At 45.7% G+C, this 141,269-nt stretch overlaps 5 protein-coding genes across 6 annotated transcripts; 3 read left to right on the plus strand and 2 right to left on the minus strand.

The window, feature by feature from the left end:
* Positions 1–23,168: 23,168 nt before the first annotated feature.
* UPB1 (beta-ureidopropionase 1) lies at positions 23,169–40,851 on the plus strand. Its single transcript, XM_009492855.2, has 10 exons — positions 23,169–23,269; positions 24,006–24,177; positions 25,717–25,804; positions 26,514–26,608; positions 27,849–28,010; positions 32,026–32,195; positions 35,631–35,712; positions 36,566–36,608; positions 37,759–37,913; positions 40,768–40,851. Exons 1-10 carry the CDS (start codon positions 23,169–23,171, stop codon positions 40,849–40,851), a joined length of 1,152 nt encoding a protein of 383 aa, XP_009491130.1.
* A 1,120-nt stretch (positions 40,852–41,971) lies between these two features.
* GUCD1 (guanylyl cyclase domain containing 1) lies at positions 41,972–51,598 on the minus strand. Its single transcript, XM_075718427.1, has 6 exons — positions 51,562–51,598; positions 49,580–49,664; positions 47,929–48,094; positions 47,100–47,191; positions 45,214–45,455; positions 41,972–44,730 (listed from the first exon to the last, which is right to left on the minus strand). Exons 1-6 carry the CDS (start codon positions 51,596–51,598, stop codon positions 44,639–44,641), a joined length of 714 nt encoding a protein of 237 aa, XP_075574542.1. The 3' UTR covers positions 41,972–44,638.
* A 521-nt stretch (positions 51,599–52,119) lies between these two features.
* On the plus strand, positions 52,120–56,244 carry SNRPD3 (small nuclear ribonucleoprotein D3 polypeptide). Of its 2 annotated transcripts, none has more exons than XM_075718810.1 (4): positions 52,120–52,147; positions 52,833–52,982; positions 53,731–53,923; positions 54,832–56,244. In XM_075718810.1, the coding sequence occupies exons 2-4, from the start codon at positions 52,857–52,859 to the stop codon at positions 54,891–54,893; spliced, it is 381 nt and encodes a 126-aa protein (XP_075574925.1). In that variant the 5' UTR covers positions 52,120–52,147; positions 52,833–52,856; the 3' UTR covers positions 54,894–56,244. The 2 variants fall into 2 exon arrangements, with proteins under 2 accessions (XP_075574925.1, XP_075574924.1); XM_075718809.1 differs by having other exon boundaries at positions 52,129–52,176.
* An 18,484-nt stretch (positions 56,245–74,728) lies between these two features.
* Positions 74,729–95,474, minus strand: LOC104034663 (leucine-rich repeat-containing protein 75B). The gene is made up of 4 exons (XM_075719162.1): positions 95,217–95,474; positions 90,154–90,282; positions 86,823–86,935; positions 74,729–75,251 (listed from the first exon to the last, which is right to left on the minus strand). Exons 1-4 carry the CDS (start codon positions 95,472–95,474, stop codon positions 74,729–74,731), a joined length of 1,023 nt encoding a protein of 340 aa, XP_075575277.1.
* A 20,707-nt stretch (positions 95,475–116,181) lies between these two features.
* Positions 116,182–138,266, plus strand: GGT1 (gamma-glutamyltransferase 1). Its single transcript, XM_075718634.1, has 13 exons — positions 116,182–116,209; positions 126,737–126,904; positions 127,559–127,686; positions 127,923–128,012; positions 129,057–129,249; positions 131,015–131,172; positions 132,057–132,206; positions 132,715–132,851; positions 133,719–133,906; positions 134,715–134,842; positions 135,717–135,829; positions 136,924–137,061; positions 138,129–138,266. Exons 2-13 carry the CDS (start codon positions 126,741–126,743, stop codon positions 138,249–138,251), a joined length of 1,710 nt encoding a protein of 569 aa, XP_075574749.1. The 5' UTR covers positions 116,182–116,209; positions 126,737–126,740; the 3' UTR covers positions 138,252–138,266.
* The last annotated feature ends 3,003 nt before the right edge of the window (positions 138,267–141,269 follow it).

A 141,269-nucleotide genomic window follows, 5' to 3' on the forward strand; every position in this document is an offset into this window, starting at 1 on the left:
GTGTACGGAGGGTTGACTTCATATGATCTATATGTGACTGAGGTAGAGATGGTTCTTATGGATTATCTCCTTTTCAGATGCATTGTCTCATTTCATGAGCGTGTCCAGGTGTAACAAAAGCCCTTCTGCTTCGTGAATATGAGCCCTACCTAAAACCAGATCAATCCAGCTATGTTCTGAGGGAAGGACGAGCATGCTGTAATAGTGCTGCAATGCATTTAAACTGTAGAATACTCTCTAGTGGTGTTTGCTAAGTTTAGCTGCCTAATAGTCAGTTCTCTCCCAATTTGTTTTGGGCGTCAAACTGCACTGAGTCATACCAAAGAGTTTTTTCTTTCCAGCCCCGAGCTTTTGGCCTCCTTTACAGTAAAACACATCAAGAGTAACTAAAATCACACCAGTTCCTCATTTGCATGAGAGGTGACTAACCCTGACAGACTGAGAATCCCCAAACTGGGGCAGTGTTGTGTGTAACTCCCTGTCTTATTTCTCTGCTGGGACTGTTCACACAAGGATGTGTTGAAATCAAGACTGGAACCTGTTGATCTGAGAACATCCTTTGCTTCCCCCACTCTGTCTCAGAAGCTGGTGTTCCTGCCCCCTGTCCTGTGGAGCGGTTGTCTCTGTGGTCTGCAAGCCAAGACACTATGAACACCCTGCTGCACATGCTGTCACAATAAAACAATTACTCTTTTAATTTAAATGTTTTATGAATATAGTTGTTGTTTTCCCTCTGTTTGTCAGTTACCAGTGGGAGGGGGGGGAAGGGGGTGGGAGAATCTGTGCATGCAAATGTATTTAAAGTGCATTGACCAAAGTTTGGTGTTTGTTTTTTTTTTTTTGAATCTGTGAAGTTTTCATATCTGTGAAGTCATCAGACTGCTGGGCAGTGAGGAGCCGCTGGTGCTGCTGAGTCTGTCTTGGTTACATTTCTTAATAAGCATTAAAATAATAAAATATATTTGTAAAAGAGAGTGTGAGTGCCTTTGTCCCAGGAAGATCCGGCTGGCTGGTCCTTCTTTGTGCAAGTGTTTCCTTATTATTTTATTAGCTTTTTCCATAGACTGATCCTTCTGGATAACTCTCTTCCTGGCGCTGCCTATTCTTTTGCAGAAGATATTAGCATGGACTAAGGTAACAGACCCAGATGGTCTAGAAGACCCCTCACATCTCTGACATCCTGGGATCTGTCATCTTGGCAATAAGAGAAAATGTTTACATTTTCTGCATACTGAACACAAGGTAGGGCACTGTATTTGCCCAAACCACTGCAGTGTCAGGAATAGTGTGTTACATAGCAAGACCCGAAGGGTCTATAACTGGACGGTGAAACAACTTTGTCAACTGTGACTGGAGCACCCCAGCCTGCTGGCCCTCCTTCCACGTGGCCGTGCTGGTGCACCTCAGACCTCTTTGTAAGACCATCACAATTTCAGACCTCTGGCCTGTTCTGACAGTGCCACTCAGCCTGAGTTAGCCCCGGACTCGTGTCAGACAAATTAGTCTGGAAATAGAGGCAGTGAATCTAGATGCTGCTGTGGTGTCTCTCAAGCCAACTCTGAGCAATGCTGACAGGATGAAGCAGGAATAATTTCCAGCTTTTTCCAGCTGGCAGCTACTAAATGTGTGTGTGAGAAGGTTAGTGAAAGTCTGTACAATCCAGGAGCATTTGGAATTGGGAAGCGATGAAATGAAAGTTCACCAGATAACCATCAACTAACTACTGGTCATTCCGTCTTTTGGTTCACTTTGCAGCTGGGCAGGAGGCCTCGCTGGAGGACCCAGTTTGTGGAGAGGTGCTGGCACCCTGGTGCTCTGTGGCCAGCTGTGCCCGAGCTGTTCAACCAACTGTGTAATTGAAAAGCTTTTTGATTTTTCCCTCCTTTCACAAACACTGTGCATTTTGTTCTGCAGCATCAAAGGCCAGGAGCTCGGAGGAACAATGGGCATCTGCAGGAGCCCAGAGGAACAATGGCCATACCTGGCCCGGGGAAGAAAGCGAGTACTTGAAAGAACAGAGAGAGCTCCCAGTTTAACAACACAATTGGCCTGATCTGGAAATCTCTGCTCAGAGATAAGCACCGTGGCTTAGTCACTCAGAGAAACTAGATTTTGCAGGGCTTTTGCTGTAGACTAAGAGCTGTCCGAGGATAATATAGCTCACTAGTGTAATATTTACTGCAGTAGTAGGGAACTGATGACATTTCTGAATGGTGAAGTAGGATGGGGCAGTGAAGGATGGTGTTTTCCCTACTAATGGGTGGATAATGTTTTTTGCTAAAAAGGTTTTCACACTATTTAAAGCGGCAGGATCTTCCTTGTCACTTCTGCCCCCAAACAGGAAGCCTTTGCTGCTAAGAATAGTGCATACAAGTGCCTGCTGTGCTCTTGGCCGTCATGTGTTTCAAGGAGAAGTTTGGGGGAGTTAAAAGCTCTGAGCACCTTTTCTGAGGCCCTGTGGACCTCACATTTACTTTCACAGGAAAGATTCCCACTGTCCTGCATTTGACTGAAGTGACCAAGTGAGCAGTGAGATTCCCTGTGTGTTCATTTAAGGAAGGGAGAGAGACTTCTGCCAGCTCGGAGTGATCCTGGGAGGAATCTTACTTTCTGATCTCGCAAGTAAGCGCCTCAAGTTAGATGATGCGACCCACTGCAGGTTGGAGTCTTGCTGAATAGTAAGTGGAGCTGTATTTCTCCCTGACTTCCCAATCTTCTCTTCAGTGCTGTTCTGAGAAGAAAGGGGGGCACTTCTGAATATTGGAGATACTTCCTTAGAAATGATCCAGAGGATGGGACTGTTGGAGGTTTTTTTGGCTGTAAGATGTGCCACTCTTACAAGCAGTATCATTTCTCTGCTGTGTGACTGCAGTAGTCACTGCTGAGATCCTGCAGTATGATAGGAAAGTACTACCCAGATCTCAGAAAATCAGAAATTAATTTTGAGAACTGGAGTTCTTGCAACTCATCAAAGAAAATGATCTAAGCCAAGTTTAGGTCTGAGAGTAGCATGGTGATTTTTCAGCAAGTGAAAGGCGAAGACTGGGAAAAGAGCTTTAAATCTGCAGGTTCAAAATAAACTGTGGGAAGATGAGGTTATTTGGAGTGCAGATCCATACTGTGTGGTCTGAGCCTGTTGCACTGAACTCCAAACCTGGGACTGTGGTTTTTGGGAGTGTCCAGCTGCAATCCAGAGAGGTGACTGCAACTTCTTACAGAGCCCAGGGCAGTCTTTAAACCTGCTAGCTTGGACACTGACAGCACTGGAGCTGCAATTGCTCAGGCTTTGTTTGCCAAGGATTTACCCAGAGCCCTAGGCAGCTCTGACTTTTTGCCTTACCTAAGGCAAAGAGATAACAGCTCATAATGACAGTGAAGAAAATCCATGTGCGAGGGGTATCTTGCTGCCTCAGCTGTTGATGAGGTCATGGGGATGTCTTTTTGGCTGGTATTAGTCCAGGATATTGCTTCTAAATGGGAGTTAAGCATATCTCAGTTGGATACTTCATGTTTCTGGAGAACTTGCAGCTGCATCATTTGGGCATTTGGCATCATCTGGGCTGTGAAAGCTTGTGCCTGTGCTTTGGGGTTCCCAGGGGTGTAAGGCTCTTGTGCGGTGTTGGTGATTGCATCCAGGAAAAAAAAGAAAAAGTCCAAATAAAGAGAGAATTGAGCAGCCTGGATCAGTTCTATGAAGAATGCAAAACAAGCCTGGGCCATCTCAGGGTAAGCTGCACTCATGGTACCTCTTGAACCCATGTCCTGTTATTGTTGGTGTGGAACGTGAGGGTCTGGGCCAATGAAAATAAGGAAGGCGGCTTGACAGACACAGATTTTATCTTTTGAGATTCGTCATGACCTTTCTAGTGTATAATAAATAAAGTTGACTCAGGAATTGGCAAGTGCCCTATAACATGCAGTCCTGGTGTTGGGACTCGGCAGAATGTTCTGCTTAGCAATGCACTCTGTTAGCTTTGTTTGCCAAGTTCCTATTTTGGAGGTGTGCTGAAGGGCTGAACAGTGGCAGATGCTGAAGCCTTCTGCAGGGCAGGTGCACTGGACCTGGCATCTCTGACCATGCTGATCCAGGCTGGATGAAGGTCATTTTGAATCCATGCTGATACAACCTTTTACCACTGGGCCATAAAAAGAAAAGAAATGTCTAACCAAGTAAGAATGCAGCTTGCAGTGGTGTGAATCCTGGGGCAAGGAGGACTCCCATCCTTTCACATTACTGTATAACCTGTCAACATTTAAGTTGGCATTGAACAGTATTATTTCCTGTATTAATGTCTTTTGAGCAGCCCTGCCATGCACGCTAGATCCTGTGATATTAAACAGTTCCATCATCCAGAGGATGTGGCCAATTTTGCAGGTGACAGGAATGGTAGCTCTGAGACTTGCCTGCTGCCGGCTGAATCCCTGCCATACCATCTCCTCTGTTAACTGTGATTGTGAGCAACCACAGTCAGGTTTTCTGAGCTAGCCCTGGTGGCAGGGGCTGTGATATATAGGGCCCCTTTGCAGACAACTGGGAATTATGTGCTGCTAAATTGAAGCTGTTCTGTGATGGTAACACATCGGATTGTGAAGTTACTCTGCAGAGCCAAAAGACACTGGGGAGAAGAGGGCTAATGTTTGAATTTCCAGTCCCAGAGAGGCTACAAGGGGAGAGCTGCAGTTAATTCACAAAGATTATGGCTGATTCAAAGGCAAAGCCTGAAGAGGAGACACCCAGCGCTAGCACCGGGGTGCTGGGCTACATGAGCACTCAGCACCTTAAAGGACAACTGGTTCCTTCGTTTCTGAGGTGCCTGCCATTTGGGAGCAGTCCAGTATTCCAAGTGTTTCCTGCCTTTCTTTATATTCATGCCAAAAGCACTAACAGAATAGGGTGGAGACAAAAAATCTCAGACCCTCCTCATGATCATCTTCTAATTCCAGAAGGATCAAAATGCTAAAGGTTGCATTAGGAAAACAGAAATTGTCTTTTCTCCCACCATTGGTAACTCAATGCCACAACTAAAGCTGAGAGTCAGCTGCTTGTTCTACAGCTGCGTCCTTTCTGAATTCATGAGAAACAGCATTTTGATTTCCTTCCAGAGGAAATATACAGTAATATCCCTAACTTGCACGGAGGCCTTCCAGTCTGCAGAACTAACCCATGTAATATTCATATGCAAGTAAATTAAATCCAAGATCCCCTATTCCTTATGGACTGAGCCAACACTTGGGAATCCAGGCTTTTAATCAGAAATCTTTACAGCTTGCTTTCTCTGAACACTTGCTTCCCATGCAAGTTCCCTCCCATCTGAAGTTCTACATTTGCAGATGATCCCTCCTTTCCTGCCCTATGACAGACCTGGGAAGCACAAGAAGTTTATCGGAGACTCAGGGGCTGTCTGTCCCTTCCCATGGTTCAGCACTACATGGACTTTCAAAAGAACTGTAGCAACTATGTTCCTGCAGATTTTTGCTGTGTGGCTGGAGGGAGGGATGTGCTCTCTGCATGCTAACAGCAGTCTCTGATTCCCTTGCAGCAGGATCTTTAGATCAGCATGTGATCTGGAAGCACTGTGTGGGACATACGATCCTCCCAGGAAGAGTTTAATGCTTTCTGTCCATCAAAAGCATGAAGCTGCATCCTGGGGTCAGGATGTCAATGACATGTGGATGACACCAAACGCTGAAGCCTGCATGTCAGTCAGGTCTTGGAAGAGGCCGCATTCTGTCTGCTGCACAGACACATTTGCTCTCTCTGAAGGGAGGTCCTTGTGCATGTAGCCATGAATTTGGTGTTTTCCAGGTGGCTGTGTTCTCTCTACGCTGGATGAATCCAGTGCTGTAAAACACGTGTCCCTGTTCTGCTTCCTAAAGAGATGCATCTGGTGATGTCAGCTTCCAGGTAAGACACACAGGAACCTGCCCTCTCTTAGCATCTGTGGCCTTTGGCCTCTGCTGGTAATCAGGCATCCTAAGGAAACCAGAAGTGACCTAAGGCTATTTTTTTGCTAATTCTTGGTCAGTGTTGCAGATGGAGAAGTAATGGCAATTTTCCAGCAGGTGAGACCCTCCAGGCCAGCTAGCCAGACAAGGAAAATAAACACAGGAAATAGCATCCCTGCAATAAGATAACAGAGAAAGGAGAGGCTGGGAGAGCTTTCTGCTGCGTGTGTCAGGGGGGAAGCACGGAGCTTGGAGCTCTCTCTAACTGGAGCAAGCAGATGTCAAGCCTTAACATGAAGGTTACTGCCTGGACAGAGAGGAAAGGAGAAAAAAGGAGGTTTCTGCTTTGGCCAGAGTAGCAGTTGCTCTCCAGGGTACAGGGTCTGTGGAATGAAGATCTCTGGTCTAGATGCAAGGTCAGATAATGCTTTGCTCAGGGAAGAGACTCTCATGGTCTCTGCTCCACCTGGATGTTACTTTTGTCTTTCTGTCCCAAAAGCAGTTCTCTGTGGTGGTGGAAACTCTGTTCTGTCTCTCCTGTGAAACCCATTCCCTGGACAACTCCTCTTGGTTTCTGCTTTGTGTCCCATCCCCCCAGATCCTGTGGGCTTATCAGAACCTCCACATTGCTCAGTTTATTCCTGATGGTATGGCTGGGTAGTACTGTGGCGGGGCATCTGCTAGCTCCATCCCTGTGCTTAGCAAGATGGAGAAGCCACCTGTGGTGCCCAAAATAGCCTCTGCTGGGCAATCCAATCCAAATGGTGTTGATAGTGATGGGGGATTCCCATGCCTCATAAAGAGGCTTTTGTTGGGAGGATCTAAGCTGAGCTCCAGGCCTTGCCAGCTGTGGAGAGGAGCAGATGGATCTGCAGTATAAAAATAGACTGAAGCAGACTTGTTCTGCCTCTTTTCTTCACCAGCTCAAAGTACAGTCCCAGAGGTGCCTGGTCAGCTGAACCAGAGCAGAGAACTGGGTGCTTTGCAGCTGCCAGTCTGCCTGGAGCCCATTAGCTATTGTCAGAGACAGGAATTTCTCTCTCTTCAGTCCCATTCGCCTTACAGCTGCCGTGTGAATCTTGTTTGCTCACAGCTGTTGGCAGCATGTTACATCCCATTTCCCTGGGGCAACACAAGCAGGAGAATGGGGCTTTTCTGTGAGACACCATGTTCCTAAACTCTGCTATACCTTGCCTCAAGAAGCAGAGGTATTAGTCTGTGGCTGTGTCCTCTGGATCAGACCTCTGTACAGCACCTAAGGAAATGTGCTGAAGATATGCACCAGTGTGTCATGGGCACAGTTTCAACTAGTTGATTGGTAGATTTTACGGCATTCAAGACCTCTGTGCATTGCAGATGGAAATCTCACCTTTTCCCAATCCCAGCTACAGGGGGAACATTTTGGAGTGCTGTGATCTTTGTTGTTGCTTCAAGTGACTCGGCTGCTTGTTCCAATGCCGTAAGTTCATACCAAAGCTCTGAGGTTAAAACACCCTCCAAAGGCATCTGAGGCTCATTGTCCTTGGTCTGTCATGTGCATGAAAATGGGATATCTCCTGTGGATACCTCCTGGCCCAGTTGTTCATCCTAGCACTTTCCATCTAGGCCTAGAAATTTTTCAACTCTAAAATACGATGGTTTTGGTGCACAAAACCAATTGCGAGGCTGCATCAGTACTCTGAACAGAGCAGGCAGGATATGGTCCCTCTGCATTGTGCCTGCAAAGCACTGCCAGCCCATCAGTCCTGAGACATATGTTTGCATAAAACCCCCTTCTCCGTTGGCATCCCCACTCCATCCCCTCCTGCTAACTGAATAAGGATCACGTAGATGTTTCCTGAATGAGCTTTCATAAAGCGCTAATTTGATACACTCAGGGCATCTTCCTGTAATGAATGTTCCTGAGGTAACTGAAGGTGAATTTGCATGGGTGGGTAGGGGGAACAGGGCAGGACTGCTGGCAGAGATAATGGAAGGAATAGGAGATCACCCTTTTGTTCCCATAAATCCTCAGCTGCTTGTTTCTGCTACACTCTCTGGCTTTTTGACTCAGACACTGCCTTTTTCTTTGTACCTGAGGAGTCTTTGACACAGAAAGCCTTTACAGTTTCTAGACGCTTGTGCCATGAACCTGAGATATTGCTGTTATTGCACAGATACGGTAGAGGGGCCCAGGGCCAGAGGTGGGGGAAGAGCCTGGGCTTCTTGCTCCTGAGGCTCATGCTGGAATCACAGCAGTGGTACCCACAGTGCTGGGCCTGGACTCTCCCAGCACTCCACCTACATCTGCTGCCTTGGCAGATCTGCTTTCCAGTCCATGCCTACTCTTTCTGCATTTTTATATTCGTCCTTGGGGGAGTAAAATCTTTGTAACCTTTGCCTTCCTGCCCTCTTCTTTTCTTACCTTTCACCTAAGAATCACATCCTAAAAGATCTGCTCAGCCACCAGCTTTTAAGCACTTATTGGCCTCCCTGCTGCAGCAGCCCCAGCACCCACATGGTGCCATTTTCCTGTGTGTCCCAGGACTCCCACCAGCTGCCCTCTCCGTGCTCCCTTCCAGCTGCTCACTGGTGCAGCTGTGTCCATCCTATCGGGACATGCCAGTCTCAGCAGATCCTTGTTCCCAAAAGTCACCCTGACTGTCTGAGTGCTCAGAAGATGGTTTCATCCTAGATTTCCAGGTGCTATCACAACTTAAATCTTCAGTACATGCACTTTTCCTTTACATATGCAGTTTGTTTTAGCCAAGGGAGGAGACAGCACTGCTGTTCAAGTGGAGGGAAGGCCTCCAGCCTGGCTCCTTCTATGATAGTTTCTCTCTGGGAATATTCTCCTTGATCATAGACCCCTGTGCCCTCATTTGGTGCGGGGAGTCAGGAAACAGCGGCAGTACCGAGCCTTTCCACTTATTTACAGCATTTCCTTCTGCTTGCCGGGGAAGCAGAAAAGGGCTGTCTAAAGGGCTTGGGTTTTTTCTGAGCAAGCTGGATTTGCAGAGTAGAGGCAACTGCTGTTCCTCTAACTTGGGAAGCACATGGTGGGGAAAAGGTAACTTCTGGAGCCTGGGGACTTGGGTTTTTCCTCACAGATCAAGAAACCCTAGGTTGTCAGAACCGCAGGCAACAAACCACCAGTGATTTGCCAGTAAACAGACTAGGAAGCATCTGCCTTGCATTTCAATAGCGCAAACTTGACATTTCACCCTTGTCTGTTTCTTTCTTTAGTTTCTTGACATTTGGTATTTACAGAAATGTTTCAGCCACTAACTTGATGGGATTCAGCTCACAAAATGGCCATCTTGTCTCTGGTGACTGTCACGAGAGGTCTCCGTGCTTCACGGGGGAGCTCCATGTCGCACCCACATTCAAGAGTTGGAGGCTGTCACGGTGCAGAGGCGGGCAGGGGCCTTCATGGGCATTTCCAGCAGCACAGCAGGAAAGATGGGACCAAAACTGGTGGCTCCAGCAGTCCAGTCCAGACCTTGCTTTCATCTCCACATCCCCAGTGAAACTCTAGATACAAACCAGAATCTGGACTAAATGTGTGTTTTGATCGCTGTGTTTTGTGCCTGTTGCGCTTGGTGTGGGCTGTTAAAGGCCAAGCTGTACAGCCGGGGAAAAAACCTCCAAAACACAGCCCTTCTTAAGCCTAAGATTTGGGCATCTAACTTGGTGTAATAACTCAGCAGCACCTGTACTGCAAGTGCAGTATGTGTATAGTTGCACCTCTCTTTTCTCTGATGACCACTGAGGGTCATTTTTACTTTTATTTTCGGTTCTTGAAGTCTGACATGATGCTTGAGCTGGAGGACAGGGAGCAGGGAGAGCTCCCTCTGCTGTCTGTGGGCCTTCAGGTTCCCAACTAATTCACTCCCCACTCAAGATTGTTTTGCCAGGGTGGAGATGACAGTGGAAGCTGTTCAGCCTATAGATGACTCTGTGAAGAACCCACATAAAATGCAATTATTACTGTTAATATGCAAGGTGTAGTGCATCTCACAGCACCCTGTGAGTAGCTCTGCTGGCTTCTGTGGCACTGTGGTCACAGCCTGTGTGTGAACGTGAATTCAGGTTTGGACCCAGTGTAATGCACCATTGAGAAGGGATGGACATTGCAGCTTTGGTATTCAGCAGAGGATGGACTAGACTGGGGGACACTCATGCAAGAGGTCTACTCTGATTAGGTAACACCTGTGCTGTGTCATCCTGTGGGAGGCCAGAGGAAATAAAATCCTGCTCAATTTTGCGTAGAAAGCTCAGGTCTGTAAAGCAGCTTGTTTTCTTGACTTCTCCAGTCATTTACTGCAGGCAGGTTTCCCCACTCTTAAACGAGACAATGATAGAGACTCAGTTGTCTTCACCAGGACACTCCTCCCCAAGGTGACACTACTTGACTCAGCATCAAGACTAGGGTCTTAGGGAGGTGCTAAGAAGTCAGGTGGGGATGGGGCAACCACAAAGGATTTTTAAAAGCAATTAAGCAACTTCAAGAGCAAAGTGCCTCTAAATTACTCTGAATGTTGGGCTTATTAAGGTTATTAGCCCAGGTCCTTATTTGTTCTGGTGTAGCCTGAAAATGTTCTGACTAGTTGAACTGGACAGTGCCTTGTCAGAGTGCTTGCAGCAAGCTGGGTGGCAACAGTTTGCCTTGGACAGCTCAGTATAGCCTCTCACCTCATCTTTATGAGCCCTCCTTTTTCTTTTGGAGGGTCTTTCCCTTTGCTTGCTTGCTTTCTGTTGTCGTCCTGTCCCTCCCTCCCCCCAGCTCTCTCTCTATGCAGACCACATTTTTGGAATTGTGCTCAGGAAGACATTCCTGTGTTTCTCAGCTGTAACATAATCAATCCTTTGTTATGGTATTTCAGTTAGGTGCCCCCAAAGGGTGAGCAGTTCTGGTCAGGAGCAACAAGACTTTCTTGCTCTGACTGCTCACTGGCCTGGCAATTCATAGAAGTGCTATTTTTCTTCACCTCAGTTAAACTGCTAACACGTCCCAGCATGCACAAGACGCGGAGGCTCAATAAACGCAAAGGGCTCATTGTTAAACAAGGTAAGTCATCCTAAGAGGCCGGGCATTAGACGGTTTTCAATGCTTCCCTCTGTTGTTTGTCAAGGATCAGACAGTGAGGTGATGTGGCAGAACAGTCCATAGCATGAATGGAAAACACTGTGTTCCAGTTCTCTGTAAAGGCCCAAGAATAGCCACCTCAGTGCTTCCTGTGTCTGGCTGATGCTGAACCATCAAAGAGACATTTTCTGTGGGTTAAACTGAGCTCTCTGCTTCTTAAATATTTCTTTTGCTGTTAAGTTTGGCCCTTGCTTTGCTAGCAGCTGTACAAATTGAACTAGCTGAAAAAGAATAGTGTAGAAAAAATTAGACATAGAAATAAGACAAAGGAGTAACAGAAACAACAAGCACCAATTTGATTGTGTGTCTGAGTTCATCCAGACCATATGGAAGCTGTGAATTTTAAGCAGGCAGCCGAGAGACAAAATGGTAGTCATTTTAGAAGTTTTGTTTGAGTGTATGAAAGTAAGTGAGAACATACTTATAGGTCAAGCATACAGGGGTGAGGGAAGCTGAATCACTGGCAAATCAGAGGCAGGAGGAAAGAATGAGATGCGGAGGTCTAAACTGGGAAGGGTTATTGCCTGGGACATGAATATTTTGTCTAATGCATAAGGAGGTGGAAAGGTGAAGAAAGGCCACGGACATACTAATTGTTTGCAAATTGCACTATGTCATCTTTCCCTCTGCCCAATTTTAGCCATTGTTTGGTGCAGGCAGCAATACATGTGCATGCTACATCCATTCATCTTCATGATAGCTGGGTTAAATTGCACAATCATTATGAATACCATTTGCAGGCAACTCTTATTGCTGCTCCCAGCTTCTATCCAGTAATCTGCGGCTCCAGGGTCTGGGTGCTAACATTTTGAAACTGTGGTCGATCGGAAAGTATTTCTATGCTGCTGCTTCTCTCACCTTTTTATTCCATTGTTCTGCTAAATCACTGTGGTGTAAGTAAGCATTCTTCTAGGACTGGTAATTCAAGATCTTGTGATTGAACATGACTAGAGAATGGTTCTTTGTACCTGCAAGAAGTGAAGAATCCTTCCACTGGGATTTTGCTTCTAGCCTTGGGGAGAACTTCCACACCAAAAACTACAGCTTTGTGTACACAAAACTTCCCACGTAGTTTGGTAGTGGTTTCTAAAGAGGACTTGCTTATGGTGGAAAATTACACTATGTTAGAAGGAAGCTTTGAAGACCTGTAGTAGTTAACGTGAAATTAGGCACACAATGTGAACAGAGAAGCATGGACCAGCAGATGTGATAGTGTATCGTATTTTCGTACACTGAATGCAAGATCCAAGTGAATCTCGTAAGTGTTGCAATTCCTTAGGACCACAGCCTAACTTGATGTTGTTTTGCAGTGCTGAGCAGCCCTTTGGTATAACTGCTTCTTCACTCCCAAAGCCTGAACATCTGGATTTACGGTCACAAAAGCAATCCAACAAGGAAGGAAATGAAAAATGGTACCCCTGTGTATTAGAAAAGAGGCTGGGTACGGTCTGAGTCACAGCACATGTAAGAGACACTCTGGCATCCCCCAACTGTCCCATCCCACAATAACAGTACCGCTGCTGCTCTCCTCTGTTGGGAACCACTGCTCACAGTGACTGCTTCTCAGCATAAACATCCTTGAAAGCCCCTCTGCTATCATCTGTAAATGGTGATCCACCAGCCACTCTCAATGTGAACTACTGATAGTAACCCCTACCATTGTGCCCTAATATCAGTTTATTCATTAACTTTCTATGTTTGAGGTGCATGTCTGTTAATTTAAACTGCCCACCTCTCTGGGGAGAACATACAACCTTTGTGTTACAGGATCATAAAAAAAACTATAGCTGGAGGGGATGCAGCAGTAATAGAGATGAACGCTGTCTTCCTGGGACAATTATAAATTTTGGTGCCTCCTGAAGGAGCCATATGGACCCTCCTTGCATATCTTCACCTCTGCTTGAAGTGCCTGATAATGCTCTGCTGAATCAGGGTGAGGAGGGGAAGATGGATAGGTAGGTATGTGCTCTTCACTGATTTTTCTGATTAACACAGGAGAAGGCTGTGCTAGAGGGACTTCCCAGGGCAGAGCTTGGCTTGATGGAGGCTTTTTTAAATTATTTAATTTTATTCAGTTCCTGGAACTGAGCTGATGCTGGTGGTTGTCATTATGCTGGACCAGGAGGAACTGAACTGAGCGTCAATATGTTTGAGAGTGACATGCTTGTGACTGCTTTCCACTGTGGAACAAAAGATGTAAAAGGTGAGTAAGCAGGTAATAAAACATGGATGTGAAGCCTTTGCAGGCTCCCTTTTGCTCTGAAGACCGAATCAAGTAGATTGCATTTTGGGGGAAGATGTGCTGTAGCATTGCCTTTTGCCAAGTAGTGCCTTTTTTTCTGCTACCACTGATAAAGGAGAAAAAAAAAGCTCCTTTATTGTCACCAAGTGCCATGAATAGCCTATCTGATCAGTAAGAGATCTGATTTGGTAAGGAGGATCTGGGCTAGTGCCTTATGGGACAATGTGTTATCCCAGCTCTTTATCCCTGCATGCCCTAGTTATCTATCACACAACCCTGCCACACTCACTCATTTCCTGCTCTCCTCTTTCTTACCTCTGTGGGTGGACCATGTCTTGCAGACGACCTGTCCAGGGAGTATGTGTTACATTTCCCGCCAGTTCACGTGACGCTGGGGATGTCTGTTCCTTCACCAGTTATTTATGAGATCCTGTGAAAATGTAGGGCGTGAGGAAAGTGGAGGTTTCCAGGCGTGCAAATGAAGGGGGCTATGTATTGTTTCAAAAAAAATTTCTTTCTGGTGTGTGAAAAGGAGAAGGGTCCTTTGCTCAGGGTCTTTCTCACCCAAAGTTGCTTCTTGGAGAGAAGCAAGAGCTAGTGCTCATATTGTTGCCAGTGATTTTGTTAAGTATTCCCCCAGGAGATCCTACATATCTTTGATGCAGGCTCATTTGTGTGTGTGTTGGTTGCCTCCATCCCCATCAGTGGTGCTTTCTCCCTCTCCCTCTCCCCTCTCTCCTGTCCTCTCGCCTTCTACCCCAACCAACTTTAAATGGCATCTTTTGAATAATCTTTGCTGACACAAGCTGCCTTAGTTGTAGTTGCTGCAGGGGTTGGGAAGGCTACTCAAGCAAGGAATGTTCAGTCCTTGGGGTCATGGAAACCAGCCAGGAATTTCTGGTCTCCCATTCCCAGGGGCATGAGGAGCCTGCAGAGGAAAACCAAAGGTGACCATTTCCTCAGTTTAAATGTCATTGACCTGAATTGGAGATGTTTTCCAAGACTTTTTAAGATCAAGAGAGCAGTTTTGGAAATATGACTGATATCTTGATGGAGGAGGAGAGTGATCATTTCAAATTATATAGTCTTATAATACAATACAGGAAATTGTCATTTCAAAAAAGAAAGCATCAGGCACTGTCTCTTTCAAGCCTTCAGAGCTTTTCTTCCAGCCACTTGATACATGTGTGCGCGTTGTTCAGTGAGAGCGCTAAATGGCCAGGTATCAGTTCTTGCATGTATGAACACAAAATATCAAGATAGGCTAAAAAGTTAGCTATGTGCCATGTGATCACTGAGGATAGTGTGTTACTCGGAAGGAGAAAGGAGGTGACAGTGGGACTAAAGCTGTCTCTTTTCTGTAAGACTGATATTTTAACAGCTCTCAGGGGAGGAAGGACATGTTCAACCTAATAGCATAATGGAATAATATGTTGAACATATCAGCTTTGACACAGACCAGCTGGTGGCTGTAGACACAAATAACCTAAGGAAAACAAATTTGAAATGTTTCAGGAAATGGCTATATGCATGCAGTGCAGGGCGGGGGGCAGGAGGGTGCCTTGTGTGTAAAAGAAAAAAGATAAAAGCCCCTCTCTAGCTGTGGGAGGAGTGTCTCACTTATTCCTGGAAAGGACTACATTCCATCCTTAATGATAGTTAGGGCTATAAATTTAGTACTGTCTTCTCCTCTGGACCCACAGAACTCTGCACTGTGAGGTTGGACTAAAGGTCCAGTATGGAATACAGTTGGTAAACAGAAAAATCCCCAAAACCAAATAAAAACCCCTCCTACAGTTACTGTTAGAAATTTCCTCAGAAATTATTGGTACAGTAACTATTGCCTAGCAGGAAAATTATCTCCACCAGTAGGCCCTCCACAATCTCTTCCTTCCCTTCTTTCTGCTGCCTTTGTGTTTCTAATTCACCTTGTCTTTTAATCTCTGTCCAACTGGTTTAAATTCCAGTCTTTGTAGACTGCTGTCCAGCAATGAAATGGTCAATAGAGACTTTTTATTTCTGTCTTTTTTTCCTTCATGAAGCCAGTCTTTGAGTTTTGGAGCCCAGTGAGATACCTAGGCGGAAGGTAATTACTCTTCTCAGAGCTTTGATTTCAGGCTCTCTGCAGACTTCGGCAGACGCTATTTCAGCTGCTCCATTCTATTCACATGTGAGTTATTTTCTTTGAAACTGTGAAAGATAGAAATGTACTTTTCTTTCTAAATTAAAGCTCATATCCTGAACTGGAGCATGTCAGGCAAACCACAGCCAGTTGGTGGATGAATGCATAACCATATAGGTAATATGAATCCTTCAATGCCTCCCTCAGGTCAGGAGTTATGTATTGTGTCGTCAGGCAACTTGCAAGTCTGTTCTGCGCTTACAACCCAACTGGCCAGATTTCAGTACGTTGTGTGACAACCGTAATAGATGACTACAGGTTCACTCCGCTGTGGCTACGAACAAGAAGACATGAAAGACAGTGTCAGTGATGTAAACTGCTAACTAGCCTTTGAAAGATGCTGAAGATACCCAAGATCTTGAAGAGGCCAATCAGTGCTCCCCTTCTGCTCTTGGTGGCTGCAGATCTGCTCTTGCCCTGCCGTGCATCTGTGCTCTCTCACTCTTTTTTAAAAGTCTTTATCTCATGCCATTACAAGTCAGCAAGCATTCATATGTGCTCAAGCAGGAGGATAGTGGAATGTGTTACACTCTTCACAAAAGCAGCTTCCTTCTTTCTCGTTTGCCAGCAGCATGTCAGCAGCAAGTATCACTTTCTTTCACAAGAATGGCTTTGGTAAAAGGTACACTAATGAGATACACTCCATTGACGAGTTATTTCTGGCACAGACAGAGCTGGAAGGAAGTCAGCATTACACACACTCTTTGGCCTGGGAAGGTCTGAGAACCCTTTAAATACTTGGCTCAGAAATGGCTCTTTTCCTTTTATCTAGGAGATTTTTGCTTTCCTGTTAAGTTAATTAAACTTCTGTTTTGTCTTCCTCATGCCCTTTTGCCAGCATCTAGCCTTTTTATGAAGACACTAGTTCAATAACCATCATTTATAGTGTCAAGCTTAGGTTACTACTGTTTGTTTGCCAAGTGCAGCTGCAACTGTCTGCCCAATTTCACATGTTGCTGTGATCCAGAGATATTGGCTTTCACTACACAAATGTGCCGTTGAGGCACACACAGTGTCCCTTCCATGAGCTGTCCTTAAAAGATGTCATGCTTTGTCGTATTCCCACTTCTCGGAAAAAAGGGCTTGTTTACAGTGGAAAACTGATTTGGATTGCAGTGGAGTCTGCAGTTCAAGTGAAATATTACTTCTGGTTAGCACCTTGTATGGATATTCTCACTATGGAATGAGATTATGTTACTCAGAAATAAATTCTAAAGCAGATCAAATTATTTTGAAGCAGAAGTTTCCAGGCGGGGTGTCGGTGTAAATCCCTGTATATAAAGCCCCTGAATGCCTGAAATCTTGAAAGACTGGGTTCCTGAGTGTCTGGGGGTATGCATCAACTCCTTGGACAAATTCATCTGAAGGGCTGAAGTCCCCTTTCCCACTTCTTTAGCACAAAACTGTGCTCCCATATCATATTGCAGCAGAGTGATGCCACAGATGCTTCCGTTTTTCTTCCTTCCCTGCCACCCAAATCACACTGCAGCCCTAGTTACTTCTCTCTGTGGGAGCCGTGAGTTGAATAGCTATGGTGAGAGACCAACAGGGAAGCATTTTAGTATGTTCTGTCTTTGGGCCAGTCCATGCAATCTGCACTGGAGGTCCTTTTTTGACAGTGCCTGTATGTAGAGATCTAAAAGGTTTTCCTTAATAATCCTAGCAGTAGGAAGGGTCTCATCCTTTGTGAGGGACAGACATTATTATAATTTCTTGGTTCACAGCTTGAATGCCTTCCCAGAAATGCAAGATGTTGACTGTTAGTGGATGTTGTTATTCCTTTAGTGCTGCCAAGTGTGAAACTGAAGATTAATGTAGCCCTTTATTGACTGCTGTGTGCAGGCTTTGACCTGCCTGAAGAATATTCAGTGCCTATCCTAAAATTTACCCATTAGGCTTTCAGTTCAGTGGGCAGGCTGAATAAACAAACCTCTTCAACCTCCTTGTTGAGTTGCTTTGAATAACATCAAACCTAAACCCAAACCCATACAGCTGAGAGCCAGTGGTGTATTGAATCATTTAATACTACTTTGTTACTGGCCAAGCTGTTAGCCAAAGTTGTCTCACCTATAAAATAATGGGGGTTGGGCCATCTAATAAGCTTGCCTGAAACAACTTAAAGTTTTTTACATGAAACAATTTTTCAGGTTTTTGTTTGTTTGTTTGTTTGTTTTTCTTTAGGGCAATGTAAGGCTCCCAGATTCTGCATTTGTTTTTAACTTGGATAGCTCTGAGGTAGCTTTTTGGGATTCCTTTACACTCCAATCCTTTACAGAGGGCTAAACAACTGAAAATTGCCCTTTTCAGAAATTCACATAGATTTCCATTACTTTCTGTGTGATATCCCTATCAACCCTATCAAATGCTTTTTCAAAGTTTATTCACATAGAGCCTCCACTCAGAGGGGAACTCCTTGAGGATTTTCAAGTTAGCCATGCGATAAATTCAAGACCATCTTTCTCAAAACCAGATTATTCAATCCTAAATTAGATGTCTGCTAATTCCATTCTCTAACAATATTCTTGCCAGGAATCTGGCAGTATGGAAACATCATGTTCCAGACTCTGCCTCATCTCTCCAGATCTTACACTTCGAAATCCTGCGTTTCTACAAGGATTGAAACAAAAGATCTTTCTTCTACTAACGGGGAGGGACATCTTCTTCTTCCCAGATTATACCTAAAATTCATTCATTTTGGTATAGACTACTACCTGCTTTGATGAAGGATTAGAACACTCTATTTATAGTAGGTGCTTAAAGACCAGGCTTCCTGAACCCGTGGAAAACAAATGCGCCAGATTTTATTCTTTTGTTCTTTTAATAAACTGTCCGTGAGATTCTTCCCCTCCCCTCCTTTCCTGCTGGTTTACTTGCATTCTTATATGTTCAGTGTTTTTCTCTTCTGTCTTTGTTCCAGTTTATCAGCAATTTACACACAGTTGTTTCCCAGACTCCATGATTTCAACAGCAAAAATAACACTGACCTCTTGAGCCCATGAGCAATCTTGTTGGTGGTAATTTAGCAGAAAGTTACAGTAATGAAGAAGAATGCTGCTTTTAAATGTTACATCATTAAATGTGTTTTATGAGTGTTTATTACTTCTTTAATGCACTTCCTGTGCACCAGGGAGATAGCCATATTCCAGGGAAGAATGAAGTTTTTAATTGACAAAAGTGGTCAATTTGTGAATCTCTTCTGGTTTCAAGAAATGTTTTCAGGGGTGATTTAGTCAAAGCAAGCAAGGAGGTTGTTTCTAGCTAGAAAGACAAAAGTGCTAACAACAGAAGGACTCTTCCAAAGATATGTTAAAACTTTGAAAACTGTGAGCTGGGCTTTTCCTGTGGGAGGGAGGGAGGCGAGTAGGGAGGAGAAGGTGACTGAAAACTTAGATTTCACTCCCCAGACCTGGGGCTGGTTAGGGACTGCTTTGGTCCCAGGCATGCCTGAGAGCAGACAAAATGTATTGTCAACAATAAACTTCCTCAGTTTTCAGCCACTTCCCCTCACCCAGCCTTCAGAACGGCAGGAAGCCAAGAGCAGATGACACAAAGCCAACTATATGAGGTTTATAATTTGGCTCTCCTACTCTATAGGTGTATTGTACCTGTGGCTTTTGCAGTGTGCATGGGAAAGGCAGGGAATCTAAACGCAGACCAGAATTTTCCATCTGTATCACAATCCTCGACTTCATTTTGGCTTAAGTTTATGTACAGACCCATTTCTAAAACGGATAAGAATACTTGTAAAGATTTAAGTAGAATTAGGAAAAGAGTTCTTTGTCTGTAACCAGTGTAAAGGCAAAAAAACCCAGCAAAAACCCAAACCCCCAAAATTCCACTGAAGTTGTGTTATTAGCAAGAGGTCATGGTACAAAGAGTGAGTTTAAACCAGAGAATGTTCGTTTTCCTTCATCGCAGCACTCTTAAAGCTCATTTGTTTCAATGCATAAACCAAAACAGGACAGAAAGGAAGTTTACGATCTTCCTTCCTTTATTCTTGTGTATTCCTTCCTTCCTGTGTATTAAGTAGCATTAAGCTAGTGTTTTATCTTCCCCCTATATTTTAGACCTGTCTCCTCTCTTACAAGTTTTATTATGCTAATTACCCTTCACCGCTTGTCTTGTACACTTGAAACGTTTTGAATGGGGTATGTTCCAAGATAATTGTTTTATATGTCCGTAAGAAGCAAGGGAATCTGTATTCAAGGTGAAACAATGTAAAGATCTATTTCAGTGATCTATTTTGCCGTACAATTCAGTACTTTATTTTGTGGCCACTGGAAAAGTACAGTGTAGAAGGTCATTTTAAAGGGTGTTGCAGCATCTAGAAAGCAAGCTTAGTCAGAACATCAATATCATGTGGCCTTGCAGGACATGTCTGGGTCCATGTCCACCTAAATCCCTTGATAGGTGTTAATAACAGGCAGCATGACCCTGTGGGTGATCTGAGGCACTTACTGCATTAGGGACACGAGTTACTCATTTATTTAGCTGCTCTGGAGAACTTGTGTGATCAATTTTAAGGAATGACAGCAGAGGAAAGTGTCTGGAAACGATCTGCGTGGCAGTAGCAGGGTTTGTAAGAAGCTGGATGTTTCAGAGGGAGTATATGTACATAGTACTAACTTAGGAAAGGCGGAAATGCTGCCTACAATCCTGCCTACTAGCTCTGATATGTGATGCTGTTCAGCCTTTGCTCCTATCCTGGGTTACAGCGGAAAGATTTTGTTTGTTTGTTTAAATCTTTTCTTGGGTCTTTCCCAATTTTAGCCTGAACTCTAGATATTTGGCTCTTAAATTCCATTTCCCGGGCGCTTCTGACTAATGCCAGGGTGCAATTGTGGGGTTTTACAGGAACTCTTGGGAACAGTCTTGCAGCACAGAGTGTGTGGACCGGTATTATCAAAACCCAGTTTTAGCTCTGAGATGGTATCCGTGCAACACAGGGTTTCAACACAGACGCACACAAGAACTGCTTTCTGCACAGATTACACTGTGTGGTCCTGACTTCTATATCCGACTTTCTGGACCACCCTGACTGCAGGCAACAGAGATGAAAAGAGTGCACACTTCAGAACTGTTTTGTAGGAATTTTCCCTCATTTTAAAGAACTTTTGTTCAATAAAATACTTATTTTCCTCTAAACCAGTTATTACAGCCTGGGTTCATAGCAAAAGGTTCAGCTATTTCACAAAATAATTACTTGGTCCGGGTAATGCAGAACTGGGAAGAAGTTTGAATACAGAGGTTTGAAGAAGTCAAAACCAGAGCTAGGATCTGGATTCAAGCATCACACTTAACAGATAACTGCAATGACTGCGGTGGAACATTCAGACTTAAATCCAAGCTCTCTAATATGCTTTGTCTGGGATATGGAAGGCATCTTTATTAGGTTATTTTCCTGCTCAACATTAACATTAGGTGCTTTGAAGGTTTATTGTGTTGGCTAGAGTTATACCTTTATATAGGCATAGTCCCTATGGAGTAGCCTGATCTCCTTTCATCGTTATTAGTAATTCTAGGCTTGTCATTTCCTATTCACGCAGTCTGGACCTCACTGTGTTGTTGCAGGATGGTTGATACGGTGCACAGGAAATGTACTGTTTTTTCAGGTCTCGACTGTTCGTGAGTATTCTTTTCAGGGGCTTCAGTTTTATTGCCATGAAGTCCATTTCCTACATGTAGTACAATTTACTAAATTACAAACAAACAAAGCACCAATAGAGAAGTCAGTGAAAGTTCACACTAAGAATAGAAGCTTGAAGAGTACAGTTCAGTTATGTGACCTTCTTCAGGAGCTGGATACAAAATTGACCTGCTGTTTTTCCCTTTAATGTGCAGTCCGCAGAAAAGAGTGGTTCCCACAGAAAGCCAGGCCCCTCTGTTTGTTTCTATGGATCCTCCAGAAATGCTTTATCTGTTAGTTGACATCCTGAGTATGCTGATATGGAAATGAACTTACTTGGTCTCCTGATTTCCCTCCTGTACTGTCAGCTGATTTTTGCACTGATCTCCCATTCTGAAGTGTTTAAAAATCTGCCAGCCATGAACGGAACAAAATGTTACTGATACGTACCTTTAAAATTGGCCATTAAAGCAAATTGGGATCATCAGATGAAAAATACCATGTAAGTATGAGTCACTGCTTATTATTGCCCTTTAGAAATATGTTTGCAGAAGAAAAATAATTCCTAAGAACAGGTTTTTAGGCCGTTGCTCATGAACAGGGAGATGCTACCCTGATGAGTACAGGGCAAATACTTACACAATGTACTAGCTATCCAGACTTTTAAAAAGTTCCTTCCTTTCAAATGATGGCTTTTTTCTTCTTCGTATTCACCCTTTTTGTTTTATAGCATATTATCATCCCTACTTTTAGCTTATCTTGAAAATTCCCCCAAAGATTAAAGGATTTTCCCAACTGCTGTCTAAAGGAGTTAGTCTGCTCTTTAGGAGTTACTCCGAAGAGTTCCTGCTCCTAACAAAGCAGCAGAGTGGCGCATCTGCCCTGGTGCACTTGGCATGCAGAGCATCGCTGCAGCTTCTTGGGTTACAAAGGGTGAATCAGAGTAAAAGAATCACGTATCTCCAAATGCCTTGATGATATTAGACTAACCCTGGACACTTTCTGTTTAAAGTTAAATATTAGACACTCTCTCCCTGACATTCTTTTTTTATTTAGCCTAAAAGGCTTAATATTTAACTCAAAATACCTAACAACTGCAGATGGTAAGTGCTGAATGTTGTTACATCCTACAGAATATACATAAAGCAGTGCTTAAACTCGGTGTGATTGATATGTTTAGACATGCGTAGCCATCCCTGGACTTGGTATCTGGTTTTCTCATTCAAATGAAGCGCTTACATTGTGAATTTCAGTTGCATTTTGAAGCAAACGGCACAGCCAATAGTTCAGTGGGAATAACTGGTTTAAACAGGGTGTCCACTTGGTACCTGCAGAAAGCAATAGCCTTTATTGAGATGCACTTTTCTTTGTCCCCTATCAAGGTCTTAATTTGTTTGATCCTGACTGACATTAACTCTGGTTTTGGGATGAATTCCCAATTACACTGGGCCTCAAAGCCATGTTGAAGACAAAATTATTTTTTATTACTGGCTCCTGTTCAAAGTCTTATTGCAACTAAAACGCTATCTGTGAAAACCATTGCAATTTTATCACTTCTTTCCTATTTCTAAGCATTTTTGTTGAATGGTATCATTAGAAAAAGCTCCTAAAGGTGTTCTGCTTTTAGATGAGTTATTTCTAAGGCTGAGGAGTTGGTCCAGAAGTGGGAAGTGGCCAGGAACGGCCACATCCAGGCCTCTTTAACCTTTTGGGCTATCTCAGGGTTAGCCACCAAAGCACCGGGCGCGCATCCCAACCCGCCCTGACACAACTAAAGGGGACCGGCCCTACTGCTGCCACCTGCGCCATCCTCTCCGCGCCCCGGCCGCCATGACGGAGAGCCTTCGCGACTCCGGGGTTGAGCCGCGCCCGCCAAAACCCCTCTGAGGCGAAAGGGGCGTGGCCCGGCGGGCGCCGCCCGGGGGAGAAGTTCGCGGAGGCGCGCGCGTGCTCAACGGTCAGCGCGCGCCTAACGGTCTGGCGCGCCTCGTCCCGTCCCGTCCCGTCCCGTCCCGTCCCGTCCCGTCCCGTCCCGCGCCGCGCCATGGCGGAAGGCCTGGAGTCGCTGGAGTCATGCTTGGAGCAGTACATCCCGCCCGAGGACCTCGCCGAGGTGAAGCGGATCCTCTACGGGGGCGAGGCAAGGTGCGCTGCTCGGACGGGCTCGCCGCCTTCTCCCCCCGCGGGGGAGGTCGTGTCCCGCCCCGACTCCCTCCTCCCCCTCGGTCTCCGGAATGGACGCCCAGCCTGGGAGTGAGGGGGAAGGAGCCAGTTTGAGGACGGGTGCGCAGGACACAGGGCTGGGCTGAAAGGAAAAAGAAGGGTAGGTCCTGCGGTGCCTGTGGTACTGCGGTGAGGTTAGGCTGTGGTGAGGTAACCGGGGGAGTTTGGAGGTAATCCAAGTTTTGAAGCAGGGCGGTAGAGAGGTTCTATGAGAAGGTAGCTGGAATGAAAGACCTGAGGGCGATAGCTTTGAGGGGGATCTGGGGAGGTCGTATCTTCAGGGTGAGGGAGCTGGAAAAGTGGGGATCTAACACGAGGACAGATATGTTGGAAAGAAAATGTTTATAATCTGAGGGTGGCAGGTCAGAGTTTGTACGTATGCGCTGCTTGATTTCTGTAGCAAGGTAGTAGTGTTTGGAAATCACAACTGTAGAGGAGGACACTGGGAGTTTGCTGCCACAGAGGAGAGCAGTGAGATTTGCATGTGACCTGGCTAGTGCCTGACCGTTCCCTTGTCTGATAGTTGCGTATAGGGCCATGGGAGCTTGGGTGGCTCTGTAGGAGTAGACAGCATTTGTGAACCTTTTGATCAGTTGCGTTCAGAGCAGAAAAGGAGAACATCTCATCTTGAAATGTCTTTGTTTCTTGTTCAATCCAGAAAACTTGATTTGCCAGCTGCTGCTCTATCAGCAGCTCAGGAAAGAGATTTTGAACTACAGGGCTATGGATTTGAAGCTGCTCCAGAGCAATTGAGACGGCCACGTATTGTTCGAGTAGGACTGGTACAAAATAAAATTCCACTTCCCACAGAAACAGCTGTGGCAGTCCAGGTACACAAACTGGGATCTGGGCCATTTCTGTGTAACTCCTCTTCTACCAGGTTGAGAAATAACATGCTTCGGTTGTTGATGTTAGAAACTCCATCATGAAATGTCTGCTGATTGTCCCGCAATATAGGACCCATCACTATCCTAATAGAGCTAACTGTAAGAAATTTGAATGACACGTTCAGTTCTATTGTTTCTCAGAAATATCTCGTGTTGTGTTTACCTAGTGAATTGCCCAACCTGTTTGCAGTTTTTCTAAAGCTAAATATTTAGTCACTGATTTTGTACATGAAAATCCTTTGCCTCTAAAATGAAGCAGAAAATCATTTACCCGAAATCAAAAGAGATAGCAACCCATGGAAACCACAGGTGCAATTCTTGTTTTAATTGAGAAATGTTCCATTATAGGAAAATCCATTAGAGTAAACATAGATTAATAAAGCTGTGTTCATTATTCTTTATACAGCAGTAAACCAAATCTTATTACAAGGTGACCATCATCTCCTAACATCTTGGACACAAAAGCACTGAGGTGATGTATCTAGAAACAGCCTCCTAAAAGTGGCTTTAAAAAAGTGAAAGGAAATGCCACATTTATAAAATCTCCTGAAGTAGTAGTTTTGTACAGTGACAGGACAGAACATTTCTGAGGTAATTTCTTTTGGAAAGATTACCTGTCACAGATGCAAGTAATTAATTCAGTATATGGATCAAGTTTGTGGATTCTTTGTAGCATCTGTTAAAAAGACTAACAGTTATATTAATGCTTTTACCTTATAAATAACTAGTTAACTATTTCTGTAAATCAGTGTACAGTTGTTGAGTTCGTAGGTCACTGCTGACTTGTCTTGCGTCTTTTTTTTTTATTGACACCTGAAAGTATCAATGCGAAGTGCTACACCTATGCTTTAAGTAGAATACTCAAGAAAAAAGTCGTTTGAAACAATGCTTTTTGACTAATTAATAAATGCTTTGGTGTTTTTTTTCTTGGTAATAACCTACTTAGGTCTTTGGACAGAGGGATTTAGAACATGGTTTGGAGTTAATAACTTCTAGAGAGTGTCCAAGATCTACATGTGTGAGCAGGATTTGGAGATAACCAAGGAAATGGACTGTCCTTACCTCATATTTTAAGATTCTGAGTACTTGACTTTGAATTCACATTTACTTAACATAGTTCTGTAGATTGTTTATGAGGAGCAGCAAAATTGTAATTTCTGCTGATTCTGTTAAGATTTTTTAGCTGTTTGCAAGTCAGTCAGCAATGAGTTGCCATATATTTAAATGTTGTAACCATGGAATTAGAATACCAGTGGATTGCTTTCTCTATTTTCAGCATCTAAATGCTTTTAAAAATCTGTATCTAACTCTTTCTATTATCAGTGCTCAGGAATGATAACTTCTTGAGTTATTCCCCCTGAAAGCAATGGGACTAAGTATAGAACAAAATAATATGAACAAAGCTTGTAAAACCAGGCTGTTAATATATAAGGGAGTTAGAACATACAGCTCTTTTCATAGCATGACACTTCTTGCAATCAGGTGGCTGCACTGCACAGACGAATTGAGGAGATTGTGGAAGTAGCTGCAGTATGTGGCGTCAACATAGTTTGTTTCCAGGAGGCTTGGAGTGAGTATTTTCTGTGATTCCTTCTGGGTTGTCAGAGGTCGAGTTCCTTCTATTTTAACAGGTGTCCTGTACTAGAAGTATGTCTTGTAAGTAGACAGCAGAGATCTTCCAAGATACAGCAGTTGACTTCACTGATTTGTTTTCTAAAGGAGAAAACAAAGAGTCTTAGTTTAGCAGAACTGTATGGAAGATGTATATGAAGTCTGTTATATTGAAGACTGGTGTATGCTGCAACAGTGGTATTTGTAGGTGTGCTCCTTCTTCATGTCATGCTTTGTGATCCTTTCCTCATTTTTTTCTTCTAAAGCTTTGGATTTTTTATAGACAGATACTAAAATTTTAAAAATCTGATTTTAATTAAAATGGAGTCTTTGAGGCTTAATAGAGGCAAAAACCAAAATGAAGGCCCAAGTTGTAAAAGCAAGTTATTCACAGAAAGTGTACACTAGTGACTGGGGTGTATTTTGTAGTTTTACCTCTGGTAAGACTTCCCTAAGTATATTCTTTCTCTTCTGCTTTGCTCTGTGTGGGCCCAAAACTCCTTGCTCTTGCTAAAAATATTTTTAAATAGCTTTTGCCTTTAAACAAGGAAAACAGTTGAATCATTCTTAAGTTGTTTAATTTGTTATCTGTATTCATGCAAATGGTGTGTATTTCTTGAGTGACATGAATATTCTTGTAAATTTTGTCTTGCATTGGTGTTTTCCAGCCATGCCCTTTGCTTTTTGTACAAGAGAGAAGCTTCCTTGGACTGAATTTGCTGAGTCAGCAGAGGATGGGCCAACAACAAAATTCTGTCAAGAGGTAAAAAAACAACCAAACAAAAAAACCCCCACATCCAGCCTCCAGCCCCAACCCATAATTATAACTGATTAGCATTGAATTCTTCTTTATGTACTGGTCTTGTACCACTGAGAAAACTGAAATAATCAAAAATAAATTTTCACCTTGCTTGACAAATATTACGTTAGTGAGTGAAGTAGCAATGGACAACAACAACAACTATGCTCAATATTTTTTAAACTACTTTGCATATCTTTTAAATTTCCATTTAAAAGGTGTTTCTTGCATAGAACAGTTGAGCATTAAACAATGCTTGTAGGAATGTGTGAGGAGAAGAATAGCTAGCCTTTTCTGAGCAGGGAACACTTTCACGCACATCTTTTGCATCTCCCTGTGAAATGACACAAATGTAGGGGTCTTTTTATCGACCCAAGGAGATTTGTTACTGTCTGGCTCTTATTTTTCCAGAGGCTGTTGATTGCAAGGGTTGCAGAGTTTATTTTTGTTCTCTGACTTTTTTTTTTAATAAGAAATTTAAATTATTTTCTTTTATAGGTGATTGAAACAACAAAAGACTGTTTCGATGTCAAATTTGTACAGATATGCACTGACCTATTAAGCTTTTGTAGACATCATAATATCTTTAGTCTGATACAGGGCAAGTGTATGTTGCTTCTCACTATGGAAGTTTAGAGAAATAAGAGAAAGAGAAGTGATTTGAAGGAAAAGACAATGTGCTAGTAAACTGACAGTCAGAAGCTGCTATATTTCTCACCTACACCTATGTTATTTAACACTGATAGTTAACATGGTTAATGCTATTTTACATTTCCTTTTTTTTCCCATCCTTTTTATTTATTTTTTTTTTTTTAATAACTGTTTTCAGCTAGCCATGGTGTCTTTCATTCCGGTATATCACTCGTGGTATACCGGAATGAAAGAATGGGATGGGATCAATCTCCTCTTATACCTGTGAATAGATAGAGGTCAGCTTTGTAGTTTGACAATTGCTGTTAGGATGCTTTTTTTCCTGTTGCATTTCTAGTTGAGGGATTCAGGTGGAAAGCTCCGTGATGTATCCCTCTTTGATGAAGAAACTGTGGCGATGTGGACGTGCCAATGTGGGTTAAGCATTAGCCCTTGGTAACAGTCAGAGTCATGTACCAGATGGAAACTTTTTTTAATCCTTCTTTATGAACAAAAAATGAAAATAATTACTGCAGGCTTGTGTGTAATAGAAGAATTGTGTTCATTTGTTTAGCTGGCAAAGAAATACAATATGGTTGTGGTATCTCCAATCCTGGAGCGAGATGAAATACATGGGGGAACTCTGTGGAATGCTGCAGTGGTCATTTCTAATTCTGGAGCTGTCCTTGGCAAAAGTAGGAAAAATCACATTCCGAGGGTTGGAGATTTCAATGAGGTGAGGTGCATTATTGTGATTATCAAGCTAATCTTACTTTGCAGCTCTTGTTCATGTCAGCATGTGTTGTATCAGAGTCACATTGGCAGGAAATGTAATGTATTTCTAGCAAATGTGGTTCGTTAAGTGTCAAATCAGTTTTTCTCAGGTGAAATTATAGTAAGTTAATTTACCAAGAATAGAGAGTGATGACTTTAAAGGACAAATAACACTGAGTCTTTGTCATGTTCTCTTCCTTGGCCTGATGGAAACTACAAAAGTATTGGGGATCTTTAAAACAAAATTTGGTAACTCACAGCTTTGTTACATTAGTTGTGCGTGATTGGCTCAGAAAGTTTTTGCATGTGTGCATGTTGAACTTATTTTAATTTGGAAGGCAATTGTTTCATGGTTCAGGTGTGAGCATTATTTATGGTCTTGATCTCTGTTTCTCTGTGAAGTTGTCTTGGAAATGACAGTTCTTTTGGTTATGTTTCTTTGAGCACAATCCCTTAATTCATTATGCTTCTGACTGAATAGCTGAAGGCATCTTCTGTTTACTAATCATGCTACTTCCACTGAAGCCCCCAGCAGTTTTTAGGCCATCCTCCAGGATCAGCTTCAGAAGCTGAACTGGTAGTAAAGGCAATGTCAGAACAAAACTGGTAGATCTGAAATGTGTTTACCCATCCATAGAATTATCACAAGCAGAAAGATCAGGATTAAAAATTAACCAAAGTCTAAAAATACATTGTTTTACCTAACTAAATCTCTCCTTGACAGCTAAAGTGAGTAATTAACAGAGGCTTTTCTTCTGAACACTGGGGCTAAATACCTTCTGTTGCTTTTGTTCCCTGTCTGAATGTTCCAGTCACTAAACTGTGGCTTCAGAATCCAAACTGCTTTTTTATTAATTTTAAAAGTTTTTTTGTGTCTTGAAACTTTGTTCAAAGACCTCAGGAAGTTTTGACCTGGGCTCCCAGACCTGATCAGACTGGTTTGTGTTTCTTCAGAGGAGGGTGTTAATAGGTTTCTACACAATGGATTTCTGGCACAGGCCTGTCACCAGTGTTGACTTCTATCTTTAACAATTATTTTCATATTTAATATTATTTTATCTGATCTGTCTTTTAGCTAGCAAAACAGTAACTAACAAACCCATATAAAATGCAAGCACTAATAAAATGAATTTTGGTTACTTTCCACATTCTTGATTTGTTCCTTGTGTCATCAAACAAAAAGTAAATTCCTGTTGCTTGTACTAAAATATGATGTCTTGCAATTTTCCAGATACTGTTTTGTGGACCATCAACAGATTCCAAGAATCTTCTTGTTTCCAGCTGTGAAACTGTAATGAAAGGCATCTAAAAAAGGAAAATATTTTTATTTTTCCATGTGAAGTATAAATAGAGCTTCAGTAAGAGTTTTGCATAATTCCTAAAAGGACTTAGTTCTTACAATCCTAAATGCCAGAATTCCCACAAAACTATCCATTTATATCTTGCAGGTATACTGTAATGATTTGACATCTCTTGTTGTATCTACCTCATTATAGAAGCAGGTAGTGTTTACCCAAAACAGTGCTGTCTTTTTAGCTAGTTTTCTTAGCAAAGTGTTAAGTCCATTCTTCTGAGCTGAGTGATTCTGATAGAGGAACTTCAGAAACCATCAAGACTACAGGGAAGGATTATTCTCATCTCTGTTATTTCAATGTTGTTTTCTTTATTAACAAAGTAAACCCCCAAGGAAGGGTTGAATTTGAAATTATTTTTTGTGGATTGTTTCTGTAGAGCAGATAGGAAAAGGAGCCTTGTTAAAATCATCCTTGTTGAATTGGTGAGAACTAAATGGAAAAGGGAAAGAGATTGGTCTGTAACCTATTCAGCCATGTGTGGGAGGGCATATAAATAAACAAAAATCAATCCTTGAGACATCACAGTTTGTTGCTGTGGAGATGATTGTGACCTCTGGTTAGGAATAAAGAAATAAGAACTGATGAATCCCCTGAAGCAACAGCATTTTTGTTTTTCTTTTCCTCTTGTAATAAAAGAAAACTGAGAATAGAAGAAAAAATGGAAATATATTCAATCAGCAGAATTGTTTTGAAAAAGGATTGTGTGAGTGCCCACCACGTGGTGTGGTCTCTACAGACATGAAAGGAGATAAAATCAGTGCCCAAGAGACTGTGTAAATTCATGAGACCTGATAATAAATAAGAAAAATGAGATGTCACACTTATTGGGCATAGTGAACCTTTAGTCCTTCTTTGTTTCAGAAGATGATTCCCCTGTATTTATCATGCCATTCTCCTACACTTAAATGAGGCCCTAGTTTGCTCCCCAGCTGTAACTGTGCTTGCTTTAGGTCTGATGTGGTTCTGCTTCCTTCAAGACCAATGGCAGTGGTTGTTACAATGGACAGATAGTTTCAATAAAAAGAGAATTGTTTTACAACACACCTTTCTTATGTGATAAGAGGCACACCCCATTGGGTCAGACTGGTGGATTATGTATCTTGCTTTTCTGTGTCTGAGATCATCACAGAAAGGTACTATTGGTAATAAGTCTGGCTGCTCTGCAACTTTTGTACTCCCTTGGGATCCATGGTCATTGTATTAGGGATGTTGGGTGGCATGTTCTTGTCTGTTTCATTTCTTATCTGTGGTTCTTTTATCAATGACTTTGTCTAATCCCTTCTGAACTTGGTGATAATACCTGCGTCCACAAAGAAGGAAATTTCAGAAGTGCACTGCCTGCTGCATGAAAAATGTTACTTCGGTTGAAAACAGGCACCAGAGTGTCATTTCAGTCAATACCCACTACTGCTGTTGCTTTGGGATTTCTGTATTCATCTTATCCACTGCCTTTGTGATTTTGTAAATCTCATTCATAATATTGCCCTCAGCCTTCTGTCTGCAGATTGAAGAGCCTTTTTAGTTGCTCCTTACAAGGGAGCTACCCCATCTCCTTCATTATTTCAGTTGCCTTTGCTTATTCCATCTCTAGCATATCCTTATTGAGATGCAGACACTGGAATTGCCCAGAGTACTCAAGCTATGGGCACACAGAATTCTTACAAACCGATGTTTTTTGTTACGTTTCAATACCCTTCCTGTTGATGTCTGAGATTTTCTTGGGTTTTTGACTACTGCTGAGCACTAAGCAGGCAACTGTCAGTGACCCCACACGTACCCTTTTCTTGTATCTGGGAAGAACCATTTCTGTATATTTCATTTAGAATATCTCTGTTAATGTTTGTCTCTCTTGATAGCTGTTAACAATGCCCTGTCCTTCACTTGTGCCTTTTACAGGAACCAGTGCATTTCTAATTGTTTAGAAATGTTTGATATGGTAGGATGAAAGTTCGCAGCATATGGTAAATGGTATCTTTTAAGCCAACAGTTGGCTCCAGTTTCTTTAAGGAGTGTTCTCTAGATTTATCCTGTGATTTTCCTGGTGGTAGTTCCAAGCCTTCTGTTTGTTTAGAGCAATAGGCATATAGGAAACTTAAATTACCAATCTTAGCTATACACTGACATTGCCTTATAGCATTCATAAAATTACTGTGTGTCATTACGTAACAGGTGAAGGTAAAGGAATTCTATGTTCTTTGAATAGTATTCATCATCTCTCTCTTTCATCAGAATCAAAGGATCATGATGACTTATGAAAATTTTCTTATGTGGTAAAAGTACTAAGAGGGCTAAAGTTTGGCAATTTGTGGATCTCTCTTAAGCTTCTGTAGCAGTTTCTAGCTTTAATAGAAGTGTTTCATGTCAAAGTCAGACAGTGCTTAGGTGTAGTATGAGTGAAGGAAACAGAAAGGGGCTTGAATTTGATCTCAGCAGCCTAAGAGAGCCACTTTTTGCTATATACCCATTACAGTGCAGCTATCTAAATGAAAGGTGGTGTCCTCGCTCATGGTCTAATGACTTGAAGCTGGTAATAAGAAATTGGGAAGTGTCAAAGCAATGTTGAAGGTGTTTCTTTTCGCTTTTTCAAGAAGTCTGCATTTGTTGTTTTTTGTTTGTTTGTAGTCTACTTACTATATGGAAGGAAATACAGGACACCCAGTGTTTCAGACACAGTTTGGAACAATTGCTGTGAATATCTGCTATGGGCGCCATCACCCTCTGAACTGGCTCATGTTTAGTATGAATGGAGCAGAGATCATCTTTAACCCTTCAGCCACTATTGGATCGCTCAGGTAAAATATAAACTGATTTAGGCCATTGCACGCTGGGTTAACTGAACCTCCGAGCCCCTCACTGGGGCCTCAGGGACAGCTTGCTGAGGTCTTGGACCCTGAGGTATCACCTCCTTGTCTTGCCTTCACAAAGGAATCTGCATTCTTCTCCGTCTGGAGTTTTGGGCTACAAGTCTGCTCATAGTCACTAATTCTGTTCCAGAACTTCAGTGGTACATTTGCAGGTATTTTGTCTCTGAGACAGAGTTAACCAGCATCCAGCTGGTGTTCTGAAAACTAATGAGAGTTTATTTAGATTATCTATGTAATATTTTTGCTTTATGATAGGCAGTAGTAATTTATATTCAGGCTTAGCTTGCCAGCTTGCATTGTCCACCTAGGAGCCAGTAAGTATGGTATCAAATTGCAGTTTTCAAACCCTTTTCTCAGAAACTTTTTTTTTTCTTTAACTGTTGGCAATTTTGTGATTATCAGGCCTCTTGAACCAGACTGAACCAGTGTAAATTGTTTCCCTTGAGATTAATCTTCTGCAGATTGACAGTAATTGCACCCTACTGACTTGACTTCCTAAAAGAAAAAAGAAAACCAGCTCAGTGAGCTAAGAAAATACACTTCTTAGCTAGCCCATAATGATTAATTTGTGGATTAGATCTTGAATATTCTTTGCCTTTACATTATCAACATCAGTCACATTTCAATGTAATAACCTTTGAATGTGCTGTGCTTCCAAAGCAGTGTCTGACACAGGCTGTGTATTGCTTTGGATACTATAATGTCATGCAAAATAACAGCATTTCTTTGGGGCTGGTGGGGAGCCTTGGTTTTGGTAGAAACCTGGTAGAAATGGTTTTGGGGTTCTTTGTACCACTTGTCTTAACAAAATCACCATGCCTTCCTTTCATTGTCATTGTATTCTGTTCTTTGCCATACTGCTCAATACTTTCAAATTCCAAATTAGACTATTTGTAAATTGAGGTGTGGGATTCCAGAATGTGTCTACACATCAGCTTAACACATAATAGAACTACTGTGCTTTTTCTATTTTTTTTTTTTTTTTTCCTGATAACTAGGCTCTGGAAAGTAATTTAGTATTGTATAATGTTTACATACATATGACTGAGGAAGTGATGGTAGTTTATGCTTAATTATAAATATTAATATTTTTAATCCTTTTCAGCATAAGTGGTTAGCTTTGTATGGGGAGCTGGGGGGAGTGTGGCTTTGCAGAGTTGTTTGGAACAAAAACATTTCCTTTGTGAGTTAAAAAAACATATTTTGGGCTAGCTGAACTGTCTTTGAGTTTCCAGCTCCAAAGATAAGTTTTAGGAAGCTAAGAGGAGCATATTTCATTGTTACTGATAATATTGTAATAAAAGTATAATTTCCAGTAGCAAACAAAAAAAGGAAGACATACTGATCTCTTATAATACTAAAAGTTCTGTCTCATTTCTCTTCTCTCTCCCTTCAGCTGGGCTTGTATGCGTGCACTAATTGCAGAATACTTTCATTTTTATTTCTTTAAACCTAGAGGAAGAGATTTTTCCAGTGTTAGTTTTGTAAACATTAATGTATGACATGTTCAGGCAATATAGACTTGCTAACTGGGTATACAAGCTGATAGAAGTGTTACAAATATAAGAGGAATATCTTTTTTAGCATTTTTCATTTCTTCAGGATTCACCCAATCCCCTCTCTTTACCTGTTTAATATAAAGTTGGAGCTTTTCTGTCTCTGTAACAAGGTCCAAGAATATGAATCCAATTTTTGTTGCTGACAAGCTAGAAAATTCTGAGGACATTGAGTGTTCATAATAGGGTAGAAATGGTGAAAAACACATTAGGCATAAAATTTTCATACCCACAGCCAGTTCAGATGCAGAGAACCATGTATTTACAAACCTGGAGAGTTGAATGGTAGGTTAGATGCAGTATTCTGTCATTCAAACTGCCTTTAATAGTTTTTGGTATAAAAGGTAATTTAGGTTGAGTAATGTTGGAAGATGTCCTTTGAAAAGAGTTGAATGAATACACAATGCTTTTGGGGCATTTATGTCACTAGTAGAATAATATTTGTGATGTTTGTCCACTTACAGCCCATTAACAGGAGAGCAAACAGAAATTACCCTGTTGTCATACAGCATTTCATTGGTACTCTGGGTGCTTCAGGCTCTCCTAATTATGGGCTTTCACTTGATTGGTTTTAAGCATATAATTTTTATTGCAGGAAGAGGACTCTTGAGGCCCATGTAAAAACTGTCTCTGAGGTTGCTTCTTGGCTATAGCCTTTTTTCTCTGTGTCTCTTCTTCTGTGAAATTGTAATTTGCTGGAGCTTTTCAATAAAATCCCTTTTTCTTAGAAGAGCTGGCTGCCAGACTCAAAGCAATTGAGAAAAAAGGCAATAAACCAAGTCCTTTCAATCAGTCCAATGTCCATCTCTTAAGATTCTCAAGTCTGACTGGGAGATTAATGAGTCAGATGCTTGCAACCTTGTCTTGATACTCAGAAGCTGGCAGGTACGTGCTGTCACAGGAGTGTACAAATTACATCACCTTTGTTTTGGAGCTCTGAGTACTTCCAGACCTCCTATTAACTATTATGTATTATAACTATATGTATCAAACTATTTAATAAAAAGAAGACTATTCCAATTTTAAACATCAGTCGGAATTGAAATCTCCTTTGGAAAAGAGGTAGAGGCTTATAAAAGAGAAGGAATTTTTTATTTCTCCTTTCTCAGTTCTTGGTTTTATGTAAATTTGGTGGCTGGTTTAATACATAATTACTGGGAAGTTATCAGGATGCTTTTGTTAAACATGCTTTCTTTTTCATCACCCCACCATGGGAAAATGACTTACTGGAAAGTGCTATGAAAACTGTGGTTGAAATAACAGAAGTAGGAAATTTTGGTGGAAATGGATTTTTCTTTTCCTTTCTTTTTTTCACTATTCCCATAATTAATGGCTTTTTTTCATTCACTGCTGCAAAAGCCTCTCCTGGACCATTTTGGGGAAAAAGGAGGCAACTTGTATGAATCTCTTACAGCTTTGCTGCAGAATGATGCTTTGTATAGTGAAAGTTAATGGAATGTGAAAGCACATGTGTAAATCCTTTGCATAACTTGGGGAGTAAAACATTATACACTTTAATTGCTTTGAAAATCTTGAGATGTGTTAATTTTTTTTCTTTTTTTTGCCATGACAAAGCTGTATTTATGAGGTTATCAGATAGAATTGTTTATACCTATATTTGAGCAGAAAATAATCATAGTGCTTGGCTGTATCTGTGGGGAGATTTTGATTGTAAGAGCAAGATCAGTCTTAGCAGCTAACTTTGGCTTCTTTGACAGAAAATGTACAGTGCGAGACAGTTACAATCTAAATTTAGCTCTGAAGTAGATAAGTAGTGAATACCTGCCTCCTCTTTTGTGTATTGCAGCGAGTCACTGTGGCCAATTGAAGCAAGAAATGCTGCCATCGCGAATCACTGCTTTACATGTCCCATCAACAGGGTAGGAACGGTATGTATCTTCACTTTGTTATTTCATTTCATAATTTAGGTATTGCAGCATGAGTTAATTCAAGATAATGAACTGACTAGCACTAGAATGCATCGATTCCTCTACTGTATAACTACTGTATTAGTGTTTATAATAATGATTTGAAGATGGACAGTGATAAAGAGATTGAGAGCTGCCTTGTTGCTGGCAGCCTACTTCTTGTTGCAGCTGCTTCCTGTTCTTGAATTGCTCTCTTTGTAATAGGCACCCACCCTTTTGCTAATTCTCCTATTTGCTATGGTGAAATCAGTATTCTTTTAGCCAAAATGACTGAAAACGAAATATATCCTCAAGTCAGTGGTACGCAACTGGTTGCTGTTGTACAGATTTGTACAGATACCTCTTTCTGGACACTGAAATTCTATAATGAAAATTAATATTGCACACAATAGGTCATTCTTACTTTCAGATTAGTCCAAATACCCTACATGTGTTCTTTTATAAGGTTCCCTGCAAAAATCCAGACTTGTTCTTGTCATTATGTGAATACATTTGCTTTCTTTTGTGATCCGCAAAGATGCTTTTGGTTAAATGTCTCCTCTTTGCCGCCTCTTTAGGCTTGCGAAACTGGTACAAGACATGTTCCCCAAAGTATATGAACAGCAGGCAGTGATACAAAATGATCTTGTTTTCTAGCCTATCCATCATAGAAACCAGGCCCTTCTGATGACTCCCTTTAGACAGTGCTGATAGCATGCCAGAAAAAATCTTAATAGATTTATATAAACTTCCATACTAAATATGGTAGACTAGCAAGGATTTCTTGAATTAAATGGAATTATACTGCCACCTACAGATTCCTCTTATTTCACAGGAATACTACAAAAATGCCTTTACTTCTGGAGATGGTGGAAAAGGTATGTTCAGAAATCACATTCAGTGGTTGCTAATAATTGTTAACCAGAAAGTCTGAAGAAATGATAGCTCTCCTGCAAGTGTCTATCCCATGACAGCTATGGTAGCTAGTGACTGCCTTACTTACGACTGCTGTTTTGTAAGCTGGAGAAGAGCAGCACTTCCTATTAAAGGTTGTGGTACCACAATATGTGGTCACCAGAAGTTCATACCTAAAGTTTCTGTATACTTTCAGAGGACTAAGAGCTTTGGAGTCAATGCAGTATTATAGGACTGGAAGACAGAAATCCCACAAGTTAGCCTGTGTTGTCAGTGCATGCATGACATTGTAGTTTTAAGACTATTAACAGTAATAGCCCAGCCTGAATCTCTGGCCAAGCCATTTTGCCCTGTTTCACAGATTTGCTGGAAGTTAAAGAAGAGAATGCTCAAAGAAGAGCATTCTCAAAGAAGAGCATGACATTTGCTTGTATGTACTTCACTTGTATGTTGAAACACTATAATTTGTCCTGTGACAACCATGACAGCTTCTGGCTTAATCTGGAGTAGGCCTGAGCCTTTTTTTTAGCTAGTTCTGGAGCTAAGTGTTTGTAGCAGCTGCATCAAAAAGGTCAGTGGTATCCATTGGTTAGTAGTACAACAGATGTGGCTGATTTTTGGCACAAGTCAGAGTTCTGCAATATGAAGTAAGATTTTTTTTTTTTTTTCTTTTTCCCCCCATGCATCAAATCCCAGTGTTTTCCCTTCTGACTTTGTATTGAAAATTGAATGGGTGCATCTCTGTCAGCTGTTTTGGAAATGTATGATTTGACAATTAGAATTCATTTAAATTCTAAATAATGATGAAAGCAAAGTCTTTAGTTCAGGGACTTAATAATGGGAAAGCGTAATAATGCATTATTTAAAAGGCAATGCAGTGAGTTTTTTCCTGTTAATTCGATATATGTGAGAGCTGTACCATGCATGAAAGTAACTACTGGTCAAAACTACAGTTACCTTAAGATCGTGCTGTGACTCTTCAGGATTATCTTGCTTAAAGCACAGTGAGCGAGCAACCCACAAGAAATTGAGCCAGGTTTTATGGGACACTGCATGTTAAGTTGTATGCTGATTTGCCGATGGTGTTACATGCTTTTTAAAAATTTATTTAAGCACACCATGACTTGGGCCATTTTTATGGCTCAAGTTATGTAGCTGCACCAGATGGCAGTCGGACCCCAGGACTCTCTCGCACTCAGGATGGACTTCTGGTGGTAGAGATGGATCTAAATCTTTGCAGGCAAGTCAGTGACAAATGGAATTTTAAGGTAAGCCTGCTTATAAAGAACCAAACTTAGATAGGATATTAGAACAAACAAGCTTTGATAATGATCATACAATTTTACAATAGTTAAAAGGCAGGCTTTTTTTTTTTTTTCCTAATAGTCCAAAGCTTAAACTGTTGGACTAATTTAACAGGATGTTCTGGAGGCCAAAAGCATAAATGGATTCAGAAAAGGAATAGCCAAATTCAGGGAAAGTAGGCCAATAGCTTTTAAATGAAAACCTTAGCCTTTGGTCTGTAAATGTGGCTTGCCAGGAGCTCAGAGGACCGCTAGGGGAAATGTGTGCGGTTTCCTTATGCAAGGTACATAGACACGTGCCACTGAGCTGAGATGGGCCTTTGATCTGACTTAATATGGTAGCTCTTTATATTCTTATAAGCCTTACTTGTCAGTTTTGGTGAAATTTAGTGAAAACCCAAAAACACAAGAATCTTTAAGCTTCTGAGAACTTCCTGTGTGAAAACCTCTTGCAGTGTTAACTCCCTGAATTTGTGGACATGTTGAAGCCACAGAGAAAGAACTGTGTACATTCACCTCTGAAGCATCCTAACACACTTTTGAATTAATATAAACCAGATTAAGATGACTGCAAGCCTCTCCACATGGCTTTAGCAAACTTATTTATTACTTTTTTTTTTTTTTTTTTTTCATTCTGAGATAAAGCTAACTTGGATCATCTGTCCTGAGGGTGTAGTTTGATTTAATTTGTCCAGCAGCAGTGCTGGTTTAAGAAATTGCCACCTCAGCGCTGCAGTTTGCCAACTCTTCAGTTGCGCCAGTACAAGCTATGTGGGGTGCTATATCGTGTACTGGTTTAGTGGAGTGACCAGATATTTTTTTTTTTTTAAACAAATAAACCAACCATGGTCTAGTTTCTTCTTTTAATTGGATCAAGTTTACGGCAGGCCCCACAAATACTCTGTTGGAACACAAAGAAGGCAAGCAAAAGCAGAAGAGAGATGATAACTTCTTAAATAGGCTTTGTTGATGAACAAAGCATTTTGCGTCTGTGGAGACAGGTTCTCATCCTCAGTACTGCTAGAGACTAGAATTTTTTGTATCCACTCTTAAGATCAGCATGATTTGAATCCTAACAAAGACCAGAACTCCTGCCTAGCAACTATCACAATATATGTAGGTTCTTCAGTGATAGTCTAGTATTTAAAATCAGTAATCATTTGCAAGGAATGTCGATTTTTGCACATAATGTTACTGCACGCAGACATTTATTTTATAGAGCTGGTTTATTTGGAACCACCTTGTGCATTGCAGTATATAATGTGTTTTGATTTCAATTTGATGTAAAAATACAAATTTTCTGTGGATTTGAAATGCTGAATAAACTTTTTAATAAAACATTGTCACTTCTTAGCAAGAGCTGAACTTCTTTGGTGATGCTGCCAATCCATATATAGGGACTAAAGACAAAAAGTAATTTCAGGTCATCTTCTGGACAGAATTGCATTTGTTATTTTACAGATCTGTGTGGTAGGTATACAGTTGTTGACATAGTGGAATTAAATTGTGCTGAGAGATTCACAGGTTTTTTAAGTCAGGCAGGCATTTAGTTTTGCTTTGCCACCAAAATCTGAGGCCCTTATTGCAGAGTAGAGATTTAGTGTGTCAGTAAGCACACAGAGCATTGCTTGTAACAGCTCAGTAGGGGTATCTGAACAAAAGCAATTGTATTGATTAGGAAAAACAAACAGTAAAAGCAAAACACTAACCTTTAGCTGTTTTGTATACAATTGCTTATTTTTTGTTGTCTCCAAGTCTTGTGCTTTCAGCACCTTAGTTTAATGTTGATGGTGTGGATTGCTATTGTTGGTCTTTGGGCACATAAGGCACAGCTGTGGCTTTTGTTTATATGATGGGGATCTGTTCCCTTTTCCTCTTATTTGTGGCCAAGACAGAGGTAGTTCTTGATACGAGAGGAATGAGGAAGTTTGAAGTCATCGTTTGTCCACTGCAGAAAACCCTTGATAGCAAGTACGAAACTATTTAACCTCCTCTGGTATCTGAAATTTGCATTCAATGATGCCTGAAAGGGACATTAAGTAGAATGTCTTTGCTAAACTTACAGCACCAGAATAGTTAAACAAATTGTCCTCATTACACTCTGGCAAGAAGGAAGTAGTTCGCCCCTCTCAGAGCCAATGTTGTAGACTCTGCACTTCAGAAGAGGATAGTGCACTACATAAAGTGCTATAGTTCAGGCTCCTAGCTTACTGTATCACCCAAAGCAATGATAATATTTTGTATTAATGGATAAAGTAAGAGCAACCCAAATACTGCCAGTGGCACATACACAAACTGAATGTGTTTCATTCAGGCAGCAGGGTTCATCAGTTGTCAAGGTCATAATATGAAGACATAATTACAGAGACACTCCTTTGACTTTGTTGACATAACTTAAAAGAGAATATTGCTGATGCATAAGAAAGAAAGTCCACCTTTCTGATTCAACTTTCAGCTATCCAGGATAACCAAAATAGCCTTAAGTAATTAGTCAGCAAACATGGCTGCCAATGAAGGAGAGCTGCAAAGCAGGAAGGTGTTCGTTTTAAAGTTTTACTTTTTAGAGTGGAAATGCACTTCTGCACTTTTTTGTGTAGAAGTATAGTTTTAGGCAACACAATGTGAGTTCTTTTATAGAAGTATATTTAGTTTGTGCTAAGGCACTGGAGGTCTTTCATTTTGAGTGAAGTATAATTTTATTGTTTGGGGCAAGTAAATAATATGTCTTTAAAAAAAAAAATGGTGGATAAAAGTATCTTCTTCTGAAGGACTATCTTAGCTCACTAAAAGAAATGAAGCTTTGATTTTTCTTTTCCAGATGACTGGTAGATATGAAATGTATGCAGACAAGCTCACCGAAGCAGTCCAGCCTTATTTTATACCCAATATAATCAAAGAGTAAGAGAGACCATCTCATTAAAATTAAATGTTACATAACAAATTAAAAGGTACTGTTGGATGACAGCTTTACTGTGGATTGCAAGTTGTTATTTTAATGTTGTCATTTTAATTTCCTGTAACCAACTTTTAAATAATAGGATTCAAAACTGTGTGAAGTAAAATAATTGAAAAATGGCTTCTTGGGTTGGTTTTTTTTGTCATTTACACAAATTTGTTCCTTACTAGAAATATATCCAGTAGGAATACAGTGATATGAAATGATTAAATTTATTCAGTACTGTGCTATAGTTTGATGGAGATGATGAGTCCAGAGGACATAAAAATTTTTACATAAGCTTTGCATTATGTGTCTATTTACCCAAATGCAAAATTTAGGGAGAAAGGAGGCATAAATTGTTTTCATCTGTCTTTTTCTAAATTGCAAACTATTTGATGCTGTTCTGTTAGAGCTAAGTAATGTCCCAGACATGTCCTAGTTGTTTGAAGATCTGTGGGTACTGTAAAACAAGACCACTTTGGTTCTTTCTATTTCCCTTTACGTATTACAACCACAGTTGGACCAATGTCTTTTATGGGCTCCTTCAAGGTGCAAAAGTAGTGCTGCAGATAGATGCTTTGAATATCTTCAGAAGCTCAGTGCCGGTGTTGTGAGGCAAAAATAGAAATGCTAGCTAAAGCATAGGCAAGGCTGGTGTAGTTGCATACTTTTCGTTGTGAACAGAAAGCCGCAGAGATGCTATTACAGATCAGGATGGATAATGAAAACTACTCCCCTGGAGCTGCACTCCAGTAGAATACTTAGTGGTTGTGGAGTACACAAAGCAGCTGTTGCCTGTTCTCGGCTACTAGTGTATATTGGAATTTTGTTTTGTATGATTCAGGTGATGCAGTAGGTGTTCAGGAAGTGCAGAATGAATACAATTTACAGCCTAGCAATATGAATTTGTAGCTGAAATAAACATTTGCACTCTTAATTTTTTTTTCCAAATGATAGTTTCAGCTGTGCCATTTCCAGTTAAGTATATAACACGTCCTCTGAAGATTTTTCCAATAGTTTTTGTCATAAGCTAGCTAATAAATGCACTTGCTACATTATGTTACAGGGTTATCTGTGACTTTAAACCTTTATTGAGAATGGCTTAATTACAAATAAAAATATATTTATGTATAAAATCCCTGCATGTAAAATACCCCTTCCTTTGCTATTGACATGAAAGAAACAAAGTGACAAAACATTTTCAGAATGAGTATTTTGATAGAAAATCTTGTAATGGGAAACAGAGTTTCAGAAAATGCAGATGTTCTGAATGCTTGCGCAGTGAGCTGCTTTTTAATCTGAATTTGTGTCATATAAATACGTCTTTTCACTTGGCTTTTGCGTCTTCCTTGTGTTTTCATCTCTCATAGCTATCTTCCATTCGACGGCTATAAGAGATCCTGTTGCAATGGTGGAGCCCTCCTTTTGCCTGTATTAGCTTTAACAGCTTTGTTCCTTTATCTTTCAGTTTCCTGAAGTATTTAAACCCTGGGCACCAAACATTTAACAGTCAATATTGTTACATCTATCTCTGCACTTCAGAACACTTAGCATGCCCTTAAGTTCATGTTTTATGTAAAAGCTCAAGATTCATATTTGGATAACTGAACCAGTAAGAGGCTAAACGTCAATTATAAGCCTTTTGTAAGAATCGTTTTTATTTAGCTAACCAAGCCTGTTCTAAAATAAATCCTGTAGCAGTTTAATGGTATTGAATGAACTACCTACCTGGAAATGCATGGGTTAAGGAAGTACTCTATCAACCTGTAGTTTACATACCTGTTAATTAGTAACATAGCTAATACAATGTAAATCAAACATTATGAATTTGGGCTTGGACATAAAAATCCACAGATCAGCCTTCTGGTGACTTAATTTGGAGGAGTCAGAAGGCATTATCTGTAACAGGTTTTGTACCTTTTTTCTGGGATTCTGCTGGTGGCACTAAAGTACTAGTTCTGCTCACAAATCACATCCTAATTTTTACTCATTTTGCAAGTATAAGTGCCAAAATGCATTCCAGCTTCACCAATGATAAGCAAAATTTGATACACTGAAAATTTCTTGTCACATACTTTTTGTTCGGAACTTTTTAAAGGCTACTGCATTTTAAATGTCTGTTACTATTTCTAGCCTCTCTACAAAGGAGCACTCTTGATTCTACTAAGCATACTTATTGAACACTTTCCAGACATTTTTCAGCAAGTCAACAACTGATAAAATGTTTTCTATTAGAAAAATGTTTTTACCATGCTGAAAGTAGATTCCTATTTATTATTTCCACCACTAAATAACAATGTCCTTTTACTATTACTCCACGCAGTTCCAGAATTTGAACAGCTCTTTTCCTAAAACGATGCCAAAGGTGTGGGATCTCTGTCTTAAGTGCAAAATAAAATTTTGCCAGCTTTACATCAGTATTAACATTGATTCTTCTACCCACTTCAATGTAGGCAAGACTGGAGATCAAGACTTGTAGGAAATTGTGATGGATGAATCTGAAATAAGTGGCTACTTCTTATACTTTACAGTGCTCCTCAGCGAAGTAATTAAACGCAGGTAATACATGAAAGGATTATCAATGGGCTGCTAACAATTTCACTTGATAATGTCTGAATACAGGAACTCCAACTTAATGCAAATACAGCTGTAAGTATAAGAGCTAGAAAATCTGAGTTTCTGCCTTTTAACTTGTAGCAAGGAGACTATTTGTATTCCCTCTTTTCCTAATTGATTTCAGCTCTTCTTAGAAGGACACTGAACTAATACCAATAGCAAAATTTGGCTCAAATTACAATTCAGCATTTTAGTTACAATCCAGTATATGCTGTCAGATATTTACAATTTACACACAGAATGTATACCATTAGTGTGGATGATAATTTTCTGTGTTTGCTTAGTAAGTTTCAAGTTTGTATTTAGAATGGATTCCACAGAAACTGGCACATGTGGGTGGCATAATGTTCAGAGGTTTGTGCAAAGAGCAATAAAGACTTTTAGGTACAAATAAAATATCTTCACTTAAACTTTTGGGGCAATACAGAGCTCTGAGCAGTCATCCTAGAGGATTTAGCCAAAAGAGATTGAGTTTGTAGTACAAGGGCACAACACCAATAACTACAATTCAAAATTTAATGCAGTGGCGTAAATGCTAAATCTGTGTGAGGTGAATTTGGTACACAGAAGTTTCCTTGAGCCAGCAAGGCATTTTTTTGTTATTTAAAAGTGGTTTAACTTAGTATTTTTTCCTTCCATAATACCCTGCTGAACCTCAAATCCCTAGATTTAGGACGAAGATCAGCCCTTGATGCTTTGACAGAGAGAGAAACATGTATTTTCTATTTATTTTTTTCCTGGTTTTGTTTACCTAAACCTATGCATATATTACCAAGTGTTAAAGTTCATTAATTTGGTGCTTTTTTCTCATGTGTTTAATTTGAAAATAAGCTCAAAGTGAACAGGCTCTGGGCCTGTATTTTATAACTGCTGTCAAATGCGCAATGTTGAAAATGAGGAGGGGAAAAAAAAAAACCCCAAAACTGAGACATACATTGCAAAATCAGATGCATCATTGGGAAAAAAAAGGTAAAAGACAGCATTGCAATATAGTCCTATCAATGTCTATAAAGCCTCCCTTGTTTAAGATCCCACTGCAATTCAGGAGCAAGGTCTCTGCAGGGGAGTCCTGAGACAAGCAGCCAGCTGCCATGCAGGCTGCACAGGAAAGGACCAGAAGTATCAGGTGTGGATGTCAGCTGTCTGTGTAGATGAACAGAATATCTTCATCAGTGCCGTAGCTTGTCCTGGCTTCCTCAAAGTTACTGATGCTGGTGCAGCATGTTCCTGTTAAGGAGGAACAACACGTTACTAAAAATTCAGAAGAATTTTCCTGTGAAAGGCTCTTACACTGGGTCTAGCAGCCTCTACAAAAAAAGTAACTAATACACAGACTAGTCCTATCAGCTTAGGTTACAGCTTTACTCGGGTAGATCTTTTCACCTCAAAGGCAGTGCTCACTGAAGTAATGCTGTAAATACGTAATAAATTGGCCATCCTGTTACATTCTGAACAACAGTTCAGCATCTCTCACTAACCCATCTGAAAGCAAACAAGTTTGCTAGAATGCGTATCTCAATGCCTCAGGTAAATCACAGCACAAAATACAGCACTGATTTAATTAATGTGGCAAAACCCCTTCTGACAAATTGGCTAGTGATGCTTGAAATATATGTACACTATTGGGGGAAGACCAGCTGTGGCTCTGTATTACAGACATGTTAGTAATGCACTGGCTGAGAATCCACCCAAAAGGAACAGGCTACTCACGGTCAGCATAGGCAGGGTTGTTGTAGTAAATACTCCCTGAGGCTTTGTTGTAGCCACACAACACAATGAAATGGCCCTGGTAGTCAGGATTCCTGCAGAAGCACTTCTGTCCAATGGGGAGGAAGCAGCAGTATTTGACAGGACTTGAGCAAAGATCACACAATAGCAGGACTGCATTCACTAGGACAATGGCTACATGACCTTGGGACAGGTGGTTTTGGATGTCTTGAATAGTTACTGTGCTGCAGAAAAAAATCAGACATGCTTATTAACAAGTTCAGGACAGAGACTGGTATACAATGAAGTGTGTGATGATGGACAGTACTTATGACATACAGCTGGCATTTTTATCTCACAGGTACAGCTTTTTGCTGTTAAAACCTGCAAGCTTTGCAACAGGCAAAGCCTGACAAAACCTGTGTCATTCAAGGTCTTTTGATCTCATTGCTGCTACTGAAGTGCCGAGCAACAGCTCTGGATTCTGCAGTAATATAAATGTATTCTCAGAATGTATCAGATGCCGCAGAGAAGAGTATTAAAGGACTTGGCAACTCATTCAGTAACTTGAGAGACTTCTGATGTGGGAAAATCCTAAGTGTTCTCCCCTGCTCTTAGAAAAGCTTATCTCTGAAGCACCAAATCTTTATTGACTGAGTGGTTAAATATTGTATAATCACTAACAAAATTAAGACGTGCCCAAATTTGGCTCTGTCACACAGGAATATGCTTCTCCCAGTTGCAATGTTGGACTACCTGATGCTCTTGAGGCTTTATTTCTATAGTACCTCCTACAGAGAATGGGTATTAACCAAACATAACCTATAATCTCATCTGTTAAAAGCTGCCCTTCACTGACACAGCTGGTGTATTCCATACGCATTAGAAACTCATTCCATGGCTACATTCCAGATGTCAGGACTGGGTGCACTACCTAACTGAACTCATGTGCTTTTTAATCTTTTCCAGTGTTGCTTCTCTTCTTTGATGCCCCAGCCTCAGTACTGCACAGGTAGATAGGCCCTCTGTCCCCACCTTGATCAAGGCCACAATCTTAAGATTGCTAAAGCAAGATGGATTGACTGTCCCTTCTGTCCTGTCACAACTCTAGTTAAACCGATGGTGCCATACAGACTGCATGTATGTTAAAAAGGACACTTAACAATTCTGCTAAATGAAAGTTGCATTGCAGCGTTCAAATGCTGCTGTGGCTGCCCTGTACCCTCTCTTCTTACTCTTACTTAATCATTTACCCCACTTCAACAACAGAGATCCAAATCCAGTTTCACTATAAAAAGGGCTGCAACTCAAGTTGAACATGGACGCTTAAGTTATTTCCCATGTAGAATATCACTGATGGTTGCGATACATTTCTGCAGGTTTTCCCCTTCTCCTGGGTTTGCAGTTCTTTCATAGAGGCTCTTTATTTCATCCTCCCCTTGGCAAAAGCTCATATGCTAGCTTTTTCTTTGTGTGTCTGTCTAGGAACAGAGCTATAATGTTTGCATAGCTCTGGGAACAATGGCTTGTGTGCCTGCATAGCACTCTCCTTAATTCCAACAATGGCAAATTAGAGTGCCGTAGGCACTCCCTACTGGGTAATTTTAATGGATAATCAAATTCAAAACATAAACAATAATCAATTCCTGTCAGCATTTTCAAATCACTTATTCAGTGTCTTGACTGTTTTTCCTCAAACTTTGTTATTAACTCTTGATGTCCACTTTTTTTTTTTTTGAGACAGATACAATAGAAAGACTCTGTGTGTTCACAAAAAAAGGCTCAGGGCTTGATTTCAGTCTTTTTCACCAGTTTAGCTTGGTGACTCCAAGAAAAGCATGGGGCCCACAGAATCTCCAAGGAGAAAGGAAAGAAAACAATAAGCTTACCACTTCTCCACCAGCACCTTGCAGGCTTTGGCTTGTGCAAAGAGCTGATTCACTCGATTCTCCTCTGTGTCAAAGTGCTTCCTGTAAAATGACTGTGGAGATAACAGAAGTTATGAAGTGGAATGATGTTTACCTTAGGTAATCCACCACTTAACAACCCCTGCTAGCAAGGGCCTGCATAAGTTGAAGATCTGGCTATGGGATAAGAGATCTCTCCCTTAGTTCACCAGTAACAGGTTAAGGATTCCCGCTCTAAACTGTAAGTTTAAATTCACTCCTTGTCAGTTACTGTCGTAATTTCCATCCAGTGGCTATTCAGCTGCCTACATGAAAGAAGCCTGTCTGGTTCATATTGGGCAGGAGCTTGCATTAGAAAAGCCATTGCCACTATAGGCCCTCATTGGCCCCCTTGCTGGCAATCTTGAAGAGGCCAAGCTCCCCTCTTGCCTCTAGAGGTGGTTCTTCCAGGTCAGGGCTGATGCCTGGCGGTGGGAAAGGTGTGGAAGCTAGCACTGCTGCTGCCCAGACCGTACCTGTTCTGTAGATAAATAGAGGGCTTCAGTCTCCAAGGCTGTCAAATAGGCTGGAAACTTTCATGAGTGCTACATAAAAACTTTTTAAAAAATTCGTATTATGGAATCAAAGATGTAAAATATGTGGAATTGTATCTAGCCTTGCCTTCAGAACCGATTTGTGCCAGTTTTGGCAATTGGTAAACCTCGTTTACAGGAACTGTGGTTAGTTGTCAGTAACACAACAGAGCTTTCACAGCATGACACACAGGGCTTTTAAAACTGTCTGCTGTCTCCCAGTAGATAAGAATACTAACCTGATTTTTGTAGCCCTTGTCCACTCCAAGTGTCTGGGTGCAAAATTTATGCTTAACACCAAAGTGCCGCATTAGGTAGGCCAGGTCGATAGTCCAGATACTCTTCGTTAAGTGGAGTTCCTGGATGGCTTTCTGAAATTCATCATTGTCCAAATGATTCAGGTACCTATGGTATTAGGAAAGGCAGGGGAAGGGAAGCACAGATCTTAGGAGAAGCAAAATGTGTGCTGTAGCCCAAGCCTCCACATCACAGGACGTAAAAACTGAAACAATGGGCTTAGCTAAGAAATAACAAAAAAAACCAAACCAACCCACAAAGGAGCCACAAATTTAAGGGAAGGGAAAGGAGTAGGGAATATTTAACTGGATTTATTGCTGACTTTTTTAATTGGAAATGTACGGGTATCTTGACTGTTTTATAGTGCTAGAAGTGTACAGGTGTTGTACGATAGGCAAGCTATACTGAGCAAGTACAGAACTCTGTCCTGAAGGGCTTACAGTCTAAATGTACAAGCATATTAGAGCAAACACAGAAAGAAGTGTTAAAGACTAAAACTTGCTTCACGCAATAGATGGATTTCAAAAGGAGGAACTGTAAAGGAAGTTGGCAAATACTCAAAGGAAGCTTGTCTTAGGCACTGATGGCACAAAAGGCAATAAAAGGGAGATGAAGTCAGGAGGAAGCTCGGGACAGGTTGCAAAGGGGTGGGGAGAGGCAGTTACAGAGAGTTCTGGAAGTCAGAAAACAAATGGAAGTAAATGGAAGAAAAAAAAAAGACTGGAATTGAGGATGCAGGGCAAACAAGGTCAGATCAGCAGGGTGAGAAGATTAATCTTGGAAGCTGAGTTTTGGGCAGACTGGAGTGGCAGAAAGGTAAAGGGAATAAAGAGGCAGAGGTTACAGTAGTCAAGATGGGAAATTACCAGCACACGGACTAACGTCTTGGCAGAAGGGATGGAGAGAAATGAAAATCTTCTGCTTCATATCTACTAAGTGGACATCTAAATAGGTATTTCTCCTGCACCTAAGCTCATGTTCCTCTGTGGAAGGAAAGAGGAGTTCAGCAGGACAGCTACTAGTTCAAAAAAAGAAAAACCGAAACAAAACCCAAAAAAAAAAAAAACCAAAGGGCAATACAATGCATTGTTTTGAAGTTGAAACTACTCCTGGAACAAAACCACTCATCCCACAGACTGGGGACTCAGCAGGACAGAGGTAGTATATACTCATAATCTGGGATACACCTACCCATCACTTGAAAACACAAAAAGGAATTGGGTGAATTTGTGTGCTAAGTACCAGTTCTGAATTATAACAACAGGAAAGAGGGATAACTTTTTATTAGCTTATGCATGCCAACTGGCAAAGTTCATAGAGCTGATCAGATATTTTGCATCTGTCAAAACAGTCAATTATTCAAACGGGTCTTAAGTTCATCTTAGTTTATATTTTCCCTTGCTCCTGCTGGGGAGCTGTGCCAGGCCCAAGCAGCGGTAACTCTCCAAGGGTACCTGAGAATATGTGATCTCGTAAAACTAAGTTAAACTCGCAGCTGCTTCAGCACACCTCTTCTCCCTGGATGTTGCTTCCCGCTACCCCTCTCCCATGGGATGGGATTTCCCACCCATTCAAAGCAAAGCAGTCACTTACTGAAGCACCATCCTGGAGCAGGCTAGCCCGCAGTCCCAGTGGTACAACTGCTGAATGACTGGCACTTTCAGCTGGATGCAGTCAACTGTAGTGAAAACACCCCATTGTGAGTAAAACATGAAAGATGTCAATCCATACAGGAATGCTTTTTCCATACCTCGGCATTAAAGTCAGCTTGTCCTCAGCACTATAGTGGCAGAGACTTAGAAATGTTTTTTTACTTTATCTGATTGGCAGGTATTTTTTCTTTCTTAGGGGAATGTAGGTTTGGTATTTCCATACAGTTAAGCATTTGTTTTAATCTTGTACTGCTTTATTGTTCCATACCTGGATCACTCTGCCATACAGTCCACCCCCTTTTCCTTGGAAGTTTCATTTTATTCTTTTTGGTGGGGGGACGTACCTGCCACCCCCTAACTATAAAGCTGTATCCCCTCCTAAATAACAGTAGATAAGGCACAAGTATTCCTCCTTCCTCTTGTGTCTGAATGTCTTTCTGTGCCACAAAAGGAGTTAAACCAAACTGTGAGAAAACAGACTCAACTACGATCTCTAGGCGTTGATCTCTTAGAAGCCCCATAGATTTGAGCCGTTTCTACAGCTGTCTTTTTCCTCAGGGACTGCAATTATGTGAGTAATTTTAGGTTAACAAAGCTCACAAATGGCACCAGTTGGCCTTTTGTATCGACTCCTTCAATAACTCAACATAAGGAAGAGGGAAAAAGAACAATCTCTACCAAGAAGTCCCAGAATACAAGTAACTCCATCCCTCTGCCTCGGTTTTTATTTTTATAGGGTTGGCAACATGGTGGTTTCAGGTTCAGAAACGCCTTTACCACTCGAAGGACTTGAAGAGTTGTGCCTGTTATTGCTACTTCAGTCTCGATCAAAGTGAGTTAATCATAAAGGGCTTTTCTCAATAACCTTAACTTTGACCTAGAAAAGACCTGTGAAAAGTTTTGTTAACACAAGGTCAACTACATTTTAAGATGGGAATAAAAATGCATTTGACATCATGTGGAGTGGTCTCATTTTGATGTACTTTTATTTATAAAACTTTTTAGATAGTTGGGTTTAATCTTCTATTATTTTAACAAGGGACAAGCCAATACAGATATTCTGGACTCTTTCCAAATATCTTTTCATAGTTGTGCCACTGTTTAATCATGACTTTGAAGACTAGCATACCGATTGGTATAGTCAGTCTTTTTAATTAATCTAGATTAAGATGCTCTTAAGTATCCTAAAGAAAAAATGAAAACCCAGTTGCCAGATTCTCCTCAAACCAGGATCTGTAAGTATGTGGTCGTCATTTTTTCTTGGCATGCTACGGTTCTGTCCCCTTTTTCTTAATATCCAGGGCCTCTGTCAAGTCCCAAGATTAACTGAAGAGGTACATCTTTCCTACGTGAAGACTTCAAAGGGTAATAACTTTAGTTTTCTTGGATGTTCAGCTTCCAGTCACCCTGCTTCCCAGCACACCCAGACTTCTTCAGTGATGACTGTCAGCCGTCCTGAGATAAGATACAACCCAGTACGTGCTGCGGCTGTAAATAACACCGAAAACACCCCTCCGGTTTGCCCGCTCCTCGGCGCAACGAACTTACAGACGGAGCCAGTAATTCCACATCGCTGCTGCTGCTGGGGAAACCTGCAGCTTCGCGCCTCGGGGAGGGCGGAGGCGGCGGCCGCGGCCTCCGCAGGGGCTGGCAAGCGCCGCCCGCTCCCCGCCGCGGGCAGGGCCGTGCCCCGGGCTCCCTCCCCCGGCCCGAGTCGGCGCCCAGCCCGCTCCGCCGGGGCCGACCCCGCCGCGGAGACCCCGCAGCCCGGCCCCCCCCCCCGCCGTCGGGGCGCCCCGAGGAGGGCTCCGGCCGGCGCCCGGGCGCCCCGCGCTGCCCGGCGGCGAGCGGCGGCCGCCCGCAGAAGGAGGGCTGCGGGAGGCGGCCGGGGCCGGCCCCGCTGCCGCGGCGGGGCGCACTGACCTGGCGGCGGCTCCCCAGCCTCCCGCGGGCTCTTCATGGCGGCGGCGGGGCCTGCCGCCCGCTCACTGCCGGCCCCGCCGAGCCGGCCCGCGCGGCGCCGCGGCCCAGGGGCCCGGCATGCCTCGCCGCGGCGCTGGCCCCTCCCGGCCCCGGGGGCGGGGGCGGAGGCGGGGGCTGCGGGGGGCCGGGCCCCGAGGCGTCTGCCCCGCGCCGTCTCCGCGGCGTGGGCGGCGGCGGTCGGGTGTGTCGGTGGGCAGGGGCATGACCCGGCGGGCGGGGGGCGCGGGACGGAGAGCCGGGGCGCGACCTGAGGCGGGCGGGGAAGCGCGGGGCGCGCCGGTAGCCAGCCCTGCCCCGGGGGCGCGGCACCGCCGGCGGGACGGGGCTGCCCCCGGCCGGCGGGACAAGACTGCGGCGGAACCGTGGCGCCGAGGGGAGGCGGCCCGGCGGCCCCGGGCACGCCGGCGGTGGCGGGAAGGGAAGGGACGGGGAGGGAAAGGAAGGGGCGGGGCCGAGCCGCTCCCGCCGCCGCCTTCCGCTTCCGGCGCGCGGTGCACGGCGGGAAGCTGGAGGAGGCCATTAGGGGGTGAGCGCGGGCGCGGGCTGAGGCGGTCGGTGAGTGGCGGTGGAGCCGGCCCCGAGCGGGGTTCCTGGGGGTCCCCAGGAGCGGCATGGCGGCCCTCGCTCTCCGGGTGCTGTGGGGGAGTAGCCGAGCCGTGCTGCATCCCCCGGGGCCTGTGGGCTCGTTCGGGCGCCCGGGCCTGAGGGGGCGAAGCCGCGGTGGGGCGGCCGCCGGCCTGCGCAGGCCTCGGGCGCTCTGCTCGGCCTCTCGGGGGTGGGTCTTCCCGCCGGGCTCGGGCCCTCCTCTGCCCCTGGGCAGGGGCGTTCGCCAGGGCTGCGGGGTGGTCTGGGCTCCCTCGTGGGGAGCCTGTTGCTTGGGTGATGTGGTCTGTGAGCGTGGCCGTGCCAGCCTTAGCTCCTCGGCGGTCAGGCTGGCTGTACCGCTATGGGATGCACTTGGGGTTATTTCTGCTTGAGGTGCACCTGGCTGTGCAAGCGGTCCATTATCTGGTAAAAGACTTACTTTCTTTTAAGTCTTTCCTTCCCATGGGCATCTCTAGAGAAGTTTTATTAATGTGTCGTCAAAGCATATGGTGTGTTTGGGTAAGAGAGAAAATCAGCACTTTACACTGGGAAAGCTCACAGATTGTGTAGGTAAAACCTAGTCTATAACTTTCTTTGTAACTATGTCCTTTGTTTTCTTGTCTTAGGTGTAGAGCCACAGCACTGCAAACATGTCGATTGGAGTGCCAATTAAAGTCCTGCACGAGGCTGAAGGCCATATTGTGACATGTGAGACCAATACAGGAGAAGTTTACCGAGGCAAACTTATTGAAGCTGAAGACAACATGAATTGTCAGGTATACCTGCTTCAGAAAAATGGAGGGAAGGCAATCTGACCTGTGCCTGGAAAAGCTGATAGCTAGTTTATTGGCAGCTTGATTAAAAGGCCATTGCTTTTAGTCTTATGATAAAGAAAACTGTACTGCTGGATGTACAGTGTCTTACCATAGTGAAATGTATTTGGGATTACTGAGCGCTCCAAAGAGGCTCAGGGCTTATTCTTTCCACTTTTAGAGTCAGATTGGACATTCCTGTCAATAATATCAGGGTTCTTAAGATTCTGTTCTGTGAAGATGTTTCTGCCAGACTTCTTTATTTAAAGTCACTGAATGTAAGAATAAACAAACCTTGATTTAAGAAATTGAAGCATTTTTTAATGCACATTACTTTAGTTATCCCAAGAGGGCTTAATTTTTATTGACTTTAGGCAAGTCACTGTTGAAATCAAAATGCTTCCTTAACAGTTAGGACTAGAACAGCTTTATTAAAAGTGATTCAATATGAGAAAACAAAACTAACAAATCTGATAAAACTAACTTGCAAATTGGGGAGAAAACAAAAGTCTTGAATAGTAGCAGGCTTAGGAGTATGTTTAACTGGTCCTGGATGCCTTGTGTCACAACTCCAGTTGTTTCCAAGCAGTATGCTTGGAAAGTCTTCGGCTTTGATACTTGAATCTGGCTATATATTCTGCAGGCAAGAAAAATAGGAATACAGAACTGTGTTAGAGGCCTCTGTGAGCACTCACTGGTCTTTACTTTCCAGATGTCCAATATAACGGTGACATACAGAGATGGACGAGTGGCACAGCTTGAACAGGTGTACATCAGAGGTAGCAAGATACGGTTTCTCATTTTGCCAGATATGTTGAAGAACGCTCCTATGCTAAAAAGCATGAAGAATAAAAACCAGGGTTCTGGAGCTGGGCGAGGAAAAGCAGCTATTCTCAAAGCTCAAGGTGTGTACATTTTGTTTATGGTCACCATTGTCCCATCCCGTCCCGTGTTTTCCCCCCCAGTTTTGCCATAGAAGAACTGGAAAACTGTCATCTCTATCACTGAGGAAACATAAGCCGTAAGAAATGGAAAGATTACTGGTTCATACATTGTTTTTCTGCATATTTCATTTTATGGTGGGAATCAAGACTCAAACTGCTCAATTACCCGAATGCGTAATATTGATGCTACAATAATTTAGATATAGTGAGTAGTCTTGTTAAATGGAGGCTTTATATAAACTTCATCTTCTGTTTTCCAATGATTGTGGCCACTAGCTGTTTGGAATTCTTAGGGAAGGATTCAGGTGTTCTTGTTAAGCTTTTGTAGAAAAACAAATTCAGATATTAAGATGGTACTTAAACTACTGGGAAGCTGTAATTATTAGGTATTCTGTAGTTCACTGTCATTTGTACCTTTCTCAGGGGTACAATCTAGTTATAACAAGATTGAGTAATAATCATGGGCTGCAAAGTCCTCGGATAACTTTCTCAAATGCAGTAAGTCTACGTGGGGGAGTAACGTCTGCTGAAATGTACTGTACTGAGGTCTGTTGCAAAACCTTGGAAAAGTGTGGAGTTCTAAATCTCTTGGGCTATACAAATCTGTGTCTCAGCTTAGAAGGAACACAAAGTGTGTGAATGTTCACCACATCTGTTCTAAGTAGCAAGCCTGTGTAACCATTAGTTCTGATTCTTCTCACAGAAAACTTCTTATTGTCCTATCACTTTCTGAACTTCATAGGATAGCCTTGTTTCCTTGCTTCTAAGCAAGAGACTTTGAGTGTTTTTTGTTTTGCTTCTCAGTTGTTGAGATAAATACGCTATTATGTCAAATTCATGTCATCCCTGATGTTTTCTTTCTTCTTCAGTGGCTGCAAGAGGAAGAGGCCGTGGTATGGGCCGTGGCAACATCTTCCAGAAGCGAAGATAATTTTGGTCTTGACTGATGTGCTTTTTTTTTTTATTAAGGGGTATTAACTTGACTACATGTGTATTAGTATAAGTCTTGTTTAATAAATGTTTCTGACAAAAACTTGTCTGCTCTTAGGTGACAGGACTCCTCTTGGGCAAATACATTGTAGGTTGATTTCAAACTTAAAATAGCTTTGTCTGGAAAATGGACTTCATATCTAGATTTGACTACTTTGTATTTGTGTGATGCGTTGACTTTTAAAGATCATCATGTTTCCTTTTTCTTGTTTAGCCCTGTTGTCATTCATTCTCTAAAGAATTAGTAGGCATTCTTGATGAAAAATTTTTATACATTTTAAAGTCATATTAGCAGCTGCATTTGTGGAAAATACAGCGAAACAGAGGCAGCTTCCTGAGAAGTGAAGCACTATGTTAATTTGCTTTATATGGACCTACAATAGATAGAGGTCCATCTTCAGATCTGTACGTGGAGCTTGTATTCTTGCATTTCTTTTTTTTTCCTCTTTGGATACAGGGAGAATATTTCATTAGGAACACACAACTTTGGTAGCCTGAGTCTATATTTGCAGTGAAAAATTCTTTTCTGACTCTCTTCTTTTCCCAGGCAGAAGGAAAGACTACCAAGACAGAATATAAAATAGAATTTTCAAGGGTAAATTTGAAAGGTAGTGCAGGTATGTGGGGAAAGTCTTATAAATGGTTATCCATTAAATACAACTCAATACAAATGTTCATCTTTTGAACAAAACTTAGGTGACTAGCTTTTGGTCTTAACATCTGCTCACAGTCATATAGATCATCAGCTAATCTGCAGGAAGCCAAATGTAGTTGTAACTTTATTTTGCTAAAAGTACAGTGTGGTTGTTTTTACTGATTGAAATGGTTGAAATGTTTAAATGTAACACTTCTGTACCTAATCATATACTTGCATACAATCAATTATCAGTCTGTACATGTACAAAATAGGTAGTTGTGCTCTTCTGCTCTGATGCTGTGAAGACTCTCCCTTGTGTGCAGACATGAAAGTTGAACTAATGTATTAATTTGTTGAATTGTATGTAAATAAAGCTGTATTTGGTCTCACATCTCTAGAAAAACCCTGCTACATGTTCTTCTGAGTAGTAATGATTCTAAATATTTGCATTAGAAACCTCCTTAAAGTGTGTTTTACGATATGCTTGAGCATATAAAACATTAAAAACATTGTAGTGTTGTCTTATGCCTAGACTGGGGAACTTGTCCAAAAGACAAGACAGTTTTAAGAAAGCCATGCTTCAAAACATTGCGTGTGAGTCATGTTCATGTAGCAGTAATGCTTTCCTGAAGACAGTATTTCCAAATTAAAATGAGCTAACTGGGGCTTTAGTAATTATATTAAACACTTCCTTGTGGAAATGTGTCATTCTTCAAATTGACTGTCGTTCAAGAGAATTGTGACTGATACCAGTTGATCAGGTCATTTCTCTCAGAGTGTATCTGCGTAAGATACAGGCAAGTAAAACTGCACTGGTCTATATGCAAACTACAACCTTTCTAATCACTGTTACAGTCATTTGTACTGTTTGGAATTCTTTAATAATCAGTTTGGTTCTAGCTCTTACTGTGGGAGAGAAGACATTTTCACAGAATTTTCTCCCCATGCTTAAGTAAAGGCATCTGAATTTCACAAGACTGCTGAGAAAGACCATCTTAAAATCAACATGAAGCTGAAGTCCATTTTGAGTCTTTATACTAGATGTACACCGCGACTGACATTTTTTAACAAAGGAGAAAAGAATTCCATCCTGTTGCTGTGCCACGAGCTTCATGGTAAGAATCGGACTGTCTGCTTGTAGTATCCCATGCTAATGCCTGGGATCTCTGGAAATGGGTTGGTAGATAAGAACAGGTATTTCTGTTGAAATCCACTGGCTTTGCTTGTTGCTATATGGTGGTATACAAGATGTCCAGTGGGTAGTATTATGGCTATTTGAAATAGATGTCTTTTACTTGTATATATATTTGCATTATATCTGTTAACTGGGTTTTATTGCTTTTAATACATCAGGCTTGTGATTGTGTTGCTAATCAAGTTGGAATTTTTGTACAATGGAGTTATACTACCATCAACAGGGAGAACAGGAATGGCATAATACATGATTACTTTCTGTATAACTTCAGCCAAGTATCTGCTGCAAGATTTTGTAGCATCTAGAACTGCCTTCCCTTCAAAAGCAAACACCTAACAGAAACCTGAGATTAATTACTGCAACAATGAATTGCCATAAATATAAACTAGTGTAGGATGGAGTGTGTGTGTGTTGAAGGATGGCAAGCTGTTCTGCTTAAAGGGTATCATCCTGGCCGTGGCTCAGGTACAGTGAGTAAGAAAGGAAGTTACTGTTACCTTGTTTAGTAACTGGAGAGACAAGAGGCATACTCACAGTTTAAGCAAAGAGAAATCACTTTGCCAGAACTCCTTTGGGTCTGACTTCTACTGGGTCTCCCTGTAACCTCTCGAGGAAACTAACGGTGAGGATTGCCACATCTTTTTGTGGTGGGACTATCTGGTACTTCTCCAGCCCTCAAAGCTCTGCTTCCTTTTTCTCTAAAGCCTTCAAAAATAACACTCAACATGTGGAAAAGGAAGTAAGCCACAGATGGGGGACTTGACTAAGGAAGAGAGTCAACATTTTGGCAAGGCTGCAAATCTGGCCCATTGGCTTTGCATCTCACTGTTTCCTTCTGACTGTTAAATAGCATGTGGCCCTTCCTGACGGTTAGATGCTAGCTTCTTTTGCAGCGGGCAGAGAGAAATGGCACCACATTTTGACCACAGATAGCTACTGGAATGGCAAAGGCTTTGAAACACCAAGGGGAACTCTAAAGAGTATAATGGTTAAATGTTATTTAAGAAAATTAAAGCTGCCTGGCAGTAGCAGGTTTGTTGGGCATTGTTTCCACTAATGATGATTGGCTTACCTTTTCTATTGTTTCTAAAGTCCCTGTTCTTCCTTGTGCAATGCCAAACTTCTGTTCTCTCCACTGAGATCTCCTCTCTTCTGTGGAACAGTTGATGTTGCATTCAGCAGCACTGAGGGCAAGGGGACAAATGTGAATTTCAGAAAGAAACAATAACCCTCCCCAGTAGGTTTGACTGCTAGAACAAACTCTGCAATGTGTCTGCTTTGAGACTTTTCTACCCCTTCTGATGTTTCTCACCCTCTGTGACTGTCCACTGAGCACACAGCAATGAAACTTCTTTAAAACTTTTTTTTCCAGCCAGTGTTGCCTTAGCTTTTAAGCTTTATTTAAAACATGTAGCATCTCTAATCCACATCAGCTTTGAAGAAGATACTGGGTTTTGCATAAACAGAAAGCTTTGCACTATGAATTCAGGTTGAGGCTGAGTCTAGGATGAACTGTTTACCCTCTTCAGAAAGATACTGTGAATTACTGTTGGAAAGTTTGAAGCTTTGCATTGCTAGGAATTTAAGCCCCAGCCAAGACAAACATATTATTTAGCAATTTCTGACTAGGCTAACTTATATGTTAGTTTGTTACAGGCTGCTTTGAAGATTCTACATGCAATGTGTGTATTATCCTTACAGTGTGATACATCAAAGTTTCCTTCTAACAAATGATGTCTCATCCACTAGATGGCTCTGCCGGGAAGAGAATGAAATACAAGAAACCAGAACCAGAAGGAAAAAATGCAAGAAATGTGACTTAGAATCATAGAATAGAATCATAGAATCATCTAGGTTGGAAAAGACCTTTAAGATCATCCAGTCCAACCATTAACCTACACTACCAAGCCCACTCTAGACTAATCAAGGGTAGACCAGACTAAACCATATCCCGAAGTGCCACATCTACCCGTTTTTTAAACGCCTCCAGGGATGGTGACTCCACCACCTCTCTGGGCAGCCTGTTCCAATGCCTGACCACCCTTTCCGTAAAGAAATTTTTCCTAATTTCCAGTCTAAACCTCCCCTGGTGGCGCAGCTTAAGCCCATTTCCTCTTGTCCTATCGCTAGCTACTTGGGAGAAGAGACCAACACCCACCTCACTACAACCTCCTTTCAGGTAGTTGTAGAGAGCGATAAGGTCTCCCCTCAGCCTCCTCTTTTCCAGGCTAAACAACCCCAGTTCCCTCAGCCGCTCCTCATAACACTTGTTCTCCAGACCCTTCACCAGCTTCGTTGCCCGCCTCTGAACACGCTCCAGCACCTCAATGTCTTTCTTGTAGTGAGGGGCCCAAAACTGGACACAGTATTCCAGGTGCGGCCTCACCAGCGCCGAGTACAGGGGGACAATCACCTCCCTGCTCCTGCTGGCCACAGCATTCCTGATACAAGCCAGGATGCTGTTGGCCTTCTTGGCCACCTGGGCACACTGCTGGCTCATGTTCAGCCGGCTATCTACTAACACCCCCAGGTCCTTTTCGGCCAGGCAGCTTTCCAGCCACTCCTCCCCAAGCCTGTAGCGTTGCATGGGGTTGTTGTGACCAAAGTGCAGGACCCGGCACTTGGCCTTGTTGAACCTCATACAGTTGGCCACGGCCCATCGATCCAGTCTGTCCAGGTCCCTCTGCAGGGCCATCCTACCCTCGAGCAGATCGACACTCCCACCCAGTTTGGTGTCGTCTGCAAACTTACTGAGGGTGCACTCGATCCCCTCATCCAGATCATTGATAAAGATATTGAACAAGACTGGCCCTAAAACAGAGCCCTGGGGAACACCGCTCGTGACCGGCCGCCAACTGGACTTAACACCATTTATCACTACTCTCTGGGCTCGGCCACCCAACCAGTTCTTTACCCAGCGAAGAGTATGCCTGTCTAAGCCGTGAGCTGCCAGCTTCCCGAGGAGGATATTATGCGAGACGGTGTCAAAAGCTTTGCTAAAGTCGAGGTAGATGACATCCACAGTCTTTCCATCATCTACCAGGCGGGTCACCAGGTCATAGAAGGAGATCAGGTTGGTCAAGCAGGACCTGCCTTTTGTGAACCCATGCTGGCTGGGCCTGATCCCCTGGTTGACCTGTACTTGCCTGTGGAGTTCGCTCAAGATGAACCTCTCCATAATCTTCCCCGGCACCGAGGTCAGGCTGACAGGCCTGTAGTTCCCCGGGTCCACCTTCCGGCCCTTCTTGTAGATGGGCGTCACATTGGCAAGCCTCCAGTCATCAGGGACCTCCCCTGTTAACCAGGACTGTTGATAGATGATGGAAAGTGGCTTGGCAAGCTCCTCTGCCAGCTCCCTCAGTACTCTCGGGTGGATCCCATCCGGCCCCATAGACTTGTGAGCGTCCAGGTGGCATAGCAGGTCATTAACTGCTTCCTCCTGGACTATGAGGGCTCCATTCTGGTCCCTATCCCTATCCTCTTGCTCAAGGGCCTGAGTACCCTGGGGATGACCGGTCTGGCTGTTGAACACAGAGGCAAAGAAGGCGTTAAGTACTTCAGCCTTTTCCTTGTCCTCGGTGACAATGTTCCCCCCCACATCCAGCAAAGAATGGAGATCCTCCTTGGCTCTCCTTTTATTGCTGATGTACTTATAAAAGCATTTTTTATTGTCTTTTACAGCACTGGCCAGATTGAGTTCTAGCTGGGCTTTTGCCTTTCTAATTTCCTCCCTGCAGAACCTAACAAGATCCCTGTACTCCTCCTGAGCTGCCCGCCCCTTCTGCCAAAGGCGGTAGACTCTCCTTTTTTCCCTGAGTCCCCGCAAAAGCTCCCTATTCAGCCAGGCCGGTCGATTTCCCCTCCGGTTGGTCTTACGACACACGGGGACAGCCCGCTCCTGTGCCCTTAAGACTTCCTTCTTGAAGAGGGCCCAGCCTTCCTGGACCCCTTTGCCCTTCAGGACCGCCTCCCAAGGGACTTTCCCAACCAGGGTCCTGAAGAGGGCAAAGTCTGCCCTCTGGAAGTCCATGGTAATAGTTTTGGTGCCCCTCCGCTTAGCATCACCCAAAATTGAGAACTTTATCATGTCGTGGTCGCTAAGCCCGAGACGGCCTCCGACCTCGACATTTCCCACAAGCCCTTCTCTGTTGGTAAACAGCAGGTCAAGCGGGGCACCTCCCCTGGTAGGCTCGCTTACCAGCTGCATTAGAAAGTTATCCCCCACATGCTCTAGGAACTTCCAAGACTGCTGCCTCTCTGCTGTGTGGTATTTCCAGCAGATGTCTGGCAAGTTGAAGTCCCCCATGAGAACAAGGGCTAGCGATTGCGACACTTCTGCCAGCCGCTTATAGAATGCCTCATCTACCTCTACCTCCTGGTTGGGTGGTCTATAGCAGACTCCCAACAGGACATCCGCCTTTCCAGCCTTCCCCCTCATCCTTACCCATAAGCATTCCACCTTGTCATCACCACTGTCAAGCTCTATGCAGTCGAAACACTCCCTAACATACAGAGCCACCCCACCGCCTTTCCTACCCTGCCTATCCCTTCTGAAGAGCTTATAGCCCTCCAGTGCAGCACTCCAGTCATGAGAGTCGTCCCACCACGTTTCCGTGATGGCGACTATGTCATAGCCATCCTGCTGCACAAGGGCCTCCAGCTCCTCCTGTTTGTTGCCCATGCTACGTGCATTGCTGTACATGCACTTAAGCTGGGCTGTCGATTTTGCCCCCAATGTTGCCATGCCGCCCCTGGGCTCCTTACTAGCGGGCCTGTTTATATCCCCTTCCCCCTTCAAACCTAGTTTAAAGCCCTCTCAATGAGTCCCGCCAACTCTTGGGCGAGAATCCTTTTCCCCCTTGGAGACAGCCGATCTCCATCAGCCGCCAGCAGGCCCGGTGCCGTGTAGACCTCCCTGCGATCGAAGAACCCAAAATTCCAGCGATGGCACCAGCCTCTGAGCCACCTGTTAATCAGGTGAGTTTTCCCATTCCTTTCAGTGTTCCTTGCTGCCACTGACGGGATAGAGGAAAACACAACCTGTGCTCCCGATCCTGCGAGCAATCGCCCCAGTGCCCTGAAGTCCCTCTTCATTGGCCTAGGACTTCTCTCTGCAATCTCGTCACTGCCCACCTGTATAACCAGCAGTGGGTAATAATCGGAGGGCCTCATGAGGTCAGGCAGTTTCCTCGTAATGTCCCTAACCCGGGCCCCAGGGAGGCAGCAGACTTCCCTGTGGGATGGGTCCGGGTGGCAGATCGGGCCCTCAGTTCCCCGCAGGAGGGAATCCCCCACCACAACCACCCTCCTTTTTTTCTTAACAGGGGCAGTCGTAATCCGTGGGGGTGACTGACTGACCCTCGGCAACCCCCTGGCTGGACCTTCCCCTTCACCTCCCTCCCCGCTTGCCTGGCCCTCAACCTCCAGAGCCCCGTATCTGTTGTGTAGGGGCAGCTGGGGAGGTGAGGGAGGCCGGGAGGGGATTCGCCTGCCTCCCCGGGCAGGGACCTGTTTCCATTCCCCCCCGTCTCCTGGATCCCCTCCTTCTGCTTGCCGGCAAGAGGGCAGGGGATCCTCCGCTCCTTGTGGGGCCTCCGCCTGCTGCCCTGGCCCCAGGGACGGCAGGGTGCGGCTCCACCAGTCTATCTCCTGCTCGCACTCCCTGATGCTCCTCAGCCTTTCCACCTCCTCCTTCAGCTCTGCCACCAGGCTGAGCAGATCATCCACCTGCTCACACCGAAGACATTTGCCGTCCCCGCTGCCGTCTGGCACAAGCGACAGGCCCAGGCACTCCCTGCAGCCAGTGACCTGGACGGCCGCGTGTCTGTGCTTCTGCTATATAATCCATAAACTCTGCTGTTACAAACTCTAGCATGAAAACACACAGCTTATTTTCTTTCCTCTTCAGTGTTCCCAGATCACAGCATTTCTTTTTATTCTTTGCCATTGCTTTGTGTGGGCTTGTAAACCTCTCCCTGTTCATTGGGTTCAGGGCTCACCATAGCTTCCTGCTTTTGACAGACAGAGACAAGCTACTGGCCTGAAGCTTTGACATAAACTTGCCCTTTTGATATTATAAGTGTAGATGCCTTTGAAGTACTCATGTGGGACAGAGAATCTACACTGCAGCCATGCAAAATGATGTGTGGAGAAGTGCAGGTAAAAATTCACCCAGTCTTCCTAAGTCAAAACCAAGGTTGTGCTCTGGCACAAAAACAGAGGGGAGACCCTGTTAACAGCAGAGAAGAGTTAAATGGTTGGAGAAGGTATCACTTGAAAAAAATTGCCTTGCACACAACTGTGGGAGTTTTGCTGACTGACCAAGTGCTTTCATCCCATACACATGCATTTCTGCTCTCCAGGTGTGTCTAACTTATATTTGATCCTAAAGCTGTACTTTAGTTCATTTTCCAAGGATATTCTGCAAAATATCAGTCTGCAAGGTATTGTGTTATGACTGAGAGAGGCTAGGGAGGGATGCTGTGTAGATGACCTAAGTAGCAAGCTATGGCGTCCCTTCTCTGAGTGTAATTACATGCCACATTGTAAAAGCCCTGTTCTCCAGGGTAACAGAACTTGGTTTATACCAACTTTTAAAATTGTAGGAGAGGCAGCAGCATCTTAATCTTTGCCAGTGAAAGGCAGAAGTAAAGGGATGTAGCCCCTAAATCTCCCATGCTCTCCAGAAAACCTCTTCTAGAAGGGCAGAATGGAGTGGAAAATGTGAATTTCTGGTGCTGGTGGTCAGGGTAACTGTCCAGTCTATCTCTTTGCTCATTAAGCTTTGCAGTGAGCTATCATTTAAGGCAGTGATGTCCTATTTCCTCTTGCCAGTAAAATGTGAGCAAGGATGGAAGGCTGATATCCCAGTGGAGTAATGATTTGGTAAGGTAGCAAAGGGTGGAATTCTGAGGTCTACAAGAAAATGTCAATGATTTGGTTGCTTATTTCTTAGTCATGGGTCAAAATGGAGGAAGGGTTCTCACAGGGTTCTTTTGATGTTTCCATCCTGACAGAGGCAAAAATTAGATCTGGACTTGCACCTTATTGCAGCTAAGCTGATTTCAGACAATAAGACCTGGTCTTCCTCCTCCCACATTAGATAAAGCTAACTTTATGGGACCCTCCTGCCTTCAGTGTTTCTTTGGGAGGAAATATGGATATACCACATTTAAAGCATGGTCCAGAATAGCCTTGAAACAAATGCTGAGATGGCAGTGTGCTGCAGATTACTTTGCAAGTAAGATGATACTGTTCTCCACCTCCTCATCCACTCAGGGACAGATCATGCCTGTGGACAGAAGAGCTACCGTATGATTACAGCATGCTGGTGCCTGAAGTAGCCAAAAGTGCTTGTCTGCAAGTACTTTCCTACATCAAGTTGCATTTTAACTGCTTCAGGTGTCCTGTTGTAATAATAGTTCTTGATAGTGTCAAGAGTACTTTGGAGGTAATGAATAAGGAAGTGTCACCCTCTCCACTCACACTAACTATTCCTCAAAGACTAGGGCATGGGATTATTTAACTTGGTGTGGAGGCTGACATTAGTGTGCAGTATGACCAGTAGGTTTGGGGTGGTTTTACTCCACCTAATTCAGACATTTAATGAGAAAAGTATTTTGGTTTTGTGTGTGAATTGGTTGTTCCTAGTAGGCAGGCTATTATTCCTGGCACGGGACCAGTCATTGCATAAGCAAGTATTGTGCAGCCCTCTGGTGCTCAGCAGAGACTATCGGAGTCTATGAAAAGTGGAGATTTTCCAGTATCATTAATTCAGGGGAGAATGTTGAAGCCCTGGCAAATAAACAGATTGTATCCAGATGATGTGTAGTTATGCTGGGAGAAATGAAAAGAATGGCAGAAAAGCACTATTATTGTTCTTTTGTTTAGTGAACTGCTTGCAGTGAACATTTAATTTGTTCTTCACTTTTCCCTGCCTGGGGACTTAAAATCTGTTGTCTGGTTGGGGGTTTGCCCTATTTCCAGCTCAGTGGGGAGATGCTAGTACATCTACTCCAGAGCAAACCACTGCTTGTTGCGAGGAAAACCTCCTCACATTTTGTCCTGCAGTGCCTAAAATGTTAACAGGGAGTGGGACAGAGCACTCGGTGGGAGTATCAGCAGCACTGGGCTGGGGATGCAAAGGGAAGGCAATGGGAATGCCTGGATTTGCAGGGAGATGGTGTGTTATATGGAACTGTCCCTTTAGCTTGTTCCTGGCTCCATGCTGTAAAGTGCCTGGCTGCTGCTTTCATGTGCTTTTTGTAACAAAACTGTTACAGGGTGTAAAGACATTTTCACCTTGCATTTCACAAAGGGAGATGGAGACCAAGCCACAAAGTGGTTCAGACCAGGATCTGAAGACAGATTTGGGCCCACAACTCCTGCTGAAATCAATGAGCTAGGCACCTAAGTACTTTTCAACCCTTATCCTTAAGTGACCGGTGTAATAGTGTCCCTGGAGCTCAGGGACAAAGTCTCTGAAGTCCCAGTGAGTGCTCTCACTGCTGGATCATCCCGGAACTGATGGTCTCTGAGCATTACCTCCTGCACCAGTCTCCTGTTGAACAGTAAGCCACTTCATGGTGGCTTACTGGAGTGGATGCTTCTAAGGATATTCAGGCCGCTTTGCTGGAAGTCCCTCAGTGGCACCTAGAAAAGTGCAGTTTTGGTGTTTCTGTTGCAGCTGGTTTGTACCATCTTTTCTGATTTCTCTGCTCTCCTGCAACAAACATCCATCCTCCTTGTTAGGCAATTCCAGTAAGGCCTGCCGAATCTGTGCTACCTTGATTTATTTTCATCCTCCTTCCTTAATTCCTCCCTTAATTTCGTCCTTAAAGGACATGGGCTGATGTCCCCTTCTGAAGAATAAGAGAACTTACCTGTAAGTTTATAACAGCTGCAGGTGTGATCCTGCTGTGGATTTCAGTGCTTCTGACAAACATGTTTACTCACTATAGGTAAAAGTGCAAAATGTCTTTATGGAGAAGTGCTTTCAGGGAAAGACGTGAGACTGTGAATCTGGAGAAGAGGTTACAGTCTCTGCCTCTGTTCTGGAAGTTTATAGGTAAGTTGCTTGACAAGATAGTCATGCTACTTTCCTTGCAAGGATATGGGGAAGACAAATCACTGATCAAATGGTCTTGGTTACTGTGGTAAGGACACCTTGCAAATTACTCTGGTCAGGTGCAACCAAAGATGATGATTAGAGGATTAAATTTATTTATAATCCTCCTTTCAGGAGGCTTTGTTCTGTTTTCAGGGTAGAAGCCTCTCCACCCCACTTGGCAGAAGAGAACAGACCTCCGCAACGTAAATGTGCGTTGGCTTTGTATTCCAATTTTGAATGCGTGGAGTACAACTTATGTCTATAAATAACAAAGAAGATATTTGTCGTCTAAAAGTAGGAACTGTCAAGGTTGTTGCATTTGGGCTTTTTGGGGAGAGGGGATGAGTTTTTTGGGAGGTTGACAGCATTTAGCCCGCATTAGATACACAAGTCAGGCCACAACTGTTATGAGTCCACAGCCCCAAAGAGGTTTTGGAGTACTGCAGCTGACGACCCTCAGCAGATGTGTTGAGAATGTGGTAATGTATAGGCCCATGTGGTGGCATTTTAGGTTGCTTATTGATATCTTTACAGCATTCTAAAATCTCAAGTAAACTGCAAGGTGAATAGGGTGGTTTTTCCCCTGACACAATATCCAGCTAAAAAACAGAACTGAAGTGTGGAGATTTTCACTCTTCTGTAACAAGAAAGCTGTTGCTGTATGTTGCTTCACAATTGAATGAGCTTTCTGCATAAGTCTCATGTCCCTGGAACAGCTCCACAGCAAGCGTTTCTTTGCAAAGCTCAGTCATTAGCCAATATTGTTCCTCTTTGAAGAACACTATATAAAAGTGCACATCAAAGACATCTTCAGAACTAGACAGGAGTGCGTCATTTTGCCTGCAGTCTTATTTACCTCTCACTTTTGAGGGCAGTTTGGTTACAGCAGTAGGGAGTGCTGTAGTTTGGGGAAAAGGAGGAGTTAATGCACATAAAGGAAATGTTGCTTCTTCCTTTTCTGGAAGCTTATAGGTAAGCTTTTTTTTTTTTTTTTTTTTTACTATTTGTTAGGATGTGCTTTTTGTCTTTTCACTACAGCTTTTTTTTTTTTCCAGTTAATGAGCCAAATTTGACATGGAGAAAATGGATGAAGCTCTAGGGAGCTCATTACAGGTTTTTCATGTCAGAATTTGACTCCAAATACATGAAGTCTAATCCTAAACCTTGGCGGAGATTTATACCATGGGGCATGCTGAAGCTCCTGGCTAGAGACTGTTGGGAGGGTCCAAGTAGCAGCTCTCACTTTAACTCTCCAGCCCTGTTTGAGCCCTGCTTTTAGCGTGTGTTTCAACTTTTTCTTTTTGGAACATGATCCTATCCTTAAGCTGAAATTAATGCTATGGGACACACCAATCCCCCTGTCTAAGGGTTACACTGGGGATAATTCTAGCAGCAGCCCTAGCTTTATTTTGACGCTCTGATCCCCAATCCTACCTTAAATCTTGGCTGTCTCTGAACCCCAACCCCAGTGATGGCTCCAGTTGTTTTACCTAGCGGGGGTCTCCCCAGACAGGCATGGGGCACCCACCCAGCCACTCTCTCGCTCCCCCCTCCTCAACAGGACAAGGAGAGAAAATAAGATGGAAATTCTTGTGCAAGATAAAGACAGGGCCATAACTTACCAGTTACCGTCATGGACAAAACAGACTTGATTTGGGGAGAATTAATTTCTTGACAGTTAAAATAGGTTGGGATAGTGAGAAACAAAGACAAAACACCTTCCCACCCCCACCCTCTTCCCAGGCTCAGTTTCAGTCCTTCATCCCCAACTCCTCTACCTCCCCTCCCAGCGGTTCAGGGGGATGGGGAATGGGGCGGGGGGTTGTGGTCAGTCCGTAACAGGTTGCCTCTGCCGCTCCTTCCTCCTCACACTGGAGCTCCCTGCTCCACCATGGTCACCCCACAGGCTGCAGGGGACTCTGCTCTGGTGCCTGGAGCACCTGCACCTCTTCCTCTGGCCTTCATGTTGCAGGGCTGTTTCTCACACTTTTTTCCTCACCCTTCACTGCCGTGTGGCATTTTGCCCTTTCTTAAATATGCTTTCCCAGAGGTACCACCAGCTTTGGAGCTGGGCTCAGCTGTGCCCGGCAGTGGGGCCATTGCGGAACCAGCTGTGCCCAGCACGGGCAGCCTCGACACCTCCTCACAGAAGCCCCTGCAGCCCCACTGCCAGCCCCTGGGCACGGGCTCCCAGTGCAGTGCAAGCTGGACATACCTCAAAAAGATGTTCTGGTGGATGCATCCTGCTGTCCCTGCTTGTAGGAGGTGAGCGATGGCCTAGCTCCAGAGCACTGTCACAGCATGGCAAAATGTCTTCTCTCCTGTGCGACAGCTGAGGTTAGTGGTTAGGGATTGCATTTTTCTGGCTTGGCTTAATTTCTGCTTAGTGAGGGACAGCAGGAATGGCAGGTAGGAGCCAGGCATTGCCTGCCTTCCTCCAGCTTTAAAGAGAGTCCTTCTGCACGTTACCACACGGGAGTCTCTATTACAGTCTTCTGAAAACAGCCAAAGTCTGGAAGGTCAGTGAGCGCCGGCAATTTAGAGGCAACTCAGCTAATAGTATCGCTAAGGGGCAGAAACAGCACAGGCATTAGCAATGCAAAAACTGAGGCGATGCTGCTGCCTTTTCTGCTCCTGACCTTTCAGTTCAGAAGGTGACAAAACAGCCAATTGCTCCTGTTGTCCTCATGCTGTTAGCAGTGGGGAGGCAGGAGGTTTGGGGGCTGCCAGTGGCAGGCTTGCACAGGGCAGTCCTCTCTAAAATGCTCATATTCATACTGGAGCTGAGGGATGGGCCAGTCCAGGGCTGAGACTTAGGCGAGGGGACCTTACAGCTGGAGACTGTTGCCTCTGAGTATCTGGTTGCATGTCAAAGCCATTCCTTTGGTGTCCTCCATTTCACTGTCTTTCAGTTGCAGTTTCTGAAAAACTAAAACCCAGAAAAACCTGTTGGTAAAATGATCAGTTTGGTTCTGACTTACTCAGTTATTCAGTTGCAGCTGAGTTTAGACAACGGTGCACACGTCAAACTGTTGGCTCTGCAAACCTAAAGATTTCAGGGGATCAAGAACAAAGCTTCGCTCAGAAGTCTGACGTGGAGACCCAAAGGCAGCTGCTGCTGCTAGTCTGGGAAAGTGCCTTTTTCCAGTTTTCTGTGCCATGTTTGTGCTTGATGAGACCCCATGTGTTTCAGGGGAGTTACACAGGTTCAGTAAGGCCCATGTAGTTGTTCGATAGCTTTCCAAATGCTTCCCATCATTGTATCCAACCAGGGGCAGATTGCCTCAAAAACGGACTGGGAGGAATAATCCTCCCAGAAGTGGAGGAACTGGCTGGTCAGTAAGCAGCAAAGTATCTATCCTCCACCCTTGTGTCACACCCTGCATGCAAGCTGAATAAACCTGACGCTGTACAAAGAAATGCCAGTGTTTTTGTGGTTCACTTGCTTTTGAGGCCAGTTTGGATGCAGCAGGGGGAGTGCCAGGCTTTGGGAAAAGGAGTAAATGCACATGGAAGAGAAGCCGACTTTCCTCTTCACTCTCCTGGGGAAGTTACTGTGCGGTTATTGTGTTTTGTGGCTATTCTGGTTTTGAATCAGCATTGCTGAACTGGAATACTACTAAGTTGGAGAGGACCAGAAGAGGTTCATAATCGAGTACTTAGTGTCTCAAAGTAGATCAAGATGCGGTCATGGCTTCCTGGAGCGCTGGCCTCAGCTAAGAGTGTTCCGGTCTATTTTGTTTTGTGAACTACCTCTTGGCAGCCTTAAACTAGCTATTGCATCTATTTCAAGAGCACTTGTTTAATGCCAGTAAACCGCAAAATGGATTCTCTTGTCCATTGATAATCGTCCCCAACTGCTCGGAGCTGGGGTGGCAGGGCTTTCTGCCAGCTGCCCCTGAAGGCTGTTACACCCGCTGCTCTGTCGAGATAGTGTCGTGATAAGAGTTCATACTGAGACACACCATTGCCTCTTCTGAGCTGGGAAACAAATGTGATCTGGTGGTGGACAGAGTGATCTCTAAAGGCAAATGTTTAATCCTCTCTTGTTTGCTGTCTTAAGATGAAACAATTTTTATTTTGGCATCTTTGTCAGCAGCTGTCCACGAAGGAGCCTGTCAGCCTGCCCCAAACAGTACAAACTCCTTTCTCTTCCAAGTGCTTGTGATGAGGAATGAGTTACAAGTTGAAAAAAGAGCCTTGGGTGTGCAGAAGAGAAGGGCCTTGACAGGTTTTGAAGTGTGTGAAATAAAAATAGATCAGACGAGCCTGTGCTCCCAGCTGCTTTTTGCATCCTTACCTCAACAAAATGATTACCAGTTATTTAGACAGAGTCATAGGAAGGAGGGAGGCTTGTGGTGGCCTCTCTGCTAAGCATATTGCTACCTGGAGCATGCTAAGGTGGTTACCCTGGGTTTTGTGGTCAGAGGCTGAGGTAAAATAAAGGATGGAGGAGTGAGGAGGGTGTTGTTCAGTTAGGCAGGGAGGGAGCAAGCGCATTTCTGTTCGAGTAACTGAAAAGGTCTGGCCTGTTCCTTCTTCCCTCTGCTCTCTGGCACCAAAGGTTTCATTACCTGCGGTGCTGCTCAGCATGTGTGCACTTCCCTGTGGCTGGGCTTTGCGGGCTGGCTCTGCTAGAGCTCTCTGCTGCCTGCCTGACCCCATGCAGAGCCCCTGCTGCCAGTGCTCACCAGCATTTTCAAGGGAGATGCTGCAGGCGGCCCTGGGAGCATGGAAGAGGGCGCGTTGTGCCAGGCAGGAAACCGCCTGCTCTGAGGGGTGCTGGGTAGGAAGCTGCTGTCGGCACAGGATGGTGGAGACGGGAGTTCACTGCCTCATGCCTTGCCACCATGTGATTGTAGATCTGAAAAGAGACCAAGCAACCCGAGGAGGGGGAGGGTTTTCTGGGGGCTATTTTATAAAGCCTGGGAAGAATCAGATGGTGGGGAGGTGTGGCATGGCTTTGCACTCCATGACCTCTCCTTCCAGAAGACTACTTTTGAAAGGTGTGCTTAAATGTCTCACTTTGAGATCTACTGTGAGACTGATCACCTGGTGGGAGGTCAGGGGTGGGGAAGGGGCTGCGATACTACCCTGTGCAGCCGCAGCTTTCCCTCTGCTTCATGACATAGGTCCTGTCACAGGCTGACCGTCTGCATCCTGCACAGAGAGGGAGGGAGGGAGGCTGGGAAACTGCAAATGGTAGAGGTAGTCTGGTGTATGAGTCTTGATACTGAGTCATGTGTGCTGCTTTAAGTAGCTGAGGTTACAGCCCTGCACCAGCAAGTATGGTATTGAGGACAGCATTCAGTATGACAGGGATCCATCTCTCCTGCTGTGTTATTTAGCAGGAGACAGAGGCTCACTGCAGGGCAGGCAGCCCCTGATTTAGGAGCATAACAAAACTGGTCCTTCTGGGTGTCAGTGAGGAGACCTGAATTAGCAGCTCATTCCTTTAATCGCCTTTGAGAGCGCTGAGCTTTCTCATTCAGCGCAAGGAAAGGCTCATTTGGGTAGTGTCATCCTGTCTGGTTTGTGAACTTGGCTTTTACGAAAATAGCTTCCTGTAGGGCTGTAGGGGAGCACTGTGGCACTTCACAGCTCTGGAGCTGGAGGCACACCACTGTGCTCCCGCAGAGCCCTTCACCTGTCAGCGCAGTCAGGAGCTGGCAGGGAACAGCTGGGTGTGCTGTGATAGTTTCTCCACAGCTAAATTGCAGCTCATCGGAGTTCATCCAAGAAGCAGTGGCAGTTTCCTAGGCCAGGACCTCATAATTTGCATTTGCATGAATTTATTCACAGCCAGTTCTCCTTGGGGAGGTTTCTATGGCAAAGCAACCAAGTGCGTATAGAGGAATAAACACGGATCCCACAGCTGCTCAGCTGAACCAGTCTGTTTCAAGCCATGCTTTATCTCCAGCTCCTGGAGCTGCCAACTGGCAGCCAGGCATCGCCAGCGATTAACACAGAATTCCCTTGCAAGGGGCTGAATGTCTCATCTCCATCCTCCTGATTAGCACAGCTCAGACCAAACCCACAACTTTCAGCAGGGCTGGAAACAGGCTGCACAGATCCTCCCTGGGACTGGGCCAGGGACTCTGCAGGGAAGAGCTGTACTAGTGGTGGGCTGCATGCTGGGGGTCTTGCCTCATTTTGGGGGGTGCCACTGTTATGGAAAAGCTGTGAAGATGCCTTGATGCAGAGCCTTACAGGGACAGTGCTCAGAGCCAACAACCGAATGCACAGCACCCCTGCTCCCTCTTTCTAGATATGCCACTGACTCACCAGCCAGCTCCAAGCCTTCATTTAAATGCTTCGTGCCCAAGTTTTCTTTTTGGCACAGAGTGCTGCTCTGCTTAGACTGTTAAGAGTTTAAGCAGATCTTGCTGACATTTGAAATGCTTTTCAGTTTTGCTGAAAGGTATTTTGGAAGGAAAAGAAGAAAAAGAGAAAATTAATACCATCTCTTTCACATCAGGGGAGGAAACAGATACCACACTGAGAAGGGAAAAATGAGTTGTGAGAAGAGGCAGGCAGTGACCTCTGGAAGCAGCCTGGCCCTTCCCCCCAGGAACAGGAATGGCCACTTGAGCAGCTCTGTTTTGCCTTTTGCAAAACAATCTCATGCTCCCCAAATACAGTTTTTGCCATGGAAATAACTCTGCTTCTCCAGATTCACTAGAAGGGCTAAAAAGTGGGTTTGGGTGACAACTGTGCAGGGGACCGTATGCTCCCTTCCCACCTTGGGTTGTGCTGGGACCTGGCTACATTTGCACTCCCTGTTCCCCAGCTTCCTGGTCAAATATCATATTCCGGCTATCTCGGGGCCTTTTCTTTTCCACCTCCACTGGGATGGGGCAGCCAGCATCTGGCCCTAGCTATATTTGCTTTACCTTGTTGCATCTTCTGCTCTTTTTGGTCAGCAGGACAGAGGCTTTACAACACTTCTGTTTGCAAGTTAACAACATGAAGGTTTCAAGATCCAGCTCCAGTGACCAGAGTGCCAACAGAACTGGGTCCAGCATTTGCGGTATCAGGTTGTCATACTCAGCAGTGTCTCTAAACCCAGCTTTCTTCCTCAGGGGACTGGATTTATTTGGCGCTTTTGGCAGTCGATCAGAGACAACAATATCTTCCAGTGCCCTCACACTCTTGGCACAAAGGGGATAAATCACTTAAATAAATATCACCCATTTGCTTCTTGCAATGTCTTGTAAAATCAGCAAGGAGCATGAAAGGTGTATCTACTTCATGTGCGCTTGTGTGGCTTAGTATATGAGAGTTGCTTATGTATGTTGAGACTCCCAGAAAGAATCAGCACCGGAAGGCAAAGTTACCATTGTTAATTTAGGAGGACCAGGATTTATATGGGTTTTTTACTATGTCCAATTTCTTTAACTTCTAATTCTTTCAAAAAACATATGTGCTCTCTGAATTCCTGTGGGAACAGATAATGGAGAGGACTTAACTTACCAGCTAAAGTCTGATCAGTTTATTTGTATCAGCACCTTGCCACAGGAAGGGCAGCAGCCTACCACAAATGAATATCCATGTTTCACTTTCCTTAGAGGAATGAACAACTCTCACCAATGTGAATGGTACCTGCTGATCCTCTCCCACACTGCTCAGGCACTGCATGAGGGCTCCTGGTCCGTATTCTTGCAGTGTCTAGGCTGCTGGCTCGATTTGTGAACAACCCAGATACTCAGACTCCGTAGTGCTTCACGCTCATGTCCAAGAGAACTGTTTATTATGTTTACATAGAGCATGAGCAATGTGGAAAACAATAGAAATATTGCATCAGTGGTTTGGTTTTTGGACAGCATTGGAGATGGTGATGCAGCTGCTCACATCATGTCTGTATTACGAGGTATGCAATATGCCATGAGGAGCCAAAGCTTTGCGCTTTAGTTTGGGAAGTGCCCACCTCTGGCATGTTCACTGCTTGCTCCTCTAGTGCCACAGTTACATGCTTAGCTGTCTGCTTTTCCTCAATTTCACTTGGAACTTGTAATTTTAGTACAAAAGCACAGTTTTTGAAACCAATCCTGCTAATCCACAAGACTGTTCCCCCTCCCTCTCCTCCGCCCATCCCATCCCAACTCATCCCATCCCCCATGCTCCCACCAACACATACCTCCTTCCCCTCCCTCTCACCCCGGTCACACAGCAAATATCCTGATGCTGCAGTTCCAAGCCATGTGTCCGCCCCAGCCTATGCAATCCAATGGTCTCTGACCAAGTCCCTTTGTTCAGACGTTAATACAAAACACACAATAGGAAAAAAACAAAACAAAAGGAGCCAGACACAAGAGGGAGACACACTGCCGGGCTCCAGCTCTGGTCTCTGAGCCCTTCAACTAAGCTCCACAACAGCTAGGCTCTTGGGGTACCTCCTTTCACACTCAAGGCTGCAGGTCCCAAGGTTTCCAAGGTGCATAGGAAAAGGAAGAAAGGAAGTAAACTACAAGCCTGTTTCTGTTTTAGCTTCCCCCCCATCCCTTTCCCTCAACCCAATGGCTGCTGGAGGATATTCTTGACTCCGACAGGTCTTTTCCCGTCTTCCAGTGAGACCCTGCCTGGGGACCAGGTTCACTGTAAGTCACCGGTTCCTCTCTGGAACATGGGCGATGGGTTTGGCAGTGAGGGGAGGGAGCGGAGCATGTTGTGTGGGGACGACAGGCTTTTGTCTCACAGCAAGTGGGGGGGAGATGTCAGGGAAGGCGAGAGGAAAGAGCCAAAGGAAGCCGGTAAAGCTGGCCCTCTGCTTGATGTTTGTACTCAAGACTTATCCTTGGGGCGGCTTCAGTGTGCCAGTGCTGGCCTGTTGTCCAGTCACCTCTCGCAGCCCTGCTGAGAGAAAGCACGTGGCGGGGTGCTTCCTGCTGCTTCGTCCTCTGGCTGGCTGCCCTCGTGCCCGCTGGAGATCTCCGAGTCGCAGTCGAGTGCCTCATAGATGGTAGGCAGCGTGGTCTGCTGGCTGAGGCGCTTGCGCAGGCCCACGAGCAATGGCTGTGGCATGGAGGAGACGTCCACATTGTTGCCGAGGTCAACCCAGGCCAGGCAAGGGAACTTGTTCATGTCCTTCATGGCGTCAGTCAGCTCCTTCATGGTCGCCCGCGTCAGTCGGTTGCCATTGAGGGAAAGATGAGTGAGCTTGGGTAGGGCCCAGAGGAAGGGCAGCAGCAGGCGCACCATGTCATCATTCAGCTCGGTGAAGCTCAGGTCCACAGAGGTGAGGTGGTCCCCATTGTTCTGCAGGTAGTAGGCCATGCGGTGGACATCCCGCATGGTCAGGGGGATCCCTGACAAATCCATGGAGTCCTGGCTCACCTTCTTCTGCAGGCTGGTCTTCAGGCTATTGATGGAAAGGGGTAGAGAGAGAGATCATTAAGGGGACCGCATTCATCCATCTCTCACCCAAGTGACTTGTCACTTGGGACAGGGGAGAAGTCATTAAGAACATGGGCTAGAATGTTAAGCAAAGGGTTAATGGAGCTCATTTTTGGAAACAAGCACAAGTTTTGCACCATGCCTCTGGGCAGACTGTGTCCTGGGGCTTTCCCATATATTCTCAGCACTTACACATAAACTTTGCCAGAACTGGCTAAACATAGGGTGCTAAAGTGTCTTCCACTAGCACATTTCAAAGGGTTTGTCTGTATGTGCATGTACAGACGCTCATGCATGGAAAGCAAAAATAACCAAGGCAAGCAAACTTTCTGAGTGCACTGGTTTGCACTGTGTGGGGGCTGTTTGTGTGCCACCTCTCCAGGTGAATGCCAAGGTCTGTTGCAAACAGACTGTGCTGCAGGGCTACTGCAGAGGACAGCAAGGTCAAAAGGCTGAAAAATGGGTATTTTATCAGGAAAACAGTCTATAGGCAAACTGCACTCCAGGAGTGGATTTACTGCATGTCCCTTTAAAAGCCTTCCCAAGCAGCACTTAGTCAGTAAGCAGCACCAGTGGCTGCCTATTTGGGTCTCTGTGGTCAGCAGATCATCTGGGATCTGCTGCAGCTGTGAGGAGGCGGGGAGGGCATAAGGGTGCTAAAAGAAATCTAGAGAGATAGCTTCAGAGATTTCTTTTGGTGTCTGCCTGGCAAGTGGAGTGAGGAGGAGGTAGGCAAGCTGTACAGCAGGCAAAGCTGTGCTATGGGGCTGTTGGGTATGCAAAGGGAGTGGGATGTGGAGTTTTGTGATGGACTGTGGGTTTGTGAGAGTGCTGTGAGGAGTGGGATCTGTGGGGCTATAGGAGCTGGTGGGGACTGAGTGGAAATGTGTGTTGGTGTAACATATGAAAACCTAATCCCTTAGTGTAAATGATATTAATCTTGCTGTCCTTTCAGACACATCTAGCTTTAAGGATATGGGAGCCCTAGTAGGACCCCTACTAGTGTCACTAATCATGTGCTCAGTGGGTCTGTAAGTGCCTTGTTGAGCTTGGGAGGAGCAGGGTGGGTTAAAAATTAACCACCAATTTGAAGGTCCCCACTCTTCCTATCTGGCTCTCTGTAGCGTCCTGCATACCTGTGGCACAGCCAGTCCCTGAGAGCAATGGGTACATGGGGACATGCAATTTCCTTGGAGGAGGCTGCAGCACCGCAGGAGCTCCCATGGCAGGTGAGAATGTCCCTATGACCCTTAGTGTTGCCAGGCCCTTCTGCAGTTGTGGAGAGGATGTGATGCTGCCTCTATAGCTTTGCTTTACATATGCAGTTCATGGCATCCTGGAAATCTCAGTCCTTAATAATCCCCTATGAGCATGTGATAATACAAGTGAATAAATGTGCATCAGTGCAGGCAACAGCCCTTCATGGACATGTTCGAATCTGGCAAACCTGTAGCTGTGCTTCCTTGTAGGAGCATGATGTGGAAAGACCTCATGGCCTGCCCTGTCAATTCTGAAGCCCACAAATTCCTGCTCTGGGTTTAGCAGGACTATCGTTCAGGCTGCTTCTACGTGTCCTTGTGCTTCCTGTGGGAATTCACTGTGCACAGCTGAGGTGGTTATCTGCAAGCGTGCATTTGAACTAATGAGCTCTCATGGTAGAGAGGTATTAACAGCATGGAATAACTTATATTCAGACCTAAAGGTTTAAAAGAGCCTTATGTATTACTTACTAAACGTTTACACTTTACATGACCCAAACTACTCCTCAGTGGATCACAGGAAGGGCAAGGGGAGTAGTGCCTGTCTGTACTGTCAAACAGCAGAGACTGATGTACTGGTGAATTCTAATTGGTCTTAAAGCACACAAGTGAGTTCTCCAAAGGGCCTTCACTTAAGATTCTCTCCAATATCGGGGCCCCAGAGACAGGATTGTGAAGAATTAATCAACCGCATTGCTTGTAGCAGCGGTGCAGTTCTCTTAGCTGCTGCAATAGCAGTTCAGAGTTGTGAACTGTGCTTGCTGCAGTCTAGATGGCACTGGGCTAGCCTTCCGTTTTCCTGGTAATCCAAGGGATGCTTGCTATCAGCCCCGGCTGCCTAGGAGCTGCATTTCTTCAACTCTCCTGGAAAAACAACATCTGGGGTTTTTTTGGTTTTGTATAGTTTGTCACCAGCCACTGGCAGTGGTGTAGCACAATCTACCACGAAAGAGGGTTCAACTTGTATAAAATCTTTCAGGGACTGGCCTCAGAGGTGAAAGAGTCTCAGGTCTCCCCTGGCACAACGTTGTCCCTTTAGCTGTGCTAGATGTTTTATCTAAGTGTTTGATATGGGGTACTTGTTCTAGCAAAACCCAAGCATCAAATGCATAGTGGAGGTGTATATTCATATTGGTCAGATTAAGCAGGGAGAAATGAATCTTGAATGTAAACCTGGCTGATTAGGGGCAATAGTCCCCTGCATCCAGTAGAGGCTGGTACAGGAGATGAGCCAGAAGCCTTCTCTGGCCTGTACTGTTTTAGAGTAAGACTTTGTGGGGAAATACAGGATGAACAAGTGTAGAAGCAAGCCTGTAATTACTTCAGTGCCTGTTTTGTGCAAACGCAGCCTGTGGCTCCTGGAAATTCTCTTCCCCAGTGCTGTCAACCCATGGCAGATTGGGGGGCGGGGGGAGGCAGAAAGGAGACATAAACTTAGGGACATCCCCCCCCATCCCCAGACCTTATCTGAGTCTGTGCAAAGCCTCCTCTGACCTTCCTATTGTAGAGTTACAAGGAACAAGCCTTAGAGCTCCCAGTTTGGGATGGGAACCAGGCTGGTGTGGGGACCACTGGAGGGCACGTCTGAGCCAGCACCGCTCCCTCTGCGGGGCCTCAGCATTCAGGTGCCGTTTTTCCTGCTGTCTCTGCAACAGCAGCTTTCTTAACAGGGGGCAAGTTTGACTGGTGCTTGGGGTCCCCTTTTGAGCGGCTTGGCTCCGACTGTAGACAGTGATAAGGGAGGGGAAATGTCAGAAGGACAAAAGCGATGTGCTTGCCTGTCCCTGCCCGCTAAGCCTCCTCTCCTGTTGACTGCTGTGCAGGGACTGCAGTAATAAGTCATGGATCATGCTCTGACCAGAGCAGGTACCTTCTGCTGCTCTCCCTAGCAACAAGCCAATACCCCAAGGAGGCCTTAATCAAGCAGACAAATTATCTTCCCGTAATTGATTCTCCAGACTGGACTGTTCCTGGCTGAGCGTGCTTAAAGCCTTCTGCCTCTTGTACTGTGCCAGGGCCCTCCCTCCCTCCTTTGCCGGCTTGTTTTTCTTTCCTTTCCTGTGTTTTTTGCTGCTTCCTTTTGCCCTCATTGCTGTACCTGCCAGGGTGACTCTGGGCCTCCTGTCTCAGCACTGCGGGCTCCTCCTATGTTTAAGTTGTTCCCTTGCCTGTAAAAATGCCTCTTGTAGGGATGTGTCTGTAGAAGCCTTGCCCTGGTGGACATAGCCCCTAATGCTGCAGCCAGGCCATCAGCTCTCTGGTAAGTGCTGAAGCATGAGACCCGATGCCCCACGCACGCTTTGAACCCTGGCAGCTCTGCTCCTCGCCTCCTTGGTGTTCCTGTGCAGCTCCAGAAGTGCAGCTAAATGCCATCTCTGGGGCAGGGCACCGAGTAGCTGACCGCTCCTCCTCCGCTGTTGCTTTAGAGGTAAATATATCTGCTGTCAGAAAAGGGACAGGGAGACGTGGGTAGATGCTTTAGTCTGAATTATCTGACAGTTGGTATTTTATTTGAGCTCTGCTAAGCTCTATTTCTCTTGGCGGGGACGTGGGGGGGGGTGGGGCATGATACACAGGACCCCAAGCTCTCAGACACTTGTGCAGCAGCTGAGAAAATGCCAGGTTTATTTCCAGGGAAATGGGTTGTCTATTATCCCCTAATTTCTGCAAGTAAAATAGGCTTAAAGATTGCTTCAGCTGCAGAAGCTTTTTTTTCTTTGCATGAGACAAATCAGCTACTTAGCGACACGGCTGTTGATGCCCATGGGACTTGTAGGCAGAGGACTGCAAAGCACTGGAGGCTGGATTAACCCAATGCTACTGCAACTGGTGCTGTGTGGGGGTTTGTAATTGTGGGGATTTGCATCTAACAGGGATCTGGACCCTGGATGCAGGGAAGCAGACTGTTTGTATTATCTGCAGCAAGCTTAGAGAGGAAACAAAACCCCACTCCCTCAGATGCTGGAGAAATGGCTGCAAGTGAGAAATCCTGTGAACCATTGAGCAAGAAGCAAGGGCAGCCAGCAGCCTGTCCCCTACTGCCTGCCTAGATGCAGCATTCAGTGAGGAACGGTGCCTGCCCTGTGTATGAGGGATCAGTGCCCTGCTTCCAACCCTAGTCCAGTCCTCCCGAGGGAATGAGAGCTCTTCTAGGTACATCTCCTTGTTTCTCATGTGAAACAAGTTGTTCCTTGCATCGTTCCCAACCCCCTCCTTGGGGTCTGGCCTTTCTCCCACTTACCCCTTCCCTAGGTGCCAACTCTACTCTTCAGCAGGCATTAGCCAGCAGTCCCCAGGCTGCACCATAAGCCTGGTCATGTGAGATCCGCCCAGGATCAGTCCAGGCAGCATTAGGGAGGGACTGCAGCAACCAGAGGGGCCTGCAGGTGTTGGAAGAAGGATCTCTAGCTCTCAATCAGAAATATGGGGTGGGAAAAGGATGAAACCATCTCGTGCTTCCCTTGGCTTTTTTCTGGGATAAAAATCTTCCTCTCTCCACATAAGGCTCAGTCAGTGTTCCTGCCTCCTGGGAACTCAGCTAATGTAAGCAAATTCAGAGCTGTCCTGAGATGAAACGATTATGAGATCTGAAATTAATTGCTAGTTGTTTGTCTCCAGGACCTGTCCCAGGGGACCTAATCCTTAGGCCCTCCCTTCTTTGAGTCCATGAAGCTGAGGGCTCAGCACATTTTTTTATTAGCACTGAATCCCTTCAACTTCTTGCTCATCAGCTAAATTCTTTGGTGGCTGCAGGGAAGGGGTGTAATGGCTCCTGATGTTGCTCTGGTGGGACTTGCAGCAGCCACAGTGGTGCTTGACCCTCTTCTTAGCTTTGTGGGGTTTGGAGGAGCTTGTTCAGCCCAAGAATGTTGAGGTTCCTGGAGTCCCAGCCTCATTTCCTTGTCTCTGTGCTATGGAGAGAGGCTGGGAGGAGATGATAACAGTCAGAAAGGATTTCAGTGATGAAGGATGCCTGCTAGTTCCTGCCTGTCTCTCTGGGGAATTACAGCTTTCTCCCCCTACCCCCTCTTATTTTTACATTTACTTTGCCTCCAAATGTAAAATTTTCCTGATGCCAGAGACTCCCATTGTTGTGCATCCCCTCATTCATTAACAGGCACTGCCAGTAGTGGCTAATTAGCCAGGAGTCAGGTATCTCTTGGCTGCTCTTCCTTGCATAGAACCTAGTGACAGGCATGTCTGGATGGCTTCTGTTCTTTAAGCAGTGATTTAGGGGATGGACTCTGGGCTTTTTAATCATCTACTTAGCATAATCTGCTTGCTTTGCTTCCCTGTGGCACAGGGTGCTGCTGTGCGGGGCTGGCTTTAGCTGCCTCTAGTGAGACATGAAAAAGGAAAGAGAAGCCTCAAAAGCACTGACCTAGACTAACCCAGTCCGAGCTGTTCTGAGGATGGGCCCGGCGCCTCTGCGAAGATGGAGGCAGCGCACAAACAGGCCACTCCCGTGAGAAGTCCCTCAGTTGCGTCTCCATCCTTGTGCCTGAGTTCTTTTGATCAACTGTGGGGAGAGCCCACGCTGTGGAGAGAAGGGAGTGCAAAGGTGGCCGTTCTTCTACCACCCTCCCTCTGCAACTGGAGTAGGACATGGATATCTGTAGGTGATGATGCAGCTGAGCGCCTCTCCTCCTCCTGGCTCTGCTGTCACTTTCACTCTGTCCTTGAAGGTGCGTTCAAGAGAGCTGTGAACCCTTGGCCTTCCTCCTGCTGCCACCTGATCCATCCAAGACCTCTGGTTGTTTAGTCTCATTATTTAGGTCTATCCTAGCAAAGCAGGGAATAATGCTACCTCCTCACTGTAAATGTCATGTATTGGCCTATGTTCTTGTCAGATCTTCAACTGTGTAAGAGTTATGAAGGTACAAGGTCTCTGCTGATTCCTTTTAACTACCATCTGCCACCCAGCCTCTGTTATTCCACTCATTGACTCTCTCTATCAAAGTGTCCTGCTTCTCCTGCCTGCCTGTCTTGGACTTCTTCCTTCTGATCTGTGCCGGGGCAGTGTGAAGCTGCTGGATGACCCTTTCTGCCACCTCCAACAGCCTTTGCAGATGCACCTGCCTCTTGATGCTGCTGGGAACCCTGATCATGGGTAGTGTTTGGGGGTCTCTGCACTATAAGATGAGGGGAGGGGACAGTTCCTGCCTCTCTCCACAATTCATTCACCAGCTTGTGTCTGTCCAGCTGACATCTCTGTGAGCAGCAGCTTCTCAAAAACATTGTGTGGGGCAGTTCCTGTACTCCCATGTGACTATTGCCACGTGGCTTTAGTTAACTGACTGGTATTCTCTAACTTGGCTTCTTATCTCTAAAGCAGGAATGATGGTGCCTATTTACCCTGTTGCATAAGGGTGACATGAAGTCCTAGTTAATATTCACCTCATGCCATGTGAAGGCTAGGATCTAATCTGCCAGAGCTGTCATGTGCAGCCCTGAGTGATGTTTTCAAGGGGGAGAAAAAAAAAAAAATCCAAAGCCCTTTAGAGCTGTTTCCTTGCAGTCTTCTAGACACAAGTGATTTCATGGCATTTTAAAAATGCATCTAATGCCACAATGTCTCAGCAATGCACATCAATGTCTGAGAAGCAGAGCAGTGAGACCAGAACAGATACTCTGTTCTCCACCCAGCTTTGGATTAGCCAAGATGTTTCAAAATGAAACTCACTCAGATGAGCAAAGTAAAACCGTGGTGACGCTTGTGAAAAGGAAAGCCTAGACGCATACAGTTCGGGAGTTACTAACTCCATGCACACAGCTGCCTTTGCTCTTCCAGAACCAGTCACTGTGAAAAATCTGGGTTTTTTTCTATGCCAGGGAACACCCTGCTTGTAAAGATCACTCTGTGTGTACTGCCTGGATGTTTTGTGGATTCAGGTTTGATCCTTTGCCCTCAAGAAAGGAAGTAGTTACACTGAAGTAGCCAGCTTTGGGGATGATGCAAGTGGAGGATACATAAGGTTCCCTGACATGGCTTTGCCAAGATAGCCAAGTTGTAATCCACAGCTTCTTGACTGCAGTTCTGGGCTGTGATCTAGCTCTCCAGACAAATGCTGCCTTCGCCTGCTACCCATCTCCCTCTCCACTCTGAATTGCAGTCCAGTGTGGCTTGGCTTTGCCCTCAAAAATACACTCCCTGGATTCAGGGATGCAGATGGTGGCACTTGCACTAGAACATGCAGTTCTCCTGCAATGCTGAATTAAGGAATCCTCAAGACTTCTGAAAACAAGAATTAATAACATCCAAAGATTCTGCATCTGTCAAAATACCACAGAATTGGTGTTGATAGCTTAAAAAGCCTATGTCTGCAGAGAGGAGCATTTCTTAATCTGTTACTCTTTACACTATAAATGTCAATTTAATGAGAAAGCGAAGCTGGAGTTATGTAACACTCCAGGATGTATTCTGCTCATTAAGTGTCAGTGATCTATGCAACTGTAAAAGGGCACTAAAACTGAATTCCCATTAGGATATAAGGGACTGACAATTGTGCAGTAAAGTCATGCTGGTCCCTGCTGTGGAAATTTTGTCCTCCAGCTTTTGAGTTTTTAATTTTAACACCCCCCCCCCCCCACCCCCCCCCCCCCCCCAGTAAATCCCCCAAGAGCTTGACTTTCTTGTTTGGTTAGGCAGCAAACTCAAGCAGGGTCAGCTACAAGGTGGGGTGCAGGCTGTTTACTGGAAGCTGCAGACCTGAGACATGATTTTGCAGTAAAGGAGAATTGAACCCCTTGCTTTCAGTGTGGCAAACCTGTCTGAGTATCACCTGGGCAGCTGAAATAGTCTCTCTGGGTGACTGCACAGCTGATACTGCTAACCCTTCATTGTACGTGGCAGACAGCTATTGTCAAGAACCCACTAGCTTGGGTGCAGAGGGCAAACTGCCTCCCAGCATCACCTTTGACAGTTTAATCAAGCAGAGAAACCAGACAACCTGGACTGCATCTCTCCTCCTTGCTTCAGCTGCTGTTGCATTGAGCCCACTGTGCTGCAACAAGCTTTCTCCTTCCATGTTTCTGTGTGGACTCTGCTTCTGGCCTGGGGCATTCAGCTACTAATAGCATGTGGCCTGACTCCTCTCCCAGACTCAGCACCAGGTGCCACAGTACAGTCACTTCTGTCAGCAGCTCTTTAGAAGAATGGCTGACAGGATAAACAGCAGCCCACTGTGTCCCGTGCAAGGCACGTTGCACCTTTGCTGCAGTCATAGCCCTGGGTTGAATACATCAGTGTTTAATGTGGTAGTGGAAACAGGTGGGACCTCTGGCTTTAGCGGGGAGCAGGTTTGTGGTTAAGGGGGTCTAGACGAACATACCTGTGCGTAACTGGAGGCTCTCGCATTTGATGCTTTGCTGACTTAGTCTATTTGTAAATATTTAGTATCTGGTTGGGCTCTGTAGCATGAATAGCATAAGACTATTCCTGCTTGGTGGAAGTATGATTGGCTCTTAACAGAGTTTACAGTTCCAGATGTCCTGGCATTGCTATGTATTGAAACAGGAGTGCCTGAAGAAATGTATCTTATCCTTTCTTCTTTATGAGTTCATGGGTGGCTCAGGTTTGTACTTGCTGGATGTTTTGGGTGCCACTGAGAGCGGCGGGGGACACAACTACAGTTAGTTTGTTTCTGACCCGCTGGTTTGCTATTTGGCCGTAGGGAGGGACACCTGATGCGTGATCTGGCTCCAGCATTGCAGGTCCTTTCCATCGCCCATACCACATGTCCATAACAGCCCAAACATAATTAAAACCTGGCAGATGCTCTAAGCAGTCTGTATGGCTGGGCTTGTTAATTATCTCCGGGACCCATCTGACATGCTGCCAGAAAGCAGAAATCGCATTTCAGAAGAGAACAAGGGGGTCCTGCATCAGCTCTGTGAAAGCCAGAAGCCAAAGCCCAGGAGACTGCAAAAGCGAGAGGAGAATTCAGTTCCTGAATGTGGTCTCCACGCACTGATTTCTCCCTGCTGTCCCAAATCCCCACTAGATTTCAGAAATGCCTTCAAAGTATTGCTGCTACACCCATGCTTTTTACGGGACCTTGAAGGCAGGGAAGGGTGCAAGCCAAGGGCACGGGTTCAGAGGCAGAGATTATAGTAAAATACTCCCACTAGCAGATGGGGGGAAGTGGAGAATTCAGATCAGGTAAAAACAGCCTGGCTGGACAAAATTAGGCCCCAATATATCCAAATGAAGCAGCTATTTCTTGCCTTCCTGCTACTGGCAACATCCACTTTCTTGCAGCGGCCTCAGATGCCAACTCTGCAGGCGCCTTTTGCCGCAAACTGCAAACCAGTTCCTCTCCAGTCTTAAAAGAGGAAGCTCTGCTGTTTAATATTTAATCAAAACTATTTTGTGTTTTATGTAACACCTGGCTGCCAGGCAGGGCCACCCATTTTAGACCTATACTTCCCCTCCATCGCACGTTGCCTTGCTGCCCTCTGCCTGCTTGTGCTCAGAGATGCTCTGTACCCGGCCAGTACTTTGGGCCTGACCCCTCTGGGTGGGATTTGGGCTCATGGGGCCCAGAGCTCTTCCTCTGGCCACAGACCTGCTCTCTGTGTTGTTAGTAAGTGATGAGTTTGCAGCAGGCAGTCCTCTGCTCTTCCTGGGTGGTGCAATCAGAGGGAACGCTTCCAGTTTGACTCTCCAACTGGAGAAGAGGTTTGTTCTGCCTGCAAACAGGAGTGTGGGGGCAGAGGGTTGAGTTAGATAGCAGCAGGGAGGGATTTCTCACTTGGAAGGCCAGAATGCGGCCTGATTTCAGTAAAAGGGAGCTTGGAAAGGAATGGAGACAGCCACCCTCTCCAGAGCTCTCCCTGTCTCCAGCAATTCTTATATTTAAGCCTCTCTTCTCTGTCTTGGGAGGGGACGGGGATGAGGTCAAACCTGCTCTCTGCATCCTGCACCTCCAGCGCTCTGCAGGATCCCATAGGGAAAATGTCATGTAGCGGAGTGGGTCTGGAAAAGGACTCTGGTCCCTTGGTCTTGTTCTGTGGTTCGCACCTGCAAATTGGCACAAACAGCCCTGCCCTGTGGGGTGCTGGGGATGAGAGCACTGAAAGTCACAGGGGGCTCAGATTCAGTGGCAAAGTGGGGCTACAGGTTTGAGAGGCAGATGGCCTGGAAATCATGGTATTATGGATTTTATTCCTTAAGATGCACTGGGGATCTGCCTTGGAGTCGGATCGAAAGGTACAATGGAAATGTCAATTTGTCAATTCCCATGAGGGATTTTAAGTTGCTGGCACATCAAAGGCATCAAAGACTCTGGAAGTCTCAGGAAAGCCCAAGGCCATTCTCAATGTGCTGCCAATTTTGTATTTCTTTTTACCCAGTCATGCACTTATTCCTGTGAAGCTAATGGGGCTGATATGACCTCCTCTTTTCTTAGTCACTTCTCTGTCTTTTCTTCAGCAGTGGTGATCTGTGTCACAGGAACAGGCAACAGGCTTTGCTCGAAGAAAATGAGAAGGGGTGGATTTAAAAGAAGTAGGGATTGCTCTTTATCTGGTTAGAAAAGCCAGCAAGTGTCAAGGAGAGAACAAGTGTGGGTGTCTGAATATGTTTGTAGTAGTGGAAAGCAGCTGCCATCCAGTAGCTGTCTGTGGCCAACGAGCCTCGAATCGGGTTCCTTGTGCATGAGGCTCTGCATCATTTCTGGTGCCTCTCCTGGTCCTGGCAGAGAAGTGGGAGGTAAGGATGGTCACCTCTCTGCCGGCCACTCCAAAGTGGTTTCTACTGAATGGGGTGATCAGCTTGTGGTAGTGCCTCATAATAGGAGACCTTCCCTGCAGGCAGGGAAGTTATACTGGGATAGAGAAGGACAAAGTGGGATGCAGAGCTGGGGGCAGGCTCAGCTTGGCATGTAGGTGTGTGTATCTGCAAGGCTGCCAGCTTTAGCCATGCTCCTAGGGCCAAACACCTTGCAAGCCCTGCTGGGAGGGTTGTCTGTGCTGTGCAATTGCCACTTCAGTGGGAGTGATTTCAATGCACTTGGGAGAAGTTGAGGAACTGCAAGACTACATAAAAAGGAGTAAATAGCAAACCAGGTCAGGGAGAGGGGTGTTGGCGCTGACCCTGCACCGTCTGGCTGAGGTTTTCTGAGAGACTGAGCAGAGGCTGCCATGCAGGTTTTCAGTCCTCCCTTTCTCTGAGAAGGGCAGTAGTGGCAGACTGGGATGGTGCTTGGCTGCAGCACAGTTTCTCCTGGCAGATCCCCCTCCGTGCCCATCCACACTATTCCTGTCAGGCTGCTTACCACACTTGGGACTTCCTCCGGGGCATGCCGTGCCGGTGCCATTTTGAGTGGGGAGTTAGGTGGTAAATCAGCTGCCTGCAGATCCTGTCCGAGGATTTCCAGGGATCATATTCCTGAAAGCAAAGGGGCAGGTTAGCCTCTGCGTGCACCACAGCAGAACAGGAGGCAAGGGGAAGGACAGAAGAAGATGGGAAAGGAACAGAGGTGGTAGTGGAGCAGGGGCATGTGTAAAGGGGGGGAAGATGAGGAAAAGAGGATGAAAGAGGAATGGTGAGAAGGCCTGAGATGCCTCTGTGCCACAGGCCATCTCCTCCTGGGGTGGATGAGGACCAGTAGGAGCTCTGCACTGCCAGGAAGGACCACAGCCAGCATGTTCCTGCCCAGAGTGGGGCTACAATTTCACACCCTACCAAGGAGCAAGTGGAGGTCAGAAGAAGGGGTTATTTTCTAGAGCTGTGGCAGGGGGTCCTGCTCTAGGCCAGGCAACACACAGGAAAGGGAGGGGTCGCTGACAATGCGAGAAGAGCTCTGTGCAGGGACTCCCTACGCCCTTTTCTTCAAAAGATCTCCACTTTCTAAAAAGACCAATGTGGTGACAGCATGGGTGTCTCGGCTCCTCAGGAGCACCCATCCCCAGCTGGGCAGACAAGCTGCCAACTCATTGTGTTACAGGACTATGCTAAATTTCTCTTAATTACCTTGTTGCCATGCCTCCCAAACTCTTAGCTGCATACTGTCTTTGGACTGACCATCTGTTCCCCTCACGTGGAAAGTTCAGCAGTCAGCACCCTTGCCCCATCCCCCAGGTGCTTCTTGCTGGGAGAGATGTGCCCTGGGACATCCCCACCCCTCCTGCACCAGCACCCTGACTCTGTTCCTGCCTGTAATCCAGCTGGGAGATGCTGGGACAGGGAACCAGTGAGTTCCCCATACTCCATCCTACTTCCTTGCAGTCCATTCTGCTCCTGGAGGTTTCAGTTTGGGAGCTTCCCAATGCCAGCAGTTCCCTCCAGCCCCTGCAGTAACTCATCAGGAAAAGATGGCACCAAGATGGTTGCTACTTTCCTGGGTTTATTTTTGCACGCGTCTCTGTCGCCATGACTTTGAACAGCACCTCTCTTCCTCTGGTGAAGCAAAATGGCAAGTGGCAGCTGCTGAAGGCTGGGATTTCTGCCCCCTCTATCATATTTTCCAAATGCTGAGACACCTGCATTCCCATTCCTCAGCCCTCCAGCCATGGTGCAACATGTGCATTTAGGGATTTGATAAGTAAACATATAGTAAAGCTGTCAGAGAATATGCTAATTTATTCTTTATTGCAAGTGGTTAAAGTGCCATACTGTGGGCCAACAGCTGCACTGTGAGTTTCCTAAGCAGTCACTGAATCAGCTGAACTCCCCAGGGATGCGCTACCAGCATGTGGCCGTTCTACTGTGCCAAGTGGAGAGGGATCCCAGCCTCAGTGCTCAGCCAAACACCCACTGTGGATCCCTAGGATCCCAGCTCCCCTAGGAACCCCACAGGGACTGGCCCGTGTCCTTGGATTAGGTGCCTTGTTCTAGACTACTACTGTGCTGGCAAGGGTGCGAACTGGCACCCTGCTGTCACCTACAACCGCAGACCTTTCCAAGTGGGTGCACGTGCACACCAGGCTTCAGCACAGAAGCTGGCACAATGCTGCAAGTGTTTGTTGGCTCACAACTGAGAATTACCCTCCTGTTCCTTCCTGTGTCCTCACTGCTTTAATTTCCACTGACGGACTGGGAACTGCGCTCAGCCTGCTTGCCTGTAATGCAGTGACACCCACCAGATGCTCAGCCAGGGTCGGAGAGGGGATGTTGCCTGCCGATGTTTGTGCTGGGAAGGGTGCTGGTGCTGTAGTGTGCTGAGTCTCTCCAACCCCTTAATTAAACTCCTGTTGGCTTTGAGGGGCAGACCAGGTGTTCAATATCTTCATTAGGAATGGGGAAAATCTTATCTATATAATGGTACATGTGTCAGTGCAGATAAGCATGTGCATCTGTAAGACATGAAAATAGAGGTGGGGGGAGGTATATGCAGGTATATAAAAACTGTAGTGTGTTATCTGCTAGGCACCTGGGTACTGGAGTAGGGTAATGTGCCATCATGCTGCTCCCCTGAAGAGCACTGCACAGGATGAGGTTGGAGATGGTCTGGTAGAACAGCTGGAGATGAGGTCAAGTGAAGTATGGTTAAGAAGTACTACTGCTGCAACCCACCCTCTTCCTTTTTAGATGCACAAAATATTTGCACAAAAATTACACTTGAAAAGACAACTTTCCAGGCTGCATTGCAGCCCAGTGATGACGATTAAACTTTGGCAAAATGTAGTTTGGCTATTGAGACCTGACTGGTTAATTGTTATCAGAGAGGCCCAAGACATGGCAGAACAAGGTTAGAGATTCCACTAATCTAAACCAGGTAGTCAGTGTATTCCCCAGGGCACTGCTGTTTGCTGTGTGTACCTAGTATCCCTCTTTGACTAAAGAAATTCACTCTGTTGCTCTCATTATAAAGCAAACATGACACCTGCCAAGCCTGATGAGCTGAAGGTATTGCAAATCCAAGTGTTTGTGGTGGCAAAGGATAATAGAAGTAGATAGAATAGTAGATGCAGGAGTTGCAGCGGTATCTGTGATGTTTGTCTGCACTCAGCCTCACTTTTCTTTGCCTCTGCTTTCCTCGCTCTCTGAAGGAAAGTGCTGGAGCAGTGCAGGGATACTGTGCATGTAACACATTTGCTTCTTGACCCTGAGTTGCAATATATTCCTACAGCACCATTCTTTACTCAGAGATCTGGGAGGTTATAGGAGGGATGTAATGCTGGGTTAGGGTAGTTACATATGGCAAAGGGCCAGGGAAGAGAGAGGTTCTTGTCCTCCTCCTGCAGAGGCACCAGCCTGGGCAGAGGTGCAGAGATCTCTGTTCCCCTCTGCAGCCCCAGAAGCCCCCCATAAGCTAGCTGCTTCGAACCTCTGGGGCACACCAGTGAATATGGCATCACCATCTGCCCCATATATTTTTATCTGGCCTGTACCCTGTCATCGAGTTTATTATTGGCACAAAAAGTAAATTCCTGATTTCTGTGCGCATAACCGCCCCCTCCTTCAGTTGCATTCATGTTCTGAGGTAGTTGTAACTGATTTCTACAGAAATATGCACAACAATCTATATGCTACCACTCCAAGGGCATACGCTGGCTGGTTCTGAAGGATTGCAGAGCACCACCCAGCACCAGCCACCCCATTAGGGCTCACTTTGTATCAGTGCTATGTCATAAAATCTCTATTGACCTGAGGGAAGGGTTCACCTTTTTGGGACACTGCAGATCTCTAGCAAGGCTCATCAGCAAGTCATGGGAGATGGGATCCACCAAGTTGAGGAAAGTCGCATTTTTGTAGAGCACTTCATTGAGGAATGTTCCTTCCAGTCCCAGGTCCTACAAGAAAAAACACGGCCAGTTGGACACACAGGCTCCCTTGGAGCTATAACCATGAAGTGTTTTGAAAGCAGAAAGTAAATCTCATGAAGTGCCAGCTGGTTGTTCAATACAGGAGACTATCCAACAAAGGTGAAGAAGCTGTGTCTGACCCAGCATTTCTGTGATGGGGGATGTGGACAGCCAGAGAGCTGAATGAGATGCAGTGTTAAGCTGAGCTAGTCAGCCTAGGGACTGACCACCTTGTTTCCACTTTCCACACACAGGAAGGTGAGAGCAATATCGTTTCCAGGCTGGCTAGAGTCCAGACAGAATTAGCTCCAGAGAAACTTACAATTTTGTCAGCTTCTATGTGTGAATCTGCTGAAGAAGCCGAGCAGGAAGGCTGGCTCTAAACCTGCTTCTTCAATCTCAGCTTTTCTGGAAGAATCAAACCTTTCTCTGGTATTTAGATACTGCCATACACCCTGGTGGTGGCTGGTTGACTGAAAGTCCTGCCTCTCAGTATGAGCTTAGCTGTGCTTTCAATTTCTCAGGAAGCACTAAGCACTGGCAGCATTGTCTTTTGGGTCTAATAGTAAATTTATAGGTAGCTCTACACAACAGTCATGGGGAGTCCTCTTCCCATCCCACAGTGTGAGCTAGGGGAACATCTGTGGTCCATGTGACTTACCTGCATGGACCAGGGTATGGGGCACCTTTGGACATGCTGGAAGAAACCTCAACATCCTTGGGAACAAAAAGCCTCCCTAGAGGCCAGATGGGTGATACTGCAAAGAACTAGGCTGTTTCTTGCTAAGAGGAAAGCTAAGATCTAATATATGATGCAGTTATTACAATCAGGAGGTACCACAGAGCTTTTTTGGAGGGGGAGCATCTGGGAAAGACAGATCACATACTCACATGAAAATACCCTGACAGCAGAAGAAAATACTCCAGGAGTAGAAATGTAAAACAAAAAAGCTCCCTGAAAGACATAGTTCTGGGTTTGATTCAGTTGACAAGGAGGGCTCAGCTGAAGGAGGAAACAGGTCCTATGCCCATTCTGTATGCTGCTGCCAGGAGAAATGAATAAGCAAATGGGTGCCCCATATGTTCGTGCTGCTCTGCTGAATGTGTACTTCAGGCACCACCCAGTGAAAGATGCAGAGAGCTCAAAAAAAGGGCGGGGGGGGTGGGGTGGGGTGGGGTGGGGGAAAGCTGGGTTTACACATGTACATCAGCAGCAGGGATGGAGCCATAGCTGGCAGAGGTATGGGATCTTAACCCTAAGTAGCAATCAAAGCCAGTGCTGTGTCTGTTCTCTCCTGCTCTGGATATGCTTGGATCGAGCAGAGAGCACAATACCAAAGAGACCCTGGCTACAGATCTGGTGGAGAAAGGGAGAATAAAGCAGATGCTTTACAGCCCCATCACTGTGTGTACACAGATGATACCCATAAGCAACCAAAGGAACCCAAGCAGTGGATCAGTCTTGAAGGACAGACAGCCACAGACACAGCTGGATGTGAGCCAGGAGCATACCAAGGCATCATGTCAATGTCTCCCTTAATCGTAAGGCTTCAGGGAAATGGAGCCTCCTACGCCAAGTGTAATAGGCACAGATGAAGAAAGCTGCCAAGAGGATGGTATGGCTGGGCATGCAGCAGTAGATGTCAGAGCAGTAATTAAACTCCCCCAATTGGAGCTATACCATTAAGATGAATCTGCATTCCCATTATAAATCCTGCCTGCGAGGGTTTTATAAATAATATAGCTGTAAACATTCACTTCACATTGGCAGTCCATAAATTCTTAGCCCAGGGGCATTTTCTGGTTCATCTTGTTTCCCTCCCCCGCCCCACCCCGTTTCTTGGAAAATTTTGTACCACCTAAAGGGTAGCTGCAGACAGCAGGATATTATAAGTCTTGCCAGTTCAGTTGGCTTAGTGCTGTTATCTTAAAAATGACACTTGGCCATTGTCTCAGCACAGGGAAATCAGATTGTACCAGACTTTTTGCTGGTGTAAGTCTAATGTCTCCCCTGGCTTCAGCTGAGCGATGCCCACTTAGACCAGCAGGAAAGATGGTCTGTCTTTTGCAGGCGGGTATTTCTAAGCTGGTAAGATGATGTGCAGTGGAGCTGTCTGAGTGTTCCTGTACAATGCAAGTGTACACGAGTCTACACCTGTGGCTTGTAGTTGTTCTCTGTGCAGTCTTCTAAAATGCTAGGATCTTGCATATCTATTAGTGGATCTGCTTCTGGCTGGCTTGCTTGCTTTACTTTATTACACCCTCCCGACATCCTAGGAGCAGTCCACAGCCCTTTGGGGTCTGCAGGCCACAGATCAAAAAATGCTGGCATATATAATTACATCCTGCAGGGTACATCTGCAGGGCTGGACAGGGTCTGTGTCCGCTGGGAGTAGCGGGCTGCCTTGCAGCAGGAAGCACGCATCAGGAGCCTGCGTCCTCCGGTCTGGATGAGTGCATCTGCTCGTTTGGGGAGGCTGCGATTCCAGTCTCACCATTGCTCTGCCTTCTCTGGGGTGTCTGCACCCTGGCCCAAGGCACAGTGATGAGGTATGGTGTTAAATATCCTCACTGTCCACTAGAGTGAACAAGGTATCTCTCTTTTTACAGGTAATAAACAGACCCTCACCTGGGACGCATTAATCCGCGACTCCTGAGAGCGTGTTACTGCCAAGGTAAGCCAGGTTGTTGAAGGAAGGACACGCTGGGGACCAAGCTAAGGGCTGAATTTAGTTGAGGAGTGAGGGAAATTTGTAAATGAGAAAAAAGGCTGATTGTAGTGCTCTTTGAAGCTGACATTGGACATGTGAGGAGGACTGGTTCTGATTACATGACCCCAGCCTGGCTGACAGTTGCGTTTAGCCTTTGAAGGGTGCAGTACGTATTAGCGGTGTAGCCCTCCATCTCTGAAATCTCTGAGCACACAATGAACTGGAGGCTTTGGGGGTGTGTTGGATGGGTTCCCATCTGTCTTGGCGGAGGAAGGCTGTGTTGGTGACTGCAGGACGCACGTCCCACTGCTCTGTCACAAGCAGATGAACGGTCCCACTGCTCTGTCACGAGCAGGTGAACAGAGGGCCACTGTTTCAACATGGACAGGCAGAGATGGGGACCAGAAATAACAAGGGGAAAGTGGAATGGCAGTGGACAAAATATGAGTATTCAGGATGTGGTAATTCCCAGCACAGATGTGGGGAAGCTAACTGTTTAACTAATCCTGAAAGGAGCTGGCAGGCTGCGTTGGAAAGGAGGACTTAGAAACAACCCTCCGTTCCAGATGGCCCTGCAACTTAGCATTCAAACCCTGGCTGTTCACACATGGACCTGCTGGACCTCCAAGGTCTGTGGGGGATTTCAGTGCTTCAGTCTCAAGGAGAGGTGCTGAGCACTATAGAAAATGACATTCTGTAGTTCTGGCCTCTGGCGTACCCTACAAAAGTCTGTTCATGTTACATCGCCATGTTCATGAAGTGAGTGGTTGCCTCTTTTGCTTCACAAGCTTCTTGTAATAGTGCCTTTCCAAAACCGTCTCTGAAATCTTATTTAACCCTTGTCTGCCATACCAGTGCACACAGACAGGGTTTCTTCTGGGGGTTTACCTATCTATACGTGTGGCAAGAAGGGTGTTTGTGGTGCTGGTAACAATCCTCGTGTGAACGCTAAGGCAGTGGACGGGAAAAGTAGAGGTGTAATTTTTGGTCCTGTAAATTCTTACTCATGAGCGTGCAACTTGCTGGTAACCCAGGGCATTGACCTCCACTGTTGGATGTGTTGTAAAACCCAGGACGTTCAGAGCAGAGACAGGGCTGTTAATGCAGCTCCCTGCAGCTGGTAGTATGGCTGTACGAGCAACCCAGCAAGCCAGTCCTGGCTCCAACGTACTTGCACCCAAAGGTTACTTGCCACTATGGTGAGAAACTCCATATGTTCCCAAATGAAGTAGGTCGTTATCTAATGAAGCGTGATAAGCTAAGAACTGATGGTGTTTTGTGTCCAAATCAGAGGGAGGATCTGTCCCCTGTGCTACTGATTGCAGAGTTGCCTGCGGTTTGGGGGAGCTGACTTTGCCTGGAAAGTGATGGTAGTGCTGGGCGATGGAGGAGATGGCTCTGTTCCAGCAGCAGGGCTCTGTCCTCAGCATCAGTTAGGCACCACGCTGTCTGCACACTGGCTTTTCTGTTCCTGAATGGCGGCAGACAGAAACAAGCTCCCACTGATACACTGACCCCTTTACCTCTCCTCTCAGCCTAGCCTGTCCCAGAGGTCCTCTCCAGAAGCATTTTGGGTGCTCCCAAAGACTGATCTCGACCAGCCTGGCTAGGCAGGTGTGTTGGGATGTGGTGGCAGCGGGATGGCGGTGGCTTTTCTCGGGGGGGGGGGGGGGGGGGGGGGGGGGGGGGGGGTATCGATCCTGAGCGCACCCAGGGTCTGGCACGGCGGGGTGCGGATGGGGACAGCTGAGGCTTGGACACCCCTTCTCCCGCGTGCAGCGCAGCCCTCCTCCCAGCTCTCTCCCTGCCCCCAGGCCGCCGGGCCAGGTGCCCCTCGCCCGGGCGGGGACACGGGGGGGGTGGCAGGGGGCCAGGGCGGGTGTCGCCCCCCCCCCCCCCGCAGCCGCTCCTGCCTGCCGCGGCGGGGACCGAGCGAGGCGGCTCCCGCACCGCCGGGGCAGGGAGCGGCGAGAGGCAGCACAAAGAGCCCGGCCCCCCCCGCCCCGGGGGGCTGCAAACCCACACCGCCTCAGAGGGGGGGGCTTGTAAACCCCGTCTCCCTGCCTCATACCCCCGGGGGGCGTGGGGGGGGGGCTGCAGACCCCGGCCCGGCCGGCACCGCCCGCGCCGCGCCCGGCCCTTTGTTGCCTGCCCTGCCCGCACCGCCCCGGGGGTGGCGACCCCGGGGCCCGGCTCGCCCGCAGCATTTACCTTCCTAAGCAGCCTGAGGATGTGCACGGCGTGCTCCCGCTTCTGCTCCCGGATGGTGGCCTGGATCTCCCGCAGCCACCCCACCCGCCGCACGTAGGGTGCCGGCGAGGCTTTCCGCAGCACCCCGGGCAGCTTCTGCGGGTGGAGGAGCAGGGAGGAGAGGTGGAAGTCGCCCCGGCCGCCCTCCAGCCTGCCGGCGCAGGGCTCCTCGGGGCCCTCCTCCTCCAGGCTGCTCTGCCGGCTCATCCGGGAGCCCATGGCCGCGCTCGGGCCGCGATGCCGCCGCGCCGCGCTCCGGACCGGGCGGGCACCGGGCTCTGGGCCGGGGGAGGCGCCGGGAGAGGCGGGGGGTCCGGGCCGCCCCGCCCGGCCGGCCCCGCCCGTGCTCCCCGGCTGGTGGTTCCCGGCGCTCCCGGAGGAGCAGCGCCCCGGGGTATTTTATTTGCTCGGGTCCCTGCCCCAGCCCCCGCCTCCCCAGCGGCTGGGCAGCCCCCGCTGCCTCTTCTCCCGGAGGCGCCTCCTCCTCCCGGGCTTGTTCTGCCGGGAGATGCTTGGTGGAGAAGACAAAGAGAGAAGCGGATGCTGCTTTGACCGCTCCTTGCATCTAGTCATTTTGGGGAGCTTTTTTTTTTATTTTCCCCGGGCAAACTCTTTGAACACTGTAAAAGGTTGTCAAGATTAACAGTAGTTCAAAACACGCCATCTGGCTGGGACTGCCTCCGTGAGCTGTGTTTTCTGTCAGTCTGCTGTTGGACCCAGAGGAGGTGTTTTTATGAATCTAGAAAGCGGCAGGAATTTTGCCCACCACCCGTGGTCTGCAACCGATAGTATGATGCTGGCACCATTTCTTACCTGCTGTGGGTAGAAGTGTTTTCCTCTATGCATCCCTCCCTCCCCCAGCAGTGCACAGCAAGTTTAGCACATGCTTTTCCTCAGATAGAATCGCTGCCATCCAACAGGATGGTAAAAAACAGAGCTTGGATCCCATCTCCAGTCACTGAGATTTTGCAGGCAGCTGAGTCATGCTCCCAGTATAACCAGTGGCTCAGCCTGACCTTCCACTTTGTGGAGATGGAGGCATGGGCTCGCTTCTGTTCAGGACTGTCATCACCACACTGAGCCCAGGTGCCCATGACAGATCGCAAGTCCTGCACACAGAGCAGGGGTGTCTGGTAGCTGTAATGTGAGGGCACGCAGCTATAGGAACAGCCTGGCATTCCCACTGGCTTGTGCATCCATTAGACAAGTAACATCCATTGCATCCACAGGAGAATCTGTTCTTGTGGCCATTGGGTCCTCAGTTTCGGGGAATGGGGATGGCCATGGCTTTTCATGGCTGTACAGAGCCAGCAAGGTTCATTTTCCTTCTCAGCGTTCCTCAGAGCTGTGAATGGGGATGGAAATGTGAGTGCTCTGCATCATTGCAGCCTCTTTCAAATACTCTGTGGGTGACCCAAGCCTGCCTTGAAGAGACGGGGCAAAATGGCCAGGCTGCTTTAGAGTCCAGCCCCAATGCTTCAATTTTGTCACAGTGTTTATGTGGTTCTCTGACCACGATAGGCCAAATTCTGATGGCCCTTCTCAGAGTTTTACTCAATGTTTGATCAGACAAAAGCCCTCACTGTCCATTTCCCTGTTATTCCCCTCCCTGTTCTAGCTAAGCACAAGCAAGAGGGAAATAAGCATCGACAGATCCTGAGATATTGCTGAGCCTGACTCAGGCTAATCCCATTTGGAGGGAGTAGATGCTGAGTAAGGACTTCAGGATCTGGTCAGAAAGCTTTGAGAGAGGCTGGGTCAAGAGAAAATCACTTGTATGGGGTGCAGCATTATGGCTGCAGAAGTGTCGCTGGGAACAAAGGGAAGGACAAAAACTACCAGGCTGGAGCGATGGGTAAAGGTGTCAATGGAGGGTTGCGCACTGGCCTTTTCCCACCATCTGGCAACTGGGCAGGCTGCCTGAGATCTGTGCTTCTGCCTTCTCTGTTCTGTCAGCGCTGCTGAAAGGAGAAGCAGCAATAGGAGGGTTTGTAACCAAAGGATCGGTTTAATAGCAGAATGGCTTTGTATGGCTGAATTGTCTCACACCTTATCTCCGAGAGTCAGGAGAAGGAAACATAATCTGCAGTTTACACTTAGGCAGGGATGAGACTGTGTGCATTGTTCCGAGGCAGTAGGAGAACCAGGGCAAGCAAGCGGTTCAGAGGATGGCACTGTTACCAGGATACCTTCTCCTCTGCGTGTGACTTGAAAATATCCCGCCACAGAGCAAATCCTCTTAACAAACAAACAGTTGCGGGAGCAGTTCAGCTGTCTCTCAGCTGTGTGCTTTAAAACTGGAAACACTACAATAGCATGAATAATAGGAGCTAATGAGAAATACACCAATGCTCCGCTTGGTTTTGCTGAAGGAGAATGGCTGGCTGGCAGCTCTCTGTAGATGCAGAGATAATCCTGTCCTGTCAGGTGTGTGCACTTTCAAAGGGCACATGACAGCAAATGGGTGTATTTCTATAGCTAAGATGGTCAACAAGGCTTGCTGCATGTACGGGGAGGAGGCAGGAGTTTGCTTGGGAAGAGCAGACTCTGTCAGAGACTGCATCCTCTGGTCCTAGGCAGCCCTAGGAGAGACTGAGCCTGTAGGTAAGTATGCAAGACCTGGGGGATACCAATCTACAGGAGTGTCCTCACCTTCCCTTTCCTCTTTGCTGTGGTGGCAAGGGCACCTGAAATCACTACAGGGAGATAGATCAGCTCATGAGCTTGTTGGGTAGGACAGAGTGGGGACTGCGGGGCCTCTCAGAACAACCACAAGCTGTGGTTTTGAGGCTTGGAAAGAGGATTCCTCCACCCCATCCCAGTGGATATTAGCACCTCTCAGAAGGATATTAACTTACTTCTAACCCGAACACAGGTATATATGGTGCTGCCAACTGCAACTAGCTGGGTGCAGCATGGCTGAGTTAGAGTTTTCCCTGATGTGTTTCTGCCCTGTTTGGGTAGTGCTCAGTGCCGTAGCACTCCCTGCAGAGCTGGATCGCTGCAACCAGAGCTTGTGCCAGAGCTCTTTTCCTTGAAAATACCCCATGGTGCTCACAGTGTGACTGAAATTCCAATTGCCCCTGCCTGGGAGGAACCAGGCACACTCATGCACCCGCATGCTCACTGAGGCTGTTCTGATTTGTATGCTGGTCAAGCCGGATTCGAATGACAATCCTAATTATGCTTGCCTTGTATATGATGAAGGTTACATTTTTGACTGTTGTTGCTGGGCTGGAAATGTAATTAATTAATTTAGTGTTTAAGAAGGGAAAGAGGATTAAGGCGGTGGTGAGGCTGTGCTGCCAGACACTGCATTGACTGCCTCCACGCTTCCACAGCTTCAGCTTTTGTTTGCCTGCAAACCAGCTTGTCTGAGCTCCCAAGTTGTTATTTCTCATGGCTCTGAGCTTGTTGGCAGATCCCTCAAAGCCAAGCCTCCTGCAGGGAAGGGAGCTGTAGCCCTGGGGAGACACATGCAAAGAGCTAGTCCAGGCTTCACGTTTCATTCCATTATATCTGGGGGCAGATGCACTCGCTGTTTGGCCATGATCTGTGTGAGGGGAAATGTATGTGGGGAGCTTCATAGCCCAAACACCTGTAAACTCCTGACTGAACAAAGCAGCACAGACCTGGAGAAGGTTCACCGGTCCATGACAGCACAGTTGCAGGGAAGAAATCCCTTTAATGGTTGTACAGAGTACATGGAGGTGGGGAGATAAAAGATGAACGCAGCATCAGTTGGACTGTGGTCTTGGAGAGTTCCTGCAGCATCAGTGCTGGCAGTAGCAACTGCATGCAGACAGGCACTGCTGAGCCTCTGCACTTGATGAAGAAATGATAGCAATATCACATGTAATATTAATTAGATCTTAAGCCTTTTGCTTCTTGCAGCTGAGGCTCTCTTTGAAGCCCATGAGGTCCCTTGGTGGTGTTCTGGGTCTGAGGCATGCATCTGTGCAGTGATGGGTTTGAGAAATGACAGAGTTCTGCTAAGTAATTATGGACACTGGTCTGCTCATTATTGGGCAAATTAATCAAGTTCTAGCAGGGTCCATAAAAACAGGTTTGTTGGCCTGTATATTGCCTGCATAGAGAATCTTAACAACCTGTGATCTTGTGGTCGCAGTTAAATTGGACAACATTGCTGCAAGCACAGGGAAGGTCACCAGTCCTCTCCAGTGATGCATGGCATCATCTTGACTTCTTAGCACAGGAGAATACTGAGCTTCCACTACTTTCCTGATGAATTAATTAGGTATCTGAGGTACATGGAGGATTTCGGTTACCTCCGTTCTGGGAGCATGCTGCACCCATTTTTGTTTAGATGAATTTTACCTTGATTAAATTAGGCTGGACTATGAAGCTGGATACTGTGAGGTTTGGACACAGTCTTGTGCTGAACTGCTGCAGTGGCTGTAGTGCCTGGCAGAAAGGCAGAGCAAGCAGCTCTGACAGCACCACCAGAGACACCCGTCCCAGCTCTGGAAGCATTGGGGCCAGCCAGGCTCTTCACAAAAAGGCCTTACCCTTCCTGTCCTGTCCTGTCCTACTCAGGAAGCGTATCACACACCTCCAGTGTTGGGTATCTCTTCCAGCCCTGTGTGGGCTTTCAGAGGGAGGTGGTGGGAAGCCTTGACTCTTCTTTGCATTCTGCTCCAGGCTTGCACTTCTCCACTCTTCCCCTCCACCTTCTCTACTTCTCCATTGCTGCCTGGCCCTGCACATGCTTTCCAGACACCTTTTCTATCTTCCCCAGCTTTCTGCTTTCCCCTGGCAGACCCACAAGAAGCCCTGCAGAAAGGGAAGGCAGAGTCACTGAGAATGGCAGGAGGCCTTTTGAGGCAACAGCACAAGGTCCCCTTTATTACACCTTGTGCTTTTGATCAGCCTGTAAAGGGGGGCAGTAAAGTAAAAAAAAAAAAAAAAAAAAAAAAAGCAGAACAAATGCAGTTAATGAAGCAAATGCTGGGAAGTGGCACCTCCAGGGGCTGTCTGTGGTCCCATGAGGCTGCTTTGCTGTTCAGCCACTGGCCTTTGGGGCACAGTCGTGGCTGCTTGCCTGCTGATGCTTTCACAAGGCTGATGGGAGGTGTAGGGGAAGGCCCTGGGACCTCTCCAGGCATTACCATACATTAGACCATTTTAGAGGCTGATCTAAGGCAGGAAAAACAGTGGAGGAAAGTCCTGCAAGGACTTAAAATGCACCTTGCCATGGGGCTGTCACATTTCCAGCCTTTAAGAGGCAGAAACATCTGATCTTATAATATGTCCCTCTGGGATGCCTTTTTTTGTGTGTCTCAAAAATATTTCTAAAGAGCTTGTAGAAAGCCTGGCTTAGAAGGGAACTCCACAGTTTAAGGCTATGAGCTGGAGTTACAGTTTCATAAAATAATTAAACCATCTTAAGCCCATACAGGAGAGGCTGAAAGCAGTGCCTGGTGCTGCTAAGCTTCTTTTGGAGTTTGAAACCACTAAGTGTGCAGATTATATTGGCTCTAAGCATCTTAGCAGCAGTGCTAAACCACTGAGAGCAACCACAGGCCTCCAGGGGAGTATGTGGACCAGGCACTGGAGGCCAGACAGCCAGACTGTGGAGGTCTTATCTGAGCAGGTACAGTGGGTGAAAATGCTGGCGGCTGGTTTGAGTGGTGTCTGCATGGGAAGCTCAATGCTGTCACCATCACTGGCTCTGGCAGAGTGACGCGAGTCCAGCCATCAGGATGACACATAAGATATCCTCCTGCTAAGGAGGGTGATACCACTGACTAAGACTTTCGTGTTCTCCAAACACCTCAGCACTTTTTAAAAACTTGTTTACTGTTCATGGCAGGCCTGGAAAAGTGACCAGCTGGTTTTATTTCTTTCCAGCCTGACTAGTTTTTCTCCATCTATATCCAAAGATAAAAAGACATCTGTCAGCTCAAAAAGCCCAAGTACTTAAAGAGTAGTAGAAAAGTACAAGAAGCAGGGCTCGAAGCAGCAACTGGAGCATAAAAGCCTTCTCTGAAGCATTTCCTCCTCTGCCCAGGAAGCTTTCAGAGCCAGGTTGCTACACGCCAGTGACCAAACATTTAGCCTTAGATGGGTGATCAGAAGCAGGTCTAAGTCTGTCGGTGAAAGCCCAGTGTTGAAGGAGCTTCTCTGGCTGTTCTGTACTGCTTAGCCAGCCTCTGGACATTGGACTGGAGCTGACCCCGGAGCTAGCATGAGTCTTCCTCCAGCCTGTGACCTGATCACCAGTGTCACCCACTCCAGCCTTGGAAAGATAAGAGCCGCTGAGCCAAACCGACCTACTGTCCTGTTTACACCATTGATGAATTTGGATCTTACACTTCTGGCATCCGATTTATGTTTTGTCTCTCACCTAAGACACCCTGAGGGATTCACCTTGTGGGGTTTGAACTTAGGTGATCCCTAGACCCACTTCAGTCTGCAGGGCAGTGCCATGAGCATACAGACAGGAAAGGGTAGTGCTGTTCGCCTTGATCTTTTCCAGGAGGCTGCAGCGTAGCCTGTCCAGTGCTGCTCCCTTCAGCAAACAGGCTTTTCTTAGGAGTCTTGTCTGTGTCGTTAATACCTGGCACCACTGAGCTACTCAGGACAAAAGCTCTTTTGGGCATTGCCAGGTTCAGGTTTGGTTTGGATAACACGACGTGTGCCACTTCCGCCTTGTGTACAAAGCTTGCTGCTCGCCTCAGTGCCATCCTGCACATGCTGTCCCTCGTGCAGTGCTACGGATGGAGCCTTTCCAGACAGGCTGTCAGAGCCTATGGTCTTCACCAGATGCATTAACTGCGTTGACCTTTGAAGTAAAGTGAATTTCTAATATCAGAACAGCAGAGGCCAACGTACAATCTTCCACCTTCCCCTGCTTTTTTCCTCATGATAAAAAATGCTTTGGCCTTTTCTGTGCTTACCACAGCAGTTTTGTGTGGCTTAGCCCATGTTTGCCTCATCGCGTCGGTCCACATAGTTCACTTGTAAGGAATTTCATCCACGCCTGAAAGAAATTGAGGAAGATGAGGTTAGGAAGGCTCCGGGGCACAGGTCCTGCCTCAGTGATTGCAGGCAGCAGTGCTGAAAAGAAGAAAACAAGAGGGAAAAGTGAGGTGCTTTAGAGGAGCTTACATTGTGAAAGATGCTTGTAAGAGCAGTGACCAAGTACCTCCCTCCTTTGCACCATCATCCCACAGGGCAAAGGAAACATGCCAGGGTGCCGTTCCCCAGATCTACGCTGAACCCAGAGGGACTGCTGATGGGGTACCCAGCCCTTGGCAGCTCTCCCCACACTCCCTGGTGCCCGGTGGTATTTATTATCCTGCAGGCTGATGCCCAAGGTGCCGCCTCACAGTGAAACAGGACAGTCGATCCCAGGGAGGATTTCCCCTCTCTTTTTGATGTAGTTTGAACCAAATATAGGACTGCTCCATGAACAAGGTGTTTGCGTGCCCAAGGTGGTGAGCCTGTGCTTGGTGAGAAATAGCAGGTCATGTCCAGGAGGCAGAGGCATGGTTGCAGTCCGTGGCCCTCGCAGGGCCATCCAGCTTCGGTGCAGTACAAGCAACCCTTTGGCTGGGCAGGACAGGAAGGGATGCTGAGGGGATGCAGCAGGGCAGTGGCAAGGGGGGCACCCCACGCAGGGGGATACCCCGGTAGGATGGTGCTGCTGGCAGCGCATCCCCCATGGCAGCCACCTCCTTTGGACAACCGGCAGACCTGCTTGTCCAAAACGCCACAGATCACAGGCTGGCTACCTTTGAATTTCCTCCCATCTGTGCCATCTAGTGCCCAGTACAAGAACTGGGACTGACCCAGCCTCTCACCCACAGGGGAACAGCCCGGCTGCTCTGGAGAAGAGGCTCTCCTCTCCCTGGGCCAGGCAGGGATGTGCTGGGAGGACCCCTGAGATGCCGCACCGCCTGCATGGAAAATCCCACTTAGCTCCAGGTAGGATTGCAGCGCGCAGGTGTGTGTGTGGGGCGGATGGAGCGGGGAGAGTGACTCTGTTCGGAGGCTGGAGGTGAGATGAGGCTGGGTGATATTACGCTGCCAGAGGCTCCAGGTAGGGAGAGGAGGGCTTGAAGCTCTCAGGAATCCTGCCTTTGCTTTTCAGGCATTGCGTTCCCGTGGCATGCTCTGACGCTGCACACGTGTTTTAAGGGACGACAATACTGACCCCCGTCAGAACTGGAATTCTCCTATTTGGATAGATTTCAATGCTATTCCAAGGGGAGCTACAATTAGCTTTACTTAAGTGAACACCCTAGACCGTAAAACGCTTTGGTTTTCAATATAAGCATAGGTAGTTGGGCATAATCTTTGTGTTACGCCATTTCTTAGGTAAGTTCCTTGTACTAAGTTGTTATTTTTTCAAAAAGCTTCTATAGATGTAGCTTGATTTGCCAGCTCTGATTCTTAACTCTGCCTCTGTCCTCTTTATCCTTTTCAAAGGAATACTTTTCCTCTTTACAGACCAGTTTCATTTATAAGCTCTAAATAAGAGGGGATGAATGAGGAGCTAACAAATTCTTACTTCCATCTTGTTGCATTTTTTTCACAGATCTGCATAAGAGATTTAATGGTGGTGAAAAGAGGTGCTAACTCAAACTCATCAGTATCTATCTTTCCTTCATATTGGTTTATCACAGCCAGGCATTACATACTTCTCTATATTGAAATTCATCTGCTCTTATTTGCCCTGTTTCACAAATGTTTTCAAGTTTTCTACAAGCTCTTTCAAATTTTCCTGATGTCCTTTGCTAGCTCTGTATGTTATCTTCTGCCATTTCATTACTGGGCCACAAGTAAATATATTGAACATGCTGCCTCTGGCATCCATAGGGCACCCCACTCAGCTTTTTCCATGTGAAGTTTTGATCACTTGTTCTTCGCTTGTAACTTGTATTGGATTAAAAATGATTATCTGATAGCTGCTTCCCAGAACTTCTTATTACTGACTTCAGGGAGTTAGTAGTAAAATCGTTCAAGGAGCAGGTGAACATATTCTTGTTCTTGGCTCCTCTGCTTGTGAACTGTAACTGCTGCTTTGCTCCCCGTGAAGCTCTGCAGGTTTGCCTCTCCAGGACATATGGCACAGGCACGTCATGCTGTTTCTGAAATGTAAATTTTCCTACTCATTTATTTTTTTCTTGGTACTTAAGTCAGCCTGATTGCTTAGGAAGTCTCAGCAGCCTTTTCAAGTGTGAAAAGGTAGAATTGCCCCTTAGCATCTGATAGGTAAGTGGCTGTAGTGATAGCTCAGTGGTTTTGGAGCTGGCATGCTCAGAGCTCTCCTGGGGCTGCTATTGATCTTGTTATTGCTTTTGAAGGGACTGATCTTTGAAACCGGGGCTCCAGGAAGTCATTTAAGGATGTGTTTGCATCCTGCTGAGCATTGAAACTGTGAGGATTTCAGTGGGAAGGAAACTCGTCTTGAAACAGATGCAGTGTTTGTCTGCTTTCCCTAATTAGCGCTCCATCTTCCTGGAGGTGGTATTCTCCAAAACATCCCCTCGGCAGCGGGAGGCCAGTGCTGGTGTCAAGCCCCCACTTGCCCGAAGCTTAACTGGTCCCAGCGGTGCTCTGGAGAGCTCTATTTCTGAGGCACCTGAGCTCAGGGCAGGTGTTTCTCTGTGCTGCCCGCACAGCTGTTTGCACACCTGCAGTTGCTCTTCTCCTGAGACTGAGTGGTGCAGAGGCAGGGTTGGTTCTCCAGCAAGCTCCCGGCTTCTCACAGGTCTGTAAGCTCCTTTATTGCTGTCTCTCAGTTCTTTGGGACTCATAGTCTATAGGGCTTCAGACCTTCCCCTGTGTAATTCACTCCCAAGTCTTTTGGTGTGCCACAGTCTACACAGGCTTTTGAGTGTTTGTGTGAGATGAATGCCAGCAAGAGTCCTTTCTGACGTTGGTCCCCAGAGCCCCTTAATTAACAGGGAAGCCCCAAATCTCTGTTTTACATGCAAGGAAATGGAGGCTCAGACAAGCCATGTGATTTATTGCAATCATTTAGCAGCAGGAACAGGAGTGAACCCCCTTCCACTCCCCCAGCCTCAGTGCTGTAACCACAAGGCTACATATTTCCCTTCACTCAGCCCCTGCAGCAGAGTCAATGCAGGTGCCCAGCTGTAACCTGGGGAGGTTTGGTGTAGGGGATTTGTTTCCCCTGTGCTGAAGAGGTGCTTGGCCTTACATGCATCACCTTCCATTGTGGCACGGCAGCGGCTGTGCCTGGTATCACAGGGGGTCAAGGCCTGGGCAGGGCTGAGCTCATCGTGGCAGCTGAGCCTGGCTCTGGCTGGCCTTCTGGTTAGAGTGGTGCACAGAAGGGGTTGTGCGAGAACTGAGCTCCTGGCTCCCCAAACGTGCATCCCAGCTTTAATTACAGTGACACTGCTGCCTGGGTGTAATTAGCAGTTGAGAAACGCTGAGTGTGATTTTAATAAGCTGAGAGTAATGCAATTTGTCTTTTCTATAAGAGATGCTTTGCAAACAAAAACTGTAATTAAAAAGCACACACGGAGGGCAAACAGCAACTGTGTGGTGGGTGCGTCACTACTGTATGTGCCGTGCATCTGGCATGTGGCCTGACCTGGTCCCCCTTTGTGGCAGTCTTCATGATGGGGTTCCTGGGGGACCAACATGTAGAAACTGCAGGATTTGGCTCAGTTGTGGCTTTTACAAAAGGCTCTTCCCAATCTTTGCATCTCCCCTTTGATATAATGTTGTTCCTTGATAAGGATGATTCTCCTGGGTGTCATCCTCCCCATTGCTTTCCATTCCTGTCACCATTGTGTTTCTGTGCTCTCCCCCACCAGCCCAAATTAGCTCGAGGCTGGTGGGATCTCTGTGGCGGAGGCCAGCAAGGCAGCCGGGGCGGCAGAGGGGGAGGCAGGAAGCCCTTTCAAGAGCAGCCAGCGCTTCTGGTAGCCTCAGATCTGAACAGCCGGACCGAGCCCTGGACTCTGCCTCTCTTCCCTGCTCCTTCCTGCATTCTTGGGAAAAAAAAAAAAAAAAAAAAAAATCTCTTTTATCTCGTCCTCTGTCTCTGCACAGGCCTGCCGTGCCTTGCCCTGCTGGAGTTCAAAGTTGATTTCTGGCCATGGGAGCAGCCCCATTGAGTCCCCAAGGTCTGTTTCCCCCAAACCCCCATTACACACCAGGCTGACCTCACCAGCAAGTTGTCCCTCTTCCCCAGTGCTGTGAGGCAACTGTGCAGGGGATAAGCGGGGAAAATGGAGGCACAATGGCTATCAGAAAATAGTTATACCATCTCCCCAGGCATCAGAGGGCTGGAGTCGGGGAGGTGCGCCTGACATTTAGGGGAGGGAGGAGAATGTGAATATCGCCCCAGCCTGTGGGAAGCCCCTTTGCCTCTGTCTGCAGGGGAAGGTGAGGGATTTTCCCTGGGGAGGCCACTTGCCCCCTGCAAAAGTCCATTTGTGCCTGATGGCACTGGCTGCTCCAGCTCTTGTAATTTAGTGGGTGCCTATGTTTGTAGTATCCCTCCTTTTGACCTGTGGGAGACACCCTGATCTTTGAGAGTGCAGAGCCGGAGAAATGCCTGTGATTTCCCATCCGTTGCCATTTCTCCCTGTCCGGGAGTAGTGGTCAGGCAGGTTGGTAAGGGGGGGTTAAAAGCAGCTTGCTCACTCGTATCCCTTTGTGCTGTGCCATGCAGGTGTGACTGGCCTGCTGCCTGCTCTGACACATTGGGAGAACAAACAAAGCCTTCCCTAGAGATCAGGTTGAAACATGGTAAAGGGATCTGCAACTCCCACTGGCAGTGGAAAGGGCAGCAGGTGTGGGCTCAGCAGATGGGAAAATACTCAGCATCTGCCCCATCTCAACACGGAGAGGCTGTGGAGCAAACGCAGAGCAGCCCATCCATGCAGGATGGAGGGGGAGAGCTGGTGGGGCTAAGCTCGTGTGCAAGCTTGGTTGCTGTGCAGTGCTGCATGTCCAGCCTCTGCGGCATGCGTGCTCCTCCCAAACCCATGGCAAGTAAGTCTTCCCAGGAGCCATGCTGGTACAGCTTCTGCCTCTCTACCTCCAGCCCAGCTGGCCCATTCACAATTTCCAAGATAGGTTGCAAGTGCTTTGAGGCAGAGGCTGGTGATTCTGATCTCTCAAAAGATGCTGCCCTTTGCAGCACCAAAATAAACAAGCCTAAAGAAGGCTGGGCAGGGGGCCAGATAAACCAGATAGGGACTCTTTTCCCCCATCTAGGGCTTTGGGACCTGTGTTTGAGATGTGAGTCTTGTTCTCCTGATAGCAGGTTGACTCTCTCAGGACAGGACACCTATTGGTGTTTGAGCCCTTGTCCCTTCCACAGTCCTATGTTATGCTCTACCCAGAGGAGGAGATGCTATGAGCGTCAAATCTGCCAGGTTTCTGCAGTCAGATGCAGAGAGCATTCAAGACAGGCTCCTGTCTCTGTGGTCTTCTTTTGTATGAACTTTGTGACCACCGTCCCAGGAAAGCACAGAATCATCCAGTGATTTCAGTGTATACCCTTGGGCTGGTAGAAAATGAACATAGTTGACTGCTTTGCTGAAGCATGGGCTGTGACAGGAGCCTGCCCCATTGTACGGTAGTTTCCATCTCACATACAGGCTATGGCTCAAGGATGTTTTCATTGAGATTAAATCTGTGCTGTGCATTTCCCTTTTAAAGTCAAAACTGTTGGGTTACAAATGGCCACGCAGAGATGAACTGTATTACTCAAGTCTTAACTGGACTAACTGTGAGCCTGAAGGACTAGGGGAGTACTCAGAGCTGCAGGGAGTGACATCTTTAGAAAGCAAAATCCATTTATTTCCCAAGGTTGTCATTCTGGGGAGCAAACAGAGAGTGAGAGATGCTGAGAGGCATTGGAATAAAACAGGTGTAAGTCCAGATTCTCACTTACAGCATGAGCTGTCTGGCACAGTATGCGACCTTCCTGTGTAGTGCTATATGAATTATCTGTACTGCTGCTGAGCACCCTCCTCACCTGCCCACAGCAGGGAAAAGGGTCCTGGTGTAAATCAAAGCTCCCCAGCGCATGAAACTCTTGTTTCTGGGTGTTCACCCCAGAGATGTGTTTGCCCTATGGAGACTGGTGGAGGTGTAGCCAGAAAGTACGTAGACCCTGCACACTCGGTGCAAAATTAGCACTTTATCTAAAGCCTTCTCAGGGACTCAGTGAAAATTCTTCCCACATAGCACCTGAACAGCCATCAGTGGCTCTTTGCTCCTGCAGCATCCTCAGAGATGGGTTGATTCCCACCACCTTGTCAGCTGAGTGGCCCTGCAGTGTGCAGTGGTGGACACAGGTACCAACAGGCCTGGGGATGCAGGCTGACAAGTGGGGATAACAGCTCTGGGATGGCTGCATTGCTTCTTGCCTCTGCTGCTTTGCCCCATCCCTCTCTGAAAGGTTGCAACCCTGATCCTGCTATGGGGCAGCAGTTGCTAAGGGGTCCAATTGAAAACTTGTGATACTAAGGTAACGCAGGACTGATTCTGGCTTACCAGGATGTGCTGAATTTTATGCTGAGAGGTTTTTTCATTTGTTGCTCTGAGAGCAGTGGAGCTGATCCTGCAGCAGAAACAGCTGAGAAAGGGACAAGAAATTGTGAGGCTTCCTGAGAAGCACAGCTCTCCCAAGGCGAAGTTTGAGCAGGCTGCACATACAGATCTCCGTGGGGCTGAGCCTGGGGTCAGTGTTCGTTCATGTCTAGGAATAACTTCTGAGCCTCATATCTCTGAGTCCCGCAGATTCTTAGGCAGAATGGAAAAAAGATTTGTGGAGGTCTGTATAGTGAGTGGACCTTGGCTCTTCGTGGGAAAAGTCCTTGTTCCTCTGGTTTTAGGGCCCTCTTGCTTTGGTTAGACTTTAACAACAATTAGTCACCCAACAACTTTCTATAATAACCTGCAAGTTTTCCGCAAGCAGCAAACAGTTTGAACTTCTCCCCAGCTCCTCTGCTGCAATCTAATCTGCTGCCATGTTTCACAAGGAGATGGAGCTACCTTCATGTTTTAGTCATTTCCTGTTTACAGTGGGGGCGAAACATGAGAAACAGCGAAAACAACAGCCCGCGGAGCTCCAGGCACTGTGCAGTTAGATCATTGTCAGCCTCTGCACTTGTTAATTCCAACTGTGTCTGGATTTACTGTATATATCGGACACATGACAGGGAAGAGAAGTGATGTCTAGCAACATGCTTAAAGGAATCTGGGGGGGAGATTCCTTATTCCAGCCAGGGCACTGACCTGCTCTGAAGCCCAGGGCAAGATTGTCTCTGTTGCCCTTTCTTTAAAGTAGGGATATGAATGCTTTTCTCATGTCAGCCTGTAAGGGTCTCTGGCCCTGATGGTAGCTTAGAAATGCTGTTAAGTAGTAAAAATTTTGTGGTGATGATGATAAGAATTTGGCAATCTGGACAGGTTATGGAGTTTGAGGATCTTCCTGTAGACGCAGTGAGTACTGGAGGCTGTTACTTGGTTGGCAGCTTTACACAGTTTCCCCTGTGTCACTCCCTTTCTTACCATGAGTATCAGTGGACAGATAGGGGAAGGGATCTATTATGACTCTGTTCTTCATCTTTGTGCTTACAATTTTGCTAGAGCTCGCTCTGCAACCCACCTGGAGTGCTTAAGCTGTCTCCAAACTATCCTCTAAAAGATGTGCTGCACCTTGAGCAAATGGGGAGCTTTCCTTGGGATGAACAGGTCTGCTGCAGTTGTGGTCGTGCTGAAAAGTGCCTGCCAGGGGAGCAGATTTCTTCTTTGGATATCAGAGAAATTCAATGTTAATTGTTTCTGTTTTGATCCCAATGGCTCCAAAGCCAGGCCCCCTCCAAAGCAACGGAACAAGAGGGAGTAGTTTACTGAGATCATGTTTATGTAATTTGCAGGGGAGTGCAAATATGGTGAGCAAATCTTACATGTGTAAGAGAAAGCTAGGTTGTCCTAGATCTAAAAAAATCTCTTATGCAGCCTTCCTAGCAGTTAGAAGGGGATCTAACTCAGATATGTACCTGCTTTTGAGTCCCTTGATGCTATCAAAGCAGACCCCTTCCCCAGGGTAAATGAGATTCGGACCATGATTTGGTGTGCAGGAACACTCCTTACAGTGGTTTAAATAGCTCCCTTACTTAGGCTGGCATAGTGTTACGTGAAGAGGACAGGAGAGATCTCTGGCTGAAATATAAAAAAGTAGGGGAAAAAGTAAGATCATTCTCCAGTCCAGTTCATTGTGTGTTGCACACGCAGCTCTGCTTGCAAGAGTCATTCCCACACCTCCCTTTCTCCACCCAAACCTAAGAACTAGCCATGGAGGTTCCTGTTGGTGCGGGATTTTGATTCTGTGAGCTGGTGACATTTATTTGGCTGCTGTTGCATGGTCCTGCAGATCTTGGTGCTATTGCTGGCAGGTGACAGTAACTGTATGAATTCTACTTTGTGAAAGCCTGGGATGGCTCCTGCCTTTTCCAGTTGCCTCAGCTGAGAAGACACACGCATCTTCTGTTAGACTTGGCGTCTCCTTTATACAGCTGTTCCAGAGATACTTGACCAATAATTTATAGGCTCTGTATCAGTCAAACCGTGTCCTAATGTATGACATGGCTTTTCATGGCCAAACAAGCCCTTCAGTGAAAAATCAACAACACTGTAATGAAGGAAGTTGAAAATTAATTATTTTCCCTTTGGAGAGCAACAGTACATCCTTGAGAGATTTCCTCTCCATTCACAGGCTACAAGACTTCCTCTGATGGAGAAGGGCAGGATGTGCCTCTCAAGAACTTCCCAGGTCAGTGTCCATCCCATTCTATGGGATGCACGTTCCTTCTCCTCCACAGATCTCCCAGCCCCTATGGCCATGGAGGTGGGCAGTGCTCCAGCATCAGCTAACTTCAAAGAGTGCAGGAATGGGATTTTTCCCTAACAGGGTGGGTATGGGGGCAACAGTGCTGTAATGCAGAGGGTGTCCTTGCTGTCAGGGCTTGTGCCACAGGCAAAACCAGCAACTGGCAGAGTATTGTTCAGTGCATGAAGAAAAGGAAAGAAACAACTTTGCGAGTACAGATTCACTCCTGGGACTACCCAACATCAAAGTATTGTCTCCATTAAAGTCTGATCTTTCCTTGCTCTCCACCCTCTATTCTGTTCCCTTTACTGTGAGAAAGTACGGCACAGAAAGTGTTTGACCACTGTGTTCTCAGGTTGCCCTGTGAGCCAACAATTCTTCAGGGACAGGGAGGGGGAAGGGTGGCACGCTTTTACTGCTCAAAGATACAACTTCATTACATCACCCTCCCTTTCTGACCACTCCCATATATAAATCTTGCTGCCATTCAGCTCTATGTGACCAATCTTGCTTTTGAAGTCCCTGCTTCTGGGAACCCTTGAGGAATAAGGGGCAGGAGAGCAAGGCAGAAGCACCTTCTTTTGGTGTCACTAGCAGAAGGTGAACCGCACCCAGGGAGAACAGAGCTTTACAAGTCGTGAGTAAACAGCATGATTTTATCTTATCATCTCCATATTTTGGTTGGATTGGGGTGTGAAATAGAGGAGTTGTTTCTTTCCTTTATTACGTACGTTTCCAGGTCTTTGATCATACTTTATTAAAGTATACCTTTGTTTCACAAGCCTTCAGGCTCAGGTTTGACGAGTAAGTGTTTCTCTTTTATAGGGATTGCCAGGTCTTGATCTACTGTGTTGACTTTGGATTCTCTCAATTAAGGAAGGTCAGGTCACAAGCAGCAGGGTCTCTGTCCATGCAATCTGAACAGCTGCTGATTCACCCTTTAGGAGAGCTACTTAACACTGTGGCTTGATAGGGTCAGCAGTACAGGAACTGATGGTTTCAAGAGGAATTGGGTTTTCTGACAGAGGCTGAGATCAGGGAAAGGAGCTGGGAGTCTAATGACCTGGGATCTCAGTCAGGTCACTGGGCAAGCTATTTCACCTCTGTGTGACCCATCCAATCCTTTGAAAGTACCCTATCTACTGCCCAACTTGATGTTGGTCTTCACTCTTTATTGGGTTGAAAAGATCTGTCGAAAGGTTGGTATGTAGGGTCATAAGACTGAGTCACAATTTGACCCTGGTTTTGCATGTAGTGTGAATGACATGGCATGCTGATAAAAGAAGTGCTGCTTTAGCAATCTGACAGAGGAAAGACTCTCAAAACTACAAGAGAGGTCAGAGCTATACAAACACTGGAAAGCAGGTTTTGTGGGATCCTGAAGATGAGAAATTCTTACTTAAGTCAATGTCCTGCTGGCAAGTAGTCCTCTTCAGAGAAAGCTGGGTCTAAGGAGTGGGTTGAAATCCATAGATCTTGCATACCTCTTCTTTCCACATCATTCTGTGCTTCTAAGTGGTAACTTGGAAAGTGCAGACCCTGTCGGGATGGGAGGTCAAGCACTGGCAGCTTTCTTACCTGGCAGCACGGCAGAAGGCCAGGAGGCAGGTGCAGAGCCAGAAAAGCTGCAGGGACAATGGGATGATGCTGGGAGTGTCTTCCAGAAGCAGAGTGGAAGGGCAATGCGGTGGGAGAGAGCAGAGCTCCTGATGCAGAGCAGGGAGAGCACTCGGCAGAGCGCATGTCAGGGGATTAGTCGTGTACGGGGAAACTGGCCTGTGAAGCAGAAAGAAATGTCCTGAAATAAACCAAGCAGACCACATCTAATTCTTTGTAAAGAAATTTCTGTTGCAGGGAACTTTCAAGGGCAACTGTATTTGCATGAGAAGGAACAGATTCTGCCCAGGAAAATGAATATTTAGACACATGAAGGACCAGAACAGCACCCAGGAGACTGTGTGCTCATTACAAGAACAAAAAGAATAGCTGTCTACTACGTGTGCTTGGAGAACGAAGACCCGCTCCTGCTCTTGGCTGTTTCTTATGCTATGGTATATCCATGTCATGGTGATTACTAAAGCTGAATCCAACAGCTCTGGTTACCTCTCTAGTGGAAGAGGTACAACATCTCCCACTGAAAATCCACTCAGTCCTCATACAGCTGTTTTGTTTGTGCTGACGCCCTTCTAACATGTCAAAGGTGGGCTCTCGCACCAAGGCTCTTCTCTCTATTCCAGCACAAGGTCCCAGTCCTGGGCTGCGTTTCCTGATCCAGCGGTCCGCAACAAGTAGGCGTCAGACCATGGCTAATCCAGGAGAGGCAAAGTTATTCAAACCAGCTCCATGGCAGTTAAGACACTCATCTATCTGTAGAGTCTTGATTTAGCAAAAGCAGGTGAATTTAAGCAGGTAGCTAAAATTTTTTTTCAGTTGGAAACTAAGCTCTTTTCCAAGTTTTGCTGAAGTCTGTGGAAACCTCTTTGGTGAATGCAGTCTTGAGTTCATTTATTATTTTGGAATCTAGGTTTTTTGTTTGTTTGGGTTTTTTTTCCCTGTTGAGATGCTCTACATCCTATAAAATAAATAGCTACCTGCTATGGCAATAACATTAAATAAACACTTCTGCAGAGCACCAAGAAAGTCCAGTCTTCATCTGTGGTCTGAGAGCTTCAATTTGCATGTGAAATATAGGTCCAACTGCAGCAGTCAGGCTAAACTGAAGAAAGCCTCTAGCCTTGAGAATGGGCATCGTTTGTTTTTTCCCCTTCCTGCTCTTTAGTCTATTTTGTCCTCCTATCTGCCTCCTTCATTCCCTCTTCCTCTGTTTTTCCTTTCCACCACTTTAGGTTTTCTTCTTTCCCCCACCTTATTCCCTCTTCTTTCCCCTTCTCTTCCTTCAGTAGCCCTCTCCCTTCTTTTATTCCAGGATGGTGAGGTTGAGGGGAAGCTGCATGGGACTGTGTTGCTGAGCTGATTGCTGGCTGCTGCAGGGAAAAGCACATCTGTTAGCTGCAAGAACACAGTCCCTTTGGTGGCCTGGCAGAAAGGCTTTGCAAAGATAAATAAATGGTACAGATTGGTGTAGGTTTTGGGAACTGTGGAGCTCGACATAAAATTTATGAGTAGAGAGTGAGTGTAGGTAGCAGAAAGATAATTAATTGAGGAAAAGTGATAAAAGAAGACAGACCTTGAACAGAGGACAATCACCTTTTTCTGGAAGGGAGCAGCAGAAGGTTTGCATTTATTGTCAGATAGGACTTGAAATGAGATAACGTTTAATGAATTGGTCCTTGTTACCGTCATTATGTGCTCACTTTGGCATACTGAGTTGTTATAGAAAGTAATTTGAACAGAAAATAGGAAATAAGGGTTAACATCCTTTACTAGCAACTCAGGAGAGTGCTCTTGCAAAACAGAATATCACTAGTAAGCTGTTACTTCTTTCGTGCATACATACTCTTTATCTGGCAGAACAAGGTGACACAGGGTGTAGAAATACCCTTTCAAAGAAAGTTCAGGAAATAGGTTATAAGAAGGGTCAGCGCAAAAAGCTAAGCTATGTAATCTACATATCGGTACACCAGTCATAATCCATTTGAGTATCTTATACCACTGTCTAATCATCATCTCCTTTAGATTTGTATCTCTTCTACATCTGGAATATCATTAGGATTATAATCACTTTACAAGAATCAGAAGCCATTGGGATCATAACAGTTTTATTAATAATGCCAGCAGCATGAATCCTTGATGTAAGAAAAGTTCAACCTCAAAAGCCTTTGTCAAAACTTTCTCCCTTTAAATACATGCCAGTGGTCTTTGCCAAAGGTAAATCACTTTTCCTTCTGCACAGCAATCAACAACACCTCTGACGACCAAGGAGCCTTGTCAGCTGTCACACTGCAACAGTGTCCCAGTAACAGTACTTCAGCTACCTGTGTGGGTAGAAGAATATAACCAAAACTGGGCCATGTGGCTGGCAAGGAAGGTTTAATAAACCTCCCCATTTACCAGTTATCTTGCATTTTGCTTACCTTTGCCCCAGGGAGGAGTGCGTACCTGTGGGTGATTATGGGAAACCAGACCTTATAAAATGAGAGCATGTGAGTTTAGTGGGTTCCTCCTCTTTGAGCAGGTGTGTGTATTACGTGCGTGGAAGCAGCGTCACTGGAGGGGAAGGAGGTGCTTTGGTTGTGGACAAACACCTGCTTATTTAGTTTCAGCTCTGAAAGCCAACTGTTGTGTCCCTGCTCTTATTCAATTTTACTTATTCCATGCTAGGGAACTTTTCCAGTTCCTAAAGTACCTTGTCTCTTAAGAGTCTCCCCTAGTAACTTGTTTTCCACGGCTTTTTCAGGAGTGATCTCTTTTTTGCATCTGTTTCTTACGTGGTGATTCGCTTAAATTAGGACTGCCTGCTACCAGTGCAGCTGGTACTTAACTTCCACTGGTTGCCCTAAATGTGGAAGAGTGGAGCAAGGGGTCAGAAAGGAAGCTGTTATTTAGTGGGAAGAAGCTTCACATGCTTATTAATATCTCTGTGTTACTGGGTACTCAAGATACTATTTGATGCTTGTGTTCAGGTAATACTGGATTACAACATTGCTCTGTTAGAGGGGAAAGTCTTCCTCATGGAAAAAATAGCTAACCTGCAGAATGAGGACATCTTGTAACAGCTTCTATTCCAATAATTCATTAGTTAAAGCATCAGGAAATTGAGACCTTGGATTGCATGAAAAAGGAGGAGTCTGAACAGTAGACGTGGTTGCGTGATCTGTGTTGTGTCAGTAGTTGCTAATGTTGCTTCATGAAATTTCTGTGGAAAAAATCAGCAGGGGGTGGGGGAAGAAACAAAAACTACTCAGAAGTGCCTTCAGGTTGCCTGATGCTTTTCAGTATCTGCAAGTTCTATTACAAGAGCTGTGAAGGCATTGCTTCATACACTGACAGATGCACTCCTTTAGAAGAAGGAATAAATGGAGATTCGACTCTGTTGCTCAAGTTTCAATGTAATAGTGCATGCTAATTTTTGGAGAATGTTAAAGATGACCATGCCATGAATATCACAAATGGAAAGAGGTGACAAGCCCTGCAGGAGGTACTTTTTTCTTTTTTTTGTAATGGGTTGAGATGTTGAGATTAACAAGGCAGCAATGCACCTGCATTAACCATGGTATTTCTGTTTGAGGTGTGGCTTTGCTGCTTGAAACGTGCAAGGCTGAGTTATAACAGGACAATCTGTTGGATTAATGCCTAGACAGAGATACTTAACAGTTCCCAAAGACTATGTACAACTGAAAAGAAGTAGTTGTGCATAGCAAGCTATTCACCTGTCAGAACCAGAAACAGTAACTTCAGGTTTCATAACTTTCTCTGACCCCATCTTCAACTCTACTTGTGCATAAGTGAAAGAGTAACTGGCTGAGGAGCATCCAACTTGTTCCACCTCTGTGCTGGTAAGAACATGCCACAGATGAGACTGCATTGCCCTTGAAGAAGGACACAGGTGTATTTGCTTAATTTTGGTGGCTCACTGTTATTAACCTTGCCTTTCAGCAGTGGGGGCGAAGTGTAACAGTTGGATAATTATGATTTAGAACAGGGGTTTCTTACAGATAGCAGCCTTTCCCTGTCACCTTGCACCCTCTAAGACAAACGTGGTGACAGGGAGACACTCTTCTGACCTAGACCTACTTCAGGGACACAGTTTTATAGTTCTAAAGTTGCTGTTAAGCGTAAAACCTGATACCATCACACCTATGGGGTTAGTAAATTAAGAAAAGGGTTCAGTTCAGTAGATTGCATCTTAAATTCCCCTGTAAAATATTCATCATTTAATATTAAAGGTGTGACAGACTGAAAGTGTAGTTCAGTTTGTTTGGGGCAGAGAGCAGATATCTTTCTACACTGTCTGCTTTTTCAGAGGGTGGTTGTTTTGGAACAGCTCCTGTCACAATCTTTTCTGTGGAGCATCATGTGTCTCACATCAATAAATTAGATACAGTGAGAACAGTATGTGTTACTAACTGAATATGGCCTGGAGTCTGAATGTGTACTTTAGACTGGCCAGTAGAAACAGCAGATACATCAAATCCTTCTGAGCCTGCAGAATATTTTCTGTGCCAGTACCTACCTTCCAGAAAGCTTCCATTTTTGCTCAAGATCTCTTGGACAATAGCAATATAATTGAAGGGACCTGCCCTCTTGATGCAATGTCTTGAAAGGGATATTTGAAAGTCCTTTTTGAAAGATGGGCACGTGCTAAATCCCTTCCAAATATCTCAAGGCTGGAATGCTCATGTTTTATCATACTGATTTTACCAAATCTAAATGTTAAACAGAACTCCATTTTGTTGCTATTACAGAAAAGAAGATGTATTTTTAAGCAGAGGAAATATGGCTTATGTTCCCAAAAACTTTTATTCTTGGAGCTAGGCCAAACTTTGTTAATGAGTCATTGTAGTATAGATACCATCCTTCTGAGGTAAGTAAAGATGCAGTGTATCAAAGGTTGGAGTGGGGCAGAGGGACCGGACAGGTTTGGAATCGAGACATTAACCACTTGACTGATCCTGGTAGGTCAAAAGATAGCATCTAGCAGTGTTGATTGGCATCCAGGCAGACTTTGCTTCATCCTGTGTTGCAGGACAACCTGCTGGCTAAAAATCAGGCTTAGGAAACGTGGGCTTGTATCCTTGCTGTGCCCAAGTTTCAGGCAAGCTGTGATTTGCCCGTACTGCATTCTGGATGGGCATTCAGCTCTTGTGTTCAAAGCTGGGTGTGAGGTTTCTAGCAAGCCATGGACAGCAGCAGTGACATAGTGGCATAAACTTTTAGTCCTTAGAGTCCAAAGACAGTTCGTGCAGCTCATCACCTTGAGTCCAGGTTGGTGCTGGGGTTTATGCTACAGTGTTCAATGGCAGGTGAGCTTTTGAGGCAGCCTGTGAGCTGCAACTGTGCTTCAAGACTTGGCGCAAGCAGACATGTAGGATTGTTGCTTAAAAGCTTTAGTGAGGTTTACTGACGGAGGGCAGGTTTTTTCATCCCTACCTTCCTGCTCTGTGATCCTCCCTGCCTGAGGGTGCTGCTATGGAAGCAAGGGTGGCAGAACAGGCATTGCATCTTCTCACTGCAGCTGGAGAATTAATACGAACTAAAACCAATGACAATTTAAGATAGTGTGTAGCCGTGATTGCTGAAGAACAGATATGTGAGCTGCTCAGTTGCCCTTGCATTGGAGGCAGTCGCTCACACGTGGCAGAGAGGTTATTCCCACCAAATGTAATCACAGCTGAATCTGTCAGGGTGTCTGGGTTTAAGCTGCAAGGTACAGACACACTTAAAATCCAGTCTCTTTTTGAACCACAAGGGTGCCAGTTGGTTAGGCAAGAAGGGTGTGAGGGTACATGACCATGTGGAGATGGGAGCACTTCTGCTTAAGATGACCGCATGTTTGCTCAGTTGCTCAATCAGAGCTTAAGAGCTGGCAATGAGGTGTGGGAAAACTCACATTTGCACCATGTAGTAACTGAATCCAAGAACATAGAATGATTCTGCTGGTGATACAAAACCTTTGTGGATACTAAAATAGGCATTTTAAAAGGTGTGGGTTCTTGACTTTTCACCTAGTCAATGATTACTTATGCATTCCTCTGGTACTGTGAATTCAAACATAATGAGTTTCAATGGGTTAATCTCTGTGAGCAGAACAGTACAAATACCAAATAGTATGGTACGCTTCAGAGAGCTTTTAAGGGAAGGTAAGTGGTTACTGCTACAAGGATGTATTGTCCCTAGAAAGGGGTTCACTCCTGGAAAAAGGGTATTCAAAGGATATCAGTACATAAAGATCTGTGCAAAAGGAGAGGACAGACTTGCAAATACTCTCGAGAGGTAAGGGGGAATTAGAAATTATCTTCATTAGGCCATTCCCCTCAGTCTGGAAGTGCTGTGTGGGATTTCTTATTCAACAGAATATGAGACAATGTGACTTTTTTTAATATATCAGATGAAAGCTTGCCAAAAGAGAATGATAGGACCTGACTAACCAGTCTGAATAAGCTCAGGTCTAATAAACAACTTCTTGTTTAATGGCAGAAGAGCATCTGAAAACATCTTTTGCAACAGTTGGGAGAATAGAGCTATTTTAATGAAACATTTTGATTTTAAATTGGGAGTGAATGTAACAGTGATGTTCTGAATGAGTTTATAAATCTTCATTTTAATAATTTGCATTTTTGAGATTGAATTTGCCAGTTTTGGATTTCTGGGAAGTCCTCAACTAGAAAACATTGTGAAAACCATGTCAAATGGGGTGTTTTGCACTTATTCCACCTTTCTGCCTTTCTTCACTTCATAGTTTATGCTGAAGTGTCTTAAAATAAAAAATGTTGGATTTGACGCTAAAATTTCTGCAGGAAAACATGAAAGTTTTTTGGGGAAAATAGTTGCGTCAAGAGGTAATTATTGTCTCTTTCTCAGTGAACTCAGAGCTTACTCTACATTGGACAGAATACTACATGCCAATAGGCTTCAGAAAACCTAATGACTGTGGAGGAGTTACAAATCTTGATTACAGTAGCTCTTTTTGTGAACAGCATATCTGAAAGTCAGCTGAAACAGCCTGCTTTATTGAGGGACGTTCTGTTCAGTGTGGATTATCCTTGGCTTGGCATCACAGCAATAAGTAGGGACCACTGATCTGCGCTGAGGTCTTTCTCCTTAAAATTGATCTGTATGTACATGACCCCTCAGTGCCAGGCTGAAAAAAGAGGGTGCTAAAGGCTTTTAACCTCTGTCTGAGGGGAGGGAGGCAGCAAGTCACACAGGGCACAGGCCAGATGGACAGGAACCAACATGGAGGCGCTAGCTATGAGGAAGGCTATTAACTGAGTTGAATGGAGTTACTGCATTTCTCCAGGGACTGCTCTGTCCCCCTGCTCCAGGCAGGACCAGTGCCTAGATCCGAATTTGGAAGCCTCCTTGGGCTTGGCTGAAGTCTGCTTTAGTTTCCTTATCACTGGTGAAGATGAAGACTGCGTAAGACTTCAACTTAAATATCTCATGATGGGTAAGTACAAGAACTTCATAGTTTCAAGTTCCAGCTTAATACCAGAACGTAACTCCTGTCTCATTGTATGGCCTAGAATTGACTAGATTTAAAATATCTGCTCATTTTGAATTCCAGATACTTCAATATTTGAGTCACAGTTTTCTACAGAAATCTGTGTAAGACTTGAATTAGGAATGATTTCCTTAGATACAAGAGGCGGTTGTTAGTAACTTGTTTAAAGTCTCTAGAAGGCATCATGTGGACAAGGTAGAAACAGTTATGGAAAAAATGCCTGCTAGTCACCACGAAGATCAGTACCTGACAGTGTCTGTCTGTGTCTGCCTGTGTCACTGGTAGCAGAACCGCAGTCCTGATCAGAGGCATCCTGGTGACTGCTACTATAAGTCATGGTAAAAGGCCTGAGGGGAAAAGACATTTAGCACACCAACTTGTAGATCGGAATCTCAAATGGCTTAAGTTCATGTCTTATTGCAATAGCTGCAGGGCAAGGCTGCATGAGGAGGATTATGTGGGGCGAGACCTTTGTGCCTGAGTACAGGACAGAAGGCACAGGGAAACAAATCCTTTTCTTTTGGGACTGTTCTCAAAAGGAGAGTGCTCAGGAAGTTTATGTCTCTCCTAACAAAGCCATAGAAGAGCAGGAATGAATGTATCACTAACAAAGTTATAAAGTTTTCTGCTGTTTGGGCTAACACAAACCTGTTAGCGGGTAGAAATATTATATCTGAGCCATTCCAGTTCAGTCCAAGAGTAAAGGTTTGTACAGCCTGCACCAGCTCACCCACCCCTGCTTTGGGATTATTTGTGGTGAGTTGTAAAGACCCCATTGCAATTGGAGAGCTCTAACCTGGTAAGCAGGAAGCAGGTTTTATGTTACAACTATGTTTGTAATCTTTACACAATCCTTGTTGTATAAGGTGTTTATCCGCTGGCTTTTGGGTAATTATGGCATATATTAGCCTGCCAGAACCTAAGAACTGTAAATTGTGTAATGAAGGAGTGGTTGACGGGGAAGCTTTCGATCTAGTGCGTGAGAAGGCATAGCAACCAGTTTTAGTAGGAAAGGGAAAAAGACCATACTTAGTTAGCCAGAGTCATACTAAATCTTACAGAACTTTTAGGTATATAAGCAAAGTAAAAAAAGGATAACTCAGAACAGCAAATAAATCTTGGAAACTTTTCTCCCTTTGGAAGTGGAAGGAACAGCTGAACTCACAGAAATAGCCACAGACAGTCCCAGTGTACTTTCTGTATTGGTTTTGTCCTAATTTTCTTCAGTGCAAGCTCTTTTGGAGCAGATAACCCCAGCTAATTAGCTGCTCAGAGGCCAATGACCCTGGATATTCCTGCAGATGAAAGCAGAAGTTGCTGGCCATTATCCTTACTGATGACTGGCGGAATGAGTGGCTAGCACAGTTATACCTGAGGATTTAAACTGTCTGGCTAACAGGCTCCTAGTTCAAGGGCTTCCCACAGATGAAGGAATAATTTGCTTTTTTCATTACACTACCTCTCAGTGAGCTCCCAGTGAGAAAGAAAAGCAAGGAGGTAATGGCATGGGGAACCAGCACCAGCTTGGTGGTTGACAAGGACCCCACCCCCAGCCATTAGCACAAGAATGGATATAACTCCTTCTTCACCTCTGAATATGACCTGGCCCCCTGGAAGGATGCTGGGAACAGCCCTTGGGAATAAGTAGCTTGTCCTGTCAAACAGTACTTACACCTGTAACAAGACAGGATGTCAGAGTGATCGATTCTGCATACCTGATCCTGAAGTATGGTGTCAGTGCAAGTAGCTGTCTTACAGTCTTATATACACTTCAGAGATGGCTCCACCTGTACGATCAGTTGCAGGCACCTTTGTCGGGTTGTCACATAGTGATGGATCAGTAATGGGACATTTGTGTGAATAGCCCTCGGGCCTCTGTTCCTGGTTCTACTCTTTCAAGGCCTCTGTTGGCTTATAGTCCTGGGGACCCTGTGGAAATCTTGTGGCTGCTCACTTTACATACATTCTCACTCAGAAGTCACTGACAGTTCACCCTACACAACAGTAGTGTGTGAAAACATTATTTCAACTGCTTGTTATTAATTATTTAAATATGGCAATGTTATTGATATGGATTAGACTGAGTTTTATCAGAAGAGCATAGCCTATGTCCTGTGACAAGATTCAAGACGTCCAATCTATCCTTGCATAACATGCGCTGCCTGGGGAAAGTAAGGACAGATGTCTCAAAGCTGATGGCCAAGTATTGGCTACTGGGCTGGGGGTGGGGGTACAAGGAACTCTTAGGAGTGGGTGCTGAGGTATACAGCTGTCACAAGATGGGTTTAAAGCAGAAGCCTGTTTGGTTAAAGTTTGTGGTTAAAGTTTTAGGTGTTGTCACTGGATGCTTTCTTCACTACTTCATTCAAGAACAAGGCAGTGCCTGACCATACCTGGACTCTTTTGTCATCCTGTGCTACCCCACTGTTCTCTCTCCCCTGCTTTCTGGCCGGTACGTCTCCTCTTTCTCCTCTTTCAGTTATCCTGGTGCTTTCCTTGACCATGGCAGGTTCCTCATCTCTACAGCATGCCCCAGCCCTACTGGCAGAAATGTCAGACCCTGTATCCCTTGCCTGACACTAGCTAGCCTGTTGCACTGGGTTCTTTTAATTCAAGAACAGTGTCATGTTTAAATAATGTTGTGAATGTTGTGACACATCTGAATACAGCTCAATGGCATTGCTTGTACAAGCATAACTCTGCTACCTGCTGATCCTCCCCCTCTCCTAATATAAATTAAGACAGACTATTAGGCTACATTTTAAATTCCATGGCTAGGACTGGCTGTTGGACCTTTATAACAGTGAGAAATAATCATATTGCTTTTAATGGTTTTATAGCCCCTCTCTCCTGGAGACGTATTGCTGCTGCCAAGCAGCACTGTGTGACTGAAGTGCTAGCCAAGCTTCCAAACAGCTGGATTTGGCAGAGAGCTGGAGGTTAAAACCAGCCTCAGCAGACAATAGTTGGGGATCCAGCTCACGTGGCGGCCTGCAGCTGCTGCTCCACTCCCAACAGTAAATCATAGTGGGGACTTGACTTAAGAGCCAAGGCTCAAAAAGACTGTTGGTGTAAAAACTCAGCTGTTCCTGCAATTCTGCTACCCAGGGCACACGGCCAGTATGGAGAGGTGGGTTAGAGAATGGGATATCTACAGGCTCCTGATCTATCTCCCAATTGCTGTACGGCAAACAAAATGCCTGTTCGGCTCTCTGCTGTGCCACAGTGAGGAAGGCAGTGAGGACTGCGCAAGGTATGCTTTCTTCTAGGGTCAGGCCTGAAATAGGTTAAGGAGCTTATGGGAGTTGAGCTGGTGGTTAAGGTGGAGAGGGTTATTCTCAGCTGAGTTTGCTCTCTGTACTGTTGCAGAAGAGAAAGCTTCAGATCTTTAGCTCATGCATCTGCTTCTTCCTTAGCAGGATCAATCTGACAGATGGCACAGATGCACTTTTATTAAGAGCATTTGCTTTTTCTGGCCCCACTTAGGTCCCAGAGGCCCAGCCCAGAGGGCAACATGGTACCACAACGCAGTGCAGGAGCAGTGCCCAGCAATCAGTGTCTCTTCTTCACGGCAGTCTGTGTGCTCGTTCCTGCCCTGGGGGCAGGTGCGTGTCTTATCCTCACCCCAGGGGCTGGCAGACAGCCTGGAGCTGTGCCTGAAGCATATGAAGTGGGCTGGAGGGCCCTTTTCAAGGTCTGTGCACTCACCGGGCAGCTGGGCACTCAGCGTGGAGCTCTTATGTGTCTAGGAGATGCTCCCGAGTGTCATCCGAATCCGGAGGGGAGGTGAAAGGTGAGAGCAGAGGTACCATCTGAGGTTTCCCCTTCTTCTCTCCTGCTCTCAGAATAGCTTGCCTGACAGGGCAGTAAATCTTTACAGGAGCACGGCAGTGAGGCAAGCAGTCGCGGAGGACAACTGCAGAGCCCCAGCCAGGAGCCTATGGGTTAACACACCAGCTATGGGGCTTGAGTCACCCCAGGCTTGCAGGACAGCCCAGCATAGAGCAGCCTTCAGATGAAACAAAGTACCTTCTGCCTAGCTGGGGCACAGATAAAAGATCCCATGGCATTTCTTGTGAAGCCTGGAGGAGACTGCCAGTGCTGAAGCTGAACTCTCTCTGCCAACAAACAAAACTGTCTTTAAACTCTGAGGCTGTGTGTGAGCTATTGTTGGGGACATAATGGCTTCTCTGTTTCCCTGCACAGTCATTGCTCTGCAAACATGCCACTGGTCTCTTTTAAAAGTAGTTGAGTGTAAATCAAGTTCTAGAACCTGGAAAGAGGTTTCATCCATTTACCTTTTACTGCCCTCAGTTGACATTTGCTTACAGAACAGCACATACAGTAGATTTACACCCTGGTTTGAGCTGCTTTACTTGGAGACGGACACCTTTAGTGCTCAGACTGAGACTTGCAGATACAGGGGTTGGATAGCAAATGTGTATCTCCTAATTTAAATAACAGGAGTGGGGGTGAGGTTGAGGGGGCAGTGCTTGCTAATATCCTCCCTCTGAGAAAAGTTTTGGTTTGGCTGGCCTGGCCTGTTTCCTCTAGTTAGCTCAGTGCTGGCACACTCACTGCTCCCTGATCCTGCCTGTGCTGCTGCTGCAAGGCACCAAGTGCTGCTCTGACTGCTGGAGTTTGCTCTACTTTGGGCTGTTGAACATCCACAGAGGGTGGGGTTGGTGGATCCACTCTTCACCCACAATGCCACGGATTGGCTTGTCTCTGAGGACGACAGATGCTTCAGTAAGGTAAAGGGCATCTTGGCTATTGCGCAAGTACAGTAGTCACAGTGAAAACGCAAAGCTGCATAACACAGATGGAAGTTGGTCCCTGAAGGCAATATGATGAATTTAGGACTTTTTTGCTGGAACAATCCTGTAATGGGAAAGGAAATGGGTTGAAGAGTAGCTGTTCAAGCTGTATTTCATGAACTGTCAGTCCCAACAAGGTGGCAGTGACTCTCTATCCCCTCAATATCTCTTGACTCATCCTGGTGTGTATCTGGAATATGCTTGCCAGAGAGCTTCTTGGTGTCCTATGCTCGCTCACAGATGAACAGTAACCCTGTGCACCCCAAGAGCAGGACTGGGAAACGTGGAAACATGGGCACTGGCCATCGCGCTCTAGAAGTGGCAGGCTCATTGGAAAGGTGCTCTGGCCAAGGGCCCTGAACAGGATGGGGTGCTGCGCTCACACTGGGGTGTGCCAAATAACTTAGGCCAAGGTTGCTTGCTAATGATTGATGTCTCTTGCACTGGTCATTGACAACCTTCCGAACAGAGACTCCTTCACAGACATGGTATTTAAAAGCAGATTGTATGAAGTTAAATTTTTAAAAAATTTTTCCTCTGAAGATGATGTGAGTCATGACTAACACCAGTTATGTTCTGCTCCTTGGATTTCCCTTCTCACCTATGAATCTGCTGCTTTTTTGGTGTATGAGGTTACCTACTTGCTATAAGACAGGTTCTTACCCAAGTGATAGTTCCTGGTTTGGGGCCTTTTCATTGCTGGTACTGTAACACTTCAGAGCTGTTACCAAAGAGCCTCCAAGGAGTTCCTGGGGTGCTCACTGACATAGATCACTCTGCAAATAGGATGGCAGTAATGGGTAAAGGGGAAGATGGTAAAAGCTTTGGAGTTGTTAGAATGGTTTTCTTCACAGAGGTGGCAGGGGCATAGAGAAGTGGTACCAGCAGTGTCCATAGAAAAGGTCTTGATATGAATCTCAGTGAGGAAATACGTGGGAGACCCTTTCTGTGAGACGTTCAGGGGACGAAGAAGCTGTTCACTGCCGACAGCTCAGAACTCATGGAAACCTGCTAAAAAGCAAGGGCTGAAAAGATGGGACGAAGTAATATATACAGACTCACTGTGTGGCTATGAAGTAGGGAGGAAGAGGTCAACACAGATGGCTGCTCACCTGGCACAGCCAGCCTGCCTCCAAGGTGTGGGCAAGGGTGCAATCCTTGACTCCATCACATTACAAAGGAGGCAAAGGGCCTGCCAACACGTGTTGAAGGGAGGGAATCTGGTAAAAAGTCTCTGGCTGGTATTGCTAACTTGATTTGGGAACTAGATCAAATCCAGCCCCTGTCCACCCAAGCAAAGCAGTAACTTAAATGCTTGCTGAGCATCTAAAATCCTTAGAGCATAAAGTCTCAAAGAGCAACCAGTTGTCCTATCGCCACTGAAAGGTAACGGTAGCAGGACATCTTGAACATCGCATCCCCTCTTGATATTCTACTTCACTTCAAAACAGGACATCATCCTCATGTAAGTGTCAAGGCCAGAATTGGGCTCACACCTACCCAGGCCACTCCTTCCCAAACTGCCCTTCCATGTGCAGAGCTGTTGGCTGCTGGGGGGTAGAAGGGGAAACAGTGGATATGAAAGAAGGTAGATGAAAAGACTGCTCTTGTGCCTGATCTTCTGCTTCCTAGTTCCCATGTGCCCCAGAAGCAGTGAAGTTGACAATCCTGTCTCTTCCCACAGGAAGATGAAGAAGCGCTATGTGGTGGCTGGAGTCCTGACTGCAGCCCTGCTGGGGCTCATCTTGTTCCTGGGACTCTTCTTCGGGCTGCGCTCTGACTCAGGGGACACACACACTTATAAGAGGGCAGCTGTGGCTACAGATGCGGGGCAGTGCTCAATAATTGGAAGGTACCCGCTAATTGTGCTGTGACTCTTGTTAGCTCTGACACCTCTAGTGCAAGACAAAACTGTCGTTTCCCCAATGTCCTGGTGCAAGCTTGGCAGTTCCCAGCACAGATAAACTCTAAACTTCCTGTTGAAAGAGGAGGCTATAATAAAACCTGGGCTTTTACCATGCCTGACCAGTGTTACTGCAGTTGCTCAAAGACAACATAGCAGGCAAAGATTCCCTAGATGCATGAAGAATGGGAATACGATGCTTCTCAAGCTCCTTTTAAAAACCTTTTATGAAGCTGTCCTCCAGTTCTAGTTGCAAGTGCTGCAGATTTCAGGCTCCTCAGAGAGTAGTCATTTCTCATGTGTAATGAATGTGTCTGGGATGCCCGTCCCCAAACGTACTTTCACATATCTTGGTGTTTTCAAGCTAGTTTGGATGTGTCTCTAATGAGGGCTGATCTGGTCTGCACCTAGACCATTGGGATGTATTCTCTTAGGTGACAGAAGCTCAAAACTTCCGATTCCTGAGGAACCTGTAGACTGGGTGTGGACAAATGTGCATTATAGAATCTGTCATAGCTGCCCTGATGAGATTGCTCCACTGCTCATGGGTAGCTGAGACACTGTAACATGTCACCATACGATACCTTCTCTTCTGCTGCACAGGGACATCCTTCAGCAAGGCGGATCAGCAGTGGATGCTGCGATTGCAGCTCTGCTTTGTGTAGGACTCATGAATGCTCACAGCATGGGCATTGGAGGGGGCCTCTTCTTTACCATCTACAACAGCACAGGTAAGGGACAGGGCCATACACATCTGGAACAGTTTGAGAGCTGTTTATCTAAACCAGGTGATTTATCCTACCTGAGTGAAGGTAAAAGACTGACTCTTACAGCCTCTGAGGGAACATGCTGTCCTCAAAATAATTGCCAAGAAACTGGCTCACATTGGTCAGACTTCTTCAGCAGAGACCATGCCTGTGTGTTGAGTCCAGAGTTAAACATCATCTTCCTTGCTCTGTCGTTAAAGGAAAAGTGGAAATCATTAATGCAAGAGAGGTGGCTCCAAAAAGAGCATCAGAGGACATGTTTGGGAACAACACACAGCTCGCTCTGAAAGGTATGGCAAAGGCTGTTTCACTGCTTTGGGGGGACCCCATAGCTCCAACATTAGCTGCTACTGACATGTCTGAATTAAGAACATTTCTTATGGTTGGGTTCTTGCATATCTACAGGATTTCTCACCTAGAAATGTCTTCTACTTTACACAATCTGCAAACTCCATCCTGACAAGGAAACTAAACCTTCAAACTAGTTGGTCACCTCAGCATTTTCTGCTTTTCACTTTATGAAAATGCAGGTAAATCCAAAGCCCTGAGTATGACCTATTCCATATCTGCCATCTTTCCTTTCCACCTCTTGGAATAAATCTTTGTGGATGGATCAACTTAGTTCTTGTCAGTTCAAGTGTCCTCCCTAAATACCTTTTGTGGTGGCCTCAACTAATGGTTATGGGGGTCCAGAGAAGAAGTAGTAATTTCCTTTCAGTGAAGTATTTTCTAATAAAAAATAGAAAGAAATACTAACTAGTTCTTTTCATGATCATGCTTGTAACCAAGGAGGAACAGCACCTTGTAGGGGGTTTGAGAAGTGTGTTGAACTTCTGGGAGATGCCAATGCAAACAGTGTTGAAGCAAACTGCTGCATCACTGTGCAATGTAGTAATCAATCTATTGCAATTGCAGGTACAATGCTGCAACAAAGTTTTTGGCTTAAGTGTGTTCACAGTCTGTGTCCTCTTACTGTAGTGTGTTCTCCTCTGAAGGATTGGAAACTGCAGACGTCTATGGTAGCTTCTGTGTTCTGAGCAGCTTTTCTCTGGTACAGAGCCTGCTGAGGGGAAATGACCCAAAAACCTGAGTTACCAGCAAGAGGATAGAGGTGTTTCAACAGTCCAGAATATGTAGGCATAAATGTCAGACAGAATAATTCTGTTAGCATTGTATGCATAAGCTGAGCTGGTCATAGTATACATAATCGTTGCCTAAAACCAGGGAAGACAGAGAAGTGTTGCAGCTGACAGAGAAGCCTGCTCTACCTCCTACTCCATTAATCACTTTCTTTTCTTGCTGTGGAAGACTAATACATTCCTTATCTGCTCCAGGAGGACTGTCCATTGCCGTTCCAGGAGAAATTCGTGGGTATGAACTGGCTCACAAACGTCATGGCAAACTGGCATGGAAAGACCTGTTTCTGCCCAGCATCAAGTTGGCAAGAGAAGGATTCCCTGTTGGGAAAGGCCTTGCAGCAGCCATCAAATCAAGAGAGGAGTCAATTGAAAGCAATCCCTCACTGTGGTAGGTAGAGCAGTCTCACTGTGGTAGGTAGAGCAGTTGCTGTTCTGTGCAGAGAAATTTGGGGTAACTGCACCCTAGCTGAAAAGTCTCTGTGTTTGTGTAATGTAGCATCTGTGAGGAGTGTGCCTCTGTCCTGGTTTCAGCTGGGATAGAGTTAATTTTCTTCCTAGTAGCAGGCACAGTGCTGTGTTTTGGATTTAGGATGAGAAGAATGTTGATAACACGCTGATGTTTTAGTTGTTGCTAAGTACTGCTTATGCTAGTCAAGGACTTTTCAGCTTCCCATGCTCTGTCAGGTGCACAAAAAACTGGGAGGAGGCACAGCCAGAATAGTTGATCTGCACTGGCCAAAGGGCTATTCCATACCATATGACATCATAGGCAGTATATAAACTGGGGGGGGTTGGCCAGGGGGAGCGATCGCTGCTCGGGGACTGTCTGGGTATTGGTCGGCGGGTGGTGAGCAATTGCATTGTGCATCACTTGCTTTGTATATTAGTATTACTATTATTATTATATTGTTATTACTATAATTACTATTTTACTTTATTTCAATTATTAAACTGTTCTTATCTCAACGCAGGAGTTTTCTCACTCTTACTCCTCTGATTTTCTCCCCCATCCCACTGGGGCAGGGGGAGTGAGCGAGCGGCTGTGTGGTGCTTAGTTGCTGGCTGGGGCTTAACCATGACAGCCTCCCCTCCAGTGACTGTACTCACTGTACCCACTTATGTTATTCCAGCTACCTGAAGATGCTAAATCGTGTGGCTAATTTTAGGAATGTTCAGTCCTGACCTTTAAAGGGAGACAAATTCTGCTCCTAAAGTCCATTTGTCTGAGCAAAAGTGGAATTAGAGTACATGCTGGGATAAATCTGTCAGATGGCAATGTATTTTCTGAATCCCCAGCTTTTTCTCATGCTGTAAGTGCACTGTTAATCTTACCTGCATTTGAGGCAATTGCAGAGTCTCCTTGAACATCTCATCTGCTGTCAGGCAGTGGGAATTTGGGTCATCTCTTACTCTGCAGTCAGCCTTCCTTGAGCAATGCCTCTGACCATCCACTTCTGGCAGTGACTATGAACATGAAGGGTTTTAAATGCTCCTCCACTTCCTCTTACAGTCAAACCCTTGGTGTCTATATCCAGCCCTACTGGAGATCATGCTTAATCCTCTCTTTTCTTAAAATCTCTGCCAGCTGCAGGTTGATTTCCAATCCAATTGGGATGTACAGCCTGGGCCTATCTCCTGTACTTCCATCTGGCAGGTCCACAGCAGCACATTCATGATCCATGATGAGGCAGCTAGAGAGGAAACTGTCTACCTCAAAGTGCTCTGACAAACAGGGATCGAAACACATTCTCTGGACACACTGGAAGCTTTGAGCCCCATAGCTTCATGTCTATGCTCTGAACAGAACTGCTTGAGTTCAAGGACTATGGCCCCTCCTGGGCATCTTGAGGCAGCTGTTGGCCCCTTGGGCAGGTAGGGAGGGTGGCCTGCCTTGGTGAAAAAGATCGACACTCCCTCCTGCAGGCTTCACTGAGCAAATTCTGAGCAATATGGAATCCCAGGTCAGAAACCACTGTTCACTTTTATGTCCCAGTGCAAGATATCAGGACCCCTGGGGCATGGCTCAGGCAGTTTCTCTTCTCTCCAAGAAGCCTCTAGCATGAGCACTCAAATACTGTGTCAGCTGGTACAGGTACACATAGTTTTGAACTTGTCTCTCAGATCTGATCTTCTCAATCTCCTTTCTCTGTTAGCAAAGTGTTCTGCAGAGGAGGGAAAATTCTGCATGAGGGCGATATCGTCAAGATGCCTAAACTAGCCAACACATACGAGACTATAGCCAGTGAAGGAGCAGATGCCTTTTACACAGGAAGCCTGGCAAAACAGATCATCGATGACATCCGCAGTGTAGGTGAGAAACAGGACATCTGTCCAAAACAGCATGAGTGACCTCACTGCTGCGGCTCAGCATCCAGGGAGGAGCCAGTGACCTGCAGAAGCCTTGGAAGCAGGTCAAGTCGGCTGCCTGAAATGCTGCCTCTGAGATCTGTGGCAACAAGACACCCAAGAGAAGCCATTAGCACTTTAATGGATGAATATGAAACTCAGTCAGAAATGGATAGTATATACTGTGCATTTCTGTACCATATAGTCTAGCAGGTCTGTGCGTTTCTGGATATAGCTTAGTAGATACTTGCTGTTTACAGAGCCTGAACCAACAAGTTTCTACCTAAAACGTTACATGCATGGTCCTGTAAACTCTGAGCTTGTTTAATCTCTCAAAGCCACTAGATGGTGGTAGTATCCTATCCTTACTAGCTAGCATTGGCTGGCTTCAGTCAACCTCATACAAGTCATTAACTGGCTTTATTTGTGATGGTTAATTATTGTCTTCCCCCTTCTGATAATAAAGGCAATGGGACACAGAAATTACTCTGCTTGTGGGGTAGCACAAAGGATCTGCGCCCAAAAGCTGCATCCTCCTCCTGTAAACAGGATTCTTAATGATGTTACCTGACTTTGCTGGTGTCCTTTGTAAAAAAAGATGGATCACCAGTTTTTTGGCTGCTGTAAATCAGCCCAACTTCAAGCTTAGGCTATCTGAGCCTCAGCTGGATCTATCAAGGAATAAATTCATCTCCTGTGCACCCATCTTTGCTTTCTTTACCTTGCAACTTTTTGGATTTGTCTGTGTTCCCTCCTGTCCTTGCTGTGATGCATGGTGATGGAGTATTACCTCCTCTTCCCACCAGAGATCACATAAACCCACATCTATAGTTTCCTTCTCTTTTCCAGGGGGCATTGTCACATTGGATGACCTGCGGGACTACAATGCAACAGTGATTGAAGACCCCATACAGGTCACGCTGGGGGAGTTTACCCTCTACACGCCTAGTGCCCCCCTAAGTGGCCCAGTGCTAGCCCTCATTTTCAACATACTGAAAGGTGAGAGTGCCACTGAGCAGTGCCTTACAGGCAGCAGGAGCTGGGAGAGCTCCAAAGACAATGCCTGTTTTGTTTTGAGAGCTGGGCCTCCCTTGATAGCCCTCCAGCAGGTGGCAAGTCTGAGGCCCCAGGAGGGATCAGAGATGTGGAAACATTCCTCTTCTGCTGTAAACTCAGGAATGTCTCCTTCCTACTTGAAATACAGGTGCAAGAGGAAAAATATGCTCCTGGTTGGGGCACTTCCCTGGTACCTGCATGGGTGGAAACTAACTTGTACTTGAGGCTCCTTTGGAAAACGTCTGTGCAAGTACAAATCCTGCTGATGACTCCCATGGTGCTCAAAACTACCAGAGCTCCTGTGGTCCCTATGTGGAAATTAGGACAGTCCAGTGACTGCATCTCTGTAGAGGCAGGGCTTCAAGATTATACCGTTTAACACAGGTTTATTAGCAGTCCCTTGACCATGTACTTTCCTTTGTGTTCACAATCGTTTGTCTTCTGTTGCCAGGATATAATTTCTCTGCTGACAGCGTCAAAACCACGGAGGAGAAAGGTCTGACTTACCACCGCATTGTGGAGGCCTTTCGCTTTGCCTATGCCAAGAGGACTTTATTGGGAGATCCAAAATTTGTCAACATTACAGAGGTACCTGGCAAAAGCCTTTTCTTTCTGCAACACCAAGGTTGACTGGAACATGGCTTAAAGTTTTTGGGTAACTAAACTGTGTCAGGGATGCTCTGTGCCACCTGCTATTGACAGGCACTGAAATATCTCTGAATCAAAATGTGAAGTCCTATGTGACTCATGGCTGAGCTGTGAGGGATATAAATGGAGGAAACCTTCCTGCTGTAAGGAAAAGCAAAATCCTCAATTCACCAGGAGCGTTTGAGTATATTTAGGGCTAACCATCCCTGTTTTCGTAGTGTTTGAAGCCTTATTCACTAGATGACATTCCCAGCATCCTTGTGGCTTTCTAACCGCAGTCCTGCCTATAGTAAATGGACCAATGGATGGGAAGGGGTGAGGCAGGAACCCTGCTTTTCCCAACTTCACACTTTGTGCTTTTACTTCTGTGACTCTCCAAAAGGAGCAGGATCTGAGCCCAGCCCAGCTTGATGGACACAAATTTGCAACTTACAGAGCAATGATCAGAGCTTGCCTTGGTCTAGTCCTCTCAACCTGATCCCTCTCATCTCTGAAGCAAGTGTAACACTGCTTGCCTACACCTTACAGCAGTGCTGAGGACAGCTTTCCATAGATCTACAATACTGGATGCTGATTAACTTCCTACACAAAGGGGTGCATTGTAACAGCTGCTTCTGTGACTGCTTAAAATGCTCTTTGGTACAATGGCCATCTTTCAAGAAGGAGGAAAGCCCCTTGCTGGAAAACTATAGCCTCACTGCTGGGATTTGTCACTCTTCTGTGGTCTGAAGTATTGGATATCAGCCTCATAACTACATGTCTCTTAAACTTAATCTGCTGAGTAACTGCATTGGATTTCTCTGACAGGCAATCAGAAACATGACGTCCGAGTTCTTTGCGGATGGTCTCCGGAGGAAAATCACAGACAACACCTCCCATCCAGTTGACTACTATGAGCCAGTATATTACACTGGAGATAATGCCGGTACATCCCACCTCTCCGTTGTGGCTGATGACGGCAGTGCTGTGTCCGCCACCAGCACCATCAACCAATAGTATGAGCTCAGACATTACTTCCACGTAGGCCTTTGCCATCTTCATAGTGGTGGTTCTGTGGTTGGTATAAAACATCACTGAACTGTCATCTCTGTAGTGGGGTAGTGATGGGTAGCGCTGCTGATGGGCATTTCTCCTGCTGAGCTTGCAGGTCAGTTCTTAACACTGAGGCCTGTGTGGTTGGGTCAGAGAACAAGATGTGTCCTCTCTCATGTTGGGTTCAGCCACCAAGAAAACATTCACTGCATCTGGATCTTCTCATAAGCAGTGGTATCGCTGCTGGCTCTGATTTCCCAGGCATCTGGAAATAATTTGAACTAATACAGCTGGCCTGGAAGTGCAGTGTTTGGCTTTGAGTGCTGTCAGGAAGAGCTGTGTTCCACGCGTATGGCCTGAAGCCGGAGGGTGAAGGGTTTTTTTTGTCCATAGAAAATGTCTCCAGCTTGACACATCTAAGCAAAACCCCAGTCATCCCCAAATGTGCCAGCCTTTGAGCTATGCTGCCTCTGAATGGAGTGCAGTACTGCCCAGCTGGAAGGGGAATTAGTTGTACTTAGTTGCTGTGCTGTTTTTCCCCTTGGGGTCCTTGCAGGGGAGCTCTGGGCTGCCTTTCCTCTTTGTGTAGCTGTGTACTCATGGTATAAATTGCTTCCTTCCCCCAAGGGGTGACAGAATGACCTTTACAACAGGAGGGTGTGGAGAGTTACTCCAATCAAATCCCGGGTTTCACATTGCAGTAATTCACCTGAAGCTCTTCCTGGATTTTGCTGTGGTTCTGACATGTCTGCGCCAACTTGTTTTGTCTAGCTTTGGCTCTGATGTACGATCCAACGTGAGTGGAATCATATTTAATGATGAGATGGATGACTTCAGTTCACCTTACATAATCAATGGATTTGGGATCCCTCCTTCTCCAGCAAATTTCATAGCACCAGGTAGTTGTAAACTGCCTTCCTGGCTCAGTCTTTTGGCTATATCGAGCATACTAACACTATGGTGTCTGCAAGGTAGGCTGCAGCATGTCTGCGATCAGGCACAGATCTGGGGCTTTATGTGGAGGACAGGGATTGAAGCGAGTCACTTGGCAGCCCTGTCAAAAACACACAACTGGCCGCCCCTGGTGTACCCTGAAGGAGGAGAAGGTGTTTAAAGAAAAACTCTTGTGTATGCCTCCTTCCAACAACCAGAAATCCTTTCCCAGGGAGCTCAGTACATGTCAAATGAAATGACTTAGGGCCGCAAAAGATTTCTTTGAACTAATTTACGAGGGAGGCAGCAGCAGGAGCCAACTGCGAAGTGTTAGATGGCACTGTCCAGCCTTCTCTCTGTGCTGCCTTGGGAGCTGTAGGGCAGCTTTGGATAGATCCAGTTCATGTACCTAACCCAAGCACCCTCCCTGCTCCACCACTGCTTCCTGCAGACCCATCTCATTGCTGCTAAAGCAGGCTGGGATTCTGGTACACTCCTGTACCCCATGCTGTGGAGAGGGACAGGGAAGTGAAAGGACAGGAAGGGAAGTCCCATGGTGGACGGGAGGCAGCTGCATCACAGACAGCCCCAGCTGGGACAGGACTATGGAGAAAGGCACCTTCAGCCTCTGCGTGAAGGACCAGGGTTAAGCTTTGCATTGCAGGAACAAGAAGGAGGTGGATACAGGGGACAGCGGGATCCCCAAGGGCTGAACAGGACACGTGAGCTGAGTCAGGAGGGTGGATACTGAGGCTCTGGGTTTAGACATGGAGCAGGAGCTGGCAGTTTGTAAGCTGCAGGTGGAAAGCTGAGCCTCTGTTGCATCTGTGTCCCCAATAGGTAAACAGCCGATGTCCTCTATGTGCCCCTCCATCTTGGTGGATAAAATGAAAAAGGTCAGGATGGTGGTTGGTGCTTCTGGAGGAACAAAAATAACTACAGCAACAGCACTGGTATGTGATGATATGGGCAAACGGGGGACAAGGCTGAGGCAAAACAGAGTTGGGGAGAGGCAGCGTTTGGGGTAAGGGGCTCAAGTCTCCACCTGTGACGTGACCAAGGCTGTGGTTCCCTGCTGTGGGCCAGGGGCCTGAAAGCGAGGTTCCTGCCTGGCCTTCTGAGGGCCAGACCTCCAATGCCAACTCCTGCCAGCACTACAAAGGGTCTCTTAAATTACTTCCTTCAGTGACTCCAGGTCTTTTCCTTTGGCAAGTCGTTCTTACCACTTGTGGAAGATTTGTGACTTCAGTTCGGCTTTGACTTCTGTTGTCTGGATCTCCACGAACTAATCTCATTATCTAGTTTAGAGCCATTCCCATCCAACATCCTAAACTTTGGATGGAAGTCACACAGACAAGCTAAATAAGTACTTAGAGCAGGCAAGGCGTCAGGCCGTCTAACAGGCAGGCTCTTTGTGAGCTGCTGTGGCAGCCACTCAAATGCCCAGCTAGACCAAAAGTGATTGCAGGAGAAAGCTGTCTCCTGTGCCAGCACACACAGCAGTTCAGAGCACCAGGCTGGGTCTTGCTTTCTGGCTGAGGTAGAGGAGAATTCTCTGTAAAAACCGCTACAATCAGCTTCCTAAGCCCTTGATCCTGAGGCTGTTTTCACTTGCTATCAGCTCTAACCTGCAATTTAAGCATGTAGAGATGAGCCAGGTGTAAGGAAACTGGTTGCACAGTAGCAGAAAGCTGTAGCTCTATGTTTGCTGAGGTGACTGCTGTGTGTCTAAGCCAGCACTAGCTTAATCACAGCAGCATAAATACAGCTACAGTAGCTTGAGGATCTGATCCTTTTACTATGTTAATTTTAGTAACTCATGGTCTCTTTGTGTGGGAATCCTCCTAAGCATATACAAGCTGACTTGCTGTAATGTACCTGTGTTTTGCTTAGCCAAGAGAAGGACTGCTGAAAGCAGCAGGAACCAGAAATTACGCCTTTTATGTGCTCTGGTGAACATCCTTCAGGCATCTCTGCCTATGTTGCTACAAGGGTCAGGCCTCTTTGAAGATAAGTAACTAATGTTAAGGCTTTTTGCTTCTCATAGACGATCATGAATTCCATCTGGTTTGGTTATGATGTGAAGAAAGCAGTGGAAGAGCCCAGAATTCACGATCAGCTGTTTCCCAATATCACAGAGCTTGAGCAGCAAATGGAGGAGGTTTGTCTAGCTAGTCTGGGGTGTGTGTGAACTTTGTGTATGGTGCTGGGTTCCTAGTGTTGGGAAGGCATGCACTTGTGGAAAATCATGAAGCTTTGCCAAGTGTTCCTAGGTGAGCAGTATTAAAGCTGGCACATGTCAAGTACTGGGTCACAATAAGCTGTTCAAAGTGTACCTTTAGTCTCAGTCACATGGGTTTGAAGTTTAGTGCATTCAAGCATGACCTACATCTGAAACTGATGGTATGTATCTTCTTGTAATGTAGTTTGGCTCAAAGGACTTGCAAAATAGCAAACCACATCAGGGTCCGAACCATTCAGCAGTCTAAATACAGTGACCCTCAGGAAACTCTTGTCCAATTGTGCAACCTCCCAATGAATCCTGAAGCACTGGCACAGAGCTAGCAAGGAAGGATGCACAGAGGGACCCAAGAACAAACTTGAAAATATTTTCACAGTAAAGGTCTCTGTGCAGCACTGTCAGCCTGAGAGCTGATGGCAAGATCTGCCTCACTCTGCATACCACTCGCCTGAGCTGGCAGCTTCATTCACCCTGCAGAATTACACATCCCAGAGGTCCGAGACAGATGCAGTCTTTGTACATATTTCATCCCATATTAGGGAAAACACTCCTACGTAAGGCAGTTTTCTTCATCAAACTATGCAGAAGATCCTCCTTTAATAAGCTGCTTATTAAGGTAACAGCTGAGATACCTGCCTGTGCTGGGGAGGATGCCCTGCTCTCTAGAAGTCCTATGTTTTCCCCCGTTCCCAAACAAGATCCATCAGTTCTGGCTGTTGGTATATAAATATCTGAGGCAGAATGCTCTGTGACCAGGAATCGTATTGGTACCCCACACTGAGCACAACAAATGCCACATCTTCTCAATTCCACCTTTTCAAAAGCCGGGCATCCCAGAAAGCAAAGGGAAGAGGAGGAACAGCATGTAGTTTTAGACCTACGTAATACAGGCACTGAACGCTTGGGTAGTCATGGAGGATGCAGGTCACAGACTATGGCATGCATGCAGTTTCTCTCTCCTGTTGTCCTCATTCACTTCTCTATTCCAGGGTATAGAAGAACAACTAAAGAAGAGAAAACACGATACCATGCGGATGAGCGGTGGTGCGGTTGTGCAGGCCATTCTCAGAACAGATAAAGGATGGGCTGCAGCATCTGATTCCCGGAAAGGTGGCTTCCCTGCAGGCTACTGACGTGGCTCGGCTCCTTTTTTCAGTGGTCTAGTGACACTGAGGTGTGTTTGGGGGGAAGATCCTTTAGGTCTGCAACTCAGGGACTTCTCACAGGAAAGAGAACAAATTTACCTGTGGTTCTATTGACAGAGCTGGGACGGTTCTCTACAGCCATGACCGAAGTGCCTCATGCCACAGCAGTCTGCTAAGACAAGCATGTCTACCAGAATGTGCAGTGCTTACTTGAAGAGTCTGTTCTGCCTTGAAGAGTTTGTTCCCTGCCTCCTCTTTTTCCCATGAAGACAGATTGGGTGCCCAGAGTTTCTGAAGAAGGTCCAGCTCACTCAAGCTGCAGGAAGTGTTTCCCCTGCACAGCATCAGCTACCGGGAATGTCCCTGTCACTGTTAGAGAAGAGATTTGTTACCTGTTGAGTAGATGGAAGTTACAGGACTCTGGGGACTGGGTTTTCTAAGTTACAAACTAATAGATCTGTGCCATAGAAGGAAGCCCAGCTCTAGACTGGGATAAGCCTTCACAAACTCGCCATTTTTTCTTTTAACAAAAGATGTTTCTGCTTTTCACTTCAGTTGATTATTGGAGATGAGTGGGTAAATGGGGAAATGGCTTCAAACTTTTTTATATTTCTGTTGAGAAGGTCTAAAGGGAAGATGCTACCTGTAAAACACTGAGCACAACTAAAATAAATAAATATGGAGTCACGCATTTTTCTTGCCTGTACAGTTGCTACAGCAAAAAGGGATGGTGAGATTCTGCAGGAAAGAAGCTCTCCTGAGATTTTTCTCTTTTCTTCACTCCTTTGATGAAGCTATGAGTTAAAAAAAAAAAGTTAAATATCCAAAACAAGCTTGTTTTTCTCCAGTTGGCTTTTTGCCACATCCTACTGCAGGCCTGAAATACCAGAGTCTGAGGAAATGAAACCTCTAAAAAAGGGCACGCTGTAGCTAGTCTTGTTTGAAGTTACCATTAAATCAGACAATTAATGACCTCTCAGAAATCCAAATCTGATATCGAACAGCTAAGAGTGTCTGTACCTATGTATGAGGGGGCTTTGGTGTTCACAATGGACAAATACATCACATTGGATAAACTTAGCCTAAGAACAAAACCGAATGTTCCAGAATGTTGTCAAGCTCTAGGGATGTTTATGAAATCCTTGAAACACAAGTAACAGTGACGGAACTCATCTATTTGGCTTGAAACTTCCTGCCAGTTTGTAAGAACCTTAAAATACAGAATGTATTGAAAAGAAAATGAAAGGCTGAAGTTTTAGGCATCAGACACCCTTTCTTTCCCAGTAGTTTCTGGAATTGAGGAGAGTCTAGTTTCAAGGAATAAAGTGATAGCTAGATCATGCGTAAATCAAGGGGTCACAACTTTGACATATATATTTGCTTATTTCACTCCCACTAAATGAGGGGCTTTTACTAAAAGTTGCCTGGGGTGCCCTGTGTGCTTCTTTTTCCTGAGCTGTTACTGATGATGATGTGTTAGGTGCAGCTAAGGCAATGATTGCAAAAAACCTAGAGTCATTGCATTCCTTTAACAATTAGATTGATTTGGGGCCAAACCTGTGTCCTTTTATTGTTGAACTGAGACTTTGACTGTTCTACTTCTTGTAATGCTACAATAGATGCCACTCAGTGGCAGGCTGCCATTGAAATCCAGTTTGCAGGGCATTTTAGGAAGCTTTCATAGAACACTTTGGGTTGGAAGGGACCTTTAGAGATCATCTAGCCCAACCCCTCTGCAGTGAGCAGGGACAGCTTTAACCAGATCAGGTTGCTCAGAGCCCCATCCAACCTGACCTTGAATGTTTCTAGGGATGGGGCTTCCACTACCTCTCTGGGCAACCTGTTCCAGTGCTCACCACCCTCATTGTAAAAAATTTCTTCCTTATATCCAGTCTAAATCTACCCTCCTTTAGTTTAAAACCATTACTCCTTGTCCTGTCACAACAGGCCTTGCTGAAAAGATTGTCCCCATCTTTCCTGTAGGCCCCCTTTAAGTACTGAAAGGCCACAGTAAGGTCTCCCTGCAGCCTTCGCTTCTCCAGGCTGAACAACCCCAACGCTCTCAGCCTGTCCTCATAGGAGAGGTGCTCCAGCCTTCAGATCATTTTTGTGGCCCTCCTCTGGACCCACTCCAACAGGTCTATGTCCTTCTTGTGCTGAGGGCTCCAGAGCCGGACGCAGTGCTCCAGGTGAGGTCTCAGCAGAGCACAGCAGCAGAATCACCTCCCTCGACCTGCTGAGCACACTTCTTTTCATGCAGCCCAGGATATGGTTGGCCTTCTGGGCTGCAAGTGTACATTGCTGGCTCATGTCCAGCTTTTCATCCCCCAGTACCCCCAAGTCCTTCTCTGCAGGGCTGCTCTCAATCCCTTCATCCCCCAGCCTGTATTGATATCAGGGGTTGCCCCGACCCAGGTGCAGGACGTTGCACTTGGCCTTGTTGAACCTCATGAGGTTCACACAGGCCCACCTCTCCAGCTTGTCCAGGTCCCTTTGGATGACATCTCGTCCTTCTGGCGTGTCAAGCGCACCACTCAGCTTGGTGTCATCTGCAAACTTGCTGAGGGTGCATTTGATCCCACTGTCTATGTCATTGATGAAGATACTAAACAGCACTGGTCCCAGTACGGACCCCTGAGGGACACCACTTGTCACCGGTCTCCATTTGGACATCGAGCTGTTGACCACTACCCTCTGGATGCAACCATGCAACCAATTCTTTATCCGCTGAACAGTCCACCCCTCAAATCCACATCTGCCCAATTTAGGGAGAAGGATGTGGGAGACAGTGTCAAAGGCTTTACAGAAGTCCAAATAGATGACATCCATTGCTTTCCCCTTGTCCACTGATGCAGTCACACTTTCACAGAAAGCCACTAGGCTGGTCAGGCAGGACTTGCTGGCTGTCTCGAATCACCTCCCTGTCCTCCAGGGACATAGCTTCTAGGAGGATCTGTTCCATGATCTTCCCAGGCACAGAGGTGAGGCTAACTGGTCGGTAGTTCC

This window comes from Pelecanus crispus, chromosome 11 (assembly GCF_030463565.1).
Source record: "Pelecanus crispus isolate bPelCri1 chromosome 11, bPelCri1.pri, whole genome shotgun sequence".
In the NCBI taxonomy this organism is placed as follows: domain Eukaryota; kingdom Metazoa; phylum Chordata; class Aves; order Pelecaniformes; family Pelecanidae; genus Pelecanus; species Pelecanus crispus.

Coding starts and splice junctions, on each gene's coding strand:
- UPB1 (XM_009492855.2), top strand. CDS start 23,169: ATGGCGGAAGGCCTGGAGTCGCTGGAGTCATGCTTGGAGCAGTACATC. Junction 24,178..25,716: donor AAACAGCTGTGGCAGTCCAG/GTACACAAACTG, acceptor TCTTGCAATCAG/GTGGCTGCACTGCACAGACG. Junction 32,196..35,630: donor GCCACTATTGGATCGCTCAG/GTAAAATATAAA, acceptor TGTGTATTGCAG/CGAGTCACTGTGGCCAATTG.
- GUCD1 (XM_075718427.1), bottom strand. CDS start 51,598: ATGAAGAGCCCGCGGGAGGCTGGGGAGCCGCCGCCAG. Junction 49,665..51,561: donor GGCTGGGGAGCCGCCGCCAG/GTCAGTGCGCCC, acceptor TTTTCACTACAG/TTGACTGCATCCAGCTGAAA. Junction 45,456..47,099: donor AAGGTGCTGGTGGAGAAGTG/GTAAGCTTATTG, acceptor TTTTTTCTGCAG/CACAGTAACTATTCAAGACA.
- SNRPD3 (XM_075718810.1), top strand. CDS start 52,857: ATGTCGATTGGAGTGCCAATTAAAGTCCTGCACGAGGCTGAAGGCCAT. Junction 52,983..53,730: donor AAGACAACATGAATTGTCAG/GTATACCTGCTT, acceptor TTTACTTTCCAG/ATGTCCAATATAACGGTGAC. Junction 53,924..54,831: donor AGCTATTCTCAAAGCTCAAG/GTGTGTACATTT, acceptor TTTCTTCTTCAG/TGGCTGCAAGAGGAAGAGGC.
- LOC104034663 (XM_075719162.1), bottom strand. CDS start 95,474: ATGGGCTCCCGGATGAGCCGGCAGAGCAGCCTGGAGGAGGAGGGCCCC. Junction 90,283..95,216: donor TCCTCAGGCTGCTTAGGAAG/GTAAATGCTGCG, acceptor TTTTTCTTGTAG/GACCTGGGACTGGAAGGAAC. Junction 75,252..86,822: donor CGGAGGAAGTCCCAAGTGTG/GTAAGCAGCCTG, acceptor TTCCATCAATAG/CCTGAAGACCAGCCTGCAGA.
- GGT1 (XM_075718634.1), top strand. CDS start 126,741: ATGAAGAAGCGCTATGTGGTGGCTGGAGTCCTGACTGCAGCCCTGCTG. Junction 129,250..131,014: donor GAAAGCAATCCCTCACTGTG/GTAGGTAGAGCA, acceptor TTTCTCTGTTAG/CAAAGTGTTCTGCAGAGGAG. Junction 134,843..135,716: donor AGCAAATTTCATAGCACCAG/GTAGTTGTAAAC, acceptor TGTCCCCAATAG/GTAAACAGCCGATGTCCTCT.